The 120,138-nt window shown below is 36.9% G+C and overlaps 9 protein-coding genes and 2 long non-coding RNA genes across 14 annotated transcripts; 6 read left to right on the top strand and 5 right to left on the bottom strand.

Annotated features, from left to right (window-relative positions):
• The first annotated feature begins 1,410 nt into the window (after window positions 1-1,410).
• LOC115919259 (myotubularin-related protein 14-like) lies at window positions 1,411-17,732 on the top strand. Of its 4 annotated transcripts, none has more exons than XM_030972610.1 (20): window positions 1,411-1,703; window positions 2,191-2,247; window positions 2,884-2,981; window positions 3,759-3,873; window positions 5,218-5,293; window positions 5,894-5,960; window positions 6,484-6,606; window positions 7,681-7,825; window positions 8,320-8,394; window positions 8,846-8,909; window positions 9,566-9,651; window positions 10,615-10,691; window positions 11,180-11,216; window positions 11,629-11,696; window positions 12,251-12,312; window positions 12,897-13,080; window positions 13,786-13,897; window positions 14,347-14,375; window positions 15,094-15,216; window positions 15,805-17,732. In XM_030972610.1, exons 1-20 carry the CDS (start codon window positions 1,599-1,601, stop codon window positions 15,992-15,994), a joined length of 1,893 nt encoding a protein of 630 aa, XP_030828470.1. In that variant the 5' UTR covers window positions 1,411-1,598; the 3' UTR covers window positions 15,995-17,732. The 4 variants fall into 4 exon arrangements, with proteins under 4 accessions (XP_030828470.1, XP_030828469.1, XP_030828468.1 ...); XM_030972609.1 differs by having other exon boundaries at window positions 12,248-12,312; window positions 13,789-13,897; XM_030972608.1 differs by having other exon boundaries at window positions 12,248-12,312.
• A 4,418-nt stretch (window positions 17,733-22,150) lies between these two features.
• On the bottom strand, window positions 22,151-32,465 carry LOC576070 (protein transport protein Sec61 subunit alpha). The gene is made up of 12 exons (XM_031000399.1): window positions 32,245-32,465; window positions 30,749-30,816; window positions 30,094-30,159; window positions 29,290-29,500; window positions 28,657-28,766; window positions 27,467-27,620; window positions 27,044-27,204; window positions 26,537-26,677; window positions 26,043-26,099; window positions 24,765-24,956; window positions 24,248-24,324; window positions 22,151-23,737 (listed from the first exon to the last, which is right to left on the bottom strand). The coding sequence occupies exons 1-12, from the start codon at window positions 32,246-32,248 to the stop codon at window positions 23,551-23,553; spliced, it is 1,428 nt and encodes a 475-aa protein (XP_030856259.1). The 5' UTR covers window positions 32,249-32,465; the 3' UTR covers window positions 22,151-23,550.
• Window positions 32,466-37,206: 4,741 nt separating this feature from the next.
• Window positions 37,207-43,982, top strand: LOC577228 (synaptotagmin-2). Its single transcript, XM_030972672.1, has 7 exons — window positions 37,207-37,621; window positions 39,139-39,336; window positions 39,875-40,129; window positions 40,579-40,829; window positions 41,410-41,539; window positions 42,173-42,301; window positions 42,421-43,982. The coding sequence occupies exons 1-7, from the start codon at window positions 37,421-37,423 to the stop codon at window positions 42,490-42,492; spliced, it is 1,236 nt and encodes a 411-aa protein (XP_030828532.1). The 5' UTR covers window positions 37,207-37,420; the 3' UTR covers window positions 42,493-43,982.
• Window positions 43,983-45,790: 1,808 nt separating this feature from the next.
• Window positions 45,791-62,709, top strand: LOC115930018 (long-chain specific acyl-CoA dehydrogenase, mitochondrial-like). Its single transcript, XM_031000340.1, has 9 exons — window positions 45,791-45,943; window positions 53,317-53,466; window positions 53,888-54,025; window positions 54,874-55,038; window positions 56,576-56,642; window positions 57,172-57,336; window positions 57,685-57,900; window positions 59,669-59,796; window positions 61,313-62,709. Exons 1-9 carry the CDS (start codon window positions 45,822-45,824, stop codon window positions 61,491-61,493), a joined length of 1,332 nt encoding a protein of 443 aa, XP_030856200.1. The 5' UTR covers window positions 45,791-45,821; the 3' UTR covers window positions 61,494-62,709.
• LOC115930020 lies at window positions 49,367-52,253 on the bottom strand. Its single transcript, XR_004066798.1, has 3 exons — window positions 51,891-52,253; window positions 49,786-50,047; window positions 49,367-49,456 (listed from the first exon to the last, which is right to left on the bottom strand). It is a non-coding gene; the product is annotated as an uncharacterized LOC115930020 (long non-coding RNA).
• Window positions 62,710-64,231: 1,522 nt separating the features above from the next.
• Window positions 64,232-68,046, bottom strand: LOC115930019 (meiosis expressed gene 1 protein homolog). Its single transcript, XM_031000341.1, has 3 exons — window positions 67,893-68,046; window positions 66,429-66,598; window positions 64,232-65,593 (listed from the first exon to the last, which is right to left on the bottom strand). The coding sequence occupies exons 2-3, from the start codon at window positions 66,564-66,566 to the stop codon at window positions 65,465-65,467; spliced, it is 267 nt and encodes an 88-aa protein (XP_030856201.1). The 5' UTR covers window positions 66,567-66,598; window positions 67,893-68,046; the 3' UTR covers window positions 64,232-65,464.
• Window positions 68,047-72,560: 4,514 nt separating this feature from the next.
• On the top strand, window positions 72,561-84,117 carry LOC115919496 (nicotinamide phosphoribosyltransferase-like). The gene is made up of 9 exons (XM_030973504.1): window positions 72,561-73,058; window positions 73,989-74,219; window positions 74,770-74,898; window positions 75,421-75,579; window positions 76,392-76,522; window positions 77,207-77,435; window positions 77,988-78,248; window positions 78,814-78,936; window positions 79,294-84,117. Exons 1-9 carry the CDS (start codon window positions 72,999-73,001, stop codon window positions 79,411-79,413), a joined length of 1,443 nt encoding a protein of 480 aa, XP_030829364.1. The 5' UTR covers window positions 72,561-72,998; the 3' UTR covers window positions 79,414-84,117.
• Window positions 84,118-84,523: 406 nt separating this feature from the next.
• Window positions 84,524-93,538, bottom strand: LOC115919498 (proteasome subunit alpha type-5-like). Its single transcript, XM_030973506.1, has 9 exons — window positions 93,444-93,538; window positions 91,937-91,998; window positions 91,150-91,216; window positions 90,251-90,445; window positions 89,480-89,587; window positions 88,549-88,607; window positions 88,267-88,369; window positions 87,141-87,227; window positions 84,524-85,939 (listed from the first exon to the last, which is right to left on the bottom strand). The coding sequence occupies exons 2-9, from the start codon at window positions 91,963-91,965 to the stop codon at window positions 85,862-85,864; spliced, it is 726 nt and encodes a 241-aa protein (XP_030829366.1). The 5' UTR covers window positions 91,966-91,998; window positions 93,444-93,538; the 3' UTR covers window positions 84,524-85,861.
• A 4,676-nt stretch (window positions 93,539-98,214) lies between these two features.
• LOC115919302 lies at window positions 98,215-98,548 on the bottom strand. The gene is made up of 2 exons (XR_004061788.1): window positions 98,345-98,548; window positions 98,215-98,313 (listed from the first exon to the last, which is right to left on the bottom strand). It is a non-coding gene; the product is annotated as an uncharacterized LOC115919302 (long non-coding RNA).
• Window positions 98,549-99,162: 614 nt separating this feature from the next.
• On the top strand, window positions 99,163-106,319 carry LOC575732 (selenide, water dikinase). The gene is made up of 7 exons (XM_003726801.3): window positions 99,163-99,600; window positions 101,268-101,371; window positions 101,899-102,048; window positions 102,550-102,662; window positions 103,255-103,445; window positions 103,901-104,113; window positions 104,580-106,319. Exons 1-7 carry the CDS (start codon window positions 99,570-99,572, stop codon window positions 104,747-104,749), a joined length of 972 nt encoding a protein of 323 aa, XP_003726849.3. The 5' UTR covers window positions 99,163-99,569; the 3' UTR covers window positions 104,750-106,319.
• Window positions 106,320-109,372: 3,053 nt separating this feature from the next.
• On the top strand, window positions 109,373-117,442 carry LOC105444252. The gene is made up of 3 exons (XM_011678243.2): window positions 109,373-110,085; window positions 115,087-115,238; window positions 116,910-117,442. Exons 1-3 carry the CDS (start codon window positions 109,898-109,900, stop codon window positions 117,440-117,442), a joined length of 873 nt encoding a protein of 290 aa, XP_011676545.2. The 5' UTR covers window positions 109,373-109,897.
• The last annotated feature ends 2,696 nt before the right edge of the window (window positions 117,443-120,138 follow it).

The following is a 120,138-nucleotide window of genomic DNA, read 5'->3' as shown; positions in this document are numbered from 1 at the left end:
CCTTCGCTTTTGCTTTCTTGTCTCATTTTTTTTGGCGGGGGCGGGGAGGGGGGAAGGAGAGGCAAGGACTGTCTTTTTGTCCCTGATTAAAATTGCAACTGATACCCCCTTTTTTAAAATCTTCTTCCTCTTTTTTCATTCCATTTATCTCCTCTTTTCCTTTTTTTCTTCCCTTTCCTTCCTTCTCTCCTATTTGTGTTGATGGGGGGGGGGGGGGGGGAGGCAACAGCCTGGGAGGTAAGGACCTTTCCCCCCCCCCCCCGATCTCCTTTTTTCCTCTTCTTTCTTTCCCTTCCTCATCTCCTCTAAGTTCCCTTTCCGGCCTTATTTTCCTTCTCTCTCTCTCTCTTTTTTTTTTTGCGGGGGTGGGGGGGGGGGGGGGGGCAAGGCTTGCTCGGCCCCCTGGATCCGAGCCTGGTACTCACACATACGGGGGTGTGCCGCTCTAATTGGTTGTTTTTTTTTACAACCTAAACAATATGGGTTCCATTTTTAACAATAAATATCCATAAACATGAATTTGTTTTTCAAAATTTTCAAAAAAAGTTCGGGTTTTTGCTTGGCAAAAACTAGAAAAAATTGCGAAAATTGGGCTTTACTTTGTGAAAAAATCCACAAAAATGAGACCCTAAATGGGTAGGGGTTTCTAGGCTTCAGCGGCACACCCCCATCCAAACCAAATCAGTACCTTATTGCTGCAATTAAGCCCCCAAAATATGAGTCATATATAGTGAGACTTGTCCATAGTCATATGGTTCTTCTCGCTTTCTTTTAACAACAAGGGGAAAAAAGGGGGAATGATAGAGAGGAAGATTAACAGTGAAATGTCGAGAGAAAGTGAGAGTCTGAGGAGGAGAGAGGTTAGTGTGCAAATAGTTTGTCGCACATACCCAGTCTGCAAAGTAGACTATGTAAAAGCGTTCGCGTGTCTATCTCGTACTGGTAAAAAAAATCTGGACAGTCGATCGAGTCTAGTCCACCATTGCATTACATTCATTGATCTTCGCTCCCTCACGTCAATGGCACTCAGTGTGAAAACTACGGGGTAAACTACTATACTACTACGTGAGTTGGTGTGTTGATGTCGCATGACCTTAATATGGCTTAAGTCTAAAGATATGATGCGACTACTTTTGGTAGAGTCTAGATTTACTGCAACTTCATGGAGAGATGAGAGTTACGTCACGTTATTTTGAGAACACGAACTTCTATGGCTGTACTGTATCCGGACATCTTTTAATTAAAGTGGTTTACCAGGAAACAAGCGAAGCAGATGCACAGACAGAGACAGAGTCACGTTCCTGCCACTCGGATCTTTCCCGTCACTAACACGCAGTGCAGTGCAGTGGATCGTGGAGTGTGGTAAATCGGCAGATTGGTTTGATTTTGTAAAGAAAGACATGAATGAATGATGAAGGACGAGCATGAACCCAGGACAAATTCAGTACTTTCTGTGATATAATTGTAATCATCTAAACTAGGGGTCTGTTAAAAAAGTTGTGACCGATTCAGTGAGACACAGAAACAGAGAGACAGAGAGGGGCACTTTCTTCTGATCTGGAGCTGGCCCGTTTCGGCATCAGGAACGTTATCCAAAGATGGGGGATAGTCAAGGAACATCAGTTATAAATGAGAATGACACACGTCAACTGTTAGATCACTTCTCCAAGACTCAATACAGAGCTCGTGAAGGCAGTAGTAAAGTAAGTTTCCAATCTTACTAGACCTTCTAATACTATTCTTAGTATTAGAGTCTAGAACTAACTATTAAAAGCAGATTGGTGAATCTAAGTTTGAACAAAGTCGGACCAAGAAATGTAAAGTTATGAATTTTGGAAGTTGTAATCACTATTCGTACTTCAAATTAGCTGAATTGGAAGTGACACTGTCACAAAGTGCCAGAGAGTTTTCCCATTTATTAAAAAAACCTTAAAGTGATAAAATGTCTATTTTACACAATGAACATGTATGAAACCATGACTCGTTATCTGGACATCCTCAAGGGAGAAGGCACTTTGGAGAAACACAGAAATGCATAATATTTTTGTTCTGTATATCATGATAAATGTAAATATGATGTCTTTATAGCTTGTCATTTTTTTCTTATTAGAACCTCTAGACTATATATATGAAATAATCTTCTTGCTTCATGAATCATAATGCTTCTTTTCCATGTTCTTTGTAATGCAGGTTGAAGGATTTGAGAGGAAATGTCTTGCTTTGTTTGCAAAGGACTACAAATACTCAGTAAGTTGCCTTGCCTTGTTTTATACTGTGATCCAGATTCCTTTAATACTAGTGAAGGACTTGTTGGGGGTGGTAGGTAGATGGATGATGAACAATGCCGGTACCAATGGTGACAAGGGAGGGTTCAAGTATTCCAAAAAGTATGACTGGCAAATCGATACAAAAAGAAAGGGTTAAAATGTTGTCAGGCATGAGAAAGGGGGTATCCAATTCCCCAAATCTCTTCCCACATGACACCCCCACTTCCCCACATTGCTCCTGAATGCTACTTGATATCATATTCCCTTAGGGTAGTAGGGTAAACATGGTATGTCTCTTTTTAACACCCTTCTTCTTCTTCTTCAATTGGAGTACATCCCTCTTACAGATTATTGTTCTTAATATTAAGATATGAAGCTATTGAATAGAAGAAAAAAAGTTTTATCACAATAAGTTTTCACTCCTGTGAGATATTTCACACGGCAATAGCATCAAAAACACAAAGTTTTGAAACCAAGAAATTAACTGAAGTGAGTTTAAAAAAATATATAATAAAATAATATTTTAGATTTTCTTCATTAATTAAACTTGGAAAATGGGGTTTAAAGAAAATGCTGTGACCTGACACTTGTTTTTTGTTTTTGTTTGATTGAAAAGGTAATCCTGAATTCGAATGGGGAGCTTTGTGGTCACTACCCAGGCAAGTTGGTTATACTGGAGTACATGTTAGGAGCTGATGGACAAGTAGGAGAAAGGTAAATCCTTCAAGTGTACCGATTTTCTTAAATTGTTTTGTGTGTGGCTAGAATGTAAAGAAATCAACTCCAAAATACTTTACATTGTGTCATACAACCCAGCAGATAAGGCATATAGAGAAAATAAAGAATAACACATTATCAGTGCACCTTCTATATCATTCCATGTAATAACATAAAAGAACCAAGGTCCCAAGGTCCGACTTGGGTTCCCTGCAGGCCCTGATTCCAAGCGAGCATCGAGAAGTCTGCTCATAAGTAACTTTATGTTAATTGAGCGTGTATTTAAAGTGCTAATTTATACATGCAGTTTCTCTTTATAAAAGTAATATTCAAAGCTCATATTTTTGATATAGTATAGCCAAATGGAATCTCTAACATACATAACAAAATATATTTTAGTAATTGGTATACAAGCTTTAAAGCCACTAGTCCTGCTCCTATGTATAGGGGCAAGAAATGTAAATGGGTCTATCATTATTCCATTCTGAAAGCATCTCCCACACTAACATTTCTTGTTATATTGTGATTATTAGGACTAGTGATCAAGAGATAGGCAGCACTTTTCTCTGAAAAATATTCCAGTTCATGAACCTCATAGATTTTACAAGAAAATACATTTTTTCTTTGGAGCTGCTTTAACAATACAATAAAGGTTGTTAGTTCAATTTGGCTCAAAGTTTTACAATATTTGGCTCAAAGTCTAAAAGGTTATCAGAGAGAGAGAGAGATTCCTTGTTGAATTGACATACCCTTCTAACAATTTCTCTATTTCAGAGACCATGTGGAGAGCATGTATGATGTGACCAAGCTGAGAGAGATAATGTGCCGCTCAAGATTTGCTAGGTGTAGGGAGAGATTTGTCATGCCAGTTATCCTCTGTGATGGCAAGGTAAGTTCTTTCATAATGGCAACAGTGTAAAATAAATACTTTTTAGTTCAAGGAGAAGTCCACCTTGATATCAAGTTGCAACTTAAACATGAGGGTAGACTTCCCCTTTCACTGGAATTCTCTTTGGATTTGCCCTAGATGTGAGATTTCCTTGCGACAGTTCCTATGTATTTTATATGTCTTTGCTAGAGCTCACTTTAAGAGCTCCTTTTTACACAGCTCTCTTCAAAACACTCTCAAGCTAAATCACTCGCTACTCCCAGTAACATGTATTTTTCACAAATTGTCTCTTGATTTCTTGCCATAATTATTTATGAGTTGTTCAAAGAGCTGTAGTAGAAAACAAATTCTCAAGAAATTGATCCTTGATGTCAGTCATTTTATGATATCAATACCTTTTGCAATCTCTTAAAGGTAATATAAAGTTTTGGTACGGGGTCATGAATTTGGTTCAAATGAACATATTGAAAGCACATGCGATCCTACAATATTCAGTGGTCGTTGTCGCGGTTGAAATCAGTCTAAAGTTATGAAATTGTAAATAATAAACTCTTTATGTTGTATAACTCCCTCTCAAGGTCAAGATTTTAATTAAGCTATAAAACAATTTTTCTTGACTAAAATCGATCGACTAGCTATTCCCGTTTGGAAATTATATATCATAGCTACATGTTCTGACATTTTTATGATCGCAGCTACCATTGTACAGCCGTAGGCGCTATTTGAAATGTTTTGAAATTTACCGGGAGCACCGGTAAATTTGTATATTCAATTTTTCTCGAAAGCAGAAGTGTTTTAGGGGCTAAATCTTTTAGTGCTTATAATACATCCACAGGGGCATCCAAATATATCAAAATTTTAAAGAATCACTATCCACCCAATTTTCAAAATTTCCCAAAACTTTGTAATACCTTTAACTTGATGTACTGGGAAGGGTGAAAGTGAAACTGTGATTATGTATTGAAGATCATTTAATTATTTAATTAAATCCTTTAATAGGCTTTGATATGCTTGTGTGATCATAGTAAAGACTTTCAAAAGTGAAACTTAAGGTCTTATTATAAATAATGATAGTTGTTCAAATTTCAATTGTACAGTTATATATTATGCAGTGTACCAGTACATGTTTTCGTTTTCTTCTTCTTTTCTTCTTTTCTCATTGGAAGTAGAGAACCATAGAATCTTTTTATAACATCAAAGTTATTGGAAGATTTGTCTTTAAATGAATAGCAATGACACATTTTAGCTTGAGAGTTAGAACATTCTTGATTATCTTTGATGTAGATGCTCATTTTGTTAAATGTTTGTTACATATAAATCAATCTATTTTCTTTGCATTTGTAGCACATTTGCAGATCAGCTACCCTCTCGGGAGGTCCTGAGATATATGGACGTTCTGGCTTCAACTACCTCTTCTCAGGTATACCTTTCTAACTGTAATGACATTGTATAGAGCATTCACGGTCAGAATTTGAATTATCTGGGCGTCTCTGTTTTGTGCTTTTTTATAGCTATGTAGAGCAAAATGGAAGGTGTTTGTAGATTTTTATTGTATGTAAACGAGATCACTAGCAATCTAAGATTCATGCATTCAATACATTATTTTATTTTGATAGATAATAATATTGAAAAAATTTCAAATAAAAATAAATGTCAATTAGCTTTTCCTGTGTTGTCTCTTGATTGCAATATGTTCAGTGAATTTAGAATTAACATGTAAGATGAGTATGGATGTAATAGTCAAACCTGTCTATAGCGACCGCCCATGGGAAACACAAAAAGTGGTCTTTGAAGACAGGTGGTTTTTGTAGACAGGTTCCTTTAGTACATTTTCAAGGGAAACAAAGAATGTTGTCTTTGTAGACAGGTGGTCACTAAAGCAGGGTTGACTGTATACATATATACCCTGGTATATCTTTTTTATAAACTAATTTTGATATTTTCATCACTGTACTAGTCTATTGCCAAATGTCCATCCTGTAGAGTGGTTCAATCAAACTCATTTCTTTTTCCTTGACAGGAGGTGAAAGTGCAGAACTAGATGATGAAGAAACTATGACCAGTCTAAGTAGGAGCCCATCTACAAGGTAAGTGTTTCATGCTTATTTTTGCACTGACAAATGTTAATCAATTGCTAATACCTTATACACTATCTTTGAAGATGTGTTTAGTCTGATTTGATGTGTTTGGAGGAAGTGGGTTTTGCAAAATTGTCTAAATTGATCAAATCACCTCAAAATGTGTTGCTCTTTCATTCCCCTTTGGCATGTTAACATTGAATATGTAAATTTATTCAGGTTAAAAGGAAAAGCATTTATCTTTGCTTCCGTGACATTGAGAGTTATACTGGATTTCTTTGATCCCTAATACCAGTCAAAGTCTTGGTTGCATTTTGGATAACATGACTAGATAAGGAAGATACTCGTTTATACATATCTATGCATCAATTAGTCTACTAAATACATGGATCCAGAAAATAAATTTAATTGAAACAAGTATAGAATATCCCCTTATCCTCAACATATTAAAATCCTTAAATCTACTGATCCAGAATATATACCCCACAATTATACTTTGTCAATCAATATTTACTTGTTATTTACTCTGCAGTAGCAACGATTGGCCATTGTTTGACCGCTACAGAGGTCAAGATATCAAGCTGTTGAAGATGCTCCAAGTGACCGCTGTGTGTGACCTTATGCTAGAGAACAAGAAAGTCAAGTTTGGGGTCAAGTAAGTGACCTGATGGTGATCCAAGGGATGATTGCTCCAGGCTTTATTTCATCTAAGATATATGGTTAGGGTTAGGGTTGCACGTGGTTCTTAGAAATTTGCTGAGGTGAAATTTTCTCGCAAGTATCACTTCATGAAAGATATATAGGGTTAGAGTCAGGATGGCAACTTGGATTTAGGTTAGGTTTAGGTGTAGGGTTGGGTATAGTTTTTTGTTCATGGTTGATATTTGATTAGTGTAGGATATTGAATGTAGCAATTTTTGCTGGAGCATGCATTGTAGTCCCCTTGCATCTCCTTTAGAGTAGAAGTCAAGTTGATCACATATTGTGAAAAGAGGTCAGTTGGGTTGAAGTGGGGAATTGGTGGCAGAGGAATTGTCTCTAGAGCGACCTGACACGTGCAAGAGATTGCATAACAGTCGACCCACAGGAAGGGTATTGTTAGCAGAGGTGTTATTCTGCGAAAGAGAAATTTACGAGTTAGCACCTGCCAATCATGAGACATAGACATTTACTATTGGGAAAGAACAGAGCAATCAACAGGTTTATAAAAGTTTTAACATGCCATAATGAAAATGGGAGAAAGAGACATTCTAAATAAAAATCTAAAAATTTAGATAAGATGAAAGAAACGTTTTTTAAATGAAAAATGTGGTGAAACATCAATTCGTTTCCAGTATATTAAGGGACGACACATATTCCAAATAAATTGGGCTAGCCAGATAGACTCAGTCTCAGTTATTTCTCTGATTTGTTTCATTGTAGGACCAACTACCGGTATTTATGTTTTATCTAACCCGTAGAGACACGGTTTTTAGTATGATATTTGATTTGTCTGAAAACAGCCACCGCAATACTCTGAGGCTGATGTATCTGTGGTTTTGACAGTGAGATTTCCTCAAATGTCAGACATTTTAGCCCATAATGTGTAAAGTGGCCTAGAACCTGTCTCAACTTAATCCACTGATTTGTGGAAGGCCCTCTGTCAACTGAAATTACACATCAAAATAAGTGAAAAAAGAATGGTCATGAAATGTAAATGAGAAATGGTTTTCATAATATTATTTGACAGTGTAACATCATCAGAGAAAGTGGACAAGGAGCATAGGTATGCTGATTTCTGCTTGCTTTCATTACCGTACCCCGGCTGTGAATTCTTCAAAGATTTCAGGGACAATGGCTTCAATGGTATTAATCTCTTCTTTGACTGGTCACAGGTAAGCTAAATACTTTATGTAAATCCCTTCTCAACCACCACATTTTTGAACAAATGTCATAAAGTAAAAATTCAAGGAAGTGATAACATTTGATTAATACTTTTGAATCTGCTTTTCCTAACATTTTATAAACCATGAATGCCCAAGTCGGCCAAAGATTTTTTGTTTTTAAATTGTGTTGGTGAGATCGTTCCTAATTGCAGTATTCATGAAGTAGGCCATATAGTCATGTCATAGTAACCAGAAGCATAGCCATATGGACTATACGCATGGTTTGACACTAACAGGTGGGGGGGGGGGGGGACACATTGGCACCCATAATCTCATTACCGATCCCCAAAATGTCAGAATTTTAACATAGGACTTATGCATACAGACCCTAATCATTTCAGTCCAGACCCCTATGAAAAGGAGCTAGTGTGAAGCCTTGCTATATGAAAAGAATTAATACCCAGTGAGATACGTCTTATTGATGTACTTTTACATTTTTACAGGACTTTGTTGATGCTGATCTGAGTATACCAGACAGAGTAGCCACCTCCACAGGCATTGACTGGCATATGTACAGGGTAAGATATTCTTTCAATATGCATGGACTTTACCCTAGCATTAACATCACATATGTGCTGTTGTTGTTGTTGTTGATGTTATTGTTTGCCTTTAGTTTTAGGTATAATTACTTTGTGGTATCAACCAACTTTGATTTGGCACTGTGAAACAATTAACACCTTTCATTCTCATCGGAAGAAATGACTGCTTGAATATTTCCATAGGACTACCCAACCTTATGTAAGACTATCAATATTTGAATTTGATTGTTGACTTCAATTTTGTTTCACGACAGTCGTGTGTTTATTAAAAGTATGATTTTAATGATATTGACCTCAATCAAACAGTGGCAGGCAAGTAAGTAGGAATGATCAGTCCCCAATTCTGTATCAGTGATGATTTCAATGTCCTTTTGCAATCATAATATCCTTGATTTTGTTATTTAATTTTAATTTTAATTTGTTGTCACAGCAATGGGATCTGGTGAAGATCACACAGAACTACCTGAAGCTCCTGCTCTTCCTTATCAAAGATGGTGAGTAAAACCTCTAACTTTGCTAGGAAACATCCATGTTATATTACAATACAGTCAAACCTGCTTTAGTGACCACCTGTCTACAAAGACCACATCCCCCCCCCCCTTGAAAATGGTTTCTCATTGAAACATGTACTATAGGCACCTGTCTTCAGAGACCACCTGCCTATAACAACCACCTTACTTGTCTCCCTTGGGTAGTCTTTATGGACAGGTTTTACTAAGTAACATTTTGATGTTTATACAGAAGGTTATATTGCCCTGCTTAATCCTTGCTGTATGCTCAACAGAATACATAACTTCTACAGTAGACCAAAGACTACAGTCCTTATTTGCTAATTGTAGTGAATTCTCTTGAAGTTTATCTCTGTTATTCCTTCCACAGTGGGAGATATTAAGTTTTGAACTTTGTCCACTTACACATTGTCAAATAATATGAATTAAATGTTATTTTTCCCCTTTTCTGCTTCTTGGAACGACTTTAGTGTTGATTTAAATGATAGTGCTTGTTCTTTTTTTCTATGAAATATGAATGATGTTCATCTCTACCGATTCCATGACCACTAAAGATCTGCTTGAAAATAGTTTTTGTTTTTCCTTTTATCCAAGCTGTTGAAAATGAGTGTAAAGAAAGTATCATGTTGTTTATTGTGCAGGAGATTCTGGTGTGTTAGTACATTGTATATCAGGCTGGGACCGCACACCTCTTTTCATCTCTCTTCTCAGGCTTTCTCTTTGGGCGGTAAGTTATCACCTACATTGTACGTATAATATATGTATAAAAGGAATGGCCTTATATGGCTGCCAAATGGTGCTTTCAAAATCTACTGGGCAATGACATCTTGCGTAAACCTTGCAATCCATTCAAACTACACTCCTTCTCCATTGTGATGATGCATGAACATTACTGATGAACCAGCCAATATGGCACTGCTCAGCAAGCATATTCAAACATTACCTGCAGCCTGATAAAGCAATCTCTTCAATCTTGTGTGCTTCATTTGATTAAATTTCTTGGTTAGATCAGTCTCTAAAAAATGTAATGATGATATGTGTCTATGCAATGAATTGAATGTTGTTTGGTAAATTCACTTAAAAGTAGAAATAAAAACACTGCTCATCAATGTTCATAGTAATTGCTTGGCAATTTCATGTCTGTCATGTCATACGTTTCCTGGTTTCTTGTACAATAAAAATTGAGAAATATTGTAGTATAAAGATAAAGTTGAGTTCTAGTCATGCGATTGCATTGTGAAAGAAACATTGTGGAATCGATCAGAAAAGGTTGATCATCTAGCGTTTAAGTATTGGGTGTGTACTGCAAGGTTCTAGAATCATCGAAATGATAAGAAATTTGGCCCAGTCTTGGTAGTTACAAGCACTGTACATAGAAATATGTATAAGGGATTACACGAACATGTGGCATAAAAATCTGTCCCGATTTGTAAGCTTTTACATGCCATATTTAGAATATTAAGGCATTTGAAGAGACATACTTTTTAGGGAACATTTTTTATGTGATGTTCTTCCACACTTGCATAACAACAATGATAGCGCTCACAAATTATTTTTCATCTTTTCCCAGAAATCGACCTTTTAAATGCCTACCGGGTAGTTGTTATTACAAAATGGACATGTCATTCATGTATATTTTTTCTTTGCGCACACTGTATCTTACTTTGCCCTTCTTCCTCATTTCCCACAGGACTGCAAAGCCCATGCAAACCTTAGTGCAGCTGAAATACTCTATCTCACAATTGCATATGACTGGCTCTTATATGGGTAAGTACTGTTGACATTTCTGAAGATTTAAACATATGCAATCACCATTATACTAATGACATTGGACTCTGCCCCTTATTATCAGTGATCTTTTGTTTGGGGAATTCCATTTGCTGTAGAATGTAGAGAAGGGTGTTTACTGCAAGTGCGGAAGTGTTATTGAATTCCATGATTTGGTTAATATTACATGGAAAATCACCTCGATCAGTTAATTGTACCAGGAAATAAAAAGGCAGGACATCAAAAGAATATCTACTAGTGTTATTATTGTTACAAGAGTTCTAGCTTTTTAAAACAATTTTGAATCAGCTGTCATTATCAACTTATTTTTTAATGAGAGTATTCTTTTAATCCCTGGAAAGTTTTCAATATATGTTTCAAGCATTTTCAACAGGTGTTGTTGTCATAAACATGATGATTATCTCAAAATAGTAATTTGTCTAGGGTCATGAACACTAAATCTCATTCTGTCAATATCTTTTGTGCAGGCACAATCTATGTGACAGATTAGGGAAAGGAGAAGATGTAAGTACTCATTTTCTGTCATGAATGATTTGATTCAAAGTGCATCTTTTATGGCAGTGATTCGAGTTGGATCTATTCACAAATGCATGCTAACCTAATTTTGTGTTTTATTGATGTAGTGAACAAATACATGAATGTTGTACGATTGTTTACAGTCCTTTTATTGTGTGTTTGAAATAAAGTGAATTGCATTAAATGTGAAGTTTACTAAACGATCATACCTCAGAATATAGTTTGACCAGGATTCTATAAACCTCTGAAAAATTGCTTTGCACAGCAATATCTTGCATATAATTGAATACCAAAGATAACATGTATTAGGGCCTTAGGGGTGAGGTAAAAAAAGAACTACCACTATTGATACTTGCTTGGCATGTTCATTCCGATTGATTTATTTGTAATTGCCTCCCAGGTTTTCTTCTTCTGTTTCAACTTCCTGAAGCACATCACATCCGATGACTTCTCATTACTCCAAAGAAGGTCAGTTAACTCATTGGATACAATTTAATGTTGGTATAAGAAAGATTTTCTGTAGACTCCAACTTGCGTTATCTTATTATCTTAGGCATAGTATTTCAAGGGTTAATACATATACGTGTGGAAGGTGGATGCAGTTTTTTAATCCAACTACCTTGATTAATATCGTTAGTTCAGTCCATCTTTTTTATTATCATAAGAAGTTATTGACTTCAAACTGTCAAAGTGTCTTGTTATTCCAATTGTTATCTTTCATTATACTTGCCATATACTTGGACTCTTTTAAAGTTGTATGGAATAATTTTGTTTAAAAGAAAAATTGATGAATAAATAGATTAATGTATTGAGTGGAGTATTATACACTGTTTAATAGTTTCATTGATGTGAATCATGAAGTTACTTTGAAACAACATGCTCTCATTTTTATAACAGAATTGACAAAATATTTCATACAATAACCTCTGACCTATGATTAAAATTACATATATATTTGTAATAATATTCTTAGAATAATATACCAATTAAATATGATAATTGAATCTCTTATACTACAGCAGACGACACAGAGCATCGAGTAGAGCAGACTCAGAATCCTGTCTTGAACCGATGGTCTTATTAGGTTTGTTTATTATTCATCCTCCCAGCTCATACTTTGTTTCATTTATGACATTCTGTATAACTTGCTTCAATGAAATTACAATTAATTGTTATAGCAAGAAAACAAAGAAAACACAGTATTAAAGAAAACATAAAAGTAGGTAAGTCCACTGATATTATTTTGTGTTTAATTGGAGTATTTAAAAAAATCTTAAGTAGAATACCGGTAGTCAAATACTGAAAACGATTATTTAGGGAGAAATTGTTGTCTTTTTTATCTTACAAATACTGTGTTCAATTTATGTACAATCTAACAAAAATATGAATAATAACACATTTTACGATCATAGCAATTGAAATTAAGTTTTTGACAGTTCAAGATGGATTTTGCTTGATATTCCTAAATCATAAATTATCAATTTCAGCTAATGCCAATTATAAATCAACTAAGAACAACATAATGGGAAGGATTGTTAAAAACTCTTTGGAAATGCAAACTGTTAGATTTCCAATGCATATCATTATGTACACTCTACAGCCTATGCATTTTAGAAATGGAAATTCCTCTGTATCAAAAAATTTGCAATTATTTCCCTTTCCCTACAGATCTGGAAGAAAGCAGGAAATACAAACTAGGTAGTAACTCCAGTCTGGGCAGTAACATCAGTATTACCAGCATCAGTAGCACAAGCTCTCCTATCTTAACATCTGTTCAAGACTCTAGCTGTAAAGAAGAAACAAGGAATGGAGATGTTCATCAAACATCAAATGGTGCTCCCAAATATAATGTGTAAGATTCATTTGTGCTCCATTGGTCTTTCATCATCCTGACTATCTTGATAATGTTGTGGTGTATAGCTTTGTTCCTCTTCTTGCTCTCTTTAAGTCTATTTCTTCTTCTATTTCTCTTTCTTTATCAATTTTACTCCTTTTGTCCCTTAAAGTTTATCTCTTTTTGTCTTTAAATTTTGTTGTTGTTGTTGTTATAAACTTCTTCTAAAATATCCTTTTGATTACTAAATGATTGTGTCATTTGTTGTTATTTACATCTTCTGATGTTTCAGCATTTTTGTTTACCGAGCCCTGTCTTCATTACATTAAAAAAATGGATGGTCCACTTTCATGTTTATCCATTTGATTGTCTAAAATAGTTCTACATGTTCCACAGAAGAGTAGAGAGTGTGCATGTACTGAAAAGTGCAAAAATGTAATTGAATCCAGTGACCAGGGTATTAAAACTGTGATTCCTTTGGTTAGATATGATGTAACTGTAAATGGTGCTGTTTACAAAGAGTTATTGGCATCATTATATTGTAGTAGTTAATAGTTGGTTTAATAGAGTGATAAAGCTTACATAGTTAGATCATTTGATCATTGCATGGACTTCTGCCTTAGCCGAATCATTGACAAGTTGACTACACATCCTGTTTACTTTTAGTTTTGTTTCCTTGTTGATAAAAACAGATGGCAGAATTAATCATGTCTCTTTTTTCAGTAGACCAAAATCAGCACTCCACCGACCTGAGAGCACGAAGCAAACTATCATCCAATCAGCAACCAGTCCTGTAGCAGTACCCAGGTCATGTCGAAGGTCATCAGCTGATTTGGTGAGGGGTCACTCATGATTGACACTTTGAATATGTATATAATGTTTACTGGCTTTGAGGAGGATATGAAATTGGGAAATACAATCTTTTATCACCCCCAAAAATCAGCCAGTCAATAGTATTATTATTTAAAAGTTTAAAGATAGGAGGAAGTCTGCCTATTACAGACTGCTTTATTACAGGCTTCTCTATGGGTAATAGAAGCGTGAAAAGTATTAATGAATGTTATGATAATTACATGCCAGTGTAAGATAAATTAATTTTTCTTTCCCGTTTTATTTATTTAGTGATTTTATCTTCGTATGTGTAAATATGTAGAGTAAAATATTTTCATTGATAAATAATAGTACAATAATTATAAACAAACCAAACAAAAACAAAAACTTATTGAACTTGTATGCATTACTTTTATGACCCTATTTTTGTTTCTTCTTCATTTTCCTCATCAGGCAAAGTCAACATCATCAGCATGTGGAAGGTATGTAATATTATGGATGGCCTATTTTACATCAAAGACTACAGAAACATAATATGTAGCATTTTCATGAAGATCAGTTTTTACAAATACTGTTCTGAGGCAGTGGCCCAAGTGAATTGATGGAAATTCAAACAAAATGCATCAATTTCATTTTTTCAATGAATGGAATATTCTTTGTTTGTTTGATAACAACTTATTTTTTGCTCTTATATACAAAATTGTGAAAATATTATGTCAATTTCAGGTGATTTGATTAATTTGTATTCAATTGCTCCCTTCATACCATTTCTAGAGCAGCAAAATTGCATAATGACTGGAACTTATTTTGACTATGATACATGTACAATTATTATTTGAGGTACAGTAGTCGGCAGGATTGGGGAGAAAAAAGTTGTATTTAATTTTGTGACTTTACAGAGCTAATCCTTCTGTGTGAATGTTTTTATCAGGCACAAGTAGTGTGAAGGCGAATTATTGTTTGGCGTGGAGGAAGCATTTAGGAAAAAGCTAACGCACTAAATAAGAAAGTAATTAATTCGCCTTTGTGTTGTTTCGGTTCACAGATTATATTAGGCACAGGTAGTGTAAAGGGGTACTGAAGAAATAACACTTTATTTTTCACTCTAAGATAGATTCTGTTTCACATGACGGCAGCTTTTAAGTAAAAGCTAATAAACTAATTGCAATTTTTTTAATATTCCCCTTTGTGATTTTTCAGTTGGCAGATAATATCAGGCACGGGGAGTGTAAAGGGTTACTTCTCAGCTCGAGACTCGCCCCTCACTATTAATTCAGACATCTCTAGTGGATCAGCTAGCTCAGCTAACAGCAACCCACCAATGTAAGCATACTCTGGCCTATTATGTTTGATGTTTACATTAGGCCATCTGAAATCGATTCCTGGTTCCGTGTACCCCCCCCCCCTCCCTTCTTGGCTTGACAGATATCAGTTGTGTTGTGGCACAGATTAATGTAAGATAACAGTCATGAGTGATGTGTGCAGTCTTCTGTTTTCTGATGCCCTGGAAAATAATTTCTATCCATTGTGTAAGTTTCTTCGTAAAGGGTTTCCGGTAACTTTGTCATAGATCCTTAAAAAAAAATCCTTGATTTAGCTCATGCTGCAATGATAATTACAAACCTTTAGGTCAAGCCTATCGCCTGTCTGATTATCAAGATAGTTTTATGCTTGTCAAACGGTTTTCATAACACTACAGTCTATTGGGAAAAAAAGAGTATGGTAAAACTGGTCACTCAAAGGTTTTTACTTTTTTGAGGCACTTCTGTATCTTTTTGAAGCGCAATTTTTTTTAAGGCTTCAATATAACACCATATCACAGACGCTGATAACAAGTAGAGCTGTGCATCTCAGATTTAACATTGTTAAACGATCACTTTAATAAACGGTTAGAATTTATCTCCTTTCCAGACCTGAGCATATCCCTGAGGAGAGCATAAGGAAGCAGAGGCTAGACCAGGTCCGAATGGAGTTTAACAAGATCTACTCGTCAGTGATTGGTCCCAGATACGCCATGGAACCCAGCACTGGAATAGGGGGTGTGTTAGGAAACCTGGTCACGAAAGTAGGACTCAAGGGTGGAAGGGGTCAGTACGCATAGCACATGGCCTTTCACATATGACTGCATTTTTTGGTGAGGTTGTAAGTCTTCACGTTTGCAAGGTGCCTGTTGAAAGTGCGGGTGGCGTGTATAGCACATGGCCTTTCACATATGACTTTGCTAAGTCTTCACATGTAAGAGGAGTCTCTTAGCATATAGCACATGGCCTTTCACATATAGTAAGTCTTCACAAGTGAGAGGTGCTGGTTCATTGAGGTAGCACATGGTCTTTCACACATGACTGTAAGTCTTCAAAATGTGAGAGGTGCCTGTTGAGGTAGAAGATATTGCACATGGCCTTTTACAGATGACCCAATTTCATGTGTGGTTGTAACTCCTCAAGCATAAGAAGCTTGGGTTAATGCTGGGGCTGTATACGCAGCACAGACAGCTCCATTTCTGGCACCAAGAGAAAGAGCCTAGTTTGATTGTGGTAGCTGCAATATCCTAATCCATGTATGCCTGGAACCATCATAAGGATGATCTTTGTTTGGAGGATCTTCATCATTGCAGCAAACTACAAAGTCAGGCACCATCTGGGAGAGGTGTGATCAGTCTGCTGTAATATTTGCTTCATTCCAATCACGGCACTGCAGTTAAGACCTTGCCTCACATCAGCTTGTGTCCTAGCCGGGCCCTGCATCAAGATAATAACTCTACCTACAATCCATGTTAAAATTCTATTGTAATTCCCTTTCTTGCTACCATCTTATAGAATATTACTGTTGATTGATATGATTTATGAAGGAGGTTCTTTGGGAAGATATGGGGAAGTTTTAGGGAGTTGAAACCTTTCTTTTTCTTCTAGAAATATATAGACCATTCCCTGTTGATTATATGTTTTCATGTACTAATGGTAGTATTACAATACTATCTGATGTGTAGTGCAAACTTGTTCTGCTTTGAATAGTGCTGTAGCCATGGTTCGTGGCAAGACTCATATAATTTTAACTTGGATTGTGCTATTGTTTTTATATTTTTTCATTTTTGTTGGTCATAAGTCTCCCTCTCTCTCTCTCTCTCTCTCTCTGAAAATATCTAAATTGAAATTGTTGAGTTGATTTTGATCTTGATTTCCCAATTTTCAAAGGCCTTGATACATTGATAGTTATACAATTTAAAAAAAAATATAATAGGTGATGTATATCATTCAAGCAGCATTTTTTTTAAAGCATGCAGTTAATAAAAATTCTTATTTTCTCCATAATTGGGTATTTCCAGATCGATTGGTCAGTTTAGCAGATTATCTACAGTTTAAACACCTCAAAATGATACTACGTGGCTACCTATATAGCTCTCATGTTTGTCACATGGTAATGCTTTATGCACTCCATTATTAGTATTGCCCTGGTTTATTGCATAATCATATCAGGTACCCCTTAACAGCAGGGTAAAAGTGGCACATGCCTTGCCAAATTTGGAGAGCTAGGCTTGGATTTTAACCATCAACTTCTTGAATTAAAGTAAAGTGAAGCAACAAAAGTATCAATACCATGACACCTCCACAATTAACATGACTTGTTGCAGTAAGAGGGGGCAATATCATCTGTTAGGAGCCAGAAGGGCGTTAACTCTGTGTCAAACATGAATTACTATCCTTCTGGCTCCAAACAGACAATGTGTCAATTGTGTGATGCAATTAAAGCTAAAGACCAGTTATGGTCATGCGATTGCATTGTGAAAGAAACGTTGTGAAAATCGATCAGAAAAGGTTGATCATCTAGCATAGATGTACTGCAAGGTTCTAGAATCATCAAAATGATAAGAAATTTGGCCAAGTTAGAAGCACTGTACACAGAACGATGTATATGGGACTACACACACGTGCGCGACACATGCATTTCATATCTCTCAACAGGCGAGAGATACACTAATTTACCAAATATATCAATTAGTAGGCGGTTTCCCGTCAAAATTTTTATCATCATGTAATATTCAAAACATATTCTTTCACATGATTGGTAATAAGAGCTTCCATTTCATTTTTTGAAATTGGGGCGTTTCCAATACTGGTCTTTACCTTTAAGTTTCTTTACCCCCCAAAAAAATCCACACTTGAAGATGAAGGCCAAAAAAATTAAATCTTGCCACTTCTGGATGAGTACAATCATTTTCAGAAATTTAATCCAGCTGAATGGTATGCCTTCATTATATATATTATTTAACCTGTTTACATGGGCATGAGGATAATCAAATTGATTGAAAAAGTAATGAAAAACATACATGAAAGGTTTATGGAATATCAAAATTTCTTATTGAAAAATGGAAAATTGACATTGGTTTTCAAGTTAAGATATGACTTTCTTTGTAACTCTGTGTAATGAGATGATTAATTTTAAAGAAATGTCATACAATATTTGATTTGTCCATATGTGATCTTGCTTTCCTTGATTATTGTGGACTGATTTTTCAACATACACGTAGTACCTTTATACATAGAGCACACAAAGATCTTATTTCTTTCCATGTAAGCAGCTGTTATATGATAATGAATATGTCCATTTATGAACTGCAGCTAGTATATGAATATACTCTGCTGCGCTTACTGATTCAAAGTATCATAGTATTAACTCCGCTGTAGGTGTCAAGGGATTTCTTCCTACCGGGTACCCATTTACTTCACCTGGGTGGAGAGAGGCAAATGTAGATTGATATCTTGCCAAAGGACATGAGTGCTGCGGCGGGACTTGAACCACAAACAATGTAATCCACAGAATGTCCTCCAATGTTATAGGTATGGCCTGTTTGTTTGTTACATTACAAACTCAAATGCATTTATTTCTCTCAATATAACATGTCCATCAGGAAAATTATCGACCTAATTTTTCTTTGACATAGGGAGGTTAATTATTTTTTAGTGACATGGCAAATCATTTGGCTTAAGGACATAGCATTGTCCAATTTTTCTGAAATATGGGAATGTAGGATATGTGTTGAAATTGTTTTGAGAAAGTCGGTTTATAGTCTAAGAATTTCATCTTTGTGTAAATATCTATGTAGAATTTAATTGTTCCTTTCTTGTTTCTCTACTGAATTTGTCTATGTTCTGTTGTTTCCCATATGTGTATTTTTGTATCACACAAGAGAGTAATATATATATAGATATATACGTTTTATTAGTTAATATACAAAGTTATTTGGATGAAGCACGTACCAAAATCCCTATCAAAACTTTCAACTATTTTTGTGGAATGAGTGAATATTTGAGAGATTAAGGAAGATGTGGAAAGAAAAATGATTTTGTTATTGTAATATAACTAATGAAATTCCCCATGCTTAATGGTTTTGTTACTATAAGTTTTGATCTACTTGTATGTTGGGGAAATAAATGCTCTGTATGTTTCTGATCTAATGTTGGATTCAACTTAAGGTATGTCTAGTAAACTCTGCATGTGTTGTTCTTAGTCCATCCAACATATTCTGCTGCTGATTTATATTAACAAGCAAGTTTTAGTGCAATGCTATGATAGTAAAATTAAAATAATAATTTATTAAAGTAATAACAGCCAGGATAACAGCACATGGGAAGAGCCCTGTTGATGCCTCGTATAACTGCTAAGGATATCAAAAATAACTGTTTTTGTCTTTATTACATGAGCCACCCCCCATCTTATATCATACTCTAACTACTAACAATGATTCACAAGACAAGGAATTGTGTTGGACTACATACCAACAGATTTATTTTGAACCAAGTCAGTTCATGACCCAAAGACATTATTAGCTGGCATGAAAATCCAGAATTTCATTTGAAATATGGTTTAAGGATAGTTTTAACATTTTTGGTGGCTTTGAGAAAAGAGTCAGTAGTGGAGAGGGAGATTTATTTCTCTTGAACAATGGTATGTGTTGGTAATTGTGGCATGTTTTAACACAGGGTGCCAAGTAAACCCAGAATTACAACCATATCAGATTTCAGAGAATTTTTCCTTTATATATCACTAAATGATTTTTAAAATCTTGCACATGTGTTTACATGGTCCACAATTCAAAAGAATAATTTGACAGTGTACCTGAGGAAAATTCCTCTCAATTATTCAATATATTTCATGAAAATGTGATGTTTGAATAATTTACTAGAAAATTATGCAGGAGGAACCCACCGCTATTACCGATACAGTGTAGTACCATTTTTGTTGTCTGATTTATCATGCAGAAACTAAATGCAAGTCTGGAAGTCTAAATCTTACTTCATATGATCAGGACATTCCTGAATTACCACAGGCTATTATTTTTAAACTTGAAAACTTGATTTTGTTTTTTGAGTTGTTGTCCTTCAAAAGATTGTTATTTCTGTTGGACCAATGCAATTTTGGCATTCTGAATCTAAAATGTCTTTTACTAAAGCATGTATGTATTTCTTTGTTAGGTCATTGATATGAAACATAATTCGAATGTATCAGAATATTAATGTATCAGAATATTTAAAAATAAATGATTTTTATTTACAAAGCAGGCCTTTATGTGTGATAAATATATGTATTTGAACTATCAATAAATGTTCTAATTTAATTAAACATGCAATGGGAGGTGGGCTGAATGTAAGTGGCAATAATGGGATATAACACACTAACAAGCATAAGGGGGTTCATATAGCAGACTGATGATACTTGAATCTAGGAACTAATGCATCCTATACATCTTATTAAGAGGAAAAAACCCAATCCTGATGGGGCACATTCTCATAATGGAAGATCTTCCTAATTATATCATCTATAAATGCGAGCGAGTGTAGCAAGCGACCTTCAGGGGAAACTGCTCTGTCGCTTGAAATTAGGGACGCGTCTAATGACGAGAGGAAAAGGGGATGCTTATCGAAAGGGACATGACACTTATTAGAAAAGAAAAAGAGCATGTGTTAAAGTACAAAGGGTAATTTTCAGAGTAAAAAATGGGGCACTTCTTATACCTGCAAAAAAGGCACTAATGAAAATGGGCTTTTTTCGATGGAAAAGGGGCATTTATAACAGGTGAAAAGGAGCATGTATCTTTGTTAGAAGGGAAATTATTGGAGGTTGAAAAGGGGCTTTTATGAGAAGGCGAAAGTGGCCCTTATTAAAAAGAAAAAGAGACACTTTAATATAAACCGGACACTTATTGGGGATTAAAAAAGGGGTAATTATGAGAAGGTTAAGGGGAAGGGGCACTTATAAGAAGGAAAAATTGCATTTATTAAAAAGGAAAAGGGGCAATTATTAGAAGTGAAAAAGGATACTCATCAGAGATAAAAAGAGCACTTAATAGGAGGGGAAGGGGGAATTATCAAAGTAAAATGATTAGATTAGAATAGGGGCATTTATCTAAAGGGAAACTTCTCATACCTGAAAAGGGTCATTTACCAGAGATGAAAAGGAGCATTTATGAAAAGGGAAAGTGGCTCTTTTTTAAAAATTGGGGGCACTCACTAGAAAGGAAAAGGAGTACATGTGAAAATATAAGATGCCCTTATCCGAGTTAAAAAGGGGTTAGTTATTATAAGGGGAAAGTGGCCCTTATCAAAAGTGAAAAAGGGCACTTACTAGAGATTAAAAAGAGCACTTATGAGAATGGAAAATGGACACTTATTGCAAAGGAAAATGTCAAAGGGAAAGGCGCACTTTTACAAATTCATGGGGGCACTTACAAGGGGGCAAATACAAGGGGCACTTTTTGGGTACTTGAAAAAGTGGGGCACTGTAATATAAAGCCTGAGAAATTGTCATCATTCTACAGCATTTTTCAGATATGCCTCAGTTTTTAAATGTAATACATGTACACTTCACATATCTGTATATTAACCACAGAGCCAAGTAAATACTTAAATGACATTTGTTCCATGCAGTTGCCATTCCTCTACACGTAAAATAACTGCGGCAGTTTACCGTGCCGAAACTGAATAAGCTTTAAGGGTTACTTCGAAAATTCTGCAATGATAATCATCAAAAATATCTTTACAGCATTAGGAAGCATGCGCCTATTGCAAGATATCAATCTGATTTGAATGTTCATAAATTTATAATAATTTTCTAACTCTGTTCGTTTAATCAGACATGGATGCTTTGTTTTAATCCATTTTGTCTACATGTAGTTTGCTATGAAGGACATACAAGGGTAGTGTATTTGGCAGTTAGTACTAATAAACAAAGAGACACATACATAAAAATCATTCACAAAATATTTAACTGTCCAAAGATTTTAATTTAATCTTTCAAATAATACTTGTCACTACTTCAGACACAAATATACCTCTGACAAAAATGGTAGTTGTCCGAAATAGATGGCAAAGAAATGTTAACATATCAAATCAAAAAGAACAGCTTGAACGTAAAGAAGAAAGAAATAGATTGGGACGAGGTGGCATTTGCATTGTGACCAATGTATAAACGAAAAACAAAGTGGTCGAGCATTTATATACATAGTAAGATGTTGTGTCTGCTACTCTCAGACTTGGACAAATTTTGAGCTCAAATTGGCAGGGTTCTACAGCTTTAAGAACACTTGAGAATAATATTTATGCTCTATAATAAAAACTCCCACATTCCCCGTACAGATGACATTACACACACTGAAGGCTCTATGACTAATCAACTATTACTAAAACTTTTCTTGGAATGAAACAAAAATATTGAATGACATACTTGCTGCACAATTATTTTGATTGGAGTGAAAAATTAGGCCTAAACATCGACAATTTACAGCTTTTCATGCTGAGCATCGCTTAATTAAAACTTGAATTGACCAATCCACAGTCAATTACATTACTCAATTACATTACAAACTTGCATGAGGCAATACACAGCCACATAATCATAGATAATTTACATGCACACATTGTATTTTGAAACAGAGATGAAAAGAATTCCAGTCGTACTCCTACGACATATAGCACAATCTAGACCGCAATTCTTTCGATCCCCTGTTCACGTAATCATATAACTCTATGACATCAATTCATACAGTTCAAGGTTTCCCTGATAATCAACGTGCAAAGATGGCATAACAAGAGGTCCTTACATTGGCAAGACAAATTCAAGGAATTATTTCATTGAATCTGAATTCCAATTTAAAGCAATTAATATTTGTTTCAATAAAGTCCAAAATGTAAAGGTAAAAAGGGAAGAATTGAGAAAGTATACATGGAAATGAAAATAATCAGAACACAGTAAGAGCACTGCGCCAGAGATTTGTTATTTACAGTATAGTTCTCTGTGACGAGAACTAATCTAATGAGTCTGAAATACCTTGCCTGCTTACTTGCTAATGCCACGATTCTTAGCTATCATCACAAAGGCTAGAAAGGCTAGATGAGATATTTTAGTTCCCCCTCCCTCTAAAAATAAGGTATATGCTAAACATCAACGGATGGATGTGTTATTCTTATGACTGTGAGATGCAGCGAAGACAAAAACACAGGCTCATTCATAAGATGCATAGTGGCATAACAGTCCTGTTATCTTGGCTTTTAGAGTGACAAGACGCACATTATGGATTTGGTTCATGCGACCCTAATCACTTCTAATAAAATACCTATCCTAGTTTTGATAATTAATTATTTATTCTAGCTAAGGTGACTAGTGCTAGAAGAGTAATGCCCCCATGCTACCCATCTCGCTTTGTTCCTTGACGAAGATCTCAAAGTATTGGTAGATGATAGTGACAGCCAGCAGGATACCTGTTCCTGAGCCAATGGCTCCTAGAAGGTCAGCTAACACCGACAGGGCACCGATGCACAGACCACCGAAGGCTGCTGCAGTTGGGATGTACCTGTAGATGGATTTTAGGATTTTAAGAGTTTAGGATACAAGACTTGAGTTACTACAGTTCAACGATGTGATCTAGAGCCAATTGCGCCACTACCAAAGAAAATTTTGCTGGAGTTAATGTCAGCTCACTAAAACTATGTCTACTTCTCCCCGGCAGCTTTAGAAAACTTCAATATATTTGACTTTATGCATTTCCTGTACACCATGGTGAAGTTTTGTTCCAATTGGCCATTTCACATTATCAAAACTGTCTTTTCAAACGATATTTGTCAGGTAGAAGTTGTTACTAAACATCGAGCACAAATTCAGTTGCCAAGATCAAAATTCGATAAGAATTCATTAATTGTAAATAGCATGGCCTACTGAATACCGTTCAAAACTATTGAACAATTATTGTTTGATTTTGCATTTCTAAATGATCTTATCCCATTCTTTCACTTGTTTATATGAATTGTCAACTGTCTAATAAAACTATCTATCAGCTTGCAAGCCATTTACAACATAAACTCACCTGTTCAATTCATGGATCATTGACTTCTCTCTATGTCCCCTCATCACCATCTGTTGTTCCTTCAGTTGTTTAGCAACCTGTATCAACAAGAATAAACATAATAAATTATTGCTCTTTACACGATGGGGTACAAATGACTTGGAAAGAACTAGATGTGCTAAATCCCCTTCTATCAATTTGATTCCATAAGGAACCCTATTCTTCATCGTTTTGATAAAAAAATTGTCATATTCTTTTCATGGTGTAATTTCCTGTAATATATTTTCTCTTTCTAAGATATAACACAAATATTTAGCAATAAATCATATATTTCCCTACACCTGCACTTGCATTTTAAAGTTTCATTTGAATTAGTTTACATGTCTATTTATTAAAAGTAAACGTTATTCCTGTATTGATATATGATCACTACATTAACATATGAAAAGTCTGTAAAAATCATTGGGCCCTATATTCAAAGTACTGCACAATATTACTAATATTTGAGACATAAGTTCCAAGAGACAATTCAACTCACGTCCTTGGCAGATGATCCTGAGACTTCGATCCAGGTCTTGGAGAAGAAGGCGCATGAGCCGAGCATGAAGACGATGTATGCCATGGCATGGATGGGATCAGATAGGAAACGGGAGAAGTTCTCTGGAGGTGACATGTAGTAACAGAGACCACCTACAGGGTAGGAGCGGGCAGGCCCTCCATCACCGGCCTCCTGTATCAGGTCAAGAAACGAAAGAGAGAGAGAGAGGGTTGAAAGGGGGTTTTATAGACCTATTATACATTATGAACATCTATAAAAGAAATGCATTTCATGCAAAATCAGGGAGACAAAATGAATGTCTTTAGAGTAATGTTTAAAATACAGAGTGAACTATCAACTTTAAATTAGTAACAGTGGAATCTCAAAGAAGATGAACTCCTGCAGACCAAGGGAATTCCCTTGTTGTATTGAAAACTTGTGAAAGCAGGTTTAATATAAAGTGAACTAGAATCAGCAAAATATCCTTGTCATAATAAGAGTAAGAGTCTGATACAACAGTGTACTTGACAAAATTCCCATTGTAAAGATAGGTCCATTATAAAATACTCAAACAATTAATGATAACAGTCTAAAGTGGTTATGTGCTCAACAAATTAACCTTTAACCTATGCAAATAAAGTGGCACTTATTAATTCAGTAAACAATTGATTAACATTCTCAACACATGCAAACCTCCAAAGGGCTTGTATTTAACCTCTAGCTTTCATGGGGGGAATGTACTGTTGCTCAGTCATAAATCACACATGTTAATAATCACAAGGAGATTTAAATGTAGTCCAAGCAAACAGCAAACTTAATGTTCCTGTGCTTTATTCTGCTCTGCATGTGGGTTTATACACACAGAGCAGCAGTAACGCACAGGGTAAAAAAGTACTCGCTATGTTACAATGTTTTTAGTAAATAATTCAAGGACAAAGTCCCAACTGACTAGCATCTACGTTTATGAATGTTGTTTGGAGACCAATACAAGCTTCATATATAGCTTCTACAAAGAGATATAATGCAGTTTAAATACTCTCTGTGAACAGTAAAACTTCTTGATGAGTAGACTAGATAATGCAGAAATACAAACTTGAATATAATAGGGCTCGCACAGAAACCAAGTACTTGGGTTTCATGCGAGCCCTATACACTATACTATCCATTTACCTATAGAATGCCAGGCAAACTTTATCATTCTAGCAATATACATATATATATATATATGTATATTTTGTAGACAATTGGTACACTTTAAGAGTGACATAAAATACTTACAGCCCAAACACCAAGTAAGTTGACAAAGAAGTTTCCACTGAATTTAACAGCAAGCATCTGTAAACATCAAAAGTATAAATGCATTAGTATTGACAAATTTCGTTCATTAAGATTTTGCATAATTCTTCATCATAGTTATTTCTAGCTCAGATTTCAGCAGCCACATTAAAGGAGACACTGTACATGCATTTTAGATTACAACTTTATTCATTTAGTAATTTTCAATTAAAAAAAACACTGCAAGACAGTATAGAAAGTATCATGCAGTACATAAATCTAAATATATCATTATTAATCACTCATCAGTTACAGCTGTTACTGTACACGGAAGAAGGCATTACAATTAACACTAACACTTAGTCTTGAGTATATTTTACAAAATCTGTTATGAATCGCGACAAAAATCTTTTATGAATTGCAAAATAATATTGGTAAAGCAATTATATTCTGACTCCTGTGATTCCATTTCAAAATGATTTTTGACGATGAATTACCTGCGAGATGACGTAAAGATTTGAGACCAAAGCGCTCTGAAGGATGATGGGAATGTTGGAGGTATAGAAGAGCTTGATGGGATAGCTGCTGTACTGTCCTCGGTAACGAGCTGATTTGATTGGCAGATCGACACGGAAGCCCTGAAAGATGAACACACAGTGGGAATTAGAAATCATCTCAATCAAAAGGAATAGGGCTTGAAAGAAAAATACCAAGCATATATTCTCACTAACAAACTTAAAGATTTCACATAAGTAATAAAATCCTTTGGATATATATCCACACCCTACATCTGCTGAACAACAATTGAAACGACGAACTCCTAAACATAACAAGAGAAAACAAATTCTGGGAAGAAGATTGCCTATCCAGTATCTCTTATGACCAGCTGAGCACCACAAGGGCATGTGGTCTACTTAAACTAACATGCACGATGACATGAATAGAAAGCCAGAATTTTTAGGAAACAGCACGACACAGAATGACGGTGCATGAAGCTTACTGACCTGGAAGTAGATGACGATAGCAAAGACGAGGATAGTAGCCATGAGGTTCATCAGGTTGGGTAGGTTCTGACGGTAGAAGGCCTCACGAAGACCACGTACCTTATCCTGACGGGTGGCAAGGAGATGGAAGAGGGCAATGATTGCACCCTCGAACTCAGTTCCTGCAAGGAAAGAACATGATTTGTTGTGCTTGTTATAAAACGGAGGAAATAATACGAACAAGTTAAGGAATATCTGACTTTATAAGCATTTGTGAACTGCAACTGCAATCATTCATTTCTTTTATTTTGTTATATTGCCATTTTCCTAGATATTTCTGCAGATAGCAGGGACATAGAATTTTCTGTGAATTGGTGAGTTGCATGTCATTAAATTTGTGAATTTACAGCAAAACTACTTCTTGAATATGAAGGACATACTTACCACGTCCAGTGTTGACTGTGGCAGGACTGAAAGCTCTCCATACAATGGTCTCACAGATGTTGGTGGCAATGAAAAGTGAGATACCAGAACCAAGACCATAACCCTTTTGCAGCAACTCATCCAATAACAAAACAACAAGGCCAGCAACAAACAACTGCAAGAAAAGAAGCACACAACATATTACTGATAGAGATCATCATTAGACCAACATAGCAAAATCATGATTCATCTCATGAAGCTAGGCCATTTTGTGCAATATCAAACAGAATTAAAGATAATCAAACACAAAAGACATCAGCATTTTTGTTTACATTTAACAACTTAATTATTCATACCCCTTTGAAATTCGACGTTTTTTTGTTTTTTCTGTAACTCAAAATGAAAGGTGGAGTGGTAGAACTAAGGTATATTTTGAATACTTTTGTAAGCTTTAAAACGTCACATTATCTAGAAACACAATTGGGACAAATCAGTACGTCACATACTTAAAATATTGCAAAACTTGATTAGGACATAAATAATTTAGTTGTTAACTGTATATGAAATAGGGAAATGCTACATTTTCACACTAGACTACTGTAATTTTTGTAATAACAGTTGCCATGTAATCATTACCTATACCTATATATAGTTAACTATGATAACAATAACATGTAGTTTTTAAGCTTCTACCAACCTTAAATTTGTTTTGCAAGCTTTCAGAGGAAAAGACAGGTATTGTGTACAAGATTATGTGCACAGATTGTAACAATTCATACGTTGGGAAAACTGGCAAAACTCTTAATGAGCATTTAAAAGAACACAAAAGAGCCCTCAGATTGAGCAACCCCATCCCATTCAGCATTAGCTGAACACGCCCTCAACACAGGACATAACATTGGATGGAAGGATGCCCTCATAATAGACTTTGAAAGTAACTTCTGGTCAAGAAAGGTGAAGAGTCCATATGATTAAGAGGATTAAGCCATCACTAGACAGGGACTCTGGGTACCCATTGTCACCGATCTTTGGTCCAGTGATCGCAGGACACCAGGTAGTACAGCGAAGGAAACGTGTGACTCAGACTGATCACTTAGCTTGAGAAAGTCCACAGGAGTGGCTGAAAGCTTGCATAACAAATTAAAGGTTGGTAGAAGCTTAAAAACTACATGTTATGATCAAAATGTTACCAAAATATTAAAAAGACCAACCTGAATAATGATAACAAGGCAGATACCAGCTCCGATCTCAGCAGGGTCTCCGTACATACCAGTCATTACATACACGATAGCTTGACCCACAGTTATGATCATACCGAACACTGGTGAGAGAGACAGCAAACAAATAGGTCTTGCATAAAATAAAAGTATGATATGAATATTTTATAACCTTCTTTGACTTATATTCTCAATATAAGTTTGGATGACAAATAAACCCAATTGGGTCTTCTTTTTTTTAAATTGATAAAATTCATTGAAAAAATACATTTTTTGTTGGGTGTAGTCATACATGACAAATTTGAAGAAAATCACAAAAAACTTTTTGTACCAATACCCTAATCCAGCTGATATAAAACATTACAGTGAAATTGAAGAACATGACCTCTGACATGTTCAGTTCCATCATACTTAATATTTATCATGAAGAGATTGTAGATTGCATTAGCACAAAAGAGTCAAGTAGATATCTATAGGTCACAATACCCTTTTCAAGATAGATATTGATGTACATGTCACCTCAAATTTCCTCGGTTATTTTTAACTCTTTGACTACTGAGATCTTTTAATTCCCATAAGTGTATTACATGAACAACCCAACTTCCCTCGGCAATGGGTTAAGCTTACATTTCTGAGCGCCATTGAAGAGGGCCCTGTCCTTGGCAGTATCTCCGACCTCGATGATCTTGGCTCCAGCCAGGAGCTGCATGATGAGACCGGAGGTAACTATGGGGGAGATACCCAGCTCCATCAAGGTTCCTCTGTTGGAGGCTAGGATGACTCTCATCCAGTAGAATGGATCAGCAGAGTCTGATGACATGATTCCGAAGAGGGGAATCTGACCAGGAGACAAGGAGAATAAAGTTGAAATCCTCAATCATGTAATGAACACGGTTGTCATCTTTAGTTCATCAAAGTGATCTAGGCTGCATAGCCATTTCAAAATTAATAGAACAAGACAATATCAAGCAGAGCTCAACATTAACATATTTCAGATGGTGTCTGGTGGTCTGGATTGAAAATCTATTATTATTTTTGTATTATATTATTTTTTTAGTTATTTATTATTATTTTCATGGGGGGGGGGGGAGGGAGGCAAAATATACAACAAAAGTCCCGAGTGTCATCCCTGCATATAAACCCAATCACATACTCCCAATCATCCAATGCCATCCTCATATTCAAGTCATGTTTTTCCTGAATTTCAGGTTTTTTTTAAATCCCACCAAGAAAAGCCAACCAGTTACTGGAAAGCTTGTCCAATCTTTATCCAAGTTCCCTATGACTGAGAGTCACATAATTTAAAAATCTACTCATTAGTGCTATCAATTCTTTATACATCCAAACTTATCTGATTATTCTAATCTATGCCAAAGAAAATGGGCATGAAAAAAAAATTGCATTAATACCAATTTCTAACACATAACTCACCTGACAACATACGAGGAAGATGAAGAGTGTGATGGCAGTCCATAACACTTTCTCTCTGAACTGGATCTGTTTAAAAGGAGTAACATAAATCGAATCAGTCATACATAAGCATTAAGTACTACATAGGAGCTCAAGAGTGATGCAATTGGAGCCCAAAAGTACTATCAATGGGTTGTAAAACTTGTAATGCAATAATGCATATAATCAGTAAAAATATGATAACCAATTCAAGTTAAGATTAAAGGTACCTAGTCATCATATAACCCCATAGAAGGATATTTGGTAATGGAATACACACACTAACGTTTAAACCAAAATTTGCAAATTTTTCATTACAGTGTCATTGCAGTAACATATTCCCTAGTGGCATGTTAATCTCTAGCCTTGAGCTATCTTTCATGAATCATGTTCCTGAAAGGAAACAGACAAGACAAGTTCTAAGGTCGTTTGTAAGTCAAAGGCATAAAACTTATATTATTCTGAAATATCTTCAGCCGCCGTGCACATGAAATATACAACAGCTGCAACTTTACATAGCTGTAATCCTCTCAATATTTCAAAATTGAATTCGTATTTCAATTATTTTGTACGAGTGTAGATTGGAAGTGAAAAACTCTAACTAAAATACACTTTGCACTCTGTGCTCTCAACTTACTTTTCTTTCAGGTTTTGAAATTTCTGGCAGGATTGCACAGAAAGGCTTGAGGATTTCCAGAAACTTCACTGTTAAATCAAACAAATATTGGAGAAAAAAAATGAATTAAGATCATAGCCAAAAAATATGAAAATGATTAGGTAGTTCGAACATTATATTGACTTCACAAAAAAGAAGGGAAAGAGGAAAATCAATTAGACTAGAGTGCACTTTCACAAAATCATAATTCTAACCTCTTTTTTAAAATAAACCTGCCATTTTCATGTTCAGTAAGTCAGTTATTGTAAAATTTTGAAAATTTACTGTGAAATGTTGATATCTTGGTGCAGATAGGCAGTGTCTTCATTAAAAAAAAAATTGTCAAACAATTCTCTATTTACAATTAAGTGTTTGTTTGTTTCAAAAGAGTAAAATATTGTTACGGCTTTCACTTGTTTTCCCCTTTCATTAATGTATTTCTTGTTGATATTAAAATGATAATTGTCAAAAACCAATTACCAAACATATTCAATCACGGCAAATTTGAAACATCAACACCAGGGCTGCGTCTCACAAACCGTCACAAGTACAAGTTTGGCGACATCCATTGAAACGCCTGTTAAACTTAATACACGCATTTCAATGGCATGACGCTCAACTTGTACTTATGACGGTTTCGTGAGACGCAGCCAAAGTACACATTCTCCTCTTACTTCTAGAGAAATACAAGTCATACAGCACATCTCTGATAACTACAATAAGAATGGAGGAAGATGAAGGAGGAGGAAGATGAAGGAGAAGGAAGAAGAAGGAAGAAAAGAAGGAAGGAGAAGGAAGAAGAAGGGGTAGGGACAAAGCAGTATAAGAATAACAATAAGGGGGGAAAGAGGATATTTTGAAGAATAGAAGATGTCAGAACTTCTCACACTTTTAGAGTTGTGATTCTTTGAATAATGACAACAAAGTTTAATAAAATAAAACCAAAGTAGATCTTGATTGTTCTAAATCTAATATTATAGTTCAGTATCATGCCATGGACCGTTAACTATTTTATCTTCAAATCTGTTTTTTTTTTGGGGGGGGGGGCTTTCAAAATTGAAAAGTCTGAAAATTGTGATCTAAATTTTAGTTTCGCGTAAAAAACATGTCAGATCATTTATATTCTAAACTAAGATGTATCATTTGCAATATGGCGGCAATATTGGCCAGTTTCAGTGGTGCCAAAGAACCTATTCCTATTATTGCTAAAATAGTAAAAAGATGGTTTTGTCTTGTCTTCATCGCATAGGACCTCTACGCATTCAAAATGCACAGATGGCACATATTCCCATTCATATTGCACACACAAGCACAAGCACAGTCAGTGACACGTACATCGATACAAGCCACATTCATTTCACAGTATCACAGCAGCCGCAACGCGTCCGTACAACTCAAATTCTTTACATTTTTACAATGAACTAAATATTGATATTAATGTCCCAACACAGTTGCTAAATGCATTAACATTAACTTACCCATGATTGCTTCTTTTTCTGGAAGTTATCAGATGTTGTAGGAGGAGAAACCAAGAGAAAAACCTTGGTAAATGTGGGTCTTTGGGCAGGAACCGTCTCACAACTACACTGGCCAACGTTAAAAAAGGCTGGGTCACGTGACGACACGTACACGTCGGCATTTAGAGCCTAAATTTCAGGCGTTGTATGGTCACATCCTGTCAAAATCAGAACAATCGAGTTAAAATACACCAATTTGTAAGCTTCCGACTCATTTATAAGAGTCAACGGGGGTAAGGTCACGGTATTTAAACAGTTTTTAGGTTCCAGTCTAATAGGTTTTAACTATCTATTCGCTGCATATTGGTAGACAATCACAAGATACAAATATCATACTTGTAAAAGACTAATAATAAAATCACTACCCTCTACGTAGCTACTGACTTGGCATCTGTAATTCTCCTTCCCCCTCCACGTATTCCCACGTATTCCACACTGATTCCACATCACCCCGATCCCTATTATGACTCAGAGCCCTTTTTTATAGACAGGGGCGGATCCAGGAATTTCTTACCGGGGTGGGGGGGGGGGGGGGCTGGATCCGTCCCTGATAGATATTGCTTTGTATTTGTATAATTGGTTTGTATTTATTTTATCTGTGAAATTATAATAAGCCTCGAGAACTGTGAGATACCCTTTACAATAATTTGTTTGTAAACGCCAGCTATAACCCCGCCATAATTAGCCGTAATACTACTAGATGAGGGGAAAATTTTTATCCATATGTGTGCAATGTAAAATGGGAACACTTATGAAAGTACCCGAAAATTGATTAGTGCCTTATGGCTCCCTCTAAAAAAAAAAGGGGGGGGGCGCAGAAAACAAAAAACAGAAAACGCGTAACTATAAGGGGATGTTTTTTTTTTTATAGAAAAACGTCCATTTTGGGCCATTTTCGAGAAAAAGGGTATTTTCAAAATGGTGCTGTACGCTCCAGTGATACGTGTTTAGGGGTAATTTTATAGCCTCCAGGGCCAGACCGCGGGAGAAAAAAAAAGGGGTGGGGGGGTAATACTGCGCATTGGCGAGACTACCGGTCGCCGCCTGCGCCTGCCGGTCTTTAGATCTTCAGTAGATCAAGATGGATGCCCCCGATACCGCCCAAGACCTACCAAGTCTCACGCACATAGCTGGTCCCTTATAATTTGTATATAGGGCCTACTTTGTTTTGCATAGTAGAATAGTAACTGTTCATCGTATATTGTGTACTTTTTAAAAAAACTACATGTACCGTATAGATCAAATTTGAAATGTAATCCTTTTTTTTCCATTAAACTCATTTGGAAGTGTATAGGTTGATGTTATTGCTTCTCTATTGAAATCAATTTCAGTTACATTGTGAATTTTACGTCAGAATTAGCGCAATTTGATTTATTTCACTTTGTCAACAACTGAAATGGTAATCCATATCGCACTTCAAAATGTTCAAGGGGTTACAATTTGACAATTAATACTTGTTTAGGAGCAGTGGCGTAGACAGGTTCGTACACCTGGGGGGGATGACTCAGGGGCGGATCTAGCTTTTTGCTAAGGGGGGGGGTTGACCAATAATGACGATGCGGAGCATCGTCGACGAGCCGCGAAGCGGCGAGCCGATTTTTTTTGGGGTGTTTATTTGAACCCCGTAAGTGATGTTTTCCTGGCATCTATTAACACAATGGAGACCATAAAAAGCAGTGCATGATAACGTCTTTTTAAATCAAGTAACAGTTAAATACACAGTTATATCCAGAGTGATCATGTGTTTGGTTAAGTTACCAGAGGAGTTGAATATCTTCTCACAATACTTGCACTTGAAAGGGTTTCTCTCCAGCGTGCGTTCTTTTTTCTTTCTTTTTTTCTTTTTTTTTCTTCTTTTTTTTTCCTTTTTTTTTGTTTGTTTGTTTTTTGGGCCGCCCAAGGGGGTGGGGGTTTAAACCCCCTAAACCCCCCCCCCCCCCCCCGTAGATCCGCGCCTGTTTAATCTTGTGGTTATCTTGTGGTTTCCAAACCACAAGATAACCAAAAAATACTTGTAAGATTTTCTTTTTTTTACCGTCTGAATTGGCTTTCACCGTGTGAATGCGGCTAATAACAATAAACACAATTACAATAATGATGAGGATTATTATCATCATCATAATGATTATTATTATTAATATTATAATTGTTATCATTATTATTATTACTATTATTATCATCATTATGACTTATTAAGTAAGCAAATATCATTCCCCAAAACCTGGGGGGGATGATTGTACATGCCATCCCCCCCACCTTGTGAGGTGGGGGGGATGCATCCCCCTCATCCCCCCCGTTGTCTACGCCCTGTTTAGGAGACTAGGAGTACACTTTTTTGAAATACCCGTTTAGGGTGTGACTTTGGGAAAAAACGACGCGAAATCCTTATGCATTTTGGGTGTATTTTGGCTTCCGTAAGAAGCCCTCGTTTGTCTGGAAAACTTCTGACCACGCATGCTTACAGTATTATTTCTACATGACTGAGACCCCGGGGAGGCACCCCAATCGAGAGATAAAACTAAACTAAAATTTGAAAAAAGCGAGAAAAAAGGGGCGCACGAATGAGAAAAGAAGACGACTGGACCATGATCCCTACCCTCGCCCTAATCAGTAGCCAGTGTAAATTCGCATTTCGTTATTTTCCGACCGCGGTTCTCAGTTCCCCACCCCCTTTGCCATCTTTCCACGACTCGCGCTATAAATAGTACGCCAACTCAATAGCAGGTAAAAATAATTTTCTAAATATTGGCACTCGAACAGTGGCGTATACGCTGGATTTTTTTCAAGGGGGGGGGGGGGGTGTTTTAAAATTTGAAAATCGCGCCGAATATTTCGCAACGACTCAGCCATCCTCTGAATAAGCGGGGGGTAAGAACACTTTTTATTTGATTGGTCCCAACAATTTCGAAACGACTCAGCCAGCCGCTGAATAGGGGGGGGGGGGGGGAACACATTTCCCCCCCTCCTTTAGCCCAAACATTTTAGGGGGGTTTAACCCCCCCCCCCCCCCTGCGTACGCGTCTACACTCGATCACAGTCATGTAAATCTAGGGAAAGCATTTAGGCATATACATGTGTATATGACAAGCCCATTCTTTTTTTATTTTTTATTTGTGTGTTTATAGTAAATTTTCAATCATATAAAAATTACATATTTTCAAGTCATTGGTAATAATTAGACAAACAAACAAACAAAAAACCAATATGTATAAGTACAAATAACAATAATGAAAGGACAAGAAAGTTATACAAAACCATTACAGTAAAGAAAGACCTTGAATTTACCCAAAACATCCATCACTGGCGCCATTGGCGTCAATCCTGGGGGGACGGGGGGGGGGGGGGGTGGACACGTCCCCCACGAATTTTCAGGTGGTGAAATGTCCCCCCCCCCCCCCATGATTTAGGGTTAAAATTTTCTTTCTTTTTTTTCTTTCTTTCTCTCTTTTTCTCTGTGTTGAGAAAAATCAAGCCAAATCAGGCGATCAGATTTTATTAATAGAAGCGTCATTAATATAACATTCACATTACCGTTAGTTTAAACATTGGTTTACGATGAAAATCCTTTCACCAACTGAAAAAAAAAAATCAAATTAATCCCTTGTATCTTCCAAACCTTGTGGCTGATTGTTCAATGGAAACGACAATTTCATCTATCTACCCCCCCCCCCTCTTGCGTTCTAGTTCCTGTTAGTTGAACTTAAGACTGTTTCATTTTTAATTTGGTAAAAATTATGCCCCAAATCAAGCCATATATCCATCAATTAAAAAAAAAATCTTCAACTTCTGTGGGGGGCACACCCCCTTCGTTCTACTGTTTTATTTTTAATTTGGCAAAAAGTATGCACCAAATCAAGCCATTTATACATCAATTTAAAACAAAATCTTCAACTTCTGAAGGGGGCACACCCCCTCAGACACCCCACCCCCTGTGTGGCGCGCCCATTCGCCCCTAACAAAATAACCTGGCGCCGCCCTGTCTGAAGTTGTGTCCCCCCCCCCCACGGTCTAATTTGGATTGACGCCCATGACTGGCGCACACGAACATGGTCTTAAGTAGTTTTATTTTTTTTAAATATTCTCTACAAACCCTCCAGATACAAAAAACATTCTAAACTTCATCATGATATTATCATGTCACCACACCGTCAGTTTCTGTGGAATCGAGGTGGAAAGGCATCATGCATTGTGTATGCGCCCCTGAGGGATATACACTACACATAGAAATCATAATTTTAACTACAGTGCATAAAGCGGATTGAGGGGGCACAGGAATAAAAGTTAAACAACATGATATCATAAGTCAAATCGCCATTTCTTAAAATGCGAAACAAGCTTGTTTCTTTTTTTCGCTGAGAAATATTCAATACTCTTTTTGTTTCTTTATAAAACTCTTAAAAAGATCAACACTTGGTAAATCCCCCTTAAATTTACAAATATAAATATAGTATTTTGCCATGCACTAACAAGAGATGTAATGAATCTGTCTGATAAAAAGCCAAAAAGTTTTTCAAAATTGGTAAGGTTAAATTTATTAATATGTTGTTTTTTATTATGTTTAACAAATATGTCCATATCGGGGTAACCTTTTCATGACAAGCCCATTCTTAAATGACGATGTCAAAATGAAGATTGATTTTGTAGCAAGGCCAATACGGAGGCAAAATTTCGCTCCCGCTCCAGAAAAAAAACCCCTTGGACCGAGTAATGGGCAAAGCCTGTTTCCATGGCCATGCACATCTCAATCGATCAGCTGCGGCATTTCTTCGAATTATGCATCTTTAGTGTGGCATACATATTTACCATTTCTTTTCAATGACTTCTTAACGAAACAAGTTATATAGCGATTTTGCCATAAATGTAATGATATAATTCAGCTTTGGATTATTATGGAATTTTGTCAGTGGGGATAAGCCACTGGAAACCATGACGCATTGACGTCATTCAATAAACAAGATGGCGGAAACTCGATATGCCTCGAAGTTTTCAAGAGGAAATTTTGCATCAACTCGTAAATCATCTACTGCCGATCGCGCTTTAGTTAGAGCTTGAAAGAAATGTGAGAGAAGACGCTTCGGTACTGAATTTTAATTTCTATTTTTCTAGCTTGTGCTTCAGAAGTTCAGACTGATTGATAATGGGATCAGCAAATTCATCAACCAGCGGCCCTGCAAGAGAGCCTGCACCCCATGAGTCGGCGCAAGTCGAACAGAATTTCCGCTCTGACAATGAGCGAGTTATGCAGCTTGCTCGGGCAATGACAACTGCGAAGAAAAGACGTCACCAAACTCCGGCATCATTGATGGCTAGTCAGGGAAATGACTTTGAAACGTACAATGTGAGAAGTTCCCCATTCATTTAATTTCTAGATTTATCTTCGAAAGTTCTAGATATTGATTAGTTAATAAAGTCTTAATTAGATTCTAAGTTTAGTTTTAAAAAGTCAGATCTGATTCTGAATTTGATCAGTCAATGAATTCAATTTAATCAACGATGAATGAATAACAACTGACAATGTCAGTGATCTCATGAACTTTAATAATCAACATGATTAAAATCAACTTGAAACAAACAAATGAAATTGAAAGAATGAAGTTATTAATCAAAATGAATAGATCTAAACTCAATTATCAAAAAAAAAAAAAAAAATTGAATGAGCCTGAGCCCTGAAAATGAAATGTAATGTATATACCTAACCCAAACTAGGCTTGTCACCATTAAGAAAGCAACCTCAACCACTTGCCGTCTTTGCCACCAGGAAGATGAGGATAATATCCACTTTGTGGCCTCCTGTAGTATCCTAGCGTCACACCGAAGTGACTTCATCGGAGAAATGCAGAGCAGACACTTTTCTGAAACCACCCTCTCATACTTCAACTTCAATGATGGCTTTGCATTCACAAAAGCTATACTTCTTCCCAACCACCTCATGCTCCCATCAAATCTATATGATAGACTGAACACTCTAATTCTACTCTTCCTCCATAAAATTCACATTGCCCGTACCTCTATCCTTTCCTCTCCCACTTGAATGTTTGTAACTACAATGTCAACAGCTGGAGACGAAAGGCACCAACACTGACGCTTGCAGAATACAACTGCAGATCTCCGAGAACAACGGAGGAAGAAGAAGAAGAAGAAGTATCGTCAATGACTGAATTCTGAAATTTGAATGAATGGAATAATCAAATGAAGTGAATGATCGACTGATAAAAGAATGATAAAAAGAATGAATGAACATGGTATTGATTGGTCTGATCTAGATGATCTACTTGAGAATCTTGGCCTTGAAAGCAGGGGTGGACTTAGACCGAATTTTCCATCTCTTTCGTTCGTTAGCCTCTTATTGGGGTAGGGTCGGCCGGCCGGCTCTCTCTAAAGAGAGAGCCGGCCGACCCTACCCCAATAAGAGGCTCTAAAGAGAGAGCCGGCCGACCCTACCCCAATAAGAGGCTAACGAACGAAAGAGACGGAAAATTCGATCTAGGGTGGACTGGCCATGGGGAGTAAAAGGTCTTTCGGGATTTTTCCCCATGGGCCGCTCAATATTTTGCATTAGGGGCCAGTTAAGATATGTTCTACGGGTCGATTTGATCAGAAAGTAAATTGATTTATTTTTAAAGAAAATATGAAAACGATCTTCTGCAAAGCACAAAACTTTTTCATGAAATTTGGGAATGCATATTTTATAGCATATGTAGAGCGGGTCAGACAGTGGATATTCAGTCCCAGTCCACCCCTGCCTCAAAGTCATATGTTAAGAAATGACTAGATCTAGATCTAGTATATAAAGCAAATTTGGATCTAATAATAAAAGTGAGGTTTTGATATATTTTGTTTGAATGATGTCTGCAGGAGAGCATCTTTATTCTGAAGCAGCTTTTCAAGCGCATGGATCCAGCAGTCACCAAGACATTGGGAGATGCCAAGGGAGAGGTGAAACTATCCTTGAAATATGATAAACGAAGGAGTATGCTTCTCGTCAAAGTGGTATCTGCAAGGGATCTCAGTGCAAAGGACATCAGAGGGCGCACATCTGATCCATATGTTCAGGTAAATTTAAGGTTGATTGAAACAGGAATGGAGTGCAAGATAAATGTGACAAATGCCATAGTACCTTGATTGGAACATGAGTCTATCGAGGTTCTCCTTGTAAAAGCATAAATGTATATGCTTACTTAACAGTCATGTAAATGACAACAATTGAATATCAGAAAGAGACACATAATCTAGATTACTAAGTACTCTTTTTAACTTTTCCCTTTTGTTTTCATTAATTCTGGCAATGTGATTCTTGCAAGTGATAATGTGCTTTGAAAACATGTATACTTTTATCATTTTTATTAATTCATCACCTTCCACAAATTGAAGTCAAATTATTGTGATTCTTAAAATTGTTTGTATAGACTATATTTCCGTCAATTTGGAAATACAGTACCTTTATCATTTGTGCTTTATTAGATTAAAAATATGTTTAAGTATGAGTGGGAAAACAAATCTGCTCATCCGTGTAATTATGAAGCCACATAATTAAGTTGAGATAAGACCGTTACTTTTGAAATGAATAGTCACTAAATTTTCTTGTATCTAGATGGAACTCATTCCTGACCTCCATGATGAAGGGAAGAAGTCAACTCAGTATGTCAAGAAGACTCTCAATCCCACCTTCAATGAAATCTTCACCTTCAAGCTGAGTGAAGAGGACATTGCAGAGACTCAGTTGAGAGTGAGAGTACTAAGTCATGATCCGTTTGGGAAGGCTGACTTCATAGGGGAGAACATCATCCAACTTGGAAGCATGGATTTCAGTGACATCATCACCAGCTGGTTCGATTTGCAACCAGAGGTAGTTAGACGTCTCTTGATTTTATAACATGCATAATGTTAAAGCCATGATTGTTTTGATGTAACATCAATCTAGAAAATGTTCAAATCTCACACAATTTTGCTATAAAAATAATCATGTAAGATTGATTACACTTCTATTGGACTCTGTCTTTGTGATGCATAGATCAGTGTGATTATGGCTTCTTTTTAAACAAGGGTTGTTTATCTCTGTGTTGTTTTGATCCTGACTTGAACTGTGATGTACATGTTTATGAAACCTTTCCTTGAATAGCAGTCACAATATATATTATGTCAAAATGTGTCATATTACATTATGTAGCATGAAACATGAAACATTAAATATTCTCATGTCTTATATCATCATGTAATAAATGTTTGTGAACTGTTAGGACTATGCTTCTATTTTGATGCATATGCATGTTGCTTTTTAACCCTATCTTGCTGTAGACTGATCTGGGCATCCAAGGAGAGCTCGAGATCACCTTGACCTACCAGCTACCAGACACCCTGAAGGTCAGAGTTCATAGTGCAGGAGGACTAGTCTGCAGGGATGCTAAGAAGATGCCACACCCCTACGTCAAGGTCCTGATTCCAGGCATACACAAGGTGGAGGAGACCAAGGTCCAGAAGAAGATGCTGGATCCCGTCTGGGAGGAGACCTTTGACTTCACGCTGGCTCAGGAGGAGTTCACGAACAGGTAAGACCTTTGTCTCATAACCTCTCAACCTTTGTCTCATAGGATGGGTAAATTGCATGACACAACAATAGGACAATGATTATCAGTCATTGAAACAATCGGATGGGAACAGGTAGCGATTTTCAAAAAAAGATCTCTGGATAAGCTGCTTTAACATCAGCCTTTATTAAATAGTGATTGTTACAGTTTATGGATTTGTGAATATTCAATGTAATTGTAAAAGTGAATTAATGATTGTCTTATTTTTAAAAATTTCTAATTGACTAGAATGATGTATCTTGCTGGGTACAGTACTGAGGGAAAATAAAAAGAGAATTTAATAGATAACCATTTTACTAAAGTGGGAGATTTCGCAAGTTACATCACAGTTGAATGATCCAATTTTCTTTTTAACCATTCAATATCATGGTTCTTTAATTTGTTCTGCTTTCACACAAATTACTAAGGTTTGGTTAACCTATAATAAAAATGGAGGGGGAGGGGGCAGTAATAACACACAACCATTATTAAGGATATTCAAGTCTTTGTGGTAATATGTTTTAACCCTTTATTCCTGCTGTTGTGATTCGCCTCACTGCAGATATTTGGTCCTGCATGTGCTTGACAAAGCTCTAGTTGGAGACAGTGAGGACATGGGACAGGTGTTCATTGATCTGGATAATTTGGACATCAGTCAGGGGTTCTCAGGAAAGTTCCCTTTGGCAGACTTGGTAAAATATTTTTATCTTTTTCTTGAATTCTGCAAACCATGTTTAAACAAGCTAGTCAACATGTAAACGAATGGCAATGGGGAAGGGAAAAAAGGCTGTAAAGTGTACTTACTTATCATAGCGTTATCATATTTTAAAATGTGAAGCCCACTATAATTTGTTGTTGTTGCTGTTTGTTTGTTTGTTATTGTTGTTGTTTTATATTTTCATTACATTGTGCTGCAGTGTTCTATCAGTGTTGTATTGTGTTATAGGTAAATGAGGCTTTAGTGACAGATGAGCTGCACTTTTAAAGTATATTTTACTGTAAGAAAGTTGTGTTTTGCTTCTAACTCAGACTCAGAAAAGGTTAGACAAGTATGTAGATTAGGGTATGTATTGATTGAAGGGTAGTGTAGGATTTCAGGAAATAATATATTCAAGAATTTTAAAATATTATTGTGGTAGTCTGCCTTATGGTATGGCTATTTCGGTAGGTAAACATTCTCATGGATTAAACTTTGCTGATCTACGATTACTTTTTGCTTATCATAACTGCCACATTCATGTATTAATGTAAATTTTAATGAGAGCAAGAAAAAAAAAACAATTCAGGAATCTTTGCACTCATTCCTCTGTCTTTTTTAATTGTAGAAAAACTCTGAGAGGACAAGGACCAAGTGGTCACAGACTGCTACAGTGCAAGAGTTCCGGGAAGCTATGTATGCCCACTCTGTATACAGGTACCCAGGCTTAGTCTTTCAGAAGCAGAGAGGCAACAAGGTAAGTCCATCAGTATATTTATTATCTGTGGCATGATGTGATTGTAAATCGAACTTTAAAATGTACATGGTAACCATGTTTTTGTCATGTTTATTTTTGTTTGATTGTTTATGTTTCAGGTGTTGACAGTCCACAGTCGTAAGGCAGGGTCTTCTGCAAAGGTTCGGATCGTTAATGGAGTACCAACTTGAAATTCCCTTTCATCATCATCAGCTGGTCATGCATAGTCTGAACTCTGAATCCAGATGCACTGGGCCTGACTAAAGCAGATATTGAATGTGGTTGTAAATAGTTGTAAACTATTTTACATCAATATCTAATGCAACTCCGTGCCACTGGTCAGTATTCTTGAAAGTGGACTAAACTACTTAGGCCACGTTTAAACACAACTAAAAGCATTGAATAAGTCCAGCCAGTTATGAAGTACTAAATGTCAACCTCTACATCATCTGTTTAAGTTACAATAATTCAGTGACTAAATTAAACCACAAAAATATTTTCACAATGAAATATTTTGTTCTCACTTTCATTGAATGATTGAATTATTTTCACTTTTGGGAGTATTTTGTTACACAATTAGAGTAATTTGTTCAAAATGAGATTGTTGACATCTGGTCTTCTATAAGTCAGTGGACTTTTAAAGGTGAGCCAAGTTTGATTTAATTCATTTTTAAGAATAATAGTCGTGACTCATGAGTTTTACCCCTTTCGGATGCAGGACTCCTTACTTGAAATGCAGTTTTCTGACGCAGTCTTCTCTTTTATTCAAAATCTGTATTCACACTTCTCTCCATACAATGAGATAGTGCTCCAACACAAATACAGGATCAAAGGACCATTAATCTTTTTTATATTAAGCACATTAATATCAGAAATCCTAGCAGATAGGGTTTGGGTGGTTTTGTTTTATTTGTGCTTTTATTTGTATAATTGATGACAAACAGGATTTGTGTGTGTACTCATATGTAAAAAACATATTTATTCTCAATGAATTCATTAGAAAGGACACATATATTGGGTGATTTTTTTTAAAGTAGGGTAGGAATAATCATTCAAAAATTCACCTTGAGCTCCATTTTATTGTATGCAATTTTGAGTATGTATATGCAATTATTTAAATGATAATGTCTATTAATTGAAAATTGAAGTAGCAAAATAAAGTTTTTTAATTTTCATCAATATTTTTTTTTATCAGTATCAATACTTTCTGTCAATATTTGCTGTAAACAATGATGTATGCATGGTCTCATTGTTGACTATCATTTTCTTCTACTGAATGAATTTAAGTATTCAGTAACCAACATGTCTCTGTTGTACTCATAGTTATATAGCTAACTATGCCGTAAAATGAGTTTGCTAGTATGTATATTATTTAGTGGTTTGAATGAAGAGGTAATATTAAAGTAATTATGACATTTCTACAATTTTGTGAATTGTAGAATATTCTCCTTGTATAGATAGATTATATGTTTTTAATATTCTTATGATATTGTATAATATTTGTTTGAGTGTGCAAGTGTGTGTTTATGTTTGTTAATATTGGATTTCACATGTACACAAAATTGTAAAATCAGGAATAATAGGAAAGAATGCAACTCATCTCATAATTTTGAACCATGTGAAATACATTTTGATGTAACAAATACATAGATAAATTTAAGAATAAAGGATATATTTCTGACATTGAGTAGTAAGGATCATGTATTTTGGAGAAAACACTTTTCCGTATGTGCAAACACACTTTCAAAGGAGTATGCTTGCAGTAACATAAATCATGTTTGTGTATGAATGAATCCAACTATTTGTAAATTTGCTTTTATACTAATCATTGTTACTGAGCACCATTTAAATCCATAATGACTGCTCATTATGTGGAATAGAGAAATTGAAAAGTCATTGATCCTCCCCCTTCCTTACAAAAGTACTAGATGCAAACATTATAGTTTTATAATATCAAACAGCATTATATCTTTATAGTATAAAGACAATTAACACTGAAATTATGCAAATTTATAACTTCCTATTGTCACAAATTAGATGAAACTATTCTCTACTGGAGTTATATAAGTCATGTGTATTGTGGTTTTACATTTCAAGGGAAAGGAATAACCTTACATTGATGAATATAGTGTGACAGTCTTCTGTATTACCTGCTTGTACATACCGGTATTGTTCCTTGTCTTTATGTAAGAGGGAAAAGATTGAAATTAGCTTTCAGATACTATCCGTCCACTTTAAATATATCTTTGTCTATTTAAGGTTACTGTAAAAATGAAATGTAATGATTATGTAAATAATAATGTATTTGAATTTATGATTCTCAATTTATAATTCATTTTAGATATCTGTAAATCATTATTTCTTAATTTGAATAAAATGTCATCCTTTTTATATTATTTGTGTAATTCTCTAGTTATTTGCTTTAGACTAGTGGCATATTGAAGTATAACGAATGTGGATCCCTAAGACAATGTTTACCTGTGTGACAAACAACCTACATGATTTACTGCAGCATTTTAGAGATTACAGATTTAGCAGAGGGATGTGAATAACAATGAGTTATAAAGTGTTCTGCCCATATTTGTGTGTCTGCCAGTGAGGGGGTTATCAATTTTTGAAAGGATGAAGGAAGAAAAGGGAAATTGGAAAGGGGAAAAAGAAATGATTGAACAAATGTGTTAAAGAAAGGGCACAGAGCTTGCAACAGATCAAGAAACATTTCACAATTTATGGTAACTACTATATACCTAGAAATAAACTTTGTATGATGGACAAAAGAAGTTAAACAGGTTAACAGGAAAACTTTGGCTAAATTGCGCAATGAGGGTCTAAAGTGAAATATCCAAACATTGCATACATACTATACTAGTGATCTAACTCTGGAAAGCTCTGATTAAAAGAGCTCTTGTGAAAAATAAAAACATAAACAAAAGCAGTATAATGTTATATGAGAGATTGGCTATGACTAGTATGAGGAAATCTCACTTTTCCAATGTTATATCTATCACGAAAGAGAGAGAATTAAGAGATATGGAGAAGGGAGGGGGGCTGAAGAGCACTTTTTTTTGTCCATGATTTGATGAAAAATTTCGCAACGTCTCAGCCAGCCGCTGAATAAACTGGGGGGGGGGGGGGGGGTGTAAGAGCACATTTTTTTTTTTGTCCCCGTTTTGGCCGATCGATATTTTGTTCCGTATGGGGGGGGGGGGGGGGGGTATAAGGCCACCTTTTGGGGGGTCACCCATTAGCACAATGTATTTTTCTTATTTTTTATTTTTTATCAAACAAAATTGAGGGGGGGGGGGGGTTCCTCCAAAACACACCAAAAAAAGCCAAATTGAATTCGAAACTTGTGGTGATCATCGAAGAGATCGGAAGATCGATTAGATTGCGTTACATAACTTCGTAAGGTGTCGTATACGTAAGCACAGTCTAGTCGAGTCTGACGTATTAGCATTACGCACTCAGAAATTGCATTGTGACGTGACCCCACAAACTTTTAGTACCAGCCCAGACAACCATGGCAATGTTGCGATCTTTGAGTAATTTGGCAAAATTTACAGCCAAAAATGGAGTCTTCAAACCAACCTGCTTCCAAGGGTCAAGGTTATGTTCCGCAGCTGCTGCAGAAGATGACACGGGGTTAGTATTTTACGGCACAGCCAGGCCAAGGGGCTCGAGTCCGGCGTTAGATTGTCGGCTCAGTCCCGCATGTTATTTTTCATGTAGTACTGCCTACTGTACTGGTGTGGATTTGCATGACACTGCACTCGAGCTCGAGCTCGACTCGTACTCTTGTCTCTGGAAATAACTCCATAAAGGCATACCTATACATAAGGCCTAAAATATAAAGATGTTGTATTGCCCTTTGCGACCGACCCCAAAATCTTGAAATCTATGGTCGGCTTTTACCGTTTTTTTCAGAATCAGAGAACAAAAATATTGAAGCATTCAAAACTGAGAAATATTATCAGCCCAAAGAGGGGAAAAAAAGTTTTAAAAATAAAGATTTCAGACCGACCGACCGACCCATGTTTTGGCACCTAAAGTGAAATTTTACAACATATTTTTTAAAGGCCTAGAAAATCTAATTGTGATTTGATGCGCGGGATAAATCAGGAATAAAAAACACTGCCCTCAAATTATCAACAATGCGGAATTATCAATTGTGTTAAATGATAAATGTTATCTTCTTTTGGAATCTCTACATCTTTTTATCAAGAAGTTGGGGCTAGTTCAGAATCATATCAAGACTTGTAACTCCGGCGTGGAGATACGTTTCCCTTCTAAAACATTCCAAAAATCAATTGTTCAAATAATGGTCATGATTTGTGTAAATTTTTTTATCTCTTATGGAATATTTTCCCTAATAACGAAGACATTATAATAAACACTTTCTCACAGGTTTCATGGCAAACCGCTGCACAATACAATTGCATGCCGTAATGACGATGGGGTGCGGGCGCTTGTGTGAGGACTTAGCAACCGTAATGATGATCATCATCGTCATAATGTGAATTATTTACATGAGGATCTGAGATTACAGTTGCTAACTTCACGCACGCTCCTGCGCCCTCACCCCATTGTAAGTGATGGAGTTGGGTTGGGCTGTCACTTTTTATGCCTCCGTTACGAAGTAGCCGGAGGCATTGGCCCGAATTCACAAAGGAGGTTTAGATTTAACCCAGGCTAAATCTAACCCTGGGTTATTTAGCCCAGGCTAAATCTAACCCTGGGTTATTTAGCCCAGGCTAAATCTAACCCACGGTTTAAACCTCGCTCGGTATTCACAAAGCGTGGGTTAGATAACCCATGGTCTAAATCTAACCCACGGTTTAACCCACGGTTTAAGCATGCCTAAGAGAGCAAAAAATAAACTGAGCATGCGCAGAATTGAAGCATTGAACTGAGCATGCGCGCTCAGTACACTTGGTTACTCCACCTAGTTCACCGTCGTCTGCTAAGTCCAGATTCAGTTGTATTTGGGCTATTACTCTTCGCCTACAAGTAGAGACTGAAAACCGACCGATTCTAAGTTGAGATAAGACTTTAAACCACTATTCACATACTAAAACAGTTCTCTGACAGATGTCCTCAAAATATTACCGAATTTCGCATAAATTACCTCAATAATTCCTCACTATCGTTGTTAATTTATGGCCTATAATCGTCCGACATAATTATGATCAGCTGGGCATCAAAACACACTACCGTATCGACAGTTTTCGTGGAAGAGTCCACAAAAAACTTCTGTAAACGACCCTTATACCAGAGTGAAAATTGTCTATGATGTAGTGTTCATTTTAGAGCTATATGATCACATTTTCGTTGATTGTTATGATGATTTTAGAGCGTAGGTCACACTTTAGTTTAGCAATCAATCAATCCGAAGTAAGAGTAGACTCGTGTTATATATATAGCGTAGACTCCGTAGAGGCAGCGAAAGCGATCGATGACGTTTAGTCCAGAATGTGTTGATGATGTAGAAAGAAAGGGCCGAAAGGTTACGATAAATACTATCTGATAGAAAATACTGGCATTAATGCATAAAATGCATAGATGTATTGAGAAAAAAAAAACCGGGCTTACTGGTCATATAAAATAGGAGGACAGCAAAAACAAGGCAGTCTTGACATGTGATAAAGAATTATTAGGCCGAATTCGGGGGGGGGGGGGGGGGGGGGGGGGACATTAATTGTTTTCTTAGGGGATGGGTTTTTTTTTTTTGAGGGGGGGAGGGGGGGGGGGTTAATTTTGTTCTTAATTTTTCATAGGGGGAGGGGGCATTAATTGTTTTCTTAGGGGGTGGGGGTAATTTTGTTTTTAATTTTTCTTAGGGGGGAGGAGGCATTAATTGTTTTCTTAGGGGGGGGGGGGCTTAATTTTTTCTGAATTTGTTTATTTTCTGTATTAATTCTTTTCTTAGGGGGGCGTTCATTTTTTTTCCTTAATTTTTCTGCTTTATTGAATTTCTCAAGGGAATAGTGATTTAAATAAAAAGAAAAGAACTTTTTTGTAAATTTCGTCTCTACTTCTCACTCTTTTACCTTCCTTGTTTTTGTTTGTTGTCTCTCTTTTTTCACCAGCTCTCCACCCCACCTCTCTCAAATATCTTTTTATTTCGTTAGAACTCCATTTTTTTAAATCCCTCTCGTACCCCTTTTCTTTCTCTTTTTTCTCCACCTCTCTCTCTCACACATACCCTTTCTCCTTCTTTCTTCATCTCTCTCTTTATGTTTTGCTCTCTCTCTCTGTGGGTGTTTGGATTTAGCGAAACATAACAAATCCATTTTTAATTCATGGTGTGTACTGGGTAATTATAAGTAATAGATAACAGCAAATGGTATATTAATACTTAAACAAGATAAACAAAGTAGGTCATTCACTTGTAAAACGTTTACTTCCTAACTTAATGATTTCACGAGAAAAACCACACCATCAAACATGAGAAATTTATATTTAAATATTGACGATTTAATATGGATAATCAAAACAAGTATTCAAGGTTATTGACGAAGACAATGTTGAAGTCGATGATGATGTCAGTGATGATAATGATGACAGCAATGTTGTCGGTGGCGATGGTAATGAAGCAGTCAAATAACGATATCAGTGATGATGTTGATGATGATGAAGATGATGACGATTTCCCTTTCAAAATGGTTGGTACCTTTTGCAAAAATGTTTTTGGGAGGAACTATATCAACCATTAGATTTCAAATCATATGGTCTAATTGTTTCAGACCACAGTACTGCATGGGTGTACGTTTCGTTCAGAGAAACTAAAGGGGAACCAATTCCATATCGGTCATTTAATTAATTGGATTAAAAGTAAATGGGGAGCATCTCCAAAAAAAGGAAAAATTTTCATATCATTAATAGAGTATCTGTTCTTCCAATTAATAAAATACAGGGCTTGATCTCCACCAGGACTCCTGATGTAGACATGAGTCCTAACAATTGCACCTAGAAAACCTGGCAACCTGCAGTATTGGTAGAACTGCTGCTGTGTTGCTTCTACTTCTTCTCTTGATGTTGGGAACTTCATGAATTGTTTCCTTCTTCTTGCAAACGCTTCTGACACGTCTTTGATGACTCTGCATACAGAAGACTGTGAAAGTTGTGCCTCATCACCATGCATCTTTTGGAATGACCCTGTAAAAAAAAAAATCCTTTTAGTGAAATATCAACTAGTACAATTTCTTACAAGTTACATGGCCAGATCAAATTCTCAAACTGAGAAATGTTTAAAGTCCTTAAAATTGTAGAATAGATTTTTTATTAAATCAGGGCTGTCAACCCTCTTTTGCATTTAGAGGGAGTCTCACGCCACCACGCCCTTCCTCCCGCTTTGATGTAGAATCTCCCGGTTTATGAAAAAACCTCCCGCAAAACATGGTAACCGCAATTTTACCCTTTTACTTTTTCGCTCAGCCTAGATTAAATAGAAATTTACTAAATACTAAATAAGGTAAATTACTCACCAACAGCATAGAATCGAAGTGCTGTCACTACCTTTATAGGTATTGGGTCGTTTCTGTCTGTCGTCCTCCTCAGCTCTTCATCCACCAAGTTGATGAGGCAGAGCGCTGTCTCTTTGGAAAACCAGTACCTGGTCCGAAATGACTCATCATCATACACTTCAAAAGGGTTCATGGGTCATAAAGGCCTCTCTGAGGTCTGCCAATCAACTCTCTGTTCCGATCAAGCTGGCGGAGATGGTGAATATATTCACCCATGCTGTCTCTGTCACAACAAAATAGAAAAAAGTGAATTAAAATTAGAACATGAAATGAAAAAATATCATTCATTGTTTATCAAATAAATCCTATGATATTACATGTTTTGCATTCTTTGTATTGTAGACAATCTGATTTTGAATAGCTTTTGCAAACTCTAAAAAAAATATTAACGATACTTTGATTGCATTAAAGAAATGAGTGCTATTGATTCATACTATTGGGTAATTAGGAAAGATGATGTCACTGAACCTCCATAAGAACATAGGGGCCAATTCCTGTCATGTTTTGTTAAAAATCTACTCATGCTTGATAAAATGTGAAATTAGATACATGTAGGCCTACATGTAAATTAGCATTAGATGTCCCATGTGAAAGGTTGAATTTGACTAAGATTACATGTAGATTAGGAAGAACACACATTGATTTATTGGCTATTTGCTTGCACAGATTTTAAAACTTGCTTCAAAATTCAAGTACAACAATGTATTGATGTAGACTCTAGGCCTAGACTTGATCATGATGTAGTATAAATTTGTAGGAGTGTAGATTTCTAGAGACATTTGACAGTCAGTACTAGAGTCTAGTCTAAATCTAGATCTAGATGGGCCTAAAGACAAAGTACCTCTCATTCAGCTCAGACTTGTGCTCGAACTTAGTGACGGTGAGACACACAAACACTCAACTTCTCAAGACACAACACAACAAACCATCGGCGCGGGCTTGGCATGAATTTATGAAAAGTAGGTTTAGACAGGTCTAGGCTAGACCACATAGATCTCTAGACTAGATTCTAGAGCCTGAGGTCTAGATCTATACCGGTAGACCCTACGGCCTAGGTCTACTACTACTAGTTCTAGATCTAGAAAGTCTAGAGTACTAGACTAGACCTAGACTAGACCTAGACTAGATCTAGGCCCTAGACCCTAACGTTAGGTCTATTTTGAAAAATATTTTATTCCATTTCAATTTCTAAATCTAGAATAGGGTCTAGACTAGACTAGGCCCTAGATCTAGGTCTAGATTCTAGACCTAGACCTCTAGATCTAGATCTGCATCTTTTAAAATAATTTACAAAATACTTTTAATAAATTCATGCCATGGTTTGGCGTGCTTTGACTAATTTCTTGAGACTGAGGACTAAAGTTAGATCTAGATAGATCTAGCCTAGGCCTAGATCTATCATCTAGCCTAGGCCCACGTCGTGTTTGCGTGTCTCACTGCCACCGACTTCGAGCTCAAGCTCAGGTCTTATTCAGTCAGTACTTAGTGTCAGTGTAGGCCTAGTAGTACTAGAGACTAGTCTAGATCTAGACCAGGCCTCTGTATAAAGTAGGCCTAGACTAGACTAGTAAAATCCATCAGCGTGGAAGAATTTTCATTTTCATTTCGGCATTTTCGTTCTCCTCCGTTATTTCTAGATGAGAAGCAGCATCAGGCGATCAGCAGAGCAGAAAATGCCAAATGGAACTGTTGCTATACCCCCCCCCCCCCCCCCCCCCCCCCCCCCCGAGAACAGGAATGTCTCAAATGTCATGATCAACATATTTTTCTTCCCGAATCACACAATTGTGTGATGTTATAACTTATTTCGTATTGTTAGCTGGCACATTCGCAGTTGCGAAATTGCCTCGCCTCGCAGGATTACATAAACAACACAACACAAATACACACGCATGGGTCCGAGCTGCGTTAGGTTCTGCGACAATGTTCGCAAAGGCTGTGCAACTTACGATTAAGATTATTATTCGTGCACTTTTTACGCACATAAAACATGTTCAATTGGGCTTCCATTGTAGCAGAACTGAGAATATGGTACACATATGTTGTGAATAACTAAAAATACTTACAATGTAGGCTATCAAAGTTGAAAAAACAGCAACTTTGTGAAGGTCTCTTCACTTTGTTTCACCACAAATTTGTCAACAAAATTTGTACGGTCGTCTGCGCTAAAATTCCAAAGCTCGCTGGTATGACGTCATATGACGCGTTAAACCGTGGGTTAAACCGTGGGTTAGATTTAGCCCGCTGTTTAAACCACCCTTCTGAGCAGGCTAAAATTATGACGTAATATGACGCGATTTAGCCTGGGTTAAATCTAAACTTCCTTTGTGAATACCAAAATAATGACCCATGGTTTAAAGCTCGGGGTTATGACGTATTATGACGCGATTTAGCCTGGGTTAAATCTAAACCTCCTTTGTGAATTCGGGCCAATATGTTTTCGGGTTGTCCGTACGTACGTACGTACGTACATACGTACGTACGTCTGTACGTCTGTACGTACGTACGTCCCGTTCTTGTGATCGCGTTATCTGAAGAACCGATCGATGGATTCCTGCCAAACTTTGGTCATGTATGTATCTTGCAGAGCCGATGAACTGATTAGATTTTGGGGTCACGAGGTCAAAGGTCAAAGGTCACAGGGCTCATTAGGTATGCAAAAACAGCTCGTGATCGCGTTATCTGAAGAACCGATTGATGGATTCCTGCCAAACTTTGGTCATCTTGCAGAGCCAATGAACTGATTAGATTTTGGGGTCATGAGGTCAAAGGTCACAGGGCTCATTATGTATGCATAAACAGCTTGTGATCGCGTTATCTCAAGAACCGATTGATGGATTGCTGCCAAACTTAGGTCATGTATGTTACTTGCAGAGCCGATGAACTGATTAGATTTAGTGGTCATGAGGTCAAAGGTCAAAGGCCACAGCACACATTATGTATGCAATAACAGCTTGTGATCGCGTTATCTCAAGAACCGATTGATGGATTCCTGCCAAAATTAGGTCATGTATGTTACTTGCAGAGCCAATGAACTGAGTAGATTCTTGGTTCATAAGGTCAAAGGTCAAAGATCATGGGCTCATTATGTATGCAAAAATAGCTTGTGAGCGCATTCTCATTAGAACTGACAGATGGATTACTATTTAACTCAGGACATCTTGCAGAGCCAATGAACTGAGTAGATTTTAGGGTCATGAGGTCAAAGATCAAAGGGTCATATATGTATATGAGAAATTGCTTGTAATCACGATATTCTGAGAACCTGTCAATGGATTACAATTGAACTTGAATCCGAAAAATTTCTTCTGTTTTGGTTTGTAAAATTGCTCTATGACGGAGGCATCATTTTCGACTGCGCGCAGTCGAATTCCATCTAGTTCTATTTAGATCTAAATCTACTTCATGATTCAGAAATATTTTATTTTAGATAGTTTCTTTTTAAACAGCAATATTTAGCAAGAATATTTGAATTGATTGTTTTTTCCTCAGTACCACATTCAACAGCGACAGGCCTCTGATTGGTCAGGCTGAGACCATGATGGACATTGGAACCAGGCCTATCTTCAGTGAGGAACATGACATGTTCAGGACCAGTGTCAGGAGATTCTTTCAAGAGGAAGTAGCCCCGAACCAGGACAGGTAATAAATAGATCACCCCCCCCCCCTCCCTCCGTATCAAAAAAAATATTATATATATATATATATAACAATGGCTGGATTCTTCAGATCTTACAAGGATCAGGGGGCAAAAGACTTTCTAAAATTTGATAGAAAAATATAGCAGGAACAATTTTTTTTTAATGTCAATTTTTAAATATATAATAGGTATTGCTATAAATGAACCTTAGTCCATAAGCAGGAATTAGTTTACCCTTGGTCCAAATTCAATATACTTTTTCCACATCCCAGGTGGTGGTTTGTGAAAGCCAAAGTTGGGTCACAAGTTGAAGTATGCATTGCATTGACATAATTATTACCCTTCTCATGGAGAATGTGCCCTGTGTATCTTCAATGAAATTCCCCATGCTTGATATTATAATGTCAATGTTTGGCTTTGTAGGTATGAAAAACAGAGGATGGTGGATAAGGAGTTGTGGGAAGCTATGGGATCAGCTGGACTGCTTGGTGTAGATATCCCTGAGTCACAGGGAGGAATTGGAGGAGATCTGCTCATGACATCTATTGTCTGGGAAGAACAGTAAGTTGAGCTTCTCATTGTATGTGCTAATGATTCTTCTTCTTCTTCTCCTTCTCCTTCTCCGTTTCCTTCTCCTTTTCCTTCACCTTCTCCTTCTCCTTTTCCTTCCTTCTCCTTTTCCATGTACTACTTCTTTTTCTTCTTCTTCTTCTTCTTCTTGTCCTTCTCCTCTTTTCCCTTCTCCCTTTCCTTCCCCTTATCTTCCTTTTCCTCCTCCTTCTCCTCCCCTTCCCATTCTCCTCCTCTTCCCCTTCTCCTCCTCCTTTTTTCTCCTTTCCCTCCTTGTTCTTGTTTTCTACTTCTTTTTCTCCTTCTTCTTCTTCTTCTTCTTCTTCTTCTTCTTCTTCTTCTTCTCCTCTTCTTCTTCTCCTCCTCCTCCTCCTTATTATTCACTATTGAAAGATTGGTGAAGACAATTTTACCAGTTTGTTATTCCTTTGGAATTGTTCCTCTAGATATGATGATATACAAATAGATTTTTTGTTTTCGAAAAACCAATATTGATTCTCCTGTACTAAATATAATAGTCAATACAGTTAAAGTTTTTTGTTGTGTATTCTTTATACTTTTTAGACAAGTTTTAAAAAAACTGAACTACTTTCATGAGCATTTCATTGTGTTAAACACTGCCTTTAACCTTGACATGAAAACCCTTTTTCCATTTTCTACATTTTTATTTTTTTTTAATTTTTTAATTTTTTTTATTTATTTATTTATTTATTTATTTATTATTATTATTTTTTTTTTTTTGGGGGGGGGGGATCAACAGGAGATAATACAACTCCCTTTTTCCCTCATTGGCTGTAGCGTCACTTACTAAACTGTTTTTTTAAATTTTGTATTGACAGAGCTTATGTAAATTCAGCTGGGACAGCCTTTCCTATGCACAGTGACATTGTCATGCCCTACATCAGTCATTATGGTACCCCAGAGCAGATTGAGAAGTTCATACCAGCCATGACAGCTGGAACCAAAGTGGGTGCCTTGGCAATGACAGAACCAGCAGCTGGAAGGTATGAATCCTTCAGACTCATTATAAGGATGAATATCAAGTATAAAACAATTGTAGTACTACGTGTGGTAGCAGCAGCAGCAGATAATTATGCTGCAACAAATTGGCAATGCATAAATAAAATGTCTTCATTTTATGGATTAATCTGCAACAATTTTGATTTAAGGGAAATTACACACAAGAGAATGTGTTGATTTTAGAGAGCGTATGCTTTCACAACTCTTCGCTTGCAGAATAAGGTCAATTGGGTCCATTTCGTGACTTCAATGTGCTGTTTCGTATTTATTCTGCTACCAACGATGAGCTCGTCGATGCGTATGCGCACTGCTTCAAAAATGACTGCATACGTCTCAGTCCACTAGTTAACGTGCAAGTCAAAAAGTCCCCATTGTCCAAGGGAGACACAAAAAGCAGTCTTCATAGGCAGGTGGTCTTAATAGACAGGTCACATGTTTCAGTGATGAACATCATTTCAAAGGGGGGGGGGGATAATGTGGTCTTCATAGACGGGTGTTCTTTCTATTCAGGTGATCACTAAAGCAGATTTGTTTGCAGTAAATGTGAGGTGAGGTATTTGTATCTATGAAGTGAAATGGGGATGGCTAAGTTGGGCTAGAGAGCTTCTGTAATAGTTTGAGCTTAATATAACAAGTTTTAAAACTGAAAAATATCAGATCAACATTAAGTGTGTGTTTACTATCTAGGGATGACAATCATTGGTCACAAGGTCACAAGACTATATAATGGACTCAACACTTATGTAAATAACAAGATTGTGGAGATAAACAGTACATGTTCATGACAAAGAAAGAAACCACTGTACATGGATCTTACCTGAATAAGAAATGTCCACAAACAAAGGAGTATTTGGTTTTCTGTGCTATCTGTGTTATCACTGTATTAGTAAATTTGGCCTTTCACCGATATATGTACATCATAGGTAACATTTTGTTGAAAAAACTTTTGTTCTCCTAAATCATTTGATTTCAATTACCGGTATATATGAAATGTAGCAATGAAACTCAAACATACTGATAGTCACCACATAATACTTTGCGCCCATTAGCATTTCTATAAGCTTTACAGTTAAACTAATATGATTTGTTAAGGCTACATATCTTTCTTTAAACCAGAAATAAAGGTATGGTGGTGAAAAAAAGGAGAAAATTAGCCTTAACTTTTAAGAACAGTGAAGTGCTTAGTCTACCAAAGTATACATTGCATGATGTCTAAATCGCAGAGCCAAAAGCAAGATACAATTGTAATCCAGTGTAGGAAAAAAAAGTGTCTAATTACTTTATGATTTCAGGTTTTTTTCAATCTGAAAATCAGAGAAGATGCAAGATAGAGAACAAAACCATGAAATTCTTATATTTATCAACTTCATTTTTTACTTAGTCTGCAAAGCTTTGTGGTGACTAGTGATACATCTGATATGGGCAAATTTCATTTTTTGCTTGTAAAATCTTATTCTATTGTGTGAAAGTTAATATTTAGAAAAAAAATAAAAAAATTCTAATTATCTGTTAAATTTACAGTGATCTACAGGGCATCAAGACCTCAGCCAAGAAAGATGGGGATGACTACATCCTTAATGGAAGCAAGGTGAGAAAACATCTTTTGAGAGTCAGAGGGATGTTGAGTATAAGTATGCCCTTCCAGCTCTCAAGAGACAAAATAGTATTTTCAGACCATAAATTTAATTTTAGAATGTAAGTTTAAGCTAGGGTGAGGTTTAGGGCTATGTTAGGTGTAGGTTCTTGGTATTGGGTTGAAGTTGGGATTTGGTTGGTATAGGATATTGACCACAGAGCAATTGTCATTTGAGCGTGTGTTGTACGATTTTGATGAATAAAGTTTACTTTACCATGCATTCTGTGGGTTAATGGTTAAGGAGACTGAAGCAAATAAAACATTACATAAAACATCATGCACTGAACTCTATTGTACTCACAATTCCATTTTTATTGGGAGTGTACTTAAACTTGCGATATTTTTTCAGAGAATTAATGTTAGGAGCTCATGTCGTAAAGATAGTATAATCATGTGGGACCCCTACTATACAGAGCAAAAAAACATTGTGAATTGTACACTTAAAGACTTTCTCATCTCATGTTTCTATTTAATACCCAAGGTATTCATCACCAATGGTTGCCTGTCTGATGTGGTGGTGGTTGTAGCCATCACAGATCTGAACGCTAAGAAGAAAGCTCATGGCATCAGTCTTTTCTTGGTTGAAGCCGGTATGCCAGGGTTCACCAAGGGGAAGCCACTGGAGAAGGTCGGACAGAAGTCTGTGGTAAGTCAGAATCTATTTGACTCAAGTTACTATTGACTTTTCCCTTTTTCCCTTTTTCGTAAAGCAGAGCATTCCAAGATCTATTAAAAAGAACAAGGCAAAAACATCTTGAGAATGAGGGTATTTATTTGGTCAATGGTTTTGAGTTCAAAGCTAGGGGCCAATGTATAGAGTGTCAAGCCCTGTATCTTGGTATATTTATATGCAGGAAACCACATTTTGTGTGGTATTTCCTGATCCCATTCAAAATCAGCGATTTTTGTAGAAAGATAGCTTGTATTGAAGGAGAAATCAACCCTAAACATTGAAAAGTGTTATATCCATCATTGTTTCCCTATTCCCACAAAGGATACTTGTGAGCTGTTCTTTGAAGATGTACGCCTCCCAGCCAGTGCGTTGCTGGGTAAGGAGAACCAAGGCTTCTACATGCTGATGAACCAGCTTCCTAGAGAGAGGCTTATCATTGGAGTAGGATGCCAGGCCCATACTGAGTTCATGTTTGAAGAAACAAGGAACTATGTCAGGCAGCGTAAGGCGTTTGGCAAGACTCTGGGAAACATCCAGGTATGTTCTCTCTTATATGTGACTTTCCATTTAGATTTATTGATTTCCAGGGCATAGGTATGATTCTTGCTGTTGTCCACTCCAATCCAGTCCACATGTTTTTGGAATAGCACTTTTTCCTTGCAGTTCAAACTACTTGGCCCGAATTCACAAAGCAAGGTTTGAGCTCAGACCAAGGTTTGAGCTCAAACCTCCTTTTGTTTCGCCAAACCTCCTTTTGTTATTTACAAACCTGGTTTGAAAATAACAAAAGGAGGTTTGGCGAAACAAAAGGAGGTTTGAGCTCAAACCTTGGTCTGAGCTCAAACCTTGCTTTGTGAATTCGGGCCCTTAAGTCTGCAAAGTAGTATAATTAAGGGCTGCTTAAAATGATAAACGGCTTCAAAGCGACCAGTTGAGCCAATAAAATGTATAACAGTCCATGTTTATAACAAGATGGGTGGCCCTACAAGAGTGAAAACACATTATGGATATCATCTTATACAGAAGGAATAACTGTCCTTTTTCAAAAAGCATTGAACAGAATTTATATGTTCTTTTAGCAAATGTAATATCGGTAGACAAACATATAAGCATGATCACTCTATACTCAAATGCTAAGATTGTGATGATACATTTCTTTGGAAAACTATTCAGACTTCTTGTTCACTTTTGACAAGTTGATTTTAAAATTTGTTTGGAAATGCTTGCGCTGTTTCTATTTTGATTCCCCAAGAACATGACACTTGTTATTTCAAACTGCACATTCTTCATGGAAATAAAAAAGTGCAGCTTACTTATTGTAGGGTCATAGCAGTTAAGCTTATTTACAGCAGAGTTGTGAACAAGAGGTTAAAAATTATCTACATAATTGAAGAGTTTAATTCTAAAAGGAGCTAAATCCATTCGTGTAACTTAAGAGAAAAATTAATTGTTTACCAGATTTTGTACAGGCGTCCATGGAAAAGTGATATTAGAAGGTGCATTTTTCCATAATTGTTCCTAAAATTTAGGTACCGTAAATCTCCGTGTATAAGGCGCACCTGTGTATAAGGCGCACCCCTATTTTGGGAAAGGAAAAAAAAAAAAAAAAAAAAAAAAAAAAAAAAAAAAAAAAAAAAAAATCGTTTTTTTTTTTTTGGTTGTTGTTGTTTTGTTGCCGAAAACCCACGCGGGGAAGGACCTTCATTTTACATCGAGGTGCAGTTGAAGGCGCTGATTTGTGCTTGTGAACTTGTCACAAATAATAGTAACAATGTCATTTTTAGAAGAGTGTGTAAGATCATTAATGTAAATTAAAAACAAAAGAGTACATATGGTACCAATGGTGCACCTTGTGGAACACCATTTGCTATACAAAAAAATATTTGAGGAATTATTATTATAAACTACATATTAAGATCTATTAGAAAGATTTCTTTCAAACCAAGATGATAGACAAATTTGAGTGTTGTTGTAGTTTCCGAGTGGTGAGTCAACACACTGATTACTGAGCTGGGAGACATTGCCAGGCATAGCGCCATAAATCGAAACTAAAAAAAAAAAAAAAAAAAAAAAAAAAAAAAAAAAAAAAAACTTTTTTTTTCTGTTCCTGTGTATAAGGCGCACCCCCGACTTTCAAATTTTTTCGGCGGCAAAAAAGTGCGCCTTATACACGGAGATTTACGGTAAATAATTTTTTTTGAAAGACGGGTACTTAAGTACCCGTCAATAAATCAATTTTCATCAAAATTGGATTTAGCTCCTTTTGGAATTAAGCTCTTCTATATATTTGTGTTTGTTTCCAAAGACAATCCAACACAAGCTAGCCGAGCTGAAGACTTTGATCTGCATCGGAAGAAGCTTCCAGGATGACTGCCTTAGACTGGAATCGGAAGGCAAATTGGACACATACACTGCATCAATGTCAAAGTACTGGTAAGTCAGTCCCCAAAGATTGTTTGACATGTTCTTTCTTTCTTGATCTGATTTTGTTTGGCAATTAGTCACAGTTGACTATTTTTGCCACACTCTATTTTATGACTGTGCTCAGTTAGCAATTGCTCTGCTGTCACTGGTAGTTTGGTTTGTTTTTTACTTGACTGCTAAGAAAGCATGTGCATGCTTGTAAGTATTAAAACAACCAGGAGACCGATGGTCATAAGTTCTTTCTGAGGGACTTGGTAATGAGGATTAATGCCTTACCAAAAGGCGCTAGCACATTGACTTGGTTTTGAACCTGGGACCTCCCAGTTATGAGACCACTGCTCTACCACCAAGCCATTGCGCCTCCACATTTCTACAATTAATCAAATCCCTCATTCAATCCTGAACGTAACACCCAGCTCTAAACCTTGCATAAAGTCCAATCACAACCCTTATGTCTTTGACAAAGTAAAGCTTCAAGCAAATGTCATCAGAGAAATGTAGGTGGAGCATGTATCAGATTATCACATTCTCATAAAAGGGATTACTAAAACTACATTCCAAACCCTCAAAATGTCTACCCAAAACTACTTCTAAATACTAAAGTCACACACCTATTAATGGAGAAATAAGACAAAAAGGTGTGTTATTTGTCAGAACAATTGATTTCTGTTTTGTTTGTGAATTTGTCTATCATGCCCAAAGTTTTAGCAATAAATGTACTACCTAGGACTGTTACAGAGAATCAAGTTTAACCAGGATGTGTGTTAGGGTGTCTACATGTACTTAATTATTTCTATTAAGGTCATGATGTCCTGTTCTTTTAGTCTACCATATCACATTGAATGATCCACTTCCAGGAACACAGGTTTTTAGTGGGATGAATGGAATTAAAGCAGGATGTGGGCTCAAATTAAGCCTAATCTCATTACCCCTTCATTCGTTTTCAATGGGCATTTTATTTGCCCTATTTCACACACTAAGAAGATCATATTCAATGGCAAGGGCCAGTGGCAAATGTTTGGGCTTATCTTCTTTCCTTGTTCTATTTTGTTGACTTGTAAAAGTTCTGTTTAAACATGAAGAAGAAAGAGAGGTTAGAATGTGTGGTCTTTTGTTTGAGCTTTAAAGATCCTGTTCACTGAAAAGATGTTCTTCCTGCCTAATAATTTATAATATATAATGTTCAATTTAGGTGGGAGTTGTTTGAGAAAAAAAATTAGGAGAGTCATACACCATGCTCAAAACACTTTATAGAAAATTTAGATGTTTGAAATGTTATAAAGTCCAAAATGTATTCTTGCGACAAAATGGTGGTTTGAAGCCATCGGTGTAAAATAAGCATAACTTTCCTCATAGAAATGTCCATACCAGTATACATGTACATGTACTATATTCATATTATCAACTTCAAATATCACTTCTGTGAGGAGAAATTTAAGTATTCTCCTAACCAAGAGCAATGAAATGTAATTGCAATGGAAACAAGTTATTGATCATTTTATTCCTTTACTTGTCTTGTTGCCAGGGGCTCTGATGTCATCAACAAGGTAGCAACGGAATGCCTTCAGCTCCACGGTGGATGGGGTTACATGTGGGAGTACCCCATCGCTAGGGCCTTCTGTGATGCTCGAGTGGGTGCCATCTATGGAGGTAGCAATGAGATCATGAAGGAACTTATCTACAGACCCATCGTAGCCTCTAACTAAACTGAGTGGCGTGCACCTTGCAAGATGTGCCCCAGAGTCTTTCCTGTCTTAAGTTAATATTAACTCATTCCCAATGCAAACCTTTATAGTGTATAGGGAATGATATGCTACTTTTATGAAAGAAAATGATAAATTAAACAAATCCCCTAAATGTAAATTGGGTAACTAAAATCAGTTGTAGCATTCAATGTGATGACATTTAAACAATATTGAATATTATAACTATATCTTACAAAAAATATATCTAGATGAAACAATATGTAAATAATATGTCCAAAACTTGCTTAAGGCATATTAGCCAAGTGATTTATTAATGTTGCTCAAATTATTTACGCTCTCCAAGTCTTGGACTTGTAGCTATATCAAGCCAATATGTGAAATCTGAACAGGTTTGTAAGAAGTCATGTACATAGGTTTCCTATGATCTTAATTTGAATTTGAAAGTGAATTTGGTAGGCACCATATTTTGAATAAATAACAATGAGTGGTTTTGAGTATCAAAGGACAGTAGAAGCTTCTGTATTGATTACTTCACAATGGGTTATAACATCTTGTATCAGGATTTATAGTGCAATGAGTGTTTCAACGTGACCAAAGATATAAATGACACTCATTTGATGTGACAGAATTGTTCTAGTTTGGTCTTTTTTCTCTCTTTTTTTTACGCTGGTGTTTTTTATGCTGTTCTTTTCTTCTATTTTTGCAGCTTGTAGCAAGCCATCATATTGCTTTGTTACACAATGATTAATTATTAATACTAAAACTCTTAGTACTTGCTATATAAGGTAATTGTAGTATAAATTACATTGAACAAACATTATCTTAGGATTTACCTTAAAGTATGGTAACATAGCAACAGTCCTCTCTCCACCATGTGGGAGGGTTCTTGAGAGTATGTTTCAAGTGATTTACATTCATTTCATTTAGATTCTTCTTTTTTTCCTTTATTGCAACATGTCAGTTGTCAATGATGAATTGTATCACAATCCTGACATATTAACAAGACATTTAAACTTATGATTTGGACTATTAACACTCTTATTTAAGGTGCCATTCATCTTCAATTCTGTTGATTCTGTCGATGGGACTGAGAAAAACGTAATTAACCAAACGTTATTAAATCACATGTGGTAGAAATAATTGTTTTCTTCTAGTATTCTAACAATTCCTTATCCTGAAAATATATATATTTATGCTTCACTTTCTCTTCATTCTACATGCTTTTTAGTTGTTTTTGTTTTAAATTTGTACGGCAGTGCTTGGTATTAGCATTGACTTGTTAACACTTCTTATGTTTTGTATTCATTTATGGTAATGAATTTCTTTATCTGGGTGTCAATCTGGCCATTGACCATGCCTATGTGTATTCAGCATCATCTTCCATGCATAAAGATAAAATCAAGTTCTTTTCATTTGATTGTATTTTGAAAGAAACTATGTGGAATCGATTGGAAAAGGTTGATCCTGTAGCATTCAAGTATTAGTGTATACTGTGAGGAATTGGGATCATCAAAATGATAAGAAACTGGCCAAGTCCACTTGCTCTGGACACAGAAATGTGCACATGGGACTACGCAATCATGTGGCATGAATATGAGGGCATGAATATGAGGGCATGAATATGAGGGCACTTGAGGTGCATTCCTTTTCAGGAGGCAATTTGCCACGATATTCTTCCACAGTAACATAACAAGAACGAAACGAGCTACAAAATTATTGATTTTGAATGTGTAAAGATGTCAGTGCAGTCTGTATTACAGATGGATGGAAGTTCAACTTTCTCTCCAGTTTTCCATGTAAATCTTGAAGGGCAGTAGCTATACAATGTATATTATCCTTACCTCATATGGCCATTCTTGAACAGAGTTGTTTGAAAGACATGGTTTATTAGAAGTTATTCTTGTAAAACAATATTTTGTGAAAATATTATATATTTGTTGATGACCTATACTTGCTGTGAGCTTATGGGGATATTTTTTTAGTGCCAGAATATAATTTCATGTTGAATATTAACAAATAATTTTTAATTTACTTTTTAGGGCTTGTGATTTGCAAAGTAGAATTTCAAGTACTTGGAATACTGCCTTGACCAGTGAACAAGTACCTGTATAGCACCTCACATCTAATGTTATTTATGCATTGTATCTGTTTTCATCTTGTAATGTTTCAATAGAATGCAATTGTCTAGCATAGAAATTAACCACCGATATACAAGTATACATGTAGTTTGTATATCACAGGGTATTTTGATTATTTTGTAAATGATTATATTTGATATGCTAATACAGGAAGGCATTATATGTACGATTTGATGTATGAATTCAATAAATACATGATGAATGTACTTCTGCATTTACGTTGTATGATTTATAGCTAAGCTGTAATACAGTAATGCAATTTAACTGCTTTGTAGCACTATTATGGCATCAAATCACATTTTTAAGTACATCAATGGTTCTTAACCCATAGGTCATGACTTTGTTGGGGGTCATTTCAGAATTTTCTGGGAGGTATTGAATAGACAATATGAACAAACCCACATTCAAATATATATTGTGTTGTACTGTTGCATTAGGATAGAGGGGTATAAATGTACTGCCTACAAATTGCATGGTAGATTGGGAGGGGGGGGGGGTCATTTTGTGGGACCTGAAATGTTAAGAATCATTGATGAAAAACACTCTTCAGAGAATGCAGCTCACTTCACTTTAAAAAACTTACAAATGTTAAACAGCTTCTCAGTTTTCAACTTGTGCTTTTATTTTTTTTATGTGGCCATAGCAGGAGCCTCATACATATTATAAACAAAATATTTGAGGATACATTAGTATGCTAATAATCCTGAAATGTAACCCTAGACTCCTAGAGGCAAATTTTACTTAACCCCAGTGCCCTAGTTACAACAGATTATTCAACATTTCTTATTCAGATAGAGGTAAGAAGCATGATATGATGGGTTACAATGCACAATTTATATTATGTCAATTGTGTATATAGATAAAATGTCTCCATATCAAAACTCATGACATTAGAAATCAAACCTCTCTTCCAAAATACATTTTCAAAAATGTGCCAAATCCACTACACTTGGTAAATTGAAGACTCCAACAAATTATTTAAAAAACCTACCAGATCCACTCTTTTCTTCTGGGAAAAGGAGAATGACAAAGGCTTCTTGCACTAATAGTGTATACAAATTTCTCCAGGGCATTGGTTGACCTCTAGGTTCATACCAAATTACAATGACAATTTCTAGTACCAGCTAGATATCAAAACACTTTGGTATAAATAAATCAGAGTGAAGTAAATAACATGTACTTCCAACAATGACTTACAACAAACACTTCATCTACACATACAAATTTGTCCTAATTGAACACGGTATTTTCATACTTCCATACGACTCCCTTCATTATCTATTTATAACAATTCTATTATTTACAACATTTAAGGGATGGGAGTAATTTTCTATTTACAAAGGCCATGTTTTTCATTGGTATTGAAAACATATCTCATATATCACTAATCATATTTCAGTGGCAAGATCAATAGAGATGATGCAAACCTATGTGTGACTTGTGATCTGATGAACAGCAGTCAATAGAAAAACATACATGTGTTGACACTCAATAACAAAAAAACATGAACTTTAAGGGGGGAAAAAACACAGGAAATTATTAATTTAAATGGAATGAACAAATTTTTTACAAGAAAAGAAAAATGTAAAACTATAAGAAATACAGTACATAATACAAGCAGAAACAGACTTTAAAAGGACCATAACAATAAATATAATTAACAGATCCTAAAGTTTAGTAGTTACTTTAACATGAAACACAAATTAGGAGTATCGTAAAGGAAAAAAAAGTTTGTAACAAGTAATATATTCTCTTCTCGTCATTCTCCCAATAAAAAATGCATTTAATCAGAAAATGAACTAAATGGAAATCTATACAAGCTTAAATAAATATCTAATACGTGTACATCTTGGTCCTGTGTACGTCTTTATCTTCACATTCCCTGCTCCTATTGTAGTAGTAGTAGAGACCATCTTTCCTCTGCAGCTTCTTCACATAACCTGTCTCGGGCCATCGGTTGGGCTGTAATTAATAGATGAAAAAATGTAACAATTGATGCTACAATTATTCTTTGATTAAATTATTCCAACACTCCCACAACTTAAATATCGAGAAAAGTATTCTCAATTCTCAATACTCCAAAAGTTTTTGAAAAAAACACACAACAGTGGACAGCCTCATGAATAAAATTTATCATACCAGTACTTGTGCTGTGTTACCTAAAGAAATGTACTTTTTATTCATGTATTTTTTAACCACATGTACAGTACATAAAAACTGCAGTACAGTTTTAGAGTGTTAACAGTAAATCACTTGACTAAAATTATGTACTTCCTGAATTCAGTCCACTTTAATTTTGTACTCACTATCTTTGAGATCCATTTAAGTTGAATTTGCTTGAGCACAGATTCTTTTCAAAATGAAAGAGATTTTAAGATTTCATGGCTTTCCTTCTCTTGGCCTATTCACCAACCTGCAAACAGCAGTTTTTATGATTAATGAATTCAAGCTTATTTAGATTTAAGTCAAATATACTCAAAAGTATGTTGTAAGATGCAGGATCAGAGGCGAGTGTCTTTTTCTTCCCTTTTCATCATCTTTTTTTCTCTCAGGCCTATCTTCTTTCTTAGCTATTCATATCTTTTCTTGAATTCTTTTTCATTGTCTTTCTTATTTATTCAAGCTTTTTTAAATTAAGTAATGCATTATTTTTAACTTATATGTTCACTCAGTGATCTGATTTGTAATTCAGCATCTGGCTGTATAATATATTATTAAATAAACCATTTTGAATTGAATACAGGAAAAAAAAAAGAATATCAAGATTATATTTGGTAGATCCTTGGCTTCAACTCACCTCATCTTTTTTAATAGAAGTATATTCAACAGCATCTCTGTATCCAGCCAGCTGGAATCTGTAGTTCTCTTCTACTTCCTCTGACCAGCGTTTAGGCCTGGTCATTCCCTTGGGTTCTTGTGCTACGGCAACAGCCATGTTTAGATGGTTCTTAGGCAAGGAGCAGTAATCTGTGAGATGAAGGGCATGAGAGAGAGAGAGAGAGAGATATATATATATTATTATTATTTAAGTACAAGGCAAGACAAGGTTTACTGAATGGTATGATTTGGAGGCCTAAAATCTATATTTTTAAACCTAAATTAAGGCTAATATTTGACTTATTTATTTTGTGGGCCATGAATTTTCGTCTCGAGTCTGGTCTTGTGCTTCAATTTTTCCTGTGCCTATTCTATTAAGTCAAGAGTTATTCTGCCAAAATTCTCGTCAGATTCAAGCAAGAACAACGTCATTTTCACAAGAAAAGGCAGCAGTGTTATTTTGACATTGCAAAATCAAAGGTTCCAAGGCCCATGTCTGCACCTTCATATTTATGCATATCTAGACTAGACAGTTCAGGATTTTTGACGTGAAAGATAAAGAGTACGGTCACTATAATACTAGGGGCATATGTTTAGGCTAGCATTTCTTAGCATGTCTCAGTCTCACTCTCGCTCAACCATGGCATGACCATGTCAGCAAGGTCTCTGCTCAGTTCTTCAATTCTGAAAATTAAGCCGTTTTGTTTAATCTGCAAAAAGTCATCTAGACTAGAGATCTATCATCTAGTCTATCTAGATGTGGGGCATGCTATTCCCAACCTAAAACAACTAGAGATAGAAGAGGGCATATAAATTAATACCAACACTAAAGACTAAGTAACACTAACAGTAACGCTACAGGCAATTCCAACAGACCCACTCAAGAACGGACACATTCGTGAACTCCTTCTTTATGAGAACAGTGCGTGATTGGAACCAGCTTAAACCGGAGACTATCGTCCACACTGATCCTGTCAAATTAAAAACTCCCCTGATGCCCCCCCCCCCCCCCAATCTACAAATTACAAATAGATCTAGACTAGATCTAGATCTAGGTCTAACAAAGTTTTTTTACACCCTATCCCGCCATAGTATCCGCACCTCCAGTTAAAACTCAGAGTCAGACAAGTATTTTTGGAGGACCAATTAACCAACCAAGAAGAAGAAGTCTACTTTTTTTAATATCAATGCTTAGTCTAGTCAAAAAATGGCTTGTGAGCTCCGTCCAGCTGCACACTTTCTCACTCACTCACATGCATGGCCATCAAGGGGCATGCTATTCCCAATCCCATGCATACGGTATTGCATGGCTGCAAAAAAGCATGATCATTGAATTGAATGCATGCAGTCAGAACAGCAACAAAAAGCTAGATCTCGCTTTTCAACACACATTTAGGTCTAATACATAAGGTAGACAACGCAGAAAGCAGTGCAAATAACTTACATTTTGAAGAAAGAAAAACACAAGACTCTCGACCCGGTATTACAACTTGATTTAGACGAGTTTACAAAGAGAATGTCCAGAGCAGTGTGAAATCAGATGTGCATGAATGAATGAATGCGGATATTGTTGTTGTGTGTTGCTTAGCAGTGTGACGTGTTTACATGGCCTTTCTCGATCCCTGGGTATAGTCTCGCATCTGAAATCTCGATATTTACGAGACAATGTGATGAAGATAGGCTTTATGCCAGAGGTTTTTATAATTCATGATTCACGATACGTAGAATGATTGGATAAAACGTACGTGAGTGAGTCTAGTCAGAAAGACCTATGACAACACAATATTATTATTATGATTTCTTTTCAAATCAAAAGTCTAGACAGACGCTTCTTCTTCTGACTAAGTCTGCCTCCTTCAATTGACTGAAGATTCTTGCAAACTCTCAAGAAAAGATATGAGCGTTGAGCTAATTTCTTTTAAATGAATTGTGAATAATAACTATGTTGGATTAGAATTTCCATCCCTACTCCCTGCTTGCATCATGATCGACTAGACAAGCATCTACATTAAATCATATACCTATAATGTAATTAGCCTAGATAATTTAAATGTATAGACATGCCGAATGAGAAAAAAATTCTTCTGTTTTCTAATATATTAGTTATCATCATCATCAGCATCGTCATTATTATCAAAACCTATATACTGGCCCTTTACTATTATAGTAGTAGTAGTGTTAATTGTTGCTGTTAATGTATGATTATTATTATCATTGTTATTATCATTAAATTAATCTTCTTATTATTATTAGTTATTATTTTCATCGTTATTATTATCATTATTCATGATTATCATCATCATCATCATCATCATCATTATCATTAATCATCCTCTTCTTAATCATCATTCACTGATATTATTATTATGGTTACTTCTTTATCGTAGGATCGGCAGTAATAAGTTATTTTATCTAGGGTCTTAAAATCGGGATTATAGCATTACCCTGGGAGCCACGGGTACAGGTCATTTTATTGGAATCCTGGGGCGGTATTCTGAACCCTGTGTTATCTCTAATATTGTTGTATCTTTGATTGGTAGGGTCCATAAAAATGGGCGTGTCATCAATGGTCAAAGATAAGATAGAGGCGGTCCTTCAAGAGATAACACAGGGATAAAACAATGTTCAGAATACCAACTTACAACAATATTAGCGCTGTGTTATCTCTGGAAGATACAACAAAAGATAACACAAAACTTACAACAATGTTCAGAATACCGCCCCTGAATTCGACCCTATACCTCAGCATCGGCATCAGCAACACAACTTGACCTTCTTCTTCTATATATATATATATATATATATATATATATATATATATATATATATATATATATATATATAATATTTTTTCCCGTAACATGAGAGTAATTTTAATAGTTTCATTCTTGTAATTAAATGTAATGTTAATTGTTATTGTATAATTGTTTTAAATGGGGGCACGCTACAACTGAACCGCCGGGGCACGGCTGGTTGTAACAACTACTCCGAAGATCAAGATACATTAAAGGAGACACGAACGGACGAACCTAATTCTAGAATACTCCTCAACGTCCCGTTAGGCAGGGCCGTAGCCAGAGTTTGATGTTTTTTTTTTTTTTTTTTTTTTTTTTTTTTTTTTTTTTTTTTGTTGTTGTTGTTGTTTTTTTGTTTGTTTGTTTTTTTTTTTGGGGGGGGGGGGGGGGGTCACATACATGTAATTGATCGACGTCCTGGGGAGGGGTGGGGCACGTGCTCCCCCCCCCCCCCCCCCCCCCCCCCCCCCCCCCGTGGCTATACGGGCCTGCCGTTGGGAACCAAGCGAGGAGGATTATATTATTGTAGAAGGGGATATAGAGATGACATCGAAGTCTAAAACAGCTCAAACAATAATCATTCATTCATCGAAACAGAAAAGGCACGTGAAATATGTCAGTTCCTGATGGGTTTGGATAAATTTGTTCTGTCAGGAATGACCCTTTTGATGCCCCCCCCCCCCCCCCCCCCCCACCGACAACTTGCATCTATAGTCGGATAGTTTTATCGTTAGTGAAGTCCTGTGGACATTCATAATTCTTCTCGACAGGCGCGCCGGAAGCAGTTTGGGATGGGGGGGGGGGCAAACATTCCAGGGGGCTCACCTTCAGGGGCAGTGGCGTAATGAGCAAAAACGTTTGAAAGGGGGGGGGGGGCGCAGAAGAAAAATCTGCATCACCACCACTCTTACACGTTACATGCAGGCCCCGCCGAACGTTTTTCAAAGTGGAGTATTAACGATCAGGTAGAGCGTAAATTGGCGTGGGGTTCAGGGCCTGAGGCCCGGCAAGGGGGTCAAGGGGCTGAGCCCCCGGAAGCTCAGGATTTTTAGGCATATACGGTCAGATAAGCATTAAAAAAAATTATTTAGATACCTTATATGTGACACTGGGTCACTAATTAGCGGGGAGTCCAGGAGCAGAGCCCCCGGAAGTTCAGGGGTTTTAGGTATTTAATTACAGTTAGATGACAACCGTGCAGGGGCCCTCCTTAAGGCCATTGATGAGGTTCAGGGGGCAAAGCCCCCTGAAGCTCAGAGGTTTTTATATAGATATTTAACTACGGTCAGATGACCATCCACGGGCCCGCCTTTGAGGGTCCTTGGTGGGGTCCAGGGGGCAGCGCCCCCGGAAGCTCGGTTTTTTTTAGGTATTTAATTACGGCCAGATGAGCATCTAGGGGCCGCCTTAGGGCCCTTGGTGGGGTCCAGGGGGCAGAGCCCCCGGAAGCTCGAGGGTTGTAGGCATTTAATTACGGTCAGATGAGCATATTTTGATACCTCATTTGTGACATTGGCAGGTCACTTATCTTTTTTTCTCTCTCTTTCTTTCTTTTTCTCTGTAACATACTTTTTCAAAAAGTGAGGAGGGCTCGAGCCCCCGAGCCCAGTCGTTCTGCAAGCCCTGACATGAAGGCTTCTATAAATAAGCATATTTTTCTCGCCCGACTGTAAATTTGTTTTAATTTTCCATTCACGCATAAAAAGGTATTACTTACAAAAAAATTGAGAAAAAATACCGGAAAATCATGTCATTCAGCAACATTTGTAAATCACTGGTATTGAATAAGAAATAACACCCCTCCCCATCAGTACGCCATCGTTCAGGGGCTCATGTCTCATCACCCCTATAACAAACAGCACATTTTTCACAATATGCGCGTATCACTATTTTATAAACCTCCATTGATATAGGTGGCATGCGGAATGTTTGAAAAAATTAATTCCTGTTAACTTTTCTTTTCTTTGAATGGAATTTGATATGTGATTTAATTCAGGTTTTTATTATTGTTATGTTTTTTGGGTTAAAAATACAAACCATCTTTACTCCTTTACTGCTTTTTTTTTTTTTTTTTTTTTTTTTTTTGGGGGGGGGGGGGGGGGAATGCGTTTTTCACCTCACTTTTTTGGTAGGGGGGGGGGGGGAAGTGCCCCCTGCCCCCCCCCCCCACTTCCGGCGCTTATGCTCGTGATGGATAAAAAATATTTCTCCATGTCTTTCTCTGATTTGCCACCTGTTACTTCATAACGGGTTAGTAACGTGCACTTTGCAATTTTGTTTGTATGTATCTATTTTCAATAATAAATTTTGTATATCTTTAAATGGAACAAAATGTGCAATTCAGCCTTTGGCTGCTAATCATTTGACGAATAAACTCTTTTTGAATTGAATTGAATTTTGAACGGGATGGGTAGCGATCCCGATCCCGGGGGGGGGGGGGACACGTCCCCCTTAATTTTCTCTTAGGAGAGATCGATCGTCTCCCCCAGAAAAACTCGAAAAAGTGCACACTTAAAATGTATAGCAAATACTGACTAAAGTCTGCCACTTATTTTTTAGGCTCCGGAGGGCCCAGTGGTGCAGCGTTTAGACTAATAGAAATAATCTCGCTCGGTCGCTACGCCCCCTCGCATAATATGTTCAAAATGTACAATAAATCTCCCTGCCTTATTCCTAAAATTTACCGACTAAATATGTATAACCCTTATAGGACTGCTCACTAATTACCGGCAAAGTAAAATTGAAGTGTGAAAGTAACACAAAGGGACGGGCACACAATTTTATTTTCTCAAGTTCGTCTCCGCTTACCCAATTTCTTCAGGCTTAGCTAGTAGAGATCGAGTGGAAAATGTAATGTATGTAATTTAAGAAATCTGTACTATAGCAAAGTGGCGTACTTTACACTTTAAGTATTGAACAAAGAGGGAGTCACGGTCCCGCCGCCCTTTAGGGGGGGGGGGGTGGTACTCAGATTTGGTTCGGACAAGGGTGTGCCGCTGAAGCCTCGAAACCCCATTTGGGGGGATTTTTCTCGAAATAACACCCATCATTCCACACTTGATTTTCGGGTGTTTGCCATGCAAACATACGAATATCATTGAAATTTTGAAAAAGATGACCCATGTCTACACCTTAGAGAACCAGATTAGATGAGTAAGGGGCCTAATATAAAATAATGTTGTCCAATACATGCCCCAACGCGATTTAGTGACGTCAGGATTGAATAGACTTGCCAGCACTTGTACTCATACTCGTATGCATGTTGCGTACGTACGGTGCGTCGAGCGCGTACGTAATACATTATTTATCACATACACAATTAATTAGCGGCGCGCCGTCGAATATAATAATACGCTGCGTCCAAATTCTATGGAAACCTAAGGTCAAGACAGGGAGATCTAACATAGACTCGGCTGAACGAGGTAAAGAAATTCCCTGGACGAACTAACGGTAATTCGCCAATTAAGCTGTGTTTGTGAGCTGAGTTTGAACTTTGAGAGGCAGCAGTTGCAGGTACAGGTGTATGTGACTGAGCTGCAGACCGCCAGGCCAGGGGAGGGTACAGGTGGAGCATTGCCTCTCCGCCTCTGCGAGAGACTACAGTGAACACACGACTTCGCGCTTCGAAGGCTTGGAGTTGGAGAACTAATAGATCTAGTAACTCTGTCTCGATCTTGGGGAGATTTCCAGCACTGCACTGCATAAGATTTCTTCAGAAGCTAGAGTAAACCTTAAGAGACATCAAAAGACTGAAAATGGCAGAACCAACAGATTCTTGCTTCAGCAACATACTCATGCTGACGGATTCTTACAAGGTGAGTAAAACAGTTAGAATAGAGACAAAGTAAGCTAAGTCACGTTAGCTGATTATTAGGGACTTTTAGTTTTAGATTTGCACGTCGACTTAAAGAGTGCTACATGTCATGTGACATCATTTTAAGGCACTGGCTAAATCTAAAAGTCCCTATTGTCTGAGATTGATAGAGTACTAAATTAGAGTCTAGTCTGAGTAAAGTTGGTTTCATTTCAAGTTCAAGTTCATCCAAATTCTATGTGTTTGTTTTTCTTCTCATCGGCGCATCCTACACAGAGTGCGATAAGCTGATACCTCCACTCATCACGCTTTCCATGAAAATACACGTATGCCCCTATGGAGAATTAAATTATTGAATTTGTTTATATTTTGTATGATATTAATATGACCTATGCCTTTCATAATTTTGGTTCTTTAATTTAAAGTCTGTTTCCGTTTGCAAGAGTATGAATGAAAGGACTGTCTATGTTTTAGCATTGAGGGTGCATTATTTTCTCAGCGGGTTGGGCAAGCGACTTAGAAACAGTCCAGGCAGTGCACTACTTTGCAAATGAAGATTTAAGAGGGTTTCCCTCTGTCTGTGCAGATCTGCTCCGGGTGACTGACAAGCCATATATGGTAAAGACATGTCTTGCTGAAGCAGGTGCAGAAGTAGGTCTGAGAAGATGCAGTTGGTGTATTATTGTTCAGATATTTTGGGGGCTAATGTAATAACAAAGCAAGAACTAGACCGAATTTTCTGTCTCTTTCGTTAATTAGCCTCTGATTTGGGTAGGGTCGGCTCTAAAGAGAGGAGCCGACCCTACCCAAATCAGAGGCTAACGAATGAAAGAGACAGAAAATTCGGTCTAAGCAAGAACAAGTTAGAAGATGTTTTAAATTAATTATTTTCATCCCCCTTTCTTGTCATTTGTGTTTTAATATTTCACAGGTCACCCATCACAGACAGTATCCCGATGGCACCACTCTTGTCTCCTCCTACTTTGAAAGTCGTGGTGGCAAGTTCCCGGAAGTGGTTTTCTTTGGTCTCCAGTACATCCTGAAGCGATGGCTGTGTGGCCCAGTCATCACGGCTGAGAAGATCGCTGAAGCTAAAGAATTGTATAAACTTCACTTTGGGCAAGACCACTTCAATGAAGCAGGATGGACACACATTCTAGAGGTATGTACCGACACAACGTATGACTAGTTGGACAGTAATTAAATTGGCAGGCCTGGATTGCCAGCACTTGAACTGCTGTAACACACTAGTCACTTACACTTCAAGTGTTGGAATACATTATGTATTAAAGAATATAATCTTCAAGACAGTGTTGATAACTTGATATAAGTACCTCTTTAAATTGAACATCTTGTGAAAGAATATTGAAGAAATTAATTGCATCATTTTGCATGCAAGTGTGATAGAAATGTTTCATGTTGTGAGGATAACAGGAGAAGCAGATGACATTATTTTGTTTTAACTCACCATCAACTATGGAGTAAACTAGCATCTTTGATACTTAAATATATGATTTGATTTGATAATGTAATTGATAAGTGTTTATAAAGTTTGAGGCAGAGCTGCAGATATCTTCATTTGGCAAACTGTCTAATATGGGAAGCCTCGTTTGCCCACCATCACAATACAAAGTTTGAAAATGAATATCACACCTTGGAAAGTGAGACATTGATAACTATTTATTCATTCATTGGTTTAATTTTATCTTTAGAAACATGGTGGATACCTGCCGATGAAGATAAAGGCTGTGCCAGAAGGATCTGTGATTCCATACAAGAATGTCCTCTTCACTGTAGAAAACACAGACCCTCAAGTCCCATGGATTACAAATTGGTTTGAGGTAAATGTTCCCCCTCCTCTTTGTTCTTGTGTTATCATTGAACTTTTAATGACAGGGGACCTTGTTTCATGTACAGTATTTATTTCCGTTGCACTATCATTCAGTCATTGTACTTCATTCATCAGTGCAAAACGTATAAAGATCCAATCAAACATATGAAGGACCCTTTTTCACCTATTGTCTATTGTGGAGGTGTCATGGTGTAATGGTTCATTCACTTGACCCTCATTCCAAGGGTTGAGGGTTTGAATCCCAGCCAGCACTAACGTCTTTGGCATTAATCCACATTTGCCATTCTCCAACAAGTTGTTTGTAGTTTGCTCAGCATTGTGAGCGTTCATAACATTGCATCAGGCTGGAATGCTCCCCGGATTGTATGTAGAGAATGTACATACATTGTAAGTGACCAAGCCTGAATCCGATGACCAGTGTAATAATATCTGTACAGCGCTTAGAAAGAAACATTGTCGATGTATTAAGCACTATTTAAGCAGAAAATAATATCTTTACTTTTTTTTCTAGACTTTGATGGTGCAGGTGTGGTACCCTATGACGGTGGCAACGAATTCCAGAGTACAAAAGGTGCTAATAGCCAAGTACCTGAGTGAGACAGCTGATAATCTGACAGGCCTTCCCTTCAAGCTCCATGACTTTGGATTCAGAGGCGTGTCATCAGTTGAGGTAATTTAGTCTGAGCTGCAGGCATGAATCCTAACCTAAATAGCTTCACAAGGAACATGTACAGCCAGGCATCTAAGCACTTATTGGGTGTTCGGTGTTTGCGAGCACAAACCTCTATCAGTTGTAATGCATAACAGTGTGTCTGAACTAAGAGACTATGTAGACTGTACGGTCTACTGCACCACATATACATGTAGGTTACTAGGTTCTGTACTTAGGCTGCTCTTATTTGAAACAGCCGGAGACTGACAGATCTAGACGTGGCTCAACACTTATGGAATTGTGTTAAAGTGTCATTTAAGATTCTGTGCCTGCAGACTAGTAACTAATTGGTAACCCTTGATTGCAAGTTGAGGGAAGTTCTCCACGTTTGGTTTTTAAGTTGGCACCAAGAGTGTTCTACAATGGCAAGAGCCCTGAATACACAGCAGGACTAATTATACAGACAAGACAGTTGCAGTACCAGTTTTGGTACATTATGATGTGCAAAGTTTGTGCACACTAGGTAGGAACACATACATTGCAGGTTAGGTGTAGAATAACACAGAAAATGTCACACCCTGCCTTGTGGCTGTGAAAAGATTTTCTTTCAAATGATAGACCATCAAGGTGGTATCTTTGATAGAAAGGATTGGATTTTTTCCTTAAACAAGATGGGATGTTAGTAATTAATACTTCTCGGGTTTTAATCACTATAAGCTTAAATTCATTTGATTCAGTTTTATATGTACAATTTTGTATAAACACGAAGAAATTGTTTACATAATTTAACGTGTTTGATCGCTTGTTTTTATTCTCTCTACTTCCTACAGACTGCTGGCATCGGTGCGGCTGCCCATCTGGTCAATTTTCAAGGAACAGACACCATAGCAGGCATTGTTATGGCTAAGAAGTATTACTCCTGTAAGATGGCTGGATTCTCAATTCCTGCTGCTGAACATAGGTTAGTTCTAAGATTTAAAAATAAGATATATAGACAATTTCAGGTGTTTGGAGCCAAAAGGGCATTAACTCTGTGTTAAAGGATATGATTTAATGCCCTTCTTGCTCCAAACAGACAATGAATGCTTTGGTTTGTAATCAGTATGTACAATTCATAATGTTCTTGTCATTGGTTTTAATCTGCAGCTAATGGCTTTTTAACCAGGACTCCACACTTACAGGTGCCTTGTGCATATGCACCCCCCCCCCCCATTTTTTTTAAACTCCAGGGTCCTGTTTTTGCAACTCTCTTTATCAGATGAGGGCCGGACTCCCTAATGTTTGGAATTTAAACAGGGCCCCATCCACACGATTCTTATACATTTTATTTCGGACCCTGTGTGAACAAAGTTGGTGTGAAACCCCGCTCTGCACATGAGCAGAATATAGGGATACATTGTAGTTATATTTCATATTCATGGCTGTTCTAATGGCTGTTCATGACATGTGATTTTAGTATAGCAAATATGGGAAATTCTTATCGATCTGGAATTAGTATTTACAGAGCCCCAAACTTGAAGGCATCTTGTAAATTGTCTGTTTTGACCCCCGGTACTACTGAAAAGGTATCTTTAACCCTCACTCCCCCACACCCTAAAAATTTAGTGCTTTCAAAAAGCTACTTTTTGACCTCCTTTTGCTACAGCACAATTACAACATGGGGGAAGCATGGAGAGCGCGAAGCCTTCAAGAACATGCTGGACCAGTTCCCTACTGGCCTGGTGGCAGTGGTCTCTGACAGCTTTGATATCTACAATGCTTGTGAGAAGGTGTGGGGTGAGGAGCTGAGGGAGCAGGTCATCCAGAGAGGGGAGTCAGGTTCAATACTCGTCATCAGACCTGACTCAGGAGAGCCCAGCGAGGTCGTTATGAAGGTAAGCTGCCTCATCCAAGTGTGAAGTGGTTAAAACCTACCTTGACATATATCATCAGTTATCAATTATACATGTGCATATACATTTACATTATGTTCATGTGATGGAACATTGTGTGCATAAGATAAACCTCCATTGTGAAATCAGACAGGAAAATGCCTACATTATATGACACTCACTCCAGTATCAGTTTTTCTGAGGTCAATATCATTAACCAATTTCCTTACTTCCACTCTGAACGAAACACTAAACATAACCCTAACCTGAACCTTATCATTATGCCCTTCACAAATAAAGGCAACTGTCTGCACACTATTTATCCATTTGCTACTTGTGTTTTAAAGGCCAGCTGTACTAGTTTTGCCAGGAGGGACTAGACCACACAGCGTGGTCAATGACAGGTGGCTATCTCATCAACTCAGCTCTCAATTAATATATGAAAAAGAGGATCATGGGAGACCAGTGGTCACCTATTAGGCATTGTCTTCTATATAGAGGGGGCAAGAAGCTACAAGTGGGGCTTTAACTGAGGTAATTTTTATTTCCCTGTAGGTATTAACCATCTTGAGCAAGGTGTTTGGATGCAGTAAGAACTCCAAGGGTTACAAGATGCTTCCGCCTTACCTCAGAGTGATCCAGGGAGACGGTGTGAACTACGATGTCATTGAGCAGATCCTGAGCAGGATGAAGAAACTGGAGTGGAGCGCTGACAACCTCACCTTCGGCAGCGGGGGTTCTCTTCTTCAGAAGCACAATAGGGATACGCAGAAGTGTGCCTACAAGTGCAGCTACTGTGTCGTTGATGGTGAATCGGTAAGAGCTTTGACTTGATATATTGTGTTTTCCAAATGTGGTTCAGTGAAATGAGCAGTGCATTCATTCTTAATTGTGCATTCTTCATGACGATATCTAGCTCTTAGTTTTGATATTTCATCAGCATGCTCCCATTTGATAGTTTTACTCTTCCTCCTTGCCTATGAAAGAGCCATGTACATGGTTGATATCACAGAATCAAAGGTAATATTTGTGTTTATTGTCATGTAATATGACTTTGATAATTGTTATGCCATTTGGCTTGTCGTTTGTGTAAAGTATCTGGTATATTTTGTTTGTTTTCCTTTTTCATTAGACTTCTTGAATATCTCCTTTTTTCTATGGCAGATATACTATAGAAACAAGTGCATGAAAGATGTTTCTAAATATCTTCCACTTTGAGTGTAACAAAATGTGAATATCATCAGACTTCTGAATTATAATTGTGTTATTGGGGTAAAAGTTGTGAGTCATCAAAAGTGAAAATATGAACTGTTATGAATCTATCATAAATGATCGTGATATGTCACTCTAATGCTGATTGTTGTATTTATCGATCTTTCAGAGGAATGTATTCAAGCAGCCTTCCACAGACCTGGGCAAGAAATCCAAGAAAGGCCAGCTATCCCTGCAGGAGGTTGATGGAAAGATTGTTACTTTAGAAGAGGGGAAAGGGGACCCAAATAAAGTAAGTAATCCTTTTGTACTGAAACATAAATGATTCATATGCAAATTATGATACTTTGCTTAACAAATGATTCAACTTTAATCAAAATGAATTAAATTAAAGCCCCACTGTACTACTTGTAGCTGCTTGTTGCCTCTGTATAGAAAATAATGCCTAAGCCGGTGCCCGTTGGTCCCCCATGATCCTCTTTTTATTATGTTAATGGAGAGCTGAGTTGATGAGATAGCCACCTGTCAGTGACCTTGCTGGGTGGTCTAATCCCTCCCTGTCATGTATTTGCTCTACCTATGAAGAATGACTAGTACACCTACATGTATTCATCTATTCATCCGTATTTTACTTTCGTCTCTTATTCAGAATCTTCTAGAGTTGGTGTATGAGAATGGGCAGCTTCTGAAGGACCAGACTTTGGATGAGATTCGGCAGAGGGCTGAGATAGACCTCGTCAAACAAGGCTCTAAGAACAGGACCAAGTAAGACGGTTCCCAATCAAGCCTTAGAGTGCTAGACCACAGAAATGACAGTTTTTAGAAATTTCTTTGTATCTGCTATTCTCTCATAGTCTGTCATTGAGTGGTAAGGGTGCTAAGACTCTGTACTCATCTGTGCATATATCTGTTCATAATGTAGTCTAAAATACCATTCGTGAATATAACCCTTTTACAGTTTAATTTATATACTATCATGATCGAGTCTTTTATCTTGATTGGAAAGCTTTATTCATGTAGTTGAAATATCAGAATCTGCCGATCATGTTTGAAAGGCTCTGATCTCATTGCTGAATTTTGACTGAAATATACTTATACAAGGCTTTGTCATTTTGAGATTCTTTTCTTGTATCTAATGAAACATTTACAAATGGTTTGGATATGTATTTGTAAAGTTATTTATAAGGCGATATGTCTGTATTACAATGCTCTCCTTAATGATTAATCTGATTTTAAGCTTGTATAGAAGTGATTTGTAATGTATCTAGATTTTAAGTCCTTATAAAGATGTGTACCAAATATCCAGAATTATAATGCAAATCAGGATTTCAATATGCCTATTGAATTAAAGTCCAGTTTGAAGTGGGCATACAAAATGTAAACACAGTATTCTTCCCAACTCGCTTGACTTTTCGAAGTAATTACCAACTTTTCAAAATTTTCGTAGAATTGAAATGAATTTTACTTTATGTTTTCTCATGCACTGCTCACATGATTTGAGAAACCAATCTACAAATCGTTTTAATCTTGTTTCCATCATGTAAATCTGCTATTTAGAATATCATGACACACGTTCAGTTAATCTGTTTGCTGAACTTTGAAGTTTGAATGAACTTCATCACCTTTTCTGTAATATCTTACCAGAGTTTGTTAAATGTCTACGCAGCTGTTTATGCCACTTTTGGTAATTACATCAACTCAGATTTTTAAGAGGTATTGCTAACTATAGAATAATACATTAAATATTAATTTACAATGCCTTAGTATTCAGGATTGCTTGATTTGCTGCATCATATCTGAGCGAGTCTTTCCTCATGAAAAGGAACAACAGTAGGGGAATATAAATATTTATAAAGTGGCATGATTTATGTATGAATTTATGATTGATAATGTTCAGAATTATAGGTTTTATCCAAATTAATTAATATTTTTTCTTTTCTTTTTTAATAAAATGTACCCAGATAATCATGAATGATAAATGTTGCTAATATCTTTTGTATATTTTGTGTTTTAAAGAAAAAAAATCTTCAATGATTAAATATATATACTGGTACTCAGTTTGTAAGTGATCTATGTGTACCTTACCACATTTTAGTAATTATTTGTTATAGCATATATATTAATTCTGTGGAAACTTCGTATATGATTTATATTGTTTTGATAGCCGTCCTTGACAAAAGTAACTAAGTCCAGGTTCATTTATTATTTTTCTGAGGAATTTGTGTGTATATATTGCTTTGTATATTTTTGTTTTAGCCTACTTTGAAGATCAGAAGGAAGTTGGGAAGAACAAGTGTATTGTTTCTTATGTTAAAACGTCTTGCAGCTGTCTTGGTTGGCCATGTTTTTGGTCTCTATACAAACCAGGATTCATGCAAATCAGAGAAACTCTTAATTGATGGAACAAGTTGATTACATTTGGTTTCTGATCAGAGAAAGGGTAGAGTGTGAAGTGCCATAGACCTGAGGAATATGTTTTAATATGTGTCTACTTTCTATAATATTGTGTGCTGTGATGTGGATCTAGATCATCATTAAATAGGTATTTAATATAATAATTGTTTACAAAACTAAGAAGAGAAAAAGACAAACGGTCTTGTTCTATTTAGGCAGTTATAGCTACAGCAATCATTAGAGTAGGAGGGTGTTAAAAATACTTGTGAATTATTTGTATAGTCTGGTGTGATAACATTTTATTCAGAGATATGGACATGTAGAAGAAGATAATTTTTTTTCTTCTGAATTCTAGGATGTTAAATTTAGAAGTAGAGGCACTTACTTGATAAGTGATTATATATAAGTGATTTTACTTGCTTAGGTTAGTCACAGTGATAGATTTTTTTTGGAATTTAGATATTCTGTGCCATAGGTGCAGTTGCAATACCATGTTTCTCTGTCTCTTGTGTGCTGTGTGTAATGTAAATGGTGTAATGTAAAATGTACAATTAAAATGGCAGGCATTAAATCTTTTTTCTACATTTCTTTGTGATTGAAAATATCTTGTTGCAATACCTCTTCCATAAATTCTAAAAGTGTGTTCCTTGGTATATTCCTGATTTAGTGTGACATGTTATACATGATTTGGGAGTCAAATAATTTTAAGATACACTTTGGGCTATTTCATGTATGCTCATGAGTGACTAGGTACAACCTTGCTTATGAATATTACAATGTATTTTTTCTGAAATTCTTTATAAAAAGATAGTAATTGCATAGACACTTTAAAGTGAAAAATGTGTAATTACTGTTGAAAAATATACATTTGTAGGAATAAGTCGTAATAAAAACCTTGTTACTTTTCCCTTTTGCAACACTGGGAATTGTTTATATTTAGGTACATGTATCTCATAACAATGACCGTAATATGCATTGTAACAGTTGTTTCTTGCATTTACATGTTTAAACAATTTAACTAAGAAAATCAAATGTTTCTTCACATGTGATGAAATACTTATGATACTGGCACTGTAGCTCTGTAAGATCAGTGAAATATCATACATACACTGTGTCATAGTGTGTAATATATAGAATAGAAGTAACTTCAATGTTACATCGTGCAGTCAAAACATCTTTGTAAATTGATTAATGACATTTCATATTTTAGATCACCAAGTCATAATTCTTCATCCCAACAGCGCCTTGTTTTTAATTTAAAATCTACATTGAAGTCTGACCAATTTGTATCGTGATATTCGTGATGAAGAAAGCAGGGTAATTATCTTTTTGATGATCAAAAGAATTTCTTTAATTTACAATTTTGTATCTTTTTAATGTTTTTTTGTGTGTGTCAATGCCTTTTTGTCAATGGATGTAAATTGATTATGTAAGTACTAAGTACTTCTATTGAAAGTGAATTGATTCACTGTTTGTAATGATAATGAACCCTACGCGTGCAAGAGCTCTTTTTTCTAAGTAGATACAAAATAATTTTTGTAATGCTTTAGGATTTAGTCAACCCTGACATCAAGGTAAAATTAATAATGGCAAAAAGTAGAAAAAAACATATCAATTAAAGTTGTTAAAAGAAATCTGAGACAAAAAAAAGTTCACCCAAAAATGTAAGTCCATAAGATCACTTTACGTTAAATGATTTTCTATTGGAGCAACTTTTGTTTTGTACAGAAAAGTGTAAAGATGTCCCTCCTTTTGTTAACTGGTGAAAAACTGTTCATTTTATATTGCAGTCACATAAGAAGATAATCCCTGTGGTAAACATTTTGTTTTCATGGTTTTAATAAGTATTTTTTAATTTCCTCAGGAGCATAAAGAAAATTGTGATTTTTTACGTGTACTAAAGAGGTAAGGGGTAACTGCAATGAAAATCATGAAGTTGTCACAGTATTTAATAGTGATCTTCACTTCTGCAAAGATTTGTCACATTATTATCCTTCATCAAACTTTTGCTATACAAAATAATTATCAACCCATTTCACTGATTTGTCTGTTTTTACTGATAATATTTATCAACAACTTGCTTTTTGGGATGTCACTCGATTGATGTTCAACGTGTTGTATCAGTTGGGGGAGGTTTTACAGAGTTTTGTAAATTTATTGAGTTGAATGTATTCAGATAAAGATGTATGTCATAATCCCTTCAGCTTTGGTTTTAACAGCTTGTGTACTGCCCATTTTTAGATAATTTTTTACCGGTATTCCTTTCAAAAGAACACATGAAGTTATTCATTTGATTTGTTTTCTTCTATTTATAGATAACTGTAATGAAATCTAAACTGATGTAACCCCTCAAAATAAAAAATACCTGCATATATCATGTATGAAATATTATTTATGTAAACCTAAATACAAGTAATTTTGTTCCTACAAAAGAGGCTTAGTTTTTATCCAATGAATTAAAAACCAGAACCTATTACATTTTAAAATAACATTTCGCTTGAATGATATATGCTACCGGTAGTTAAATACTCTTTGATGGATATGTCCATTTTCTTTAAAATTTGATATTTCACAAGTGTATGTAAACTTGTTGAAGTAGCATTCTATCCTATTCTTATATTCTACTCAGTGGAGATCATACATGTTTCAATGTTGACTGTGGTTTGGATATACTCTTTATGTGAATATGATAATGCTAACATTATAATCAAGCCTTCTTCATGAATGTAATTTGACAAAAAACCTCTAAGAAAAATTAAAGGGGCTGCATTCTAAGTTGCGACTAGGGTTATCGTTTGAACAGAATGGCTGCAGCCAGCATGATCGACACTTTGTCTGGAATTGGCTGATGCACTCTAGTGATCAGTAGAAGCATTCCCAAACAGTCGCATTCAGGGAAAGTTATATCTTGATGTACTTGTGATGTCTCATATAGATACATGCACTGAATGGAAATAATTTTTAATCAGAATCATATCTCCGTGAATTATACAATGTCTAGCTATACATGTACTTCAGTTTCTACTATCATGAAGATTTGATATTTAACCATGAATTTAATAAATGGAGTCAAACGAAACGATTGTGTACTTAAATGTGTGGATCATTTTACTTTGCTTGAATGTTTGAATGAGCCTCATCTTCTGCCATGGAGCTAGTCAGCCATTGTATTGAGATTATATGGCCTGTTTTGGCAGATATGACCAGTTGGCACAATAGTTTAAATTTGATGGATGAATAGCCATTTTGTAGCTTACAATACAGCAGTTACATGGCCATTGACTTTTAACAGTGCAGTGTTTAACATACATGGTGCTTACAGCTATGCTTTTAATAAGAGAAAATTCTGAACACAGTATAAATGATGAAAGAAATTAGCCAATCATTGAATTGTTGAATTTATAGGGATGAAGTTCTATAATAGCATTGCAATTTCTGATATCTTTTAACATCATCAAAAAGACAACAAAACATAGCACACAAACTCACAATTTTTTACCATTTAATGAGTATTTTAATGTTACACATAAATCAGTCTACATATGATGGAACAGACTAACAATCCAAATCTAACAAACGAATGTTGGTTGCCGTATGAAAATGATATGTACAGGAAAATTAATTACCACAACTCCATACAGATTACCTATGACTGAGAAAGACTTTCTGTCTGGGCCCCAGAGTTTCAAGGAGATATTGAGCTTTGTCCATATAGGCTTCTAAGCACAAAGTCAATTTTTACCATCGGTCCAAATCAGTGAGCTACATGTATGATCATGAAGCATCACAAGGAGGTGCTTTGGAAGTACCAAGGAAATGTACACATTTAATTATGATTTAACATAATACCGTTGTTAGATACCCCTCTCTGGGAGACTTAAAGATTGGTATTTTTTTTTAAAGTCCCCTGTGTGTGGTTCATGTATTAGAACCGCACTTGCAAGTACATTAAACCATGTATACTTTTGCCTAACCAACAAGACAATCTTATCAGAATGATCCTGTTCAGCCATTGGTCTCATTTTATGAGCTCATATAGGCAGAGGCCTTTCACAAAGTTTCACGTTAAGTCACAGAATACAATAAATGTTGTACCTTTGGAATTATTTGAATTAAATACAAGATAGTAATACCACATGTAAAAGCACAATCATACTTTGAAAATTAAAGTGAATGACACTTTCAATGAAAATGTCAATGTAAACTGAACACTTTGTGCATTTTACAAATACAATTCCTACTACCTCTTAGCAAACAGAAAATAAAATAAACTTATTAAACTGTCAGAAAGCTTCAGAACAACACTACTGAGTATTGACATACGGGTACATTAATTGATAGATTGTCGGTCATTTCCCTAAAGTTGACGTAAGGACGGCATTGCTCTGAAGATGCCATGTTGTTGGACAGCGTATCTGAGAATAAGTCAATTCAAAACAAATCCCTCCAGTTTCTGATAAGCACGTAGCTATGAACATTTATACAGTCTAACATGTATATCAAGACCACCCAAGTAAGACAAGGAATGGTGTCTATATAGGAAGGTGGCCTTAATGTAAAGGTTGTGCTGTTTCATTGAGCAACACTAACCCCCCCCCCCCAAAAAAGGCTTTATAGACAGGTGGTCTTTCTAAACAGGTGGCCACTAAGGCAGGTTTCACTGTACTACCTCCTCTTCCCAGTCACTACTTTCATTACATGATGGATGAGTATGTCTTGGCTTACAGTAGAATTGATAAAAAAGACATTTTAAGTAATCTGTTGGAGTTGTGAGACCCAAAATACAAAAAGCAACAGAAGAATACAGACATCAGCTGTGTTTCCTACATCTCTGCTATGATTGCCTCAATGTCTTCTTTTGAAAACATCTGGAACTTATTCTGTGGTGTGATGGTAGCCACCTGTAGGGGAAAGTTAAAAAAGACAAAATAAATACAACTTGATGAATACCAATTATTATCGATTATTTTTTTTTCTTGTCCTCTAGCTGAGGTGTTTTATTTCACATTTCATATATATTTACATCATTTTACATTTTAACATAATAAAAAAAAGACAAAGCATTTAAATAAATAGTTATAACCTTAACATTTCTTGAAAAATTTCTTTGTGTTTCGTTAATAGAAAACTTTGTTTATTTGCTATGTAATATCGTAGTTTTAATTTGAAATCAATGAACAGACTTTTACTATTGTACTCTTTTCCATCACATCACATCATTATTATTGATTATGATATAACATTTCTATGTGCATCCAAAGGAATTTTAGATATCATTACCCAGCTTTAGCTCCGGCGACTATAGCGCTCAGTGAAATCAAGGAATAAATCCTACCAGGTTACTACACCTGGGTCATTAAAAAGTGCACAGGCACACTTGGGAATCGCTTTATGGTGGATTCTCATACCAATTGTATTTCCCAGGTAAAGAGCTTGTCTAAGTCCTGTTAATTTTTCTACAGGTTTGTTAAGAAATGATATCTATATACTGTTTTAAATATGACAGTCCATGGTGTGATTATGTTTGCCAGTTTGGAGAATCCCAACTCATGACAGTGGAAGACGAAGACATGCAATTTTATAGTACTTCAGACCAAAATCAACAAACCATATTTACATCAATTTCAATGATAATGGGCATTAATAATAATTTTAAATTTAATCTTCAAATTGTTATTATTATTATTATCATTAATTATCATTAAGTATTTGGCAACCTGAATCACTGTAACCCTCAAGGCTCACCTCCCAGTATAACTGATTAAGGGTGTGCAGGTGGACAACTATACCAGAGTTCCCCCGACTCTTATACAAAGAGTGCAGTGGGTTCTTAATGTGCAAATGTGGTGACTCTCCTCTACACAGGGCTTCCATTTAATGTCCTATCCATGGAACAGTGTTTCCACTGTAACATAGCATGCGTCTATGAATCAAGGGAGGGGCAGTTAACACACAACGCAGGCTTCAGTCATCAGCTGGGTTGGATTTGAACCCACAATCCCTCTTTTGTCTGCTGCTGCAGGTGTCTATAAGGTAGTTTATCGCATCATGTCTGAATGGGGTTTTAGAATATTTTCACTGCTTCTGAATGTTTTCACTCACCTCTACGTTTGTTGAGCTAAGTTTTTCCTCCATGACCTGTTTGAGTACGACTAGTGATTCCTTGCATGCTTCTTTCAATGTCAATGACTGTAAAAAGTATAAGACAAGATCATATTTCATCATGAGACACTTTATTTTACAAAATGGGTTCAGTACAATGTATGTAGTTAAAATAAATGAAGCCACATGACTGTGATATATTCTTTTCTACCCTGCATAATTTTATATTATTAAAGTGATAACACAGGGCCAAGATGTGTATGCAAATCTAGGATGCACTGCCTTGCACACTGGCTCAGTCATTGCATATTTTAATCAACTTTTATGTGGCCCCCCAAAAAGGTGTGCTTAAAAATAATTATTGTTTACAAAAGAAAGGTGTCTTTTACATTTTTCTTGAACTGTAATTATCTACTCAGTAACTTGTTTGGAGAAATGTGCATGTTCAAGTTTTAAACCCAACCAAATCACTCAAAAATGAAAACTAATATGTCTTTAATATGCCTGTTAGGTTTAATTCCATTTAACTCTGATGTGTTTTGGTAAGGGTAACACTGAATCCATTTAACTGTTTTCATCAATCTCTTGAACCCCACATTCCATGCAGTTATCTCTCTACTATACGTAAACATGCCAGTAATTTGAGGTTGAATTCCTTCAACAATAGTAAAAGCATTATTTCAAAAAAGATCTTCTGATGATATAATCATAAAACCTGCTACCATTATCCTTTTTGTACTTTCAGTCCTTACAAAATAAAAGCACAATGTATAGCCTAGATGCTGTAAAACCCAAAATCAATCTGCAATTTTCATCACTTAAAAAGACTTTTGCAACATGAAATTTCACAAATTCAGGCATCTCAAGAAATTTTCAAAAAAGAAAGTTCTAGTTTTATAGTGTAGAATAATTAGGTGAAGCCAATTTAATTTGAGGTGTTCTCGAGTCACCTCACTGGTTGTACAGGCTCCTACAATGATTACTCTACGATCCAAAGCCTGGACCAAACATCGTACCTTACACTTACCCTTACCCTAAAACCCAATCACAACTCTACCCCCTACATGTTTGATGAACAAAGCCTCAAGCAATTGTTGCCAGAGAGATTGTCGGGTCACTACCTCACCTTGTGAAAAACTTCTTGTAATTGTGACTGAGCTCCTTCTGATCCTGATCCAATAGCTTTAGCATCAAACTGAAGGAATGTACCGGAGGGATCCATGTGATATCTGCACGAAATAAAGTCAAGCACATAACATTTTACTCTAAGAGCTCTAGGACTTAATTGATATGAATGGATAAACATGAATTTTGGATGTGTTTCTTATTGGTATTTAGGAGAATATATAATCAATTTCTTTAAGTAATAAATACATTGGATGATCTAAAGAAATGAATAGATACTTACAGTATAGGTCCCTTCTGATCAATACCAGCAAACAATAAGGCTACTCCAAATGGTCGACTCTGTGTATTGTAGAGAGAGAGAGAGTTTGAAGTTTATTATCCAAACAAAAAGTATCAATATAACAATCAAATATGAATGTTTAACATTGAAAGGATAAATGGGACCAGAAAATAGCATAAAATGCTAATCGTGTCTGTTACCACTTACACACAAAAGTATCACAACAATGAATGAGAACGTAATTAATAAATAATAATAACTATTGAATACGTACTTAAGCTACTACATCTAGGCTAAAATATGTTCTGTGATTAAATACAAAGCTTTGATATTTTACACTAAATAAAAAGATAAAGAATTATATAACATAATGTTTACAAAAAGGCAAGAACCTTGGTTCAATGTTCAAAAGAGAGAAGAGTAATATAAAGTGCCAACATTGATATCAAATATTTATTTTCTCCATAGCAACCCCTTCCAAAAATATCCTCATATAATGACAGGGTTACACATTTGAACAATCTCAGTATGAAATGGCTATGCCACAAGAAACATTTGACAAATCACAAAAGCTAATATCTTCATGCAAGTCTCTTGTGAAATGTATCGGGTGACTCACTCTTAAATGTGAGATTGAAATTTAACTTCATTTCAGTAATTCCCAGTAAAAAATCTACAAGGTTTTTAAATCTCAATTGCTGTGAAGTCTATTTCTCTTCAAATGAAATGGTATGTATTTAAAAAGTCATATATTGAAAGCATTTAAAAGGGGGTCTAGGATTCGAAAGATCAGTTTCAAGGCCAAAGAATTGGATAAGTTCCTCCGAAATGGGAATGGGTGGCAGCTAAAAAGAGGAAATAATCCAGCTAATAAAATGCAATAACAATAACAAATCCCATGAGGGCTTTTAAGAAAGTTGAAGCTACCTACCATGGCACCTGATCCTGCTTCATCATCACCAAACTGAAGAGCAAGGTTTGATACAGCTTGAGTTACACTCTCTACAGACATCTTCTCATTGTATGTGAACCAATGACTCTGTCAAATCAAAGGATTTAAAAAAAGGATGAATGTTAATGAGCACAAGAACAGAAAACTTACATAAGACTGAATCTTACAAAGTTATTTCCAATCTTAACATTTGCTTGTATCTACAAAGTGTTCAGTGATGTTTACAATATGATATAATAACTGCAACATTTGGAGGAAAGCTAGCAATCTTTTTGGGGATTAATTCAGTTGTAAAGCATAATGGCCTCTCAAACTCAGTCTCAAGTTGTGTCTAACAAAGGACATTGGATTACCGTAGTATTAAACTTTAGGCTTTCTTACTATGGTTTAGACATAAGATAGGGTCCAACTGAAAGTGTACAGCAAACCACAGGGCTAACTATCACATTTACATATTCATAGGAGACCCCAAAACGTTGCCTTTATAGCCAAGAAGTCTCTATTGTTAACCAATAGCAATTCAATAATATTTTTGGTGGTCACACATTTGCTTTGGCAACATCTGCTCCGAGTCTTATTTTTTCAAAAGATGTACCAGTAGGGTTAGGGTACTATTTCAGTTCTAGGTTGGGTTTAGGGCAATATTTAGGGTTAAAGTTAGAGTTAGGTACAGTGATGCTCAATGGCTGAAGGGTAGGGAACTCAATGAAGCAATGGCCTTTGAAGCATGTGTCATAGACCCATCCTTACCTGTGCTTCTACTCTAGCCCTGTCAATCATAGTCCTAGAGTCTGCTATAAGACCACTCATGGCACATCCAATATGGCTGTCAATCTCCACAATCTTCTCAATACTTGTGGCTTCCATCAGAGGTGAAGTCACTCTCTTCTCTACCGCTAACACGATGCCCTCATTGGTCCTGATCCCAATGGCTGTAGAACCAAGCTGCAAAGGACAGAGCATATCTTGTATTGAATTTCATTTTTTAAGTGGTCGGTGTAGGGATTTTTTTAATTTTTTTTTTTTTTTTTTGGGGGGGGGGGGTGGATGTGTTCTGCCTGCTATATTGAGAAAATCATTTAAATATGGATTAAGAATAATGCTAACTTTTGCTTAAACATTAATTCTCCACTTGACCCAAGTCTGGGAGCACAGACTCTAATTTGACACTGCACCACAATTTCTTTTTCCTAAAGCCTTGAGCAATGCAGAACTCTGTCAGTCTCTGACTGTGTTAGGAGCAGCTTTCATACAGAGCCTATATTGTGCAGTAGACTGTGCAGTCGGCAAACGCACAACTGACAAGGTTTTGTGCCTGCAAAATATGTTACATCCTTCAAGAGAATGACTGCTAAATTTGGGTTAATCCTGAATTTTCAGGAATCATTCTTCATTGGACCCCTGTAAGCGTCATAATTGTAACTGTAAAATAATAAGTTGCAATAAAGTAAAGTAGGAACAAACACGTTCTTCACTTATTACTAATGTAAATAGCACATAGTTGCTCTGTCAAAATATGGTGGGCTAGTGCACTTTACATGGGTATTCAATGGCTGCCACCACAACATTTTGGAACACATTTCTGTTTCTTTTCTTTCTTTCTTTATTTTGCTCTTGAACAGTCCAAAAACTTAACACAAATAACAAACCTTGATAGCTTCTATGGCATATTCAACTTGAAAAAGACGTCCCTCAGGAGAAAACGTGTTGACTCCCCTGCAGAAGAAAAAAAATGTGAAGGAAAATGAGAGCAGTGCAATAGTACATGTATCAACCAAGATTTGAATACAATTTACTCTTTCTTTGATTCTTAAGCATTATTTTTTTCCTTCATAATTCTTACTTCATGATTGTGCATGAGCAGGGATATATTCTAATGTATTTGGCCTAGTATAATTTTTTATATTGTGCATCAATGTCTATATTAGAAACTTGTCTACAAACCGATATGTTTACCTCAATTAAAGGCGGAGACATAAATTGAATGATAGAGAAAATCTATAAACCATGTTACATGATATTATTAATAGGAATACTGGGTCTGGAAGGGGTGGACCAAAATATAATGTTGTACTGTTACATGTTCCAAGATTTTTCTTTTAGATTCAAACAAATCACAGAACTCATATCTAACAGGGATCAACAATAGCAGGGGCCCGAACACATGGGTGCCCAAAATCTAAGTATGGATTCCCAAAATTGTGAAGTTTTTACATAGGGCTCATGAACAGGGTTGTAAGATTGTAAAAAGTTTAATCCAGACACCTTTAAAAAGATTAGTGTGGAGCCCTGTTTTTATTGTGAAAATAACACAGTGTTGACCTATAAAACTGCCCATTATATCATCCGACCTGCAGCACAAGCAAATTAACAAAAAGCTGGAACTCTGATAAAAATTATGGCTCTAAATATTGTTGTAATCGTGTATTAACATACCTGTCATATTCTGATCTGGTCTGAAACATGGTGATAGGATATTTTCTGACAACAGCGGAAACCTGCAAAAAAAAAGAAGAGGCATGAAGTTATTACCTGGACAATAGTAGGTTGCCTGAAGGTTGGCTGTCAGCTATTTTCATGCTGAATTGGCACATTGACACATTTTTTTTAAAGACAACTACAAGATCCTGTAGGCAGATTTTGGTGTCATATAATAGGAAATAATGGCCCTTCTTTTGGTGCTAGGGTGAATTTGTATCCGAGTAATTCCATAATAATTAGGGACCCACTTTGTGACATTTTTGGTGTCCCACTTACATAAGGAACCCACACGTCTTTGTGGCTCTGAGTAAAGATTTAAATAGTGGAGTGAGATTGTCAAGTGATTTCCAAGAATACATCCTCATACCTAGAATCACTAAACAATCTCACTCCACTATTTAAAGGGCCACTCTAATCCAACTAACATAGCATTTCAAAACATGAATACACCTCTACTTATTAATATTCCAGCCCCTGATTTTTCTAAGTCTAAATTGACCAAAAAATGATACCGGTAACCATCTATTTTTCACAGTTCTCACGCTTGCTGGGCTACGCCCCTCGAAAAAAGGTAATACGGTCAAGTGGCCTTGATGACGCATTTGACGTCATTGCGGGCATGTCTGATTTGACCTACAACTAAAGATCTCACATTAGGAATGACGAAATTGCCAGAAACGTACTGGGATTATCAAGTGCATATATAGGTGCATTACTATCCTTGCTGTGTATTAGAAGCTGTGTTATTGATTCTCAACATATCAAACATCACTGTACAAAACTCAACAGATTTCACTCAAAATCGGTACTATAGTGATGATTGATGACACCCGATGTAAGAAAGAATAATTTAAAAATTCAAAATGCAATTGTGAGTCCACTGTCAAACTGGCCGATCAGCCGCATCGGCATCATTGTGTGACGTGTGCATGTGTGTGTTATGAACGTGTATGGTAATGGACTATTCATGTATTCAAATGCTGCCTATTAACACGTAGTGCAGTGCTAGAGAGGTCAATACGCATTAGCATTGACTCTCTATGCTTTGCTGGAGTGTGTCATGTGGTGTGCCTTTTTTTTTGGTGCAGGAGATTTTCATTTTCATGTATTTTGTTATTTCTCTCTCCCTTCTTCCTTTTCCTTTTTTAATAGCTTAATCTCAGATCAACTGGTCCACGAAAACCCCTCAGTCGAGGTGACGATTGCCTGTACTTATACTAGTTATAGCGAAGAATCAGAACTTATAGAATTAGAAATAGAACTTAAAAGACGAAGATGTCTGCAATATTATGTCAATCAAGTTAACACACAAAAGTCATAATGTGGGACTGTAGACAAGACACCAAATTTGAGCAACAAAATGATTAAGGATATAACGTTAGACCTAAGGTATGAATTTCAGATATACAATTTCGACGTAAATCTTAGTTTCTTCCTACAAAATATGTTATTCTAATCTTACCGTATGATGGGACCTGATGCTTTTTTAAATGGGTAAAATTAACTCAACACAGGCAAACAAATTTTTGCTGAGCAGTCTCCAACCGGAAGTATGGAGCTAGATAGGCTATCAGATGCATTCTGGGATATTGATTTTACAGGCGTACCGTTTTGGGTAAGAAATGACGTCGCGGGGTGTGGTTCTGCGTTTGGACGGGAGCATTATAGTGTGCAAATTGCACATAGTATGTTCTCGTGAAGAAACATACGACATTGAAATTTAGTGCATCCTGCACATGACGTATTTTCAGCTGACATAGAACATTTCGCAGGTCCCTAGATTGAAAACATTAATGGAAACTATATTCAAATAATATGACCTTTAAATTTCTTGTCACATCATTGGTATATAAATTGGCAATATTTACTGCAACTCAAGGCCAGACTATACAGACATTTTCTCGTGTGGTAACATAACATATCTCTGTACTTTCCTACGTATGTTATATTATGGTGATGACAATGATATTAATCACGGCACAAAAAAAAAAAAACGGAATATGGCGGTACACGACTCCTTTCAGCCCCTTTCACAGTTTGATATATGTCTTGCAAAGATTATCGGGGTGACTATGCAGGCAGGGACGGTGGGCTCGTCTTTCAAAGTGAGGGGGGGGGGGCACCACAAAATAAGGGCACTTTCTTTGGGAAAGGGTCACCAACAACGCGACTATACGCTTTTTAGACATCGGTAAATACCCCTACATTGGGATTACATTGTCAGGGATGACTTCAATGTTTGTTTCATTATCTACATGGCACAAGATAATTATTGGGTGTGAATGATGGTCTGAATATTTATTTGTGAGCGAGCGTAGCGAGCGAGCTCGATCTCAGTGAAATTGAGAAAAGGTTTCTCTTAGTCTCTTTGAATTAGGATTACCTTTTATGGGACAAGTAAAAAGGGATACAAAGGAAAACGACACTTATTATAAAATAAAAGAGCACATGACAAAGTAAAAAGGGGAATTATCAGATATAATAAGGGGCACTCACCATGCAGAGATGAAAAAGGGCACTTACTATACAAACATAAAGGGGCAATTATCAGATGAAAAAAGACACTCATCAGAGATGAAAAGGGGCACTTATAAAAATGAAAAGAGTACATACAGAGGAAAAAAGGGCATACAAAGGAAAAAAAGGGACACCTCTCAGATTAAAAATAAGGCACTTATAAGAGATGAAGGGGCACTCATCAGGTCATGGTAAAGGGCACTTCTTGTATCTGAAAAGGGGCACTCACCTGAGATGAATAGGGGCACATGTGAGAATTGAAAGGGGCACTTATTACAAACGAAAATGGGCACTTATCTAAGGAAAAAAGGAAACCTATGATATTTAAATAGAGGCATCTATCATAATGTGTCGGAAGGGGCGTTTATATAGGAAGGGGGGAGTTGCTCTTATTAAACTTAAGAAAAGGGGCAATTATTAGATGGAAAAAGGGCACTCATTAGAAGAAAAAAAGGGGGGCAGGTGTCAAAATAACAAGGGGACTTATCAAAGGTGAGATAGGACACTCATCACAAGAATGAAAAGAGGGCAAACAAAAGAAAAGGGCACTTGTTAAAGTAAAAATGAGCACCTCTCAGATTTGAAAAGAGGAGCACTTATGAAATATTGGTAACGGGGCACTGCTTGTAAAAGGGCACTCACCTGTAATGAATAGGGGCACTTATTACCAGTGGCGGATCCAGAGGGGTCCGCCCCCCCCCCTGGGAAAAAAACGTGTAAAAACATGTGAAATTGACATTTTTTTGGAGATGGGCACCCTCCTCCCTGACGCTCAAGGGGGGTGCGATTTTTGAAATTTTCGGGAGAAAAAAAATATAGTGTTCACTACTCTCCCTCCCCCCCCCCCTCCCCCCTCCTGAGCGAAATATTGGCCGGCACGATTTTCAAATTTCAGCACACTAAATTTCAAATTGATTTCAAATTTGGCCCCCCCCCCCCAAGAAATCCTGGATCCGCGCCTGCTTAGTACAAAAGAAAAAGCCATTTATTAAAGTAAAAATGAACACCTCTCAGATTTGAATAGGGGCACTTATCAAATGTGGTAAGAGGCATGTGCAACGGACACATATTAGAAAAAAGGGGCACTTATATAAGGTATAAGGGGGCACTGTGAAAAATAGATGGTTATTATCATTTTTTGGTCAATTTAGACTTAGAGATTTTTTGAAAAATCAGAGGCTGGAATATTAATAAGTAGAGGTCAGGTGTATTCATGTTTTGAAATGCTATGTTAGTTGGATTAGAGTGGCCCTTTAAATAGTGCATGGAGTGATATTGTTTAGTGATTCTAGGTATGAGGATGCAATATTATTCTTGGAAATCACTTGACAATCTCACTCCACTATTCAAATCTTTACTCAGAGCCACAAAAGTGCCTGAAAAGCCGGGCAAGGTGCCCCCCCCCCCAAATTTTCATAGGAAATTTTCCCCCTTTTACTTTATAAACGTGTGGGTCGTGGCCCCGCACCCCATCCTTTCTCTTACGGGAGCAAACATAATTTATAACTGCTGTCAAGACACCGTGGATCCTTTATCTGGCCAAATTTGAGGACAAAATATCCGGGGGGGGGGGACCCACATATTGGGACAAACGGTGATGTGCCGCTCTAATGGGTCACTTTTTCACACAAAAATCCCTAAACATGGGTCCCACTTTTAACAAAAACGACATTTAAAATGGGTCCATTAAAAAAAAAAACACCCGAGAATTGTGGAAAAATGGGTCTTTTTATGAAATATTCCAAAATGACCCCTAATAGGAGGCTTGAGCGGCACACCCCTGTCCAAACCAAATTTGAGTATCCCCCCCCCCCCCCGGTCGCGTTATTTTCTTCTGCGGCACAGATTGGGGCTTTTTTTTTTTTTTAAAGAGGTCTTGATGATTTAACCCTAACCCTAACCCTAACCGTAAGTCCCTAACCCTAAACTTTCCCATAGGCTCAACACGCACCTAACCCCAACTTTCTGCCGCCGAAAAAAATAACGCCCCCCGGCCCGGGCAAATATCATGGGCGATCGTAGGGGCCTAGGAGAACAGTACTAATGCAAGGGTCACTCTGTGGCCTGGACCCACCCTCCTCAGAGGTCGCCAAATATCGACGTCGACTCGACGCCTAAGCCTGACCCTGACCTATTTGTTGTTGTAGTGAAGTCCTAACGTTCGTTTTTCTTCATTGGGTGAAGCTTTACTATACAAATTGATGAAATGTGTGAAGCTTTGACGAGTAATTTGTTTTTTCTGGTGATGTGACATCGAATCCAATCGGTCGCCTTGTTTGTTCAGGTGATGTGACATCGAAGCCACTACCGGTCGCGTCGAAAATATGTCGAAATCATGTCGAAATCGTGCGTTTCAAAACAACTATTTAATTTTTATTCCGGTCACTCATGCACTCGCATGATTCATCAAAACCGTTTAGCATTTCTCGCTCCCGGTTAACCGTTATTTGCATACATTTTGGAATGTGCTAATAGCCGATGATAAAGATAATCAAAGAAACCGCAGTGTAATATTACACCCTGGCCGCTGCGCGCTAGCTTTCTGGCAGCAGTTATCCCCATGAATGAATTTGTAAACAATAAAACAACCAGCCCCCTTCTCTCTTTTCTCACCCTCTTTATTCCCTTCTCTCTGCAATGTGTTCATCGCTCATGTACCTTTTCTTATTACTGCACTCTCGGCTCACAACTTTCTAAATGTTTACACATTCGATGGTCAGTTCCTCTCACATCCCTTCTCCCCCGAGTCTCTCTCTCTCTCTTTCAATATTAATATCCATCCCTTGCCGACTCGCCCCCTAAAATAATGTTCATATATAAATAAAATACAAAAATATTGATAACAATAATAATTGAAGTTTTAGAAATATCAATCAACAAAGTCTTGGATATTATTTGTGCGTAATTTAAGTTTTTGATCATTCTTCAATTCAGCCGATTAACACAGCCACCCTTTCTTACTTCGATCTTCACTCATGTCCCTGCCTCGTCCATGCTAGGGACATGCAGGGACATGCTAGCCCATATGCATGCTCTCTCAGTCACACACACATGTACACACAAACCTCCGGCGCCCAAATACACTGTACATACACACAGATGGAGAGCTCATGCTTGTCACATGCACACATGTGGGCGTGGCTTCTTGACCTCCCACTGAACTGGGTACGGTGAAAGCACGCGCGGTCACCAACCTGTAATTTATGCTTGTATCAAACTCCACCCACATAGCTAGAGAACCTTCCTGATTGGTCACTAACTTGGATCAGCTCATTGCAGGGTGTGTCTTGGGTGTGTGTGATACACACTTCCACATAATTTCATATGGCAATGATACATGCAGGGAGCTCTCTCCCTGACCATGTGCAAACATTGCATTGCAAAGGCATATATAAACACGTCACAGATCAGCTATCTTCACAGAGTAACTTTGCAAGGTTAATCATGATATCAAATTCAGATGAGGAATAATAAGACATGTTTTATGTTGTTTATTACTGGTCTCTGTTTATCAGGATGACCCAATTTGTGCCATAGTCCGGGGCTGGGAATGCTCAGCCCGACAGTCTGAAGACCAGCAGGGTTCCGAGCTACAGCACTATTAAAAATACTGTATTTTCACTTTTTCAGATTATTATTAAACGGTTAAACGAAACCGCCCGTATACTTTTAACGGTTAACCGTTTAGCACAAAAACCGTAATGACTCAGGCTTAGGTGAAACAGTGGTGAAGCTTGAACTATGCAAATGGCCAGTATGGTGAAACAGTGGTGAAGCTTCAGACCGGCCGAAAACTTACAAAAGTGAAGCCTCACCTATGGAAAACTGACACAAGTGAAACCTCACCTATGTAAAACTGACAAAAGTGAAGCATCACCTATGCAAATAATTCAAAGGGTGAAGCCTGGACTAACACATTTGCTGATAAGAGTGATGCTTTGCCTTTGTTTTTTGTAAAGCACATGAAGTGATGGTGAAACCCTGAGGTTACAAATAATTGGCTCAGGTGAAGAAAGGTGATGACCTGAGGAGGGTGGGTCCAGGCCACATAGTGACCCTTGCATAAGTGCGGCAACCCTGGGTAAGGGGGTAAACAAGGAATAATATTATTATTATCATCATCAACATTATTATTCATATTATTTTACTATCATTACTATAGCTAGCATTATCAACATCATCATTATTATCATTATTATTTAATTATTGTCATCATTATCTTTATTATCACATTATTGTTATTTTCTTTTCTTTTTCATAATCGTATCAAAACAAAACCGGGGCCTAAATGTTTATGATACGTAGTGCATGGCTTAATCATCCGAAGTTAGTTATTAGTTTTCGCGCCACATGTGACAGGTAATATCATCACCAACCAATCCCATGCGTCGATCAACAGTACCGCCTAACCAAATGTATAAAATTGATTACCTGCCTAACTTTTCAATAATTATCAGCTTTAAACGTTTCCTCACAAACCCAATGGCACCAATTTTCTGCGTGAATGGAAATATTCTGACACACATTGGATTCCAAATTTTATTTTTTATTCCTTGCATTGGAATTTGTGTAAAATATGAATATAAATCTTTTTAAATTACAAATAAGTAACATTTAAGTTACACCTGACTTGGGAGAGCCTGAAAATGTACTGCATTGTGGGTAAACAATAACCACGCGGACAGCTCGTGGTACGATCTCATTGCCAGGGACTTGAAAATTGGGACTCCTTGTGGACGAAGATTTCGAGAGGAAATTTGTCGAAAAACCACGACATTTCAAGATGGCAGGACTGCCACAAGATGTTGTCCAGCAACAACATAACCAGGCAATTCTTGTGCAACAACAGCCGCAATTTGAAGTGACAGAACCGGTTGTAGTCCAGCAACAACAGCAGGTTGTTCGTCGCTTCGATCCTGAAGCCCACGAATTGCACAAAGATTTCCGTCTGACGCGTTACACCGAGTTGAAAGGATGAGGGTGCAAGGTCCCTCGGGAGGCTCTGCTCAACCTCCTGAAGGGACTCGAACCGAATGAAGGGGAACAGGGACAGGGAGATAATGCAGAATACATGCAAGTCCAGTCCGGTGTCCCCAAATTCGGTAAGTATCTTCCTAGACGAGTGTGTATGAAGTGATACATGTTCACATAGTTGCACAGTTAAACTGCTGTCGTGTGGCAGTGGTGCATTACCATTCTTTTCAATCTTGTCAAGAGAAGAGCAGTTTTGTAATTTAAATATCGATATTCTCATAATTATTGAAATAACATAATCTATCAGTGTGGTATGCTTGAAGAAAATTGTTTCAGCATGTTAGAAGAAGGGTTGTAATTCTTAAATTCTGCAGAAAAATCATACAGTGATGTGTCAAATGAGCCTGAGATGTGACAAAGATTGGCGTGGGATGCTGTGGGCTAATTTACATATTATGAATATGCATGAATATGCATGAGGGATGACCGGTACCCTGGCTGGCCTGGGTTGTGATGAGCTGAGGTCTCTGATGGGTTTGCTCCTTTCTAATACAAAAATAATATTCCTTTGATTGCTACTTTGTATGAATTGTATCACTGATTATTGATAAAATCAGAATATTTTCTGTAAATATTTGACTGGATAGAGTTTTACTTCTACTGGAAATTGCGCTGAGCCGGAGTCCGGACTCTTCTGTTTTGCTTTTGTTTTGTTTTTGTTCTTTTTTTAAAACATCTCTATTGTTCCTTCTTCTTTTTTCTTTTTTGATTTGTAGTCTAGTTAATGTTTTTTTTTTTAATGTGACACATTGAAACAAAGAGCATAATTCATATACTGTCTATAGATCTTGAAGTAGACTGCCATTTATATGAACTGAGATTGAGAATCTCTTCTTCCACTTTCTGTCTCAAGAAAGATGGTCACAGACATTTACTAATTTGAAGAAAAAAATAATCAAGTGATTAAAAAGGAAAGAAAAGAATTGTATGTATTTCATTAATCTCATATGTACATGTAGTGTTGAACAAGAATCCTTTTGAACAAATAGTAAGATGACCAAACTTTGACCCAAGAGTATGGTCAGAAATAATCAGAAATGTTTTATGTAATTATTTTTGTTCACTGAAAGTCTAAATAAAAAAACAATTTTGCAATGGTTGACATTATTATTGTTAAAGGTACTAGGGTCTAGACTCTATGTCCCATTTGCAGGCCAAAAAAATGAAAAGGTTAAATTCCAACGGCATTTGAAAGATAATACGAATTTAGAACTTCCCTAAAAAAGGTGGGGCTTGAAAATGTCTTCAAGTGGGAAAATAACGACTGTTAGTTGTCAAATCGACTTAGGAGCTATAGAGCCAATAAGTAATAGTCTTGATTTTCAGACCATTGTACCGAATGGTCATACGTTTTATGCTGCGCAAAGATTCAATCAGTTTAATTTTGGCCATCATAAGAAGTGGGGGGTATTGATAGACAAATGCTCATGTACCCTTTACAGCTCATTTTATGTATGTTATTACCAAAGAAGAAGAAAAAGCCAGTCAGTCACTCGATGTGTCTGACAGTGAAGTCTAGCAAGTAAACAGGTTTCCTTGCATAATTTGAATATTAGGACACTGCTAACTTTTAAATTTCACAGATAGGACATACATGACATATTCATAATTCCTGCAAAGTTCTACAGAATTTGAGGTTGGCTGCAAAAGGGACATAGTACCTTTACGATAAATATTTGCTTTGAACATTCCTGTGCTAATAGTTTCCTTCATACCTGTTTTGATGTGATTACAGGTATTGGTATGGACTGCAGTGTGACACCCCTACGTCATGGCGGTCTGTGCCTTGTACAAACTACAGATTTCTTCTTTCCTCTTGTTGATGACCCCTACATGCAAGTAAGTCTCTGGACATTCTGGAATCCTTTTTTAAATTTTTTTTATTAGTCACTCATTTTGGAGAGTATTGAGATATTAATGGGACCACAAATTTATTAATTTTTTTAATGCACTATTGACTTTCAAAAGGAAATTCATTTTGATGGGCGATGTTAGAGACCTAACATGATTTACTGGTGAAAATTGTACAGTATTACATACATGTATGAGTAATTTATCTCTTGAAAGCTTTAAAAAAAAAAGCTGTGGTAAAGGTAAAAACTAAAAAGAAAGAAAAAAAGATGAACAAATTATGGAGAACTGAACGCAAGTATACTTTGATTGAGTCACTGTTTGGAAATGTTACTTGTTCTATAGTATAGGCAATCGCTAGTCCAAAAACTGTTCATGATAAATTATTATTATTAGGTTTTTTTCTTTACAATTAAGCAAATTTATACCAGGGTGTTAATAATGTTTTTGCCTGTTTGCATAATTATCACTAATTTACCCATCATTGTTGTCTTCTTTCTTCCCTATGACAATAGGGCCAAATTGCCTGTGCTAATGTTTTAAGTGATTTGTATGCGATGGGAGTGACAGAATGTGACAACATGCTTATGTTGCTGGGAGTACCCAAGGCTTTCACCGATAAGGAACGAGATGCTATCATGCCCCTCATCATGAGAGGCTTCAAGGTATGAGAAATCTCCAGTTTTAATCAAAACTTCAATATGGCTGTGACCACTTTTTATCACTCATTGACTCATGGACTGTTTATAGATATGTATGGGAATGAAGCCTATACTATTATGAAAATAATTCTACTAAGTTGATGGTATTGAGGGAAGGTATGAAGAAAATTAGATAATGGTGCCAAGTCAAGTCAATCCAAAGGTTTTCCAGGTACAAAATAAATATTTTAAAAAAAACGATTTTGTAAATTGCCTCATGCTTTGCATGACTCAGTTGATTTCTAGAACATACAAGGTACTGATTGGTTCAATTTATGCTCACACGTACAGTTCGTTTTGCCTGTGAAACATACCTCAAGGTATCAGGTTAACCCCACTAAACAAAAGCCTATACCTAGCATCGGGTTTGATTTAGTAAATGGGCCTTTGTTTACGGGTCATAGATCTAGAAAGTTTCAATCAGAGAATCAGAAAGTGTATTTTTGCTCTTATCCTCTAATCTAGGACAAAGCCGCAGAAGCTGAGACATCTGTGACTGGTGGCCAGACAGTTATCAACCCATGGTGTCTTGTTGGTGGTGTAGCTACATGTGTATGTCTACCAACAGATATTGTGAGGTAAGGGCAATTTGTAGGTATTGATAAAATCAGGGTTCCGACCAAAAGACCCATTTTTATAGAAAGCACATGAGATTAACCTTTCTTCACATAGTCAATAAAGAACAGAGGGTCCTCCTACCCTCCCCCACCTTCCCAGAAATATCATGATTGCTTCAAATGCAATATGTAAGCTTCAATTGTACAGCCTTCAACATTTTTGTTTCAAGACTGTCTAAGAGAGGTTTAACTACATGTATATGCGTGATAGTATAGATTCAAGAGAATGTCATGTTCAAAGAATATCATAATAGAAATGTTGGATTGGTTTTCAAATGACCTCATATTTGAAATGTGACAAAAAGTAGCTGAAATATTTTGATCAACTTTCATGCCACATATTTGCAGTTACATAAACCTATATGTGTGCAGTACGTGTGATTTTCAGCAAGATTGAGTAAATTTTTTGTCATTTTAATGATTCTAAAATATTGATACTCACCAATTGCTCTGTACTATATAAATCCGCCTTTCCACTTAAAACAGCCCACTCAAATCGAACAAGAACTGTACGTTGATCACTTTCACATCTTTAATTTCCTCCTTTTACCAGCCCCAACAATGCTGTGGTTGGTGATGTCCTGGTGTTGACCAAGCCTCTAGGTACCCAGATAGCCGTCAATGCCCACCAGTGGTTGGACCAGCCGGAGAAATGGAAGAAGATCCAGTCTGTGGTATCACCTGAGGAGGTGGAGAGGGCTTATCAAGAGGCCATGTACAACATGTCACTCCTCAACAGAACCGGTAAGAAGGATAGCATGTGGGTCTTTCTACTCTGACAACATTCTGTATTATATTATCTATAATTAGTTTCCTATTTTGTTTTATTTGTTTGATCAGTTGATATTTTCTCTTACACTTTATTCTTTGGATGATGTGATAAAGATCATTTGAGGTTTTCTATTTTTTCCAGTCTATTGCTCATTGTTAGTAAAACATGAACATATTTCCTGAAATATACCACCTTCCAATAAGTGTAAGTACATAGAAGGTATTGAATCCTTTTACACATTAAGCTTATGTGACCACAGCACCAGATGTCATTTGGCTATTTATTGCTATTTGCTGTTGATTGAATGGATGAATGAATGCATTTGTATACCTACATTTTGGGAGATGTCTTTTGCAACTTGCCTTAAGTTTTGATACAGTCAACATTGCAATTGATATCACATCTACTTCTCTGTGCTTACCTTTAGCTGCCTCACTGATGAGGAAATTCAATGCCCATGGATCGACTGACGTGACTGGTTTTGGAATCCTAGGCCATGCCAAAAACCTGGTGGAGAATCAGAAGAACGAGGTACGCTTTGTCATCCACAACCTGCCCGTCATCGCAAACATGCAGAACGTTGCCAAAACCTGCGGAAATCAGTTCCAGCTGCTTCAGGGCTACTCTGCTGAAACATCAGGTAGGTTGATTTATAATATAAGTTTGGTAAGATAGCATATCCATCCCCATTATTCAAGATATCACCCTGGAACTTCAAATGCACTAAGTGCATTTGGTGAGAGGAATGCTTTTATATCTAATTTGCATTTAGCGAGCAAATGCAATTAGAGTTCATCCCTTTATGGGTCTCGGTAGTCAACATTTTTTTTTTTGCCAAACTTGACAACTATATACTTATGAGTTCAGTCATTTTCTTTATTATACTTAAAATAATGTTTTCGCAAGGCTCTGTGTAGTTTTGGAAGCAAATTGCCCACAACACCACTTTTACTTTAGAATATTGTGAAATACTTGTCAGATTTATGTTGGTTTGCATTTACACAATATTGAGAAAAGAAAAAGATGAAGTTGAGTAACAACATATTCTTACAGCCCATAGTTCCTATGAGATGCAATTCTCAGTTTTTCTTTTGGTACTATTGCAGGTGGTTTGCTGATCGCTTTCCCTCGTGAGCAGGCTGCTGCATTCTGTCGTGAGATGGAGAAGAGCACTGGCCACACAGCTTGGATCATTGGCATAGTAGACAGGGGTTCACGCACCGCGCAAATCATCGAGAAGCCTCGTGTTATAGCCGTCACCACCAAGATGAATTAGGACATTGAGAGGAAAAGTGTACACAGAAGAATGTGCAACACGGCGAATTCCATTCTTTTGTGATTTGAACACTGATATTTAACATCAATGAACAGTGACCATGTGCTGGTGCATATTTTTAATCGGGTTCTTCTGAGGCTTCAGTGGCGGAATCCAAGATGAGAAATAATTCTGTTTTGAGAAATGGCTCCTGCATTATTCAATTGACCAGGAGGCATCCAATAGATCAATCAATCCTCATGGTTGTTAGTTCTTAAAAATATGAGGTATAAATGTTTTGAAGTTCCTGGCGAATGAAATTATGAATTCTGTAATTCTGACTATTTCTACTCTTGAGGTGAGTTAATAATTTGAGTAAGCAATCAGAAAATAATGTAAGTCACCCTTGCACTAATAGCATCATTTTGTTTAATGAGAAATTCTTCAGAAATCTTAATATAGCTTGTTTACTCATCACCTCATTTTCAATATACTGTACAATTTGCACTGTTAAAGTTCTTGTCAATGCTGCTATACAATTTTCAAATATCTGTCATTCTAATTTCTGTCATTAACATTGACATGACACATGTTGTGACGTTACAGTAGTTAAGTTCAAGTTCAGGTGAACATCTAACATTAATTAATGGAACTTCATGAGATCCTGATAGAATCGAGGCCTGTAAAAAAATATGGCATACCAGTCAGATCTGAGCCAAAAATAAACTGAGTTATTTTTCTGGGAAAGTGATGAAAAGTGAAACTAAAGGAATGATCATAATGAAGAAAAAAGAGGAAAAGATGATCTAGTGATTATTAAAATTTCATAGCAGATAACTGTCATTTTAAGCTGAATACATTTAGGCAAAAATCATCTAATCACATGTACGTATATTCATATTGCATGTAGTGAACTTCTAATTGCCATTTGATGTCTATTTGGGGGTCAAAATAACATATCATTTGGCAAAACATTCCAATGGACAAAAATATGTTATAATTGCTTCTTAACTGTCCTTTACAATTCTTGTTTTCGTATAATCTAGTTGCTGTTATGCAGACACAACCGTAAACTCATTTCCTTTCCCTCGAGTTGAGTGCATAGTGATTATATCCAATGCATTTTTAGCTCTTTTGTGTCTTAAAGATTTTTGTTGAACTTATTGAATGGAGTGGATAATTGTTCCCCCTCAAGCTGGCCTGCATGCTAATTGGTCCGGGTATTGAGCAAACACTGGAGTACAATTGCATGCATGCTCTGATTCAAAAGCTTTTGGGTCTCCATCACATTTCACCGCTGCTTGGCCTAGCTCTACATGAAGCTGCATCCGTAAACCAACCGGGATGGATTTCTCGGGTGGGGCGATGTGGTGGATCTCTTTCTCGAGCTTGTGCCAAGCCTGGTGATGTGATGCAGATTAGGTTCCTATCTTTCCCTCCTTATTATGTTTTTGTATTTTTTCCTTTTTACTTTTTTGAAAATCTGTTTCATTTTCCAGAAATCATTGCGAAATGTCCAGCTTACACTTTTCATTGCATTGCAGATCATTCAGCATTACAGTTCAATAAAAACTTCATGTATTGCTGTCAATATCTTTGTGAATGTGTGTGTGTCTGGTTCTACTGTGCTACTTTGTTCATACCATTTGCTCTACCGTCTCATAACACAATACTATTAAGGTTTGCATCATACATCATAGTCATACCCATGGCTTTTTATGCCTCCTTTACGAAGTAGCCGGAGGCATTATGTTTTTGGGTTGTCCGTATGTCCGTCCGTATGTCCGTCCGTATGTCTGTACGTCCCGTTCTCATCTTGGTGGTGACGGCAATAACACGAGGCTTCTCGATGATATATGCGAGTGCGTGAACCCCTGTCTACAATGCCAACAATCCAAGCTGTGCAGTCATGTATGTATCTTGCAGAGTTAATGAATTGATTAGATTTTGGGGTCACGAGGTCAAGGGTCACAGTGCTCATTATGTATTCTAAAATAGCTTGTGATCGCGTTATCTCAAGAACCGATTGATTGATCCCTGCCAAACTTATGTCATGTATGTATCTTGCTGAGCCAATGAATCGATTAGATTTTGGGGTCAAAGGTCATGGGGCTCATTATATATGCAAAAATAGCTTGTGATCACATTATTATTAGAACCGATGGACGGATTACCATCAAACTCAAGACCTGATGTATGTTGCAAAGCCAATAAACTGATAAGATTTTAGAGTCATGAGGTCAAAGATAAAGGAGATAAAGGGGATAAAGGTCATACATTTATATGTAAAACTAGATTGTAATCACAATATTCTGAGAACCTGTTGGATTACAATTAAACTTGAATATGAACAATTGCTTCTGTTTTAGTTTGTGAAATCGCTCTATGGCGGAGGCATCATTTCCGACTACACGCAGTCAAAGTTCCATCTAGTTTTATAATACATGACTAGGTTAACAATATAGGAGAGTTATAAAACAGAAATAATTGTCACATCACATTTTATGTCATCCACATTCTTTCAAGCACACGCATCTTCATACATCATACTTATTTCACATGTTATTTTGCATATTATATAAATATCTATCCAAACATAGTAACCAAAAATAATATTTACTCTTGGTGGAATTTATAAGTATTCTCCACCAAACAACATGTATACACAAATATTTTAAAACGTCGGAGAATGAAAAGTTTGTCACTTTACTAACGATCTCTATTGAAATGACCAGGTTTTCTTTGATTTAATGGGGTTTACATATATATTTGCATTAGTGAGCAGACTTTTGCTGATTTTAAAAATGTTCACCCTATTTAATCAACCAATACACGCCTGAAAGATTGAACAGAGATTTCTACCTTGTTAATCAACGCATCCTATGAAGCAGTGCTTGGGAAAACGCTCAGTGCGTACCAACACAGCTGATAAACTCACATGCAGTGATTTAATGCGGTAGTAATTTCATATTTTTGTATGTATTTTGATGATATTTCTAGCCAATAATTATGTGTAAATAACTGCAATGTTTCAATTGTTATGAAGAAAAATAAAATTGAGAATTGACATGAAAATTTCCTTTGGTGATGTTTAATGTCACAGGTGTGGGATTTACGTTTGAACTCGAGTAACCAAGTCCATTTGCAAAAGGAAATAAATTGAGAATTGACATGAAAATTTCCTTTGGTGATGTTTAATGTCACAGGTGTGGGATTTACGTTTGAACTCGACTAACCAAGTCCATTTGCAAAAGGAAATAAATATACACAGAATGACAGAATCTGGACACCGTTAAAGGTTTCACTATACCGTATACCATATTGAAATATTTGTAATACCAGTGGCGGATCCAGGGGGCCCGACCCCCCCCCCCCCCTTGAGAAAAAAAATCATGTAAAAACACGTGATTTCCCCCCCCCCCCCCTCCCCCACTGAGCGACTGTTCGGCCTGCGCGATTTTCAAATTTTCGGGAGCAAAAAAAAAATAATGCTCTCTACTACCCCCTACCCCCTCCCCCCCCCCCCCCCCCCCCCCCCCCCCCCCCCCACTGAGCGACTTTTCGGCCGGTGTGATTTTCAACTTTGGCGGGAGCAAAAAAAAAAAAAAAAAAAAGTTGGGCCCCCTCCCCTAAGAAATCCTGGATCCGCGCCTGTGTAATACTATAAAGAAGTATTGGGTAAACTGATCTATGGGCCCACCCCACTTGTAAAATAATGTTTTGGGTTGATTGCGAACATAGTACATGTATTAGAGATACATAGGTCTCAAGTGAACTCTAACCCTGCATCCTTTTTACCATGGGTGTCGATCCCGGGGGGATGGGGGGATATATCCCCCCCCCCCCCTATATTTCAGGTGGGGGGATGGCCTGTACAATCACCCCCCCCCCCAATAATTCACCATCAAAATAAAAATGTAGAGACAAATTAATGAAGAGAGCCCGATGAGATAGTTAATGGTTATTACCCGCAAGATGACCATCAATACACATTTTGCCATCTCATTTTCAGAATACATACGTAAATGAGACAACCGTATAATTCTCGCTCATACGGCTTTATCAGGAATTGATGAATTTATTTATTTTGTTTTATTTACCCAGGGCAACCCCATCAGTGAGTAAAACACTGTTAAATTTATTCAATTTATTTAATCAACAGCATCATAGAAATGCAGTGCGCCAAATGCAAAGCCGCAGCGTTAAAAAGCAACGAGCTAGCGCGAAGCGCAAAAGTGCAAAAAAGAAGTAGTAAGTGGGAGAGAGAGATAATGAGGGACAGAGAGGATACAGGCGCGTAGCCAGGGGACGGTTGGGGTGGTCGCCCCCCCCCCCCCCGAAAAAAAAAACGCTGGCCAAAAAAGAGAGAGAGAGAGAACTAGAAATGAAGATGACGTTGGAAGAAAAAGGATTAAGAGTTGAGAACGGCACAACGAATCGTCTTCTTTCTCTAATAATTTAATGAAACGTCAAAAGAAACTGAATTTAGACAAGGATTAAGAGTCGAGAACGGTACAACGAATCATTTTCTTTATTAATAATGAAACGTCAAAGCTTCCGCGCGGGAGGGGGGGGGGGAACTGAATTCAGACAAGGATTAAGAGTCGAGAACGGTACAACGAATCGTCTTCTTTCTCTAAAACTTTAATGAAACATCAAAGCTTCCCCTCCCTGCATATTCTGGTGGAAGGGTAAGGGTTTATGAGGGACCAGTACCATGCAGCAGAGAAGAAATATAACCTAAATCCCAATATTTTGTTATCTTCCATTACGGACAGATTTCTTGGGGTTTTTCCATTATAATTGAATATTTCTGCTTCCATTTAAGACAATTTTATATGAATGATCAACCCTCATCCAATTTCTCAGTGCCTTCCTAGAAACTGCCGACTCCATTTGTGAAAAAAATACAAATATCTTTGTAGACTACATGTATTCGGAAGAAAAAAGGAAACAAAACAAACATCTGTTTAGCAGACTGGAACCAGACTGGGCGTCAATGGTCAAATTGGACTACAATCTACAAATAAATACAACCAACAACTAGCTTGGCAAAGTTCTTCAAGTTCAGTGGTACGTTTACATGCACCCGACTGTGAGCATCCACAGTGCAGTGTAGTCCAAAAGACTATAGCCTACCATAAATTTTGAACAACTAAACAAAAGACCATGATTCGAGCTTTCGTGAACTTCTCTCATCTGCGATCGATTAGACTTAGAAGTATGGTTTTTCACCGAAATACATGCGGATCTCGAAGGTTTTACACTGGAAAACTAGGTGGGAGCTCGAGCTTCTTCTCGCACTCACGAAGTTCAACATTTGATGGTCATCGCAGCCGAAACTTTCCCGAGGCGAGGTGAGTAGGACACAGTTTAGGTGTGTGTGTGTCATAGAGATATATACTACTATTAAACACTATCTCTATGGTGTGTGTGCTGTAGCTGTCGTGTATGGCACGCCTTTAGAGAAACAAATAAATATATGCGACACTTTCAAAAAATATATTTCACTCAAATGTATATATTCGACAATGTCAGAAAACATTGATTTGACAAGAATTTTATTCGACATAAATTTCATTCGACACATTGTTCGTCAAAAATTGTATTTGTCAAAAATTTATTCGACAAAAATTTCATTCGACACAAATTTTATTCACGGAAGCACTTCCCCCTCTATTTTCTCCCTCTTCTTTCTCGTTATTGGTACCACCCATAGAGATATATATCTCTATGGTACCACCTCATCATTTGACCTTATATTCACTTTTGATTGTAATTTGTTATTATTGTTGGGGGGGGGGTAGTCCTCGACTACCCTTTCTACCTTTGCTGATTTGTTTCTATTTCAAACATAAATTGGAGTCGTTTTATTGCATGTATATGTATTTGATTTTATGTATTTTTCTATGTTTGGCATTTGTGGAGAAATACATTGAATTGCATTGAAGTTCAATGGACTTCTTTCAAAAGAGTATGTATACAGTATGAGTATATTACCTACTTTATTAATTATTAACAGTGAGTAGGATTGTTTGCATGAGGATGATGAGAAGAGGGAGGGCATACTGATGTAGACTGGAATTGAATGGATAGGGGATAGTGGTGGTGGTGGTGGGGGGGGGGTGGCGTTATTGGAATATAAAGGAGTGTATATTACCTACTTCGTTTCCACATACCTCCCAACCCCCCCTCCCCCCAATCCACTAGCTCTTTACCCGGGTCGACTATAGATTATACTATGCCCACACCTTCATTTCGTCCTAAAACAATCTATATAGAAAATGAAAAAGTGAACAAAGTAGGTAATAGACACGAATTTGTGCCCCCTTAACGCCCCCCCCCCCCCCAACAAGCCCCTTACCATCCAGACTACATGACTTTGCCCTCCCTCTTCTCATCTCTCATCACCCTCAAACAATCCTGCCCACTGTTCATTGACCAGAGGCTATATAGGCCGCGACGTGGATCTATAGTCTTCGTATCGTAAACGCGCCTGTTGCGCGATCGTGCACGGTGCAGGTTTAGTTGTGTAAAGTATCGCATGTATTCTGGGTGAGTCGAACAGCTTTTTTTGAGACGAATAACTTTTTTGAGACGAATAACTTTTTTGTGGCATGCAGAATAAAATTTGTGTCGAATGAAATTTTTGTCGAATAAAATTTGTGTCAAATGAAATTTTTGTTCAATAAAATATGTGTCGAATAAAATGTGTCGAATGAAATTTTTGTCGAATAAAAGTTTTGTCGAATAAAAGTTTTGTCGAATAAAATTTTTGTTGAATAAATTTTTTGATAAATACAATTTTTGACGAACAATGTGTCGAATGAAATTTATGTCGAATAAAATTCTTGTCAAATAAAACTTGTCAAATGTCTTTTGAAGGTGTCAAATATATAAATTTGAGTGAAATAGTGTCGCATATATTTATTTGTTTCCCTAAATGCGTGACATAGTCGTGAGTCATGTAAAAGGCCAAGGGTCAGGAACCCAACACAAATCTGTCTGCTCGGAGGCAGTTTTTAAATTATGGTCACTCATCCATGCCATGGGGTCAGGGCAGGGAAAAATTAATATTTATTTTTCGGGGGCTACTTTTCAAGCTTGCCTGCATAAAAATTACTCTCTAATTCTAAAAATTGTTTTGCATTGAACTCTAAATTACGCCGGGGCTCTTTTCTGATTTTCGGGGGCTCTTTTGGGCATTTCGAGGGGAAATTCGCCCTGAGCCCCCGTGTATTTTTTTCACTGGGTCAGGGTCATGTATCTGGAATAAGGCTATACGTATAACTTATAAGCTTGAAGTTGTTTACTATTTATAGCTTGCTTGTATACTTTTTATGCCCATATTAAATAAGAAGAAAAGGTGAGAGGAGATATGGAAGCCGAATTTTATGCATTAAGACCCCATTTTCTATCATTAACTGCTCTATAAGTTGACACCAAAACTTAAAAAATATTAGTTCCACCCAGTTCTTATATTAAATAACAAACACAGTGATTGAAGGTAAAGACCAGTTTTGGAAACGCCCCGGCCCCCTCTCAAAGAATGAAATGGAAGCTCTTTTTACCGGTACCAATCATGTGAAATATGTTTTGACTAATACGTGATGATACAAATTTTGCCTAATTGATATACACGCGATATCTATCAGGTCCAAATAGATATCTATTTGGACCTGATAGATATCGCGTAGTCCCATATACATCTTTCTGTGTACAGTGCTTGTAACTTTACCAAGACTCCATGGGCCAGAATCTTGCAGTACACACCAATAATATGCTAGATGATCAACCTTTCAGTCTGATCGATTCCACAACGTTTCTTTCACAATGCAATCACTTGACCATAACTGGCCTTTATCTTTAATCCTCCATAACCTTGCACTATGCCAATAACAAAGGTCAAGTTAGAATCATGGAGATATAAGATAGATATCTCCATGGTAGAATATATAAGTCTTTATCTCGTATACTGGGCACTAGAATCACGAGAACGGTACAACGAATCGTCTTCTTTCTCCAATGATTTAATGAAACATCAAAGCTTCCGCGCTTTGCGCGGTGGCAAGGGGGGGGGGGGGGGACTGAATTCAGACAAGGATTGAGAGCCGAGAACGGTACAACGAATCGTCTTCTTTCGCTAATAACTTAATGAATCGCCAAAGCTTCCGCTCTTTGCGCGGGAGGGGGGAACTGAATTCAGACAAGGATCAAGAGTGATTATGTGATTAAACGTCAAAGCTTACGAGCTTCGCGCAGGAGGGGGGAGAGGACAACGGAATTCAGACAAGGATTAAGAGTCGAAAACAGTACAACGCATCGAATTCTTTCTCCAATGATTTAATAAAACATCAAAGCTTCCGCACTTTGCGCGGGAGGGGGAAACTGAATTCAGACAAGGATTAAGAGTCGAAAACGGTGCAACGAATCGTCTTCTTTGAATTCAGACAAGGCCTAAAGAGTAATTATGTAATGAAACGTCAAAGCTTACGCGCTTCGCGAAGGAGGGGGAGAGGACAACGGAATTCAGACAAGGATTAAGAGTCGAAAACTATACAACGCATCGCCTTCTTTCTCTAATGATTTAAAGAAACATCAAAGCTTCCGCGCTTTGCGCGGGTTCAAGGGGGGGGGGGCTGAATTCAGACAAGGATTGAGAGTCGAGAACGGTACAACGAATCGTCTTCTTTCGCTAATAATTTAATGAATCGTCAAAGCTTCCGCGCGGATCGAGGGACAACGGAATTCAGACAAGGCGAAAACAGTACAACGCATCGCCTTCTTTCTTCAATGATTTAATAAAACGTCAAAGCTTCCGCGCTTTGCGCGGGTGCAAGGGGGGGGGGGGGGGGGACTGAATTCAGACAAGGATTGAGAGCCGAGAACGGTACAACGAATCGTCTTCTTTCGCTAATAACTTAATGAATCGCCAAAGCTTCCGCTCTTTGCGCGGGAGGGGGGAACTGAATTCAGACAAGGATCAAGAGTGATTATGTGATGTAACGTCAAAGCTTACGAGCTTCGCGCAGGAGGGGGGAGAGGACAACGGAATTCAGACAAGGATTAAGAGTCGAAAACAGTACAACGCATCGAATTCTTTCTCCAATGATTTAATAAAACATCAAAGCTTCCGCACTTTGCGCGGGAGGGGGAAACTGAATTCAGACAAGGATTAAGAGTCGAAAACGGTGCAACGAATCGTCTTCTTTTGAATTCAGACAAGGCCTAAAGAGTAATTATGTAATGAAACGTCAAAGCTTACGCGCTTCGCGAAGGAGGGGGAGAGGACAACGGAATTCAGACAAGGATTAAGAGTCGAAAACTATACAACGCATCGCCTTCTTTCTCTAATGATTTAAAGAAACATCAAAGCTTCCGCGCTTTGCGCGGGTTCAAGGGGGGGGGGGGCTGAATTCAGACAAGGATTGAGAGTCGAGAACGGTACAACGAATCGTCTTCTTTCGCTAATAATTTAATGAATCGTCAAAGCTTCCGCGCGGATCGAGGGGACAACGGAATTCAGACAAGGCGAAAACAGTACAACGCATCGCCTTCTTTTTTCAATGATTTAATAAAACGTCAAAGCTTCCGCGCTTTGCGCGGGTGCAAGGGGGGGGGGGGGGACTGAATTCAGACAAGGATTGAGAGCCGAGAACGGTACAACGAATCGTCTTCTTTCGCTAATAATTTAATGAATCGCCAAAGCTTCCGCTCTTTGCACGGGAGGGGGTAACTGAATTCAGACAAGGATCAAGAGTAATTATGTGATGTAACGTCAAAGATTACGCGCTTCGCGCAGGAGGGGGTTAAAACATGCATAAAATTCAATCTTTATGATATGAGGTAGCTTTGTATGGTAGACAAATTGTAATGCTTGGAATCTATAAGGTCATGAGGATCTTCTAGATTGGCAAGGTTGGTATGTTGCTTTTATTTGTTTCATTTTTATCGGTCTTTTCTGACCTTTTCCTCTATTGGTTTTAATTATTATAGTGCGATTAATTCAAAGGACCAAGCTGCTGCCACTTTGATGGTGCTATCAGTAGAGTGTGATTCAGCTTTTATGGTGTATCGAGTCTACATTTATCGATATGCCAATGTCAATTTTAGTATTAGTATTTCTTCCTGTATGAGCACAATTTTATTGGTATATGCCTGGGCTTATGTGGGTTTACACTTCTGCGATTAGCTAGGACTGGTGTATCTTACGATGGGTGCAGTGGGATCTGTCAAAGTCGTCCTTGATGAGTGGTGAATTAAGGCTTTAATGGTTAGATCGTCAATGTCTTCATTGGCCATTTCATTAAAACCATGGAGCTCTAGTCTCTTGTTTATTTCTTCCATTTAATACATAGACTTGTTACCACACCAAGAAAGATGTCTTCCACTGTACCAGCTGAATGGAGGAAATTTATCACCAAATTTCAGGAGGCAAAGACAGAACAGGATGGCCTTGCCAAGATTTTCATTAACAAAGATCTTAGCTATGGAGAGTTCAACAAATTTGGTAAGGTCATAATAAGAAGAGCCACTTGATGTCCATTCAGGCGCGTAGCAATGGGGCGGTGGGGGCAGTCACCCCCTCCTCCCCCCCCCCCCAAAAAGCGCCTGCCAAAAAAGAGAAAGGGAGAGAGCGAGAGAGGAGAAAAAAGGGAGAGGACGACCCGTAGGAAGGAAAAAGAGCAGACAAAGACTTATACGATACAACGAAGTGTCTTCTTTCTCTAATAATTGAATGATGTCAAAGCTTCCACGTTTCGCGCGATAGGGGGAGGGGGGGGGGGGGACTGAATCCAGACAAGGATTAAGAGTCGAGAACGTCCAATACTCGACTTCTTTCTCTAATGATACTTAATGAAACGTCAAAGCTTTCGCGCGGGAGGGGGAACTGAATTCAGACAAGGATTTGCTTTGCTTTGCGCGGAAGGGTGGGGACTGAATCCAGACTTTAGAGTCGAGAACGGTCCAACGAATCGTCTTCTTTCTCTTATGATACATTATTTTAATGGGAGGGGGAAACTGAATTCAGACAAGGAATAGGAGTCGAGAACGGCACAACGAATCTTCATCTTTCTCTAATAATTTGATGAAACATCAAAGCTCCCCCCCCCCCCTAGGGAGCGCGCTTTGCGTGCCCAATACAACCCCCCCCCCTAAAATTAAATCCTATAGCTACGCACTTGTGTCCATTTGATTTGTACTTTTAGGCACATGACATTGTATCGTTTACCTAGATTTTCAAACCTGAGAATTGACCATCAGCCTTAAGTGGTCTTTAAAAAAATTATGAAGCTGCAGTGGATAAAAATCAAAGTGATGGAAATCAAAGCAACTAAAGTCATCTTTTTTTATACCAAAAGTTCCAAGTTTTCATTTTCCAAGTGGGACACATATATCAGAAAGGAGATGAACATGTGAAATGGTATACATTTCTAACTTAATTTTCAAAGTATAAATGGGAACAACATTAAGAACAAAGAGTTATTTCTTTCTGTATTCCGTAAATATCCGTGTATAAGACGCAATTTTTTGCCGCCGAAAAAAAAAATCAGGGGGTACGTCTTATACACAGGTTAAAAAAATAAAAATAATAAATTAAAAGTTTCGATTTATGCCCCTCCACCTAGCTGGCGTTATACCTGGTAATGTTTCCCAGCTCAGTAATCGGTGTGTTGACTCACCGATCGGAAACTATAGAACAGTCTTGAACACTCAAATTTGTCTGTCACCTTGGTTTGAAAGTAATCGTTCTGATAGATCTCAATAATGTAGTTCCTTTACTGTGTTTTAATTTACATTAATGATCTTACACATTCAACCGCACCTCGCGGTGAAATGAAAGTCCTTCCCGCGTGGGTTTTTTAACACGGACCTGGCTTGCTGTCGACTAAGTCGGCAAAAATAAATTGGCCCAAAATTAGGGGTGCGTCTAATACACGGATATTTACGGTAATACATATTAAATATTATCAAGGTCTTAATATCCCTGAATATACTGGGAAAACCAGTTCTTAATATATGGCATTTCTTCATTTTCTGCTGTTATACCATCATTCAGTACTTTTGAGGATTATGAGCAGAGAGAGACATTGTCTCTGTAACGATAAGTGTTTGTTTTTAGCCACCTTTGTTGATTTTGTTTTATACATGATAAGTCTTGTCATGATATCTTCCACAGGGAAACTCAATCCATGGTGTATCTTCGACTACTGTGAAGCCAGTCTCAATCTCTTCCAACCAGACTTCACAGGCAATGAGCATTTATCATTGTTTGGCCGCAACGTCGAGGTTAATCTAAAGGAGGGCACTGAAGGCAGAATCCAAATTGACCAAGCCCTCAAGTTTAAAATCTGCTTGACTTACTTAGGGAAGAGTTCAGCGTATTGGGAAGCACAGTGCATGGATCTGAATACAGATGAAGAACTGGCAAACTATTGGATTCAGATGGTCACTGTGGATATGAAAGACCGTAAGCCAAAGCCATTTGCGTACTTGCTTGAGGACTTCTGTCCAAAGAACCTTCGAGAAGAGCCGCCAAATGGTTTTGATCTCGAGTTCAAACCAGAGACAGCTTTCAAGCATGAGTTTGTTGTCAATTGGAGCGATACTGACTTCAATTCTCACTTGAATCAAGCTGATATGTGTCGAATGTGTGTAGACTGCGGCAGTTTTGCTGCAACGCAGAATTATCTTTCTGCCTTCAGTGTGTAGTTGGTAGCTTATGATCTAAAAAGATGTTCGTTCATGTTCATGAAAGAAGCGCGCCCTGGAGAGAAGGTCCTGGTGGAATGCTGGGAATCTGAAGGGAGCCCTCTGGTGTTGAACTTTGCATTTTCAAGGAGAATAAACTTATCACCATGATACAGTTGGAATACTTCTCAGGTGATGTTAATGCTGCTTCCAAGTTGTGAAATTGCACATCATAATTAAATTTATTTAATTTTGACTTATTTGTGATGAGAAAGAAATGAGCAGATGTGTAATTTCCACAAGTTATAAACTACGGTATACAGTCTGGGTTCAAGACTAGCAACTAATGAAAAACATAGGGAGATGTTAGTCCACTCAGTTTACTCAATCAGCTCTCTTTTGATTTCAATAATATGGTTAAAGAAACCTCTCCTAAAGATGACTAGGTATTCTGAAAATAAGATGTATCAAGTTCCTTACGAAAATGTACAAGAGAAGAGATACATGTATATAAAATTATGAATGAAGGTATTCTTGGCATGATGTGATGCCTTTTTCGCATGACATGGGCGCAGCAATGTTCTTGAAAATGTGACGCACAGTTGAAGTTGTACATGTATCATGCACTAAGTTTTAGTTGAAAAGACTTTTTAAATCAATAACAAAACCTTTACTTTTCAATGAGGAAAAAATAGCTGAATAGATATTTTACATAATATTTGGTGAAAGATAGATAACAGCCTACAGGGGAGCAATTGTAACTAATTCATTAAATAATACTAAAATATAGCTGTTGACAAATGTATTTCATTTATGAGAACCTTCACCCTAGAAGAGGACCAACTTATATATGCAATTTGCATTCTGGCAATTGTAGTACAAGCAGGTGTAGCTTCACACTCAGACTTTCCTTTGTTGATTAATGCAATTAATGTCCATTTACAATTTGTGCATTCTTGGCTTTTATGTAATAGATTATCATTGAATGTTCTGAAAACTATTATGTTATGTTCCGTAATCCCCAAAATAAGTTAGACGTTTATAATGATATATCCATTTTTATTAATACTAATAAAATAGAGAATTGTTCAACAATTACATATTTAGGAATTGTGTTGGGACGAACATTTATCATGGGATCCTCACATTAATTATACTTGTTCGAAAATTTCTCGCAATATTGGTTTACTTTGTCACATGAGACACTTTACAAATTTTATTTTTGATGATTCTCTGGGCTAATCCTTATCCTTCAAAATTAATTAAATTACACAGTCTTCAAAAAAGGCATTACGCATTTGCTCAAATGCAGATTATCGGGCCCCATCACAACCATTTTTTTACAAATTTAAAACGTTGAACGTTTTTGATATTAATAGATTAAAAATGGATATACTTATGCATCATTACTATTTAGATACATTACCGGAATATTTGATGAATATGTTTTCTTGAAATGTCCATGTCCACAATTATAATACTAGACACAACCAGTTATTCCATCAATCAAAGTCACATCTCACTCTCTCTTTTTAAGTCCATTCGGTTCGTTGGTCCCATTACATGAAATACATTATCCCCCTTAATACGTAATACTCAATTTGGAAATTCTTTTAAAAATAAGTACAAGCGTTATTTACTGTCTCAGTATGTTTAAGTTAAATGCAATTTAGTATGTAACCGTCAGCTACCTGAAATTTATATAATGTTTTTCATTCTTTGTATTAAATGGGTGTATCAACTTGTCAGCCACATAGGCTTTTACTGATACACCCTATTTCATTTCCCAACTATTTGAATTTAAATGTAATTACTTTGTTTCACATATTTAAGTTTAATTTAAATATGTACGTTGTAAAAGTTTATGACCTGTTTTTTTTAATTTTTTTTTTTACTGAATTCGAAATAAAATGTATCGATAAAAAAGGTGAATAAAATGCTTCATCACCACACACACCTGGGAAGGAAGCATCCATAAATTTGAATACATTTACTTAATCAACGATTTCACATAGTAATACTTCCCCCCCCCCTACTCAGTGTTATTTAGGGTACGCGTATGATGTTCCCTCCCTTTGAAATCACCGCCCTCAGTAAAAAAAAAAGTACCCCCTTTACCGTGTTTTTGGGGTCAAACCTACCCCCCCCCCCCTCCCTCCCTCATTTTGTTTTTGTCTATGTTTGGAGGAAACTTCCCCCCCCCCCCTCAATTTTTTGTTTGTTTGTAAACAAATAATAATTTTTTTTTTTAAATTGTGCTAATGGGTGACCAGAAAAGGTGACCTTACCACCCCCCCCCCCCCCCCCCCCCCCAACGGAACGAAATATCGAACGGTCAAATAACATATAATTTGTCTAAATAATAGGTTTACAAACGGCGCCTAATAGTTAAGTGCCGCTTCAAGGTGATGAAGATAATTATATCATAGAATCTATCAATTCATAAATTTTGAAGAATAAACGAAAGACCATGATTCGAGCTTTCGTGAACTTCTCTCCTCTGCGATCGATTAGTATGATTTTTCACCGAAATACATGCGAATCTCGAAGGTTTTACACTGGAAAACGAGGTGGGAGCTCGAGCTTCTTCTCGCACTCACGAAGTTCAGCATTTGATGGTCATCGCAGCCGAAACTTTCCCGAGGGAGGTGAGTAGGGCACCGTCAGGGTGTGTGTGCTGTCGTGAGTCATAACCAAAAAAATCTGTCTGCTCGGAG

This window comes from Strongylocentrotus purpuratus, unplaced genomic scaffold (genome assembly GCF_000002235.5).
Source record: "Strongylocentrotus purpuratus isolate Spur 01 unplaced genomic scaffold, Spur_5.0 spur5_scaffold_6, whole genome shotgun sequence".
In the NCBI taxonomy this organism is placed as follows: Eukaryota; Metazoa; Echinodermata; class Echinoidea; order Camarodonta; family Strongylocentrotidae; genus Strongylocentrotus; species Strongylocentrotus purpuratus.
This window is presented reverse-complemented; position numbering and strand designations above follow the sequence as displayed.

Excerpts from the sequence above, each read along its gene's own strand:
- LOC115919498 (XM_030973506.1), bottom strand. The coding sequence starts at position 91,965 with ATGTTTCAGACCAGATCAGAATATGACAG. Across the intron at positions 91,217-91,936 it reads ACCAGATCAGAATATGACAG|GGGAGTCAACACGTTTTCTC; the intron begins GTATGTTAATAC and ends TTTCTTCTGCAG. Across the intron at positions 85,940-87,140 it reads TTAGCTCAACAAACGTAGAG|GTGGCTACCATCACACCACA; the intron begins GTGAGTGAAAAC and ends TTTCCCCTACAG.
- LOC105444252 (XM_011678243.2), top strand. The coding sequence starts at position 109,898 with ATGATTCGAGCTTTCGTGAACTTCTCTCATCTGCGATCGATTAGACTT. Across the intron at positions 110,086-115,086 it reads CGAAACTTTCCCGAGGCGAG|ACTTGTTACCACACCAAGAA; the intron begins GTGAGTAGGACA and ends TTTAATACATAG. Across the intron at positions 115,239-116,909 it reads TGGAGAGTTCAACAAATTTG|GGAAACTCAATCCATGGTGT; the intron begins GTAAGGTCATAA and ends TATCTTCCACAG.
- LOC115930018 (XM_031000340.1), top strand. The coding sequence starts at position 45,822 with ATGGCAATGTTGCGATCTTTGAGTAATTTGGCAAAATTTACAGCCAAA. Across the intron at positions 53,467-53,887 it reads GTAGCCCCGAACCAGGACAG|GTATGAAAAACAGAGGATGG; the intron begins GTAATAAATAGA and ends TTGGCTTTGTAG. Across the intron at positions 55,039-56,575 it reads ACAGAACCAGCAGCTGGAAG|TGATCTACAGGGCATCAAGA; the intron begins GTATGAATCCTT and ends TTAAATTTACAG.
- LOC577228 (XM_030972672.1), top strand. The coding sequence starts at position 37,421 with ATGGGATCAGCAAATTCATCAACCAGCGGCCCTGCAAGAGAGCCTGCA. Across the intron at positions 37,622-39,138 it reads ATGACTTTGAAACGTACAAT|GAGAGCATCTTTATTCTGAA; the intron begins GTGAGAAGTTCC and ends TGATGTCTGCAG. Across the intron at positions 39,337-39,874 it reads CATCTGATCCATATGTTCAG|ATGGAACTCATTCCTGACCT; the intron begins GTAAATTTAAGG and ends TCTTGTATCTAG.
- LOC575732 (XM_003726801.3), top strand. The coding sequence starts at position 99,570 with ATGCAAGTCCAGTCCGGTGTCCCCAAATTCG. Across the intron at positions 99,601-101,267 it reads GTCCGGTGTCCCCAAATTCG|GTATTGGTATGGACTGCAGT; the intron begins GTAAGTATCTTC and ends ATGTGATTACAG. Across the intron at positions 104,114-104,579 it reads CTACTCTGCTGAAACATCAG|GTGGTTTGCTGATCGCTTTC; the intron begins GTAGGTTGATTT and ends GTACTATTGCAG.
- LOC115919496 (XM_030973504.1), top strand. The coding sequence starts at position 72,999 with ATGGCAGAACCAACAGATTCTTGCTTCAGCAACATACTCATGCTGACG. Across the intron at positions 74,220-74,769 it reads GATGGACACACATTCTAGAG|AAACATGGTGGATACCTGCC; the intron begins GTATGTACCGAC and ends TTTTATCTTTAG. Across the intron at positions 75,580-76,391 it reads GAGGCGTGTCATCAGTTGAG|ACTGCTGGCATCGGTGCGGC; the intron begins GTAATTTAGTCT and ends TACTTCCTACAG.
- LOC115919259 (XM_030972608.1), top strand. The coding sequence starts at position 1,599 with ATGGGGGATAGTCAAGGAACATCAGTTATAAATGAGAATGACACACGT. Across the intron at positions 8,395-8,845 it reads TTGACTGGCATATGTACAGG|CAATGGGATCTGGTGAAGAT; the intron begins GTAAGATATTCT and ends TTGTTGTCACAG. Across the intron at positions 11,217-11,628 it reads GATTAGGGAAAGGAGAAGAT|GTTTTCTTCTTCTGTTTCAA; the intron begins GTAAGTACTCAT and ends ATTGCCTCCCAG.
- LOC115930019 (XM_031000341.1), bottom strand. The coding sequence starts at position 66,566 with ATGGCTGTTGCCGTAGCACAAGAACCCAAGGGAATGACCAGGCCTAAA. Across the intron at positions 65,594-66,428 it reads CTTCTATTAAAAAAGATGAG|CCCAACCGATGGCCCGAGAC; the intron begins GTGAGTTGAAGC and ends TATTAATTACAG.
- LOC576070 (XM_031000399.1), bottom strand. Across the intron at positions 28,767-29,289 it reads CTTCAATGGCGCTCAGAAAT|TGTTCGGTATGATCATAACT; the intron begins GTAAGCTTAACC and ends CTCTCTCACCAG. Across the intron at positions 23,738-24,247 it reads ATGATCCATGAATTGAACAG|GTACATCCCAACTGCAGCAG; the intron begins GTGAGTTTATGT and ends ATCCATCTACAG.